The 124,463-nt window shown below is 43.3% G+C and overlaps 1 protein-coding gene across 6 annotated transcripts; it reads right to left on the reverse strand.

The window, feature by feature from the left end:
• Positions 1-63,463: 63,463 nt before the first annotated feature.
• Positions 63,464-120,771, reverse strand: LOC141126750 (uncharacterized). 6 transcript variants are annotated; one of them, XM_073612719.1, is made up of 4 exons: positions 120,437-120,771; positions 77,075-78,226; positions 69,622-70,116; positions 63,464-65,004 (listed from the first exon to the last, which is right to left on the reverse strand). In XM_073612719.1, exons 2-4 carry the CDS (start codon positions 77,951-77,953, stop codon positions 64,435-64,437), a joined length of 1,944 nt encoding a protein of 647 aa, XP_073468820.1. In that variant the 5' UTR covers positions 77,954-78,226; positions 120,437-120,771; the 3' UTR covers positions 63,464-64,434. The 6 variants fall into 6 exon arrangements, with proteins under 6 accessions (XP_073468820.1, XP_073468816.1, XP_073468817.1 ...); XM_073612715.1 differs by having other exon boundaries at positions 77,075-78,230; XM_073612716.1 differs by having other exon boundaries at positions 77,075-78,230; positions 120,413-120,771.
• Positions 120,772-124,463: the final 3,692 nt, after the last annotated feature.

Raw genomic sequence — 124,463 nt, forward strand, 5'->3', positions numbered from 1 at the left:
TGAGCGAACCGCAGTAGAATTAACACTGGGAGACACCATGACAATACATATTAAATACATCTTAATAAAATTTCTACAACAATGTACTGATAAGATAACAGAGGAGAGTTCAGGGGCTGCTGAAAAAAACGCCCAACTGCTCCTAAACGTCCGTTTACAAGCTGCAGTGTACATGAGGCCTAATACCCCAGATCCCTCCTCTGGCCTCCAAAGCATCTGATCAAACTGAGATTCATTGGATCAGATGCTGTACAAGCCAGTAAAGACTTATCAACAAGCATACTGGAACCAGAAGTGACAAAATCCTCATATCTCCCGATTTCTCTTTTTTTTTTTTCAATTTGTTTATTACATTTCTTTATATCTTACAAAAGGAAAAAAAAAACGAGAAACACTTCTCGACAATACATGACATAAAACATTAAAAAAATCCCCTCCCCCCACCCCACACCTCTCTGAAGCTGACCTTCAAGTTTTCTTATGCCTGACCTCTACTCGTCACTTGTTCTTCTCCCCTTCCTGTGCTCCCATCCTTTCAGCAAATCTTGTTGTCTGCTTATACTTTATCCAATCTCTCCACTTCACTTCAAACTCCTCAAAACCCTCCTCACCACTGAACCTTAGGTATTCTAAATTATACATTTTGTTTACTTTATTGCACCAACTCCTCATTGTAGGGCATTCTGATTCTTGCCACTGTCTAGGGATTAGACTTTTGGCTGCATTTAATAGCTGGGGAACCAATGATCTCATGTAGAGTTTAGTTGACAGTCTACCACCATGAAACAAGCACCCCCACAGGTCCTCTGGTATTTCTACTTTAGTTATCTCCTTAATTATTTGTCGTACTCCACTCCAATATATTTCAATTTTTGGGCAGGTCCACCAAATGTGGGTCATGGTGCCTATTTCCCCACACCCCCGCCAACAAAATTGTGAAACCTCCCTTTGAAAATAATGTGCCTTATCCCTGGTTATGTACCACCGTGCCAGACATTTATAATTCATTTCTATCATATTGCTGTCTATTGAAGTTGTATGTGCCCTCCTCAGTATTTTCCCTACTTCTGAATCGTTCACCCGTGATCCCAAATCTTCCTCCCATTTACAGATGAATGGTGGCATTTCCAGCCCCTTCAAGTTTATCTGTATTTTATATATCCTTGAGATCCCCCTCTTCTTTCCTGCTGTAGCCATACATAGTTGCTCCAGCGGGAGTAGATTCTCTACGGATCTAATTGGCTGAGGCAATGTCTCTATGAAGTGTTTCAGCTGGGAATACCGCCACTCATCTAACTCCTAACTTTTTGTATTTTAAATCCTGGTAAGTGCATATTTTACCTCTCCCCATTACATCTTCTTTTTGTGCATTTTCTTTCTTAATCCAGTTTGCAAACAGTGACCCTATCCCCGGTGCAAAGTAATTAGTATCTTTTAGTGGTATCAATGGTGAATTGTATCCCCATTTTTCTCTTTTGTGTATCATATCCCAAATCCCCAGTGCCTTCTGTGTTATACTATGTGTGTTCTCATTTAATTCTCTTAATTGTGCTGGTATCCAGATTATTTTCCCAAGTTAAACCTTACTAATAGTGCTTTCCAAATTAACCCATCTTTTTTCTTCATTATTTTTTACCCATTCTATCACTCTAGAAAGTAGGATGGCATTATAGTAATTTTTTAAAGTCAGGTACCCCTAGGCCCCCGTGTCCCTTATCCCTTGTCAACACTGTCAGACTGATGCGCAGCTTCTTATTCTGCCAGATACATTTTAGACATAGGGTTTGTAATGTTTTGAAGTATACCTGTGGGAGGGAGATTGGAAGCATTTGCATCTTGTACATGATCTTGGGTAGGATCACCATTTTAAAGATATTAATTCTTCCAATCCAAGACACCTGTCTTGATGCAATTTTATTAAGTTCTAATTTAATATCATTCAAAAGCAGGATGAAATTTGTTTGATATAGTGTCTCAATGGAAGGTGTTATCTTAACTCCTAGGTATTTTAGCTCTTTTTTTTTCTCCAGCTAAATGGGAACTTATTTTGATATATCTGCTCCTCTTGTTTTTTCACATTAATATTTAAAATCTCTGATTTGGATGGATTCATTTTAAAATTTGATATCTCTCCATATATTTTTAAATGTTTCATTAAGTTGGGGAGGGTTATCCTAGGGTTTGTTATATAAAACAAATTATCATCGACAGGCTGGAAGTTTGTGTTCCTCTTCCCCTATCTTAATCCCCCTGATGTCTAAATTCCCTCTAATCCCTGCCAGCAGTGGTTCCAAGGCCAGGACAAACAGCAGGGGGGACAGGGGGCAACCCTGTCTCGTGCCATTATGCATTTTAAAGAATCCTGAGACTGTCCCATTTACCTTTACCCTTGCTGTAGGGAGGTTGTATAGTGCTTTAATCCAATAGGTCATTTTTGGGCCTAATCCCATTGCCTCTAATGTGTTCAGCATAAATCCCCAGTCTACCCTGTCGAACGCTTTTTCAGCGTCAATTGACAGCAGCAGTCCTGGGGTTCCACTTTTTTATTTTCTACACCACCAGGAGCGTTCTGATTCCATTATCCCTACCTTCTTTACCTGGTATGAAACCCACCTGGTCTGCATGTACCAGGTCATTCATTACTGTTTTCATTCTCACTGCCAAGACTTTTGCGAATAACTTCATGTCCGCATTTAGCAGTGAGATGGGTTTACAACTAGAACACAATGAGGCATCTTTTCCTTCTTTTGTTATGATGGTGATTGCGGCTTTCAGGGCTTCCTTCCTCATCTCCCATTTGGTCCCTATACCATTCATGTAAGAGCACAGTTTGGGGATTAAAATATCTTTAAATTTCTTGTAGTAGAGTTTTGTTAAGCCGAAGAATTCCAAAAAAGGAAAACCTGTGGTCGGACTTTAAAGGCACAACAAACAGTAGAAATATACAAAAAATATTAGCATTTATTGAAATATATATATATATATATATATATATATATATATATATATATATAATTTGGGGTTCAGTAGTTGCAAAGAATAGAACAGGGTCTCACTATCTTGCAAAAGGAATCACATATTAATCAATCAGTGATCGACAAAGTAATTTACAACAAAGGGAAAAAGCAAGGTGGCGCATTGAGGTCAGAGCGAATCACCAGGCAAACAACACTCAGGAACCACCTGTGAATCAATGATCATGAGTGTCTAGGTATGATACATTCAAACAGGGGATGCCGTATCAAAGTGAATATTCTACTAAGAGTGTCCTGCTCTCTCCCAGGGGATTTTCATTACATTGCCGCATCTTTATCTATCTTGGATGATAACAGCCCAGATCTGGATTCATTGCTTTTGATATATAGCCAAATTGCTTAGTCTGTGATTACCTCTGACTGAGGGATTCCTATATTTTCTGATATGAACAAATTATGATTATATCCGGTCTTCTATGAATATCCACTTTGATATGGCATCCCCTGTTTGAAAGTATCATACCTAGACACTCATGATCATTGATTCACAGGTGGTTCCTGGGTGTTGTTTGCCTGGTGATTCACTCTGACCTCACTGCGCCGCCTTGCTTTTTCCCTTTGTTGGAAATTACTTTGTCGATCACTGATTGATTAATTTGTGATTCATTTTGCAAGATAGTGAGACCCCTTTCTCTTGTTTGCAACTACTGAACCCCAAATGTGTCCTGAAGAAGTGTACAATGAAACGCGTAGATGCATTAGGGCTCATATCATATATAGATTGTTTTTTGTATAAATGATTTTTTTTTTTTTTAATAATTCTTTATTGGATTTTCAGAAAAAGGTACATACATGTCATGACCAAACCAATAGTATTAGCAGGAACAGATGTTCCATCTAGAAACAAGCTATTTTTACAGATAACAATGTGTAAAATAAAAGTAAACAGCAACATTTCAAATGGGTTGGCTGAAGCAGGTAGTCGAGTAAGGAGAGAATCTAGATGGAGAGGGGGGTGGGATGGGGAGGGGGAGAGAGGAATTGGGTTATAGGGAGTTGGGGGGGGGGGGGCAGGGCACCAGCTGACCAGAGATAAAGACAGAAATGTTCATATCAATTCAATTACACTTGAACAGTACATTTTGGGTGTCGTAACCACAAAGCCATATGTTTTTGGACAGTTACATTTTTCCTAGCCACTATCCTTTCCATTTCGCACTGGAAGTTGAAATCAGCGACAGTACTAGAAATGGAGGGGACTGTGGTGGTTTTCCATAGTCTGGTGATGTTTAATTTAGCGGCATATAGTAGGTGGAGAATTACACATCTAGCTTGAGGTGGAAATTTTTCTATGCCAATGTGTAAGAGAGCCAGGGCAGGAGTCGGGGAGCATGAAATCCCAGTGATGGAGGAGATCAGAGCAAATACTTGGTTCCAGAAAGAGCTCAAGGATTTGCAAAACCACAGCGTATGTGCAATGGAGCCTATACTGCCGCAATTTCTCCAGCAGGATGGTGATTGGCCTGGATACATTTTAGACAGTCGGTAGGGGGTGAGATACCATCTGTGAATGGTCTTTTGGTAGGATTCCCAGTGGTTTGAGCAGCGAGATGCTTTATGAGTTTCTGTGAATGCTCGTTGCCACTGGGTTTGGGTGAGGGGGACTTTCAACTCCTCCGCCCATTTGTTTAGGGAGTGCACTTGGGAGCACGGTCGAGTGTCGCTGAGACATGAGTACATCAGGGAGATACCTCTACTGGGGCATGGAGTAGTGGAGTAGTAGTGGTAGATTGGTACAGGGATATTCACTGTGGAGGGTAGTTTAACAAGGTTTAGGAAGTGTGAGATTCGCATGTATGTGAAAGCTTCTGAGCTTGGGAGTTTGAATTTGACTTGGAGAGATTCAAATGTAAGCAGCGAACCATGACCTCTCAAGTCGCCAATGGTCAGAATACCAGCGGATTGCCACTTGGAGAGGTTCAGATCAGGGATGCAGAGGGATATGGCTTTTAATGGTATCGGTAGAGTTCTACTAGGTGAGTTTTGCGGGTAAATATTTAAAAGTTTTCTCCAAGCCAACATGGAGGCAGATATCATTGGGTTAATTTTCCGAGGGGCCGGAGAGTATCCAGCTGTCATTAGTAAGAGGTAGTCTGTCAAGGTAGCGGGTTGTGCGTAAGAAGCTTCTATGCCGGACCATATTTTTTCGGGTGTAGGATGCCACCAATAGTAAATTTGGTCTAAGACTGAGGCATAGTAGTAGTTGTCGATATTGGGTAAGCCCATTCCCCCTTGGTCCTGGCGTCTAGTGAGAATGTAGCCAGCACATCTAGGTGGTTTAGAATTCCAAATATATTTGGTCAGTTGACTTTGGATTGAGGACAGGAGAGAGCGGGGAAGAGGCAGAATGAGTGTTCGGAATAAGTAAAGCAGCTTGGGCAGTATGATCATTTTAAAGGAAGCTATACGACCTAAGGTAGAGAGGCCTGTGCTGCGCAGAGATTTTAGTAGGGCAGGTAAGTTTCGAGAGAAGGTAAGGTAGTTTGAGTCAATCAGTCGTTTTGGGTTGGGGGAAATCTGAATTCCCAAATATGAGATAGATGTGCTCGCCCACATGTAGGGCAAGGTAGATTTCAACCGGGCAGTCATTTGTGGTGGCAGGAGTATGGGGAGGAGTGTAGATTTTGTGGTATTTAGTTTATAGTAGGATACGGAGCTAAATTGGTGGAGGGTGTCTTGAATTTTTTGTATGGACTGAATGGGATTAGTGATCATCAGGATCACGTCATCTGCAAATAAGCTAATTTTGTGATCTGTGCCATCATGGGGAATACCTGTTATTAGTGGATCGGATCTAATTTTGGATGCCAAGGGTTCCATCAGCAAGGTAAAGATAAGTGGGGAGAGGGGGCACCCCTGTCGTGTGCCGTTGGTAATCTCGAAAGGGGTGGATAGAGTCCCTCCCGTGAGTACTTTAGCTGATGGGTTGGAGTATAGGGACAAAATTACAGCTTGAAACCACCCTGTAATACCAAATTTAGTCAACACTGCTTGAAGAAAAGACCAGTGGACTCTATCAAACGCCTTCTCTGCATCAAGGGATAATAGCAGAGAAGGCATTTGAGTGTGTGCGGCATGTTGAATGAAGTTGAGGACTCTCCTGGTTGCGTCAGGGGCTTGTCTACCCGGGACGAACCCAACCTGGTCCGGATGTACTAGCTCAGGGAGGAACACCATCAGTCTGTTGGCAATAACTTTAGCAAGTAGCTTGATATCGGTGTTCAAGAGCGATATTGGTCTATAGTTAGAGGCAACAGAGGTATCCTTCCCAGGCTTTGGGATGGTGGATATGATTGACCTTAACATATCAGTAGGTAGGGAGCCCGAGGAGCCAGCAGCATTGAAGAGGTCCGTCAGTCTAGGGACTAAGGTGTCGGCAAATTTTTTGTAAAAGACATTGGTGAAGCCATCCTCTCCTGGAGCTTTATGCAGAGGGAGAGCCTTGATTACTCTAAGGACTTCCTCTGGAGTGAATGGTTTAGAGATATAGTCGAATTGGGACTTAGATATTTTGGGGAGATTTATCGGGGTGAGAAAGTTTTGTATTTGTTCTGTAGTTGGTTGTGGGGTGAGAGGGTCATGTTTTAGATTATATAGGGATGCATAATATTCACTGAATGCGTTAGCAATTTCCTGAGGGTTGGTTAAGAGTCGTTTTGAAGTAGGGTGATGGAGAGATAGAATTTTGGCTTTCATACGTTGGGCCTTAACTTGTTTTGCTAGAATTGACCCGGCTCTGTTGCCTAGGGCATAGTAATTGGCCTTTGAGAATTTAAAGTTGTGCTCAAATTTGTGGAGTAGGAGAGCGCGTAATTTCTGTCGGAGCTCCAGGAGCTGGGTGGCTTGTGTGTGAGAGGGAGAGGATTTGTTTGTTTTTTCTATGTTAGATATTTGGGACATGACCTCGTCAATCTGCTGGGCCCTCAGGCGTCTCGCTCTTTTACTCATTTTTATAAAAATTCCTCGAAGGTACGCTTTGTATGTTGACCAGAGTACAAATTTGTCAGTGTCAGGCAGTTCATTTTGTTCGAAGAAGGAGTGGTGCTCGGCTTCAATTTCTTGTCGGACTTTAGGGTCTTCTAACAAGGAGGGGTCTAGTCTCCAAAGTCTTGGAGGTCCAGGTCATTGATTGCCCAGGGATATGGAAATAGGGGCATGGTCTGACCATGATATTAGGCCAATGTCAGATTGCGTGACGTTTTGCAGGGTCCATTTATCTACTATGAAGGCGTCAAGTCTTGAGTAAGATAGCTGTGAGTGAGAAAAGTACGTGTAGTCGCGTTCTGAGCCGTGTTGTGCTCTCCACACATCAAAGAGATCTAGGTCGTGGAGTAGGGGGTTCAAAGCCGGCCGGCTTTGGCCTTTGGTAGTAGAGGCATCTATGGAGGGATCGCCAACTATATTGAGGTCGCCTCCCATTATTATGATTCCTTTGCGCAGGCTGTTGACCTTCTTGTAGAGGCGTCGGAAGAAGCGGAGTTGTCTGGAATTAGGTCCATATATATTGACCAAGGTGTAGGTGGTTTGAGCAACGGTACAGATGAGTATCAGGTATCGGCCCTGCGGATCAGCATAGGTGTGATGGTGCTGGAACTGAAGGGTGTCTCGGACAACTGTCATCACTCCATTTTTCTTCTTTGGGCCCGAGGCGAAGAAGACAGTGTCATATCCCTTAAGTCTAAACTTAGGGGTTTTGGATTCCGCAAAGTGCGTCTCCTGTAGGAATGCAATGTCTGCATGTTGTTTTGTCAGTTCTTTTTGTAGATTGGCTCGTTTGTGTGGGCTGTTCAGGCCCCTGACATTCAGGGATGTCAGTTTTATCGGCATTGTAAGGCAGTCAGCGGTAATTCTTTATGGCAGGACTACAATAGTAGGTATGGGGTTTCTCCGATAGAATCAGGTAATGGCTGAGGGGTGTGGCCCAGGGGGAACAGGATATTTCGGTTCGCCTATATGCGGGCTGTGGTAGTAAGCAATAATCAGCGGGATGCTGGTGTGGAACAGGGCAGGGAATAAAAAAGAAGAGCCCGTTAGGAATACGGGTTCAATGTGCAGAGTAACTGCTAACAACTTGAAACGGGGGGGATTTCCTCCAGTGGCGTCTCGGAACACAGAGCCAGTGGAGTGAAAGAGAGGCTTGGGAGAGGCAGTAATCCGCTGCAGCCCGGCTTGTATAAAGTAGGGTCAAATGTGCGGACGGGATAATTCAGGCATCTTGAAGTGACCAGTCAGCTTCCATTTGCGAAGGAGGTGAAGGAGGAGGACGTGGAGTTTCCTCAGGGATTATGCGCCAGAGCCGCAGAAGTTTTAGGCCAGCTTGCAGCGTGCGCACAGCATGGGTTGTGCCCTGGTATGTGATCAGCAATTTAGTGGGAAACCCCCATTTGTACTGTATATGGTGGTTTTGGAGTGCTTTAGTGATCGTGGCGAGTTGTCGACGATTCTCCATAGTTGCCTTAGATAGATCTGTGTACAGCGCAATTGCAGTGAACGGATCAGGAAGGTTTGGGGACCTCTTGGCGGCAAACATCACTTTTTCCTTAGTGCTGTAGAAATGTATGCGTGCTAATACATCTCGAGACTTCTCAGGTGGGAGGTGAGATGGCTTTGGGAGCCTATGGGCTCTATCAATTTCCAGATCTCTATCGGATAACTCAGGTACTAGCGCTCGCATTAGAGATTGCAGGAATCGCACCAGATCAGGTTGCGGTACCGATTCGGGTATGTTGCGGAACTTAATATTGTTCCTGCGTGAACGGTCTTCGAGATCCGCCAATTTAAGGTTGATCGTCTGCAAGTCTGCCTCATGTTCTGTGCATACTTCCACGGTATCATTATGGGCAGTGAGGAGATCAGACATTTTGTTTTCTATGTAATGCAGACGTTGGTCCTGTTGCTGTACTACAGTAGCCAGCGAGGACACTGCAGCCGAGAGATCAGTGTACAGGGTCTGTTTAAGGGAGATGAGCATGTTTTTCATTGTTTGCTCAGAGATGGGCTGGTCTGAGGCAGGGAAGTTATCAATGGCTACAGGATGCTGTACATTAGGAGGAGGCAGGATGAAAGGTATGCTGGTGTTCTGACCTGGGGCATCCTCCTCTCTCCTGGGCTTAGATTTGACTGGAGAGGCAGAGGCAGGAGAGCGGGGGGGAGAGTACTCACAATTTGTAATCGTGGGATAGCCTGGGCGTTGTGATCCGCCGCCGCCAGCGTGAGGTGATAGCTGAGCTGGGAATCTGTGTGAAGTGCCGGCGCCATCTTGTCCCCCTCCCGCTCCGGCCAGACAGAAGAAGTCCGTCAGCTTCTGAGGCATGGGGATCTGTTTCCTTCGTTTCAGCATGATGCCTGACTGATGTGGAAGTGGTTGTGGGTTCGGTCGGGTGATTTTCATCCCGTTTTTAGCGCTGTGGAGCCGCTAATAGCTGGGTGCTGTGCGGAGCAGAGATTCTAAGCAGCCATTCATGGTGCTGGCAAGCCACGCCCCCCCTGTATAAATGATTTTTATTGATGTTTCTTTCATGTCCCTGTTGTTTGTATTATATATAGATTTCAATAAATGCTAATATTTTTGTATATTTCTATTGTTTGTTGTGCCTTTAAAGTCCAACCACAGGTTTTCCTTTTTTGGAATTCTTTTTCTTTATTTCTTCACAAATTTACGGATGAGGCATTTTGAGTGCTGTTTCTTTTTTTGTATTCAGTTTTGTTAAGCCATCGGGGCCTGGACTTTTCCCTCCCGGTGAGTCTTTTACAATTTTTATAATCTCTTCTTCTGGTATGGGGTCCTCTAGGGTGTTTAGTTTATCATCCAATATTTTACTTAGGCCTGACTTTTTTAGGAATCCTTTAGTTTTTTTTCCTTCCTCTCTTTATCCTTCTCAGGTGTGTCCCTTTGATTGATCGAATATAAATTACCATAATATTCCTGAAAGATCCTTGCTATTTCTACTGTTGTACATACTAATTTCCCAGTACTGGTTTGTATTTTCTCTATGTAATTTGCTGTTAATTTCTTTTTTAGTATTTTGTCCAGGTACTTCCCTGTCTTATTTCCCCATTGATACCTTTAATTCTATTGAAGGCCATTCAAGTTTCCTGTTTGAAAAAAATCTTTCAGTTCCTCCCTTTTTATTATAGTCGCAGATATTATTTCTTGTTCACCCGTTTTTTTATGTTGCTGTTCTAGTTCAGAAATTTCTTTAGATATTGCTACCATTTTCTCCCTTCTCTTCTTTTTCTTTTCTGAGCCGATCGCAATCAAAATACCTCTAATATAGGCCTTATGAGCTTCCCAGACTGTAGCTGCCGATATGTCGTCAGTGTCATTTAATCTAAAGTACTGCTCTAGTTCTTCCTTTATCCTATCCTCTACAACTTTATCATGTAACAAGTCTTCGTTTAATCTCCATATATTGTTCCTTTTTTGAACCCCCTCGAAATTAATTTTCATTGTAATTGGTGCGTGATCTGAGAAGGTCATAATTTCAATGTTCGAACTAGGTACTGACTCTAACAGCCTATGTTCGCTCAGGAAAAAATTGATTCTTGAGTACGTCCCATGTACAGAGGAGTGGAATGTATAATCCCGTAACTTAGGGTGTTGTATTCTCCATGCATCCACCAATTGATGTTGGTGCAATTTCTTTATTAACTTCTTCTTCTGTGCATTTCCGGTCCACTGCACACGGGATGTACTGTCGATCCCTGGTTCCATATAGGAATTAAAATCCCCGGCCATAACGGCTCCTCCTCTCTTGGAATCCATAAACTTCTCTATCACGCTAATTACATATTTTATTGGATTTTTATTTGGGCAATATATATTTGCCAGGGAGTACTTCACTTCATTTAGTTTACCCCTCAGAAATAAGTAGCTCCCCTCCGGGTCTGCCTCTCTCTCATCTAAGATAAACCTTACTCCTTTGGCAAATCCTATGGCCACTCCCTTTGCCCGATTTATTGAGGAATCCCCATAATACCATACTGGAAAATCTTTTGAGATTATTTTACGGTTCAAGTCATGGGAGAAGTGTGTCTCCTGTAAAAAGACTACATCTATTTTGCGATGTTTTAACTCTTTTATTATGTTAAATCTTTTTACAGGGGACTTTAGCCCACATACATTATACAACGTTAAGTTCAGTGTTGTCATCCTGGGTCATTGCGCTCTCCGCCCCAATTCCTGTCATCGCACGAAGACATGTCAATGCTACTACTACTGCGTTTATACTGAGTCAAAGAGGTATCCCTAGTGACTCCCCCACTCCCCCTCCCTTCCAACCCCCCTACACCCCTCCCTTAAACCCCCCCATTCCAATTGGGGGATACTGGCCTGCCCGTGGCCAGAGGATCCATAGCCCTCCTACTACTTCCGTTCCTATGGTTCTCCCCTCTGGAGGTTGAGCTCTAACTGTGATCCTCAAACAGGGCACCTACCCCCCTTGTTGGGGGTCTCCCTCACCCGCCCCACTCCCCTGGCCCTACTACATCATTTCTTCTCCCAGTTCTCTTCCCTCTCCCAGTCCAGGGCCCCCACCATCTCATCTCTTGTTAGGTCTTCTTCTTAGTCACTGCCTTATTCTTCTTTAAGATCGGGAGCCAGATCTGTTGTTCCTTCAGTTTTTTACCGTTCTCCTGTGCTTCCCACAAGCCTGGAATCTCAAATAATGGTACCTCCATTCTGTTGCAGAATTTGGCCGTGTCTTCTGGAAATCTTAGAGTTGCTGACCAGCCCTCTGTTTGCCCAATTAGCCAGGCTGGGAAGCCCCAACAATATTGAATCTTATGCATCTTCAGTTGTTCTAGTAGAGGTTTTAATATTCTTCTCCTAGTCAGAGTCTCCACTGCCAGACCCGGGAGTTTCTGTAAGGTGGTCTCATTGTATCTGGCCGGCTTGTTGGATTTTAGGCAAGTCCATATCTGCTGTTTATCTTGGAAATTATTGAATCTCGCTATGTTTCGGAAATATTTATTTATTTATTTTTCCTTTCAAGAAGATTTTTATTGAGTTTTTCAGTTTTGCAAAGCATATGTAACATACATCTCAATCCGGGAATTTACAAACTTATAGCATATATGCAGTGTTCATAATAGTCCGTTCACAGACGGACGTTAAGTAATTAACTTTAATGAGAGAATATGTAGTTCAATAACTAATAATTAGAATTCCCGAACCTAAAGCAGTAAAGTTGTGTGGAGATGTTGCATCTAGAAGGGGAGGTCTGTAGGGAGGCAACGGTCACCTCAGGGAATGGTAAGTGAAGAGACCCCGATTCCATTCACCCCTAAAGGGATCATCTCTGTGAATGGGTCGGGAAAGAAAGTTGTTAGATAAGTGGGACCATTGACTAATGAGCAATGTGGGTTATGAATTGGTTCCACTGAGTGACCTAGTTCGGTGCAGACGAGTGTTGGGGAAGGCAGGTTGACTGGGGTGATTACAAGCCTATGTCACATGTGTGTAAGAGGGGAGAGTATGCTCAAGAGGATCAGTATCCATTGTGTCTGTGAGAAGGGTGAGGGTAGGGACCTAACTGAGACGGGGAGAGGGGATTAGGAAGGACCAGGGGGTAGGCGGCTCGGCAGAGTCAGGGGTGCAGGATCGTGATACATATGCGCTCAGTGAGTTGTGTGTGAGGAAGGGGCAGGTTGAGTGGTCTGTGTGGGTGATTGACGGAAGTGTAGCCAGCTTGCCCAGGTGGTGTTGAATTTGGTAGGGTTATCGTTGGCTTGGCAGATAAGATTCTCCATCTCCGCTATTTTATCTACCCTCCGGATCCAGTCTTGAACCGTGGGGGGTGACGTATTCCTCCAAAGGGCGGGGATGCAAAGATTAGCTGCATTGATTAAATGTATGGTAAGTGATTTTTTGCAGGTTCCTGAGGAAACAGGAGTGTGGTGAAGCAGGTATCTTTCGGGCGTGAATGCCGCCGAATAAGTGGATATTTGGGTAATTAACCGGTGGATTGCCTGCCAAAATGGCTGAATGAGGCTGCAATTCCACCAAATGTGCAGTAGAGTGCCCTTGGCAGAACCACACCTCCAACAGGTTGGGGGAATGGATGGGTGAAAGTGGTGAACTCTGTCAGGTGTTCTGTACCACTTAGAGAACACTTTATATCTGTTTTCTTGTGTTGAGACATTTATTGAGCCCTTGTGCATGAGGGTGAAGATGGAATCCCATTCCTGCGAGGAGAGGTCCAATGAGAGGTCTGATTCCCATTGCTGTACTAGTTTGTCATTTTTGACTATGTGTTGTGAGAACAAGAGAGAGTAGGTGGCAGATATGAGATGACCCTGGGGTTCGGTGTCTAGGCAAATTAGTTCCAATGGGGTGTGGTCTCTGCTGTAAGGGGAATCCCTGCTATGTGTTTGAAGAAGATGTCTTAATTGCAGGTATTTAAAGAAAGGTAAGTGGTAGTTAGAAAGTGTCGAGTCGAGTTCCGCATGAGAGAGTAGCGAGCCATTTCGGAAACAGCTATGGGCCCTTACTGGAGTGGAGGCCGTGTCTTGGTTAGGGTCTTTATGCACTAGACCCGGGGGGAATTCTGGGTTGTTATCTAGCGGAGTCATGGGACCCGGTGCTGGAAGTATGTGAAGTTTTTTTTCAAACCCTTTTGAAGATCGCAAGGGTGGCGCCAATGGAAGGGTGGGATGAGAAAGCTTCTGGTATGTGTCTGCTATTAACCCATGGGGAGTTAACGATCTTAAGATTCGCAAATGAGTCTTCTAATTCTACCCAGTCTTTGGCCGGGCTATGTTTGTGCCAGTCTACCAATCTAGTTAAGTGGCAGGCCCAATGGTATTTTTGGAGATCTGGGAGTCCCAGGCCTCCTAATCGTTTGGGAAGGACTAATCCGTCCCAACTAAGTCTCGGTTGTTTCGATGCCCATATGAAGGACCTGCAAATGCATTTATAGGATGAGAAAAATGTGGGAGGTAACCTTATTGGTATGGCTTAAGGTAAAGGATTCTGGGCAAAACGTTCATCTTCAGTATAGCGATCCTACCCAGCCAAGAGAAGGATCCCAGATGCCACTTCTGAAGATCTCTTTGGATGGACAGGATCATGGGTGCGAAGTTACTGGCATATAGGTTTTTCAGGTCTGAGGTGATTTTGATTCCGAGGTAAGAAATGGCCAATGGCTCCCAGCCGAAGGGAAAGTTAAGTTTACAGAGATTAACCGTATCAGAGGATAGGGTAATATTGAGGGCTTTGGATTTGTCGAAGTTGATTTGCAAGTTGGAGAGGGTTTTGAAGAATTCAAAGTCAGCTAGAAGGTTGGGGATGGTTGTGATGGGGTCAGTCAGGAACAGTAGTATATCGTCCGCGTATGCAGCTAATTTGTAGGATTTGTGGTGCATATCAACACCTTTGATAGTGGGGTTGTCCCTCAGTTTGCGGAGCATGGGTTTAAGGGTTAGTATAAATATAAGCGGTGACAGGGGGCACCCTTGACGGGTTCCATTGGATACAGAGAAGGCGTCCAACAGTCCGCCGTTAATTCTTAACCTGGCTGTCGGGGAAGCATAAAGGGCTAAGATCATTGTGAGCATGCGTGGTGGCAAGCCTATTGCCTGAAGGGTGGCTTCCATGTAGTCCCAGGCCACCCTGTCGAACTCCTTCTCTGCATCCAGCGAAAGAAAGAACCCTTTGGTGGACATTCTCGTGAGCCAGTGGTGTATGTTCAGCGCCTTAGTGGTGTTGTCCCTAGCCTCACGGCCAGGGACAAAGCCAACCTGTTCTAGTGAAATTAAAGATGGTATGAAGGGTAGGATTCGGTTAGCCAATGCTTTCACATATAGCTTGAGGTCCACGTTAAGCAAACAGATGGGGCGGTAGTTTGTCACTTGAGTGGGATCGTTATCTTTTTTGGGGATGAGTGTGATGTGGGCTGTGAGCATTTCATTGTGCGTGTGTGTTGTGGGGGATAGAGCATTGAGGGCTTGCGCTAGGTGTGGAAGGAGGGTGGACGGGAAGGATTTATAATAGCAGGTCGAAAGGCCATCAGGGCCGGGGCTTTTACCTGTCTTCATTTGTCGTAGTGCTACAAGGAGTTCATCTGCTGAAAGTGGGGTGTCTAGTGATTGAGCGTCTTCTGTGGAGAGAGGGTGTGGTCCGTATTGTTTAAGAAAATTTAGGAGAGCGGTTTTCCGGTTAAGCGAATCGTCGGTGTGATGGGACGAGGTCAAATTGTACAATTTGGTGAAATATTGAACAAATTGTTTTGAGATATCCTCGTTTTTAGAGAACGATTCACCAGCTGAGTTGGAGATTTTATGAATGGTATGTGAGGCCTTTTTGGATTGAAGCGCCCTCGCTAATAGTTTGCTGGATTTGTTCCCGAATTCATAATACAGTTTTTGTGTAAGCAGGAATTTGCGTTTCAACGATTTGTTAAGTGCATCCAAGAGCTCCTCTCTCGCCTGTGTCAAATCAGTTAGTAAAGCAGAAGTGACGGAGGCTTTGTGTGCCTGTTCGAGCATGTGTATACGCGCGGTTAGTTCGGCTATACGTGCGCGGTTGAGTTTGTTATGGTTAGCAGCGATAGACAGGAGCTCGCCCCTAATGACACATTTATGCGCATTCCACGCGGTCAGGGGTGTGATGTCAGGAGTGGCGTTGTTGGCAAAGAAATCAGTTAGGCATTTGGACAGTCTATTTATATTGAGTTCATCCGTCAGTAGGGAACTATCGAGACGCCAAATACGCATTTTTGTGTTCTTGGTCGGTAATTGTAAGGTCATAGAGATAGGGTTGTGATCCGATAGTAGGGACGGTTCTATGGTAGCTTTCGTGAGGTTGGTCAAGTCATTCTGCGAGAGGAAGAAGTGGTCCAATCTGGAGTACTTGTCGTGTGGCGGTGAGTAATACGTGTAGTCCCTTTCCTTGGGGTGCATTGTGCGCCACGTATCATGGAGGAGTAGGTTACTGAATTGCAGTTTAATGGCCCTCAAGGCCCTGTAGGTGATAAAGGAAGACCCGTTTGAGGTGTCTATGGACGGAGTCAGTGGGACATTGAAATCACCGCCGACGATAAGGGTACCAACTTGGAAGCTAGCAAGCAATTGTAGAGTCATTTTGAAAAAGGAAACTTGGCCCGTGTTGGGAGCATAAATGTTAGCGATGGTGTAGGGCAGCTGATGGAGAGTGCCTTTTATAAAAAGGTATCTTCCATGTGGGTCTTTTAACGTATCTGTGATCAGGAATGGGCAAAGGTTGGAAATGAGGGTTGTGACCCCTTTAGATTTCGCCTCCACATTGGAGGCGTGAATTGTCGTGGGGAAGTAACGGCTATGTAATTTAAGAATGGAATCTGTACGGAAATGTGTTTCCTGTATTAGCACCATGTGTGCTCTTGATTGTTGGAGGGATGTTAGTAATTGGGACCGTTTTTCAGGGGTATTAAGACCTCATATGTTGATCGAGTACAGTTTGAGTGATTCTGGAATCTGTGACGTAACTCCCTGGGTGGAATTTAAGTCTGTCATGGCCGCCGTCGTAGGGTAGGGGGAAAGGGGAAGAAGGGGTAGGTGTGCAGTGGAGTACGTCTGAGGAGTAGAGTTAGGTTGCTTGGCAAACGCAGGTTAGGTGGGGGGAGTACCGATGAGGTGTGAAGCTGTGTGTCCACTTGCCTCCCAAATTACAGATCGGTTGGGTACAGGTCTTGCGTGGGGCGCCGTATCCTATGAAGGAGACGCCGACTCGACGCAATCCTGAGTGGGGGTTGACCAAAACCGGGCGATGGAGAGAGTGAGGAGGATAAGTGACGAAGGTAAGAACAAAGCCCTCCGCCACAGGATAACCTGTAGCTGATTACTGAGGTGCGAGTATTAAATGTGTTGGTTAAGGTTGTAGGGTAATTACTATGGGGTGGTAGTGCAGGTTCAGCAGTCTACATTGGAGCCCAATGGGGTTAGAATTAGGCGGCTTATCTAAACAAGAAAACAATAAAACTATAGAACGGAGAGAGGCCCTTAGGTAAGGCAATTTCCAGTGCTAGGTAATAAGGGCAATGGGGTTCAAGCACAGCAGAGGAGAGGCGGCTGGCATCCGGGTCAAATCTTGCAGTGCACCGGTCCACTCCTGTAAGGAAGTGAGGTGGTGACGAGGGGGGTGGGGCCAAAGGTAGCGACTGGAAATTACCCCTCCTAGAGGCTAGCACAATCTGAACCGAGAAAAAAACTGATCTGTAACCTTATGCCTCTGTTAGGGGCATAAACTAAGTAGAAGAGGGAATCTGGAACCGTAGCAGGTGAATATTGGCGGTATTGAGAGCACCACAATATGAAGTCTCAAGAATCAAAAATGAAAAGATTAAAGAACCATTAAACAATAAACAATAAAACCGTGAGAAGGGTATACCGGCCAGTTCATACTCCTGTATGTGATGGTGATGGTCGTAGCATCCTGGCAAGATCGGCAGTCCGTTAGCGTGCAGATGAAGAGCAGAGTCTTTCATTGTGTGACGCCTCTGGAGCAGTTGATAGGAGGGGGCCGGAGTTTTGACCGCGGTGATAGTGGAGTTGCCAGTCAGGTAACAGCTTTGCTCGCCATTGGATAAGTGTGCAGGATCCGGGGTCTAAGTTGTGTCCTCGTTAGGTGCTTGCGGCTTGTCACATCGGTGTTCAAACGAGCAGCGGCTGGTTGCGTGTGTGCACGTTGGGGTATGGGCAGAGTACGGCGTCGCAGTGCAGTGTGGGTGTTGTAGTTGTGGGCACGGAGTTCCGGCTGAAGTCAAGCGAAAGTATGCAGGGACATCCGACATCCGAACTAAGGCTTGTGTTATGTGAGCGTTAATTGGGCGAGTTCTGTGGGCGATTGAGCAGTGTCACATCATTGGTGCTGAGTTGAGGATAAAGGAGCCCACTAGCCAGGAGAACCGGCTGATATGTCCTGCTCATGGCTCAATTTGACCTTCCAAGATAGTTCCCACATAAAGAAAAAAAGGTGTAAAAAGTAGAAAATTAACAATAAAAGTTATTTTGGAACCGAAACTGTGAATAACGTCAAAGGTCGCGGGTGTTGTAGCCGGAGCATTCCATCATCCGAAGGGACCCGGCTACCTAAACATGCCTGTTACGGCCCCTGCGTGGGCCCCGGGATCTAGGGGAGACCGCGGGGCTAGTGGCATGGTGGTTTGAGCGGTGTGCTGTGTAGCTTCTGCGAACGGAGGGAAAACGTCTCCGGCTGGGCAGAGGTGCTTGCGTTTCCATGGGGTCCTCTCTAGCTATCCCTCTTGCGTGAGTGCGGGGGTGAAAGGCTGTGTACCAGTTAGGTACTGGTATCAAGGGGATGCCGAGGGAGGTACAGAAATGTAGAAGATCTTCAGGGACCTTGAGGATTGCTGTGCGACCATTAGACATGTGCACACTGAAATATTTCGTTTCGGAATTTCGTTTTCCAAAAAAATACATTCATTTAGTTACTCCCGAAATTCGTTTTTATTTATTTCGGTTTTCGTTAAAAATTGCATTCGTCCGAAAATCCTAATTAAGGTCGAATCTGTCATTGAATGCTTATGGTGTCTGTCGAATGTTCAAAGAAGATTCGACGGAGCAGCTAAACTGTGCGACGCCGTATAGTTTACCTGCTCTGTCGAATCTTCTTAGAACTTTCAACAGACACCATAAGCCAAAGTACGTGTGTACTTAGTTCTAGCTATTTTACTGCTCCTCCTCTTTGGTTACAATCAGCCAATAACATTCATCATCATCATTATTTTTATTTATCTTTCCTCTCCTACGTCGAATCTTTCCTCCCCTACGTCGAATCTTTCCTCCCCTACGTCGAATCTTTCCTCCCCTACGTCGAATCTTTTCTCTCTACGTCAAATCTTTTCTCCCCTACGTCGAATCTTTCCTCCCCTACGTCGAATCTTTTCTCCCCCCCCCCCACGTCGAATCTTTTCTCTCTACGTCAAATCTTTTCTCTCTATGTAGAATAATCTTGGACTAATAGAGTTAAGGTTAGGCACATTCGACCACAGGTTTGATGGACAGATTGTTATTGTCATCATCATGTCGAATCTCCTATCTATATCGAACTGTTGTAGCAACGAAAACGAAAATAAAGCATTTGTTTATGTCGGATCTTTCGTTTTTCGGACTCTGCACTGTCGTTATCGTTTGTTAAAACGTTAACGAAAATACCTGAAATTCGGACGAAAATGCACGAAAACGAATGCACATGTCTAGCGACCATGTGCGGAAGCGGAGAAGCAGAAGGGAAACTTCCACTTGTACATTATCTGTCTATCCCTCAAGGCCTCTAATAAGGGTTTCAAGTCTCGCCTGTGCTGGAGTGTAATGCCGGAGAGATCTTGGTAGGTTTGTACCTGCGCACCATTGTGTAATATCTGCGGTCTGCCCCGCGCCATTTTGAGGATTTCTTCTTTAAGTCTGAAATCCACGATGCAGCAGATAACGTCCCTTGGTGGGTCTGTTTCCCTGCCTTTGGGGCGCAGTGCGCGATGTTTACGTTCCATTTCAATAGGGGTTTGGGCAGGACGGTTGAGCAGAGAGTTAAAGATGGATATTAGGGCCGGAGAGATCTGGTCTCCTTCAAATGTCTCCGGTAGGCCTCTTATGCGCAGATTATGCCTTCTGCCTCTGTTGTCGAGGTCTTCAAGGTGCCTCTGCATGTCACGCAGCTGTCGGGTGTGTGAATCGACTTCTTCCGTGACTGACTGTAGGATAATTTCTTGATGTTCTGTCACATTCTCTACCACCTGGACCCTGTCTTTCAACGACCTGAGGTCCAGTCTAAGTTCCGAGATGGCTGCTGCCAGTGTCTCTTTAATATCATCCGCTATGGAGCGGAGGTCCAGAATGTTTAGGGGCGGATGTGGCCTGAGTTCTATCCCCTCATTCCCATCTGCCGGAGGCAGTGTTTGAGGTGGTATAATGGGCAGATGTTGCGGCTGAGGGGATGGCTGTGAGGAGAGCCCCTGTGTGTGGCGGGAAGGTGCCATATTGCCTTTACCTGTCCGGAACATGTCCGGGATATTCTTCCCCTGTGTCCCGGCCAGGTCTCTCGGGGATCTCGAGCGTGATGCCGAGGAAGTCCGGGAAGCTGTCCCCATAGTCGGTTGTGGGTGCAGTGCGAAATTACCTCAAAATTTCAGCGGCTTTCTCCTGTGGCGGACGGAGCTCAGGGATTAGGCGACTGTCTCCATGCTAGGTCAGGCCACGCCCCCATATTTATACCTCACTTAAACGATTAACGATACAAATATAAGTGATTAAACCTTTGTCTATATAAGAATAAAAACGAGCGATAACAGGGAAAAAAGATAAATCATTACATTTATTTATACAGAAAAGGAACGTTAGAGATTACCAAATACAAAGTGGAGGATACAACCGTAAAACAGAGACCAATGATACAAAATATTGCTATAATGGTCATACACATGCTAGCTAGAGATTAATAATATATTAAGGCAAAATCCTACCATAGAAAAGGTTACAGAAAAGAAAAGAGACAGAAGATAATAGAGATACATCGTATAGAGAAGTCTTACGTAACCATCCTTCATCTAGACCGTCAGCACAGGAGAATGGGCAGTGATCTGTTTTGCAATATATACACATTTGTAACCCCCCCCCTCCTTCCATATGCTAAGGCATTGCCATATTCTTTCAAGGGTGGGGGGTTGCACCTAACACTTGGCCAACTGGAGGTCTTTACATGTCATAAACCCCTCTCTGCTCAACCCTATTTAAGTAAAACAATTTTGATAACAATACTACTCCCAGTCAGCCTCACAACCCCCAAGTGATTCTTTTCCAGGCAAGGGACAATACATCTATAAACCAGGTAGTAAACTGACACTATAAACAGAGCTTAAACCAGAGCTGTTTTATGATGTCAGCTGTTCTCAGAATGTCCAGGCAATTTCCTGACACACTGCTTTAAGTCATATTGCATGTCCATTTATGAATGTTGATTATCATTGAATGTAAAAATCATAGGTCTCACATTTCCACATCAGTTCCCCCTGAAGTTCATTCTTGAACTTATGTCCTCCTTCAATGATCTTGCACCCACCCACAACAGCCCAGAAGCCCCGACCTTCCCCATCACCACTGCGGCCTCTTCTTCGTTTCTTGAACACCCCGGAACTCCTCAAGGTAGGCTTAAGACAGCAAAGAAATCCTGGTGCCTTTGAGACTTCACATCCAAACCATGAGTGTCTGTACTGCAATGTTTCATCGCCCCTCTGCCTTGGAAGAGTGGAACTCCAACATTGATGGCGGGATCCTGGCATGTCTAGTCCTGTAACTTTGTAAGACCATGTAATGGTTGCATCGATTGGATCGGACCGCGAGACAGCACTTTTCAGCATGGTGAAGGAAGGTTCAGGAAAGTCTTATTTGTGACATATTTATCTCAAGAAATAACTTGGTTGTCGTTGCTTCTTCAGGTGGGGGTCGGGCGGGCCTCCAGACAGTCGTGCATGAATACAAAAAGAGAGAGGAGAACGTTAGTGTACAGATATTGGAGGAATGCCGGACAGGAGCAGAGTGTTGGCTATTAAGACTAAATACTTATAAGGGGTGTAATGTGGACGAGTAAAGTGGGATCCCCACAGGGTACAGAGTCCGAGCAATAGCCAGTATCATCCATGGCCCTCGATGGTAGGGATAGTCAACACTGCCTGTTATTGCCAGGTCCCTGGGTTCACCACCCCTGCTCACGGGGCTCAGATTAAAGCAGTAGGTAGACTAGGGGAGGTGGAATTACATTAAGACATAAAAACTGGATGTCCAGGGATACTTTAAAATATGATTCTTGCGGGCAGGCAAAGTCTTTTTTAAACAAAAATGATATGACATTATCTTGAGAAGATAGATGATAGAAAGAAGGAAAAGAAACGGAAGAGAGGTGAGTAATGAAAATGAACAGGAAAAATAGTGGGAATAATAATGAAAAACACGAAAAAACTACAGATTGAACGCTGCTCCAACCAAGACTGTTAAAGAGCCTTGAATCTGTATTAAAAAACGAATACATCGGTTGAAAAAAATAATTATAACACAAAAAAATAAATAAATAAATAAAAAACAAAAACAAATGTTTTTCTTAAAAAAAAAAAAAAAAAACTCCTCTCCCATTAACAGTATTTTTGCAGGTCAGGTACACAGATATATATAACAACAAAAGGGAGAAAAAATAAAATAAAAAATGATTACAACTTTTAGAATTTAGGTAAACCTGACTGCACTTTATTACTAAAAATTGAAGAGGCTTATCCCTAGAACAATATAGTTCTAGGGTCCTCTCTTGAATGCACAACTTCCGTGTCCTGGACTGGATTGGATATGGCTTCCTCAGAGATTTGTTTCTGATTTAGTGGCCTTTCTTTTTGTTTAATAAATTTTTATTAAAGAAAAACAGAGCAAAGACAAACATAATGCACATAAAAGGTACATATTTAGAAGTCAGAATGATAGATTTAGGTTTAGACTGTATCGGCTATAACAGTAAAATATGAACCATACACCCAGCAAGTATCTATATATTTATAAAGAGTATTATTGCAGTATTTAAGTAAAAAAAAAGAAGGGGAGGTTCACAGTCTTTGAGTCTTTAAGTCAAACATAATGAAAAGTGATCTGTGTATTAGTTTAGCAGAAGTAAAGAGTAAGGCCTCTTTCACATGGACGATCCGTATGTCCGTTTTTCATCCTTCCGTTTTCGGATGAAAAACGGACATACATTCATCCCTATGGAGCGTCGGATGTCAGCGGTGACATGTCCGCTGACATCCGACCCCGCTCCGATCCGAAAAGTGTAACGGAGGAAAAACCTACTTTTCCATCCGTTTTCGGATCGGATCGGGTGACGACGGACACTACGGTCTGTCGTCATCCGATCCCCCCATAGGGGAGAGCGGCGCTCTGACAGGTCCGTGTGCAGCGATGCACCTGTCATCTTCCTGCTCAGCGGGGATCGGCGGAGCGATCCCCGCTGAGCCAGCGGATGTTCACGGGGCGGATCATCACTGATCCGCCCCGTAAGAAAGAGGCCTAAGAGGAAAAGTGAAAGTATAGATAGAGAGAGAGGATAGAGGAAAAGAGAGAGCAAGAAGTAGGGATGGGGAGGGGAAGGGGTGAGGGATGAATTGCTGGCACACGTTATCTCATTGAAAAGAACCTGAACATCGGAATATAAACAGCTACTCCTAGTAAGTCAATTTAAGGGGTTTGTGTTATAATGTCTTTATAAGTGGAAGTGGATTGAAATTTTATCCATGAATCCCATGTTATAGAATGTTTCTTGGAGGTACCTCTGATGTTGTGTGTAATACTCTCCATAAGATGTACGTTGTCAACCATTTGTAACCAAACTCGAACAGAAGGGGTTGTTGGTTGTCCCCATAAAGTCGGTATTAAAGCTTTGGCCGTGTTCAGCAAGTGGGGGATAATTGAACATTTATATAATCTCATAGGGGTATTTGTAGAGTGGAAGAGAATAGCCCAAGGGTCATTGGGTATATTCGTATCTGAGATCTGTGTTATCAGAGTACGAATGGCATCCCAGAAAGGTCGAATCATTGGGCAAAACCACCAGACATGTGCGTGAGTAGCGTTGTTCCCACAGTTCCTCCAGCATAATGGGGAACTGGCTGGGAACATTTGGTGTAATCTAGCTGGGGTGTAATGCCATCTGGATAACAGTTTATAGTTAACCTCTGACATTTTCGAGGCTATGGAAGAAGTGTGGACTAATTGAAGGACCTTGATTTTTTGGTTGTCAGTGAGGGAAGAATTTAAGTCAGATTCCCATTTAGCGAGGAAAGGTGGAAAGTTGGGATTTTGTAGAGCAATGAGAGCTTTGTAAAATAGAGATATACTATGTAAAGGTGGATCTTTTGGATAGAAAATCTCTTCTATAGCATGCAAATCCTCAATATCTCTAATTGGTTTAGGAAGGGAATTTAAAAAATGTTGTAATTGGTGATATCTCCATTTATCCATAAATGTAGCTGGTTTAGGGGCTAGAATCATACTCAGTGGTTTAATTGTGTTGTCTCGGAGGACATGATGTAGTAGTAGGGGTTCTGCAGATTTCCATGATTTAAAACCTGGGTCTAATAGACCCGGCAAAAAATATTTGTGGTTGAGGAGAGGCATTAAAGGGGAGTTTTATAGTTCCATGAAAATTTTTTGTGTAATGCATCCCATATATCTAAAGAGGATATAGTAAGAACCGAGGTATTATGAGCCAGATTTCTGCGAGATCGGGGTATCCAGGGAGCTATAGAAAGGTCCATTTCACTTAGAGAATATTCAATTTGTACCCACAATTTCGTTTTGAGAGCATATTTCCAATCTGCCATTCTGGAAAGAACAACCGCTTGATAGTATGTTTTGAAATTAGGAAGGGCCAGACCACCAGAGCATTTACAGCAGAACAATAGCTCCCTGGATATCCTGGAGTGCCTATTCTTCCAAATGAATTTGGAAATCATGGTTTGTAAAATAGTGAAAAACCCCACCGGTACACCTAATGGGAGCATTTGGAAAATAAAAAGGATGCGAGGTAACATATTCATTTTAATTATATTTACTTTCCCCAGCCAAGTATGTGATAAATTGGACCACTTTCGTAGATCGTCTCTAATCTTATTTAGCAAGGGGATATAATTGTATTGAAAAAGAGAATGGGGGTGAGGAGTAAGATAAATACCCAGATATTTCATACATTTTGGTTCCCACTTAAAGGGAAACAAAGGTTTAAGAGAGAGAGCCTCCGACTTAGGGATATTAATGTTTAAAATTTCAGATTTGGATAAATTTATTTTGAAGTTAGAAATGGAGTGGAAATTCGAAAATTCTGTCATTAAATTTGGAATTGAAATGCGTGGTTGTTGAATAAAGAATAATATATCATCAGCATAGGCTGCGTATTTATGTGATCTGTTGCCTATTTGTATGCCTTTGATATCAACGTTGTGTCTGATTGTTGCTAGAAAGGGTTCTAGGGTAATAGCAAAAAGAAGGGGAGACAGGGGGCAGCCTTGCCTGGTTCCATTGTGTAGGACAAAAGGGTCACTCAGCATCCCATTTATCCTAATTTGCGCTGTAGGATTAGAGTATAGGGATGAAATTCGATGAAACATCTTAGGGCCCAGCCCGAAGTATCGTAGGGTCATTTTAAGGTATTCCCAGTCCACCCTGTCAAAGGCCTTCTCAGCGTCAGTGGAGAGGAGCAGGGTGGACTGGGAGCGCCTCTGGACATATTGGATCAATGAGATTGCACGAAGGGAATTGTCCTTTGCTTCCCTATTAGGTATAAAACCTGATTGATCTGCTGAAATCCAGCTAGGCAAAAGAGGCAACAAACGGTTCGCCATTACTTTGGCTAGTAATTTAATGTCCACGTTGATCAACGATATGGGCCTGAAACTATTGCATAGGGTAGGATCCTTATCAGGTTTGGGGATGACAGTGATATGAGTGGAGAGGGATTCTGGGCGTAAACCTGAAGAGTGAGAAATGGAATTTGCATAGGCGCACAGACGAGGGAGCAGTACGTCACTGAATGTTTTGTAATATAAAATAGTGAACCCATCAGGTCCAGGGGCTTTACCGGATGGGGAAGATTTTAATGCTGCCTGAAATTCCTCGACTGAGAAATCTTCTTCCATTTCTTTTAGTATGGACAGGGGCAATTTAGGTAGGTTAGCATCTTTTAAGTAAGATAATATGCGACTCCTTCTCTCTTTTTGAGAAAGAGAGGACAAATCGTTTTTAACATTGTAAAGGTCCGTGTAGTAATCTCTGAAGGCCTTAGCGATATCTCGGGTTGCGTGGACTAGCTCTCCTGATGGGAGTTTGATTTTGGAAATAAACAACTGCGCCTGTTTAGTTTTCAAGGATCGGGCTAATAACTTACTTGGTTTGTTCCCCCACTCATAGAATTTCTGGGATAGGCGTTGGAATTTCCTCTTAGCATCTAAGTTGAGGAGCGATTTCAACTCTTCTCGTTTAAGTGTGAGGGATTGAAGGTGTTCAATATGTAGAGATAATTTGTGTTGTTTTTCGAGGGTCGCTATCTGCTGCAAGACCTGGGCGACTCGTTGACCATGCTCCCTTTTTTTCCTAGATCCAAGTTCAATGAGACGACCCCTTATAGTAGCCTTATGAGCCTCCCATACGGTGGAGGGAGATGTGTCAGCAGGCTTATTTTCCTTAAAGTACTGTGTTAAATGAGAGGCTAATATGGAGACCTCAGCTTCGTTGGATAGAAGGGAGTCATTAAGTTTCCAATTATTAGTACGTCTTGGTAGGGAGGGCATGGTCAACGTCATCGATACAGGTGCATGGTCAGATATAGAAGCAGTCCCTATGTGAGCGGATTGCAGGAGGGGAAGATGATAATGATCTAAAAACATGTTATCTATTCTGGAATAGGATTGGTGTGTTGTGGAAAAATGGGAGAAATCTTTTTCCTTAGGATGGAGGAGACGCCAGACATCCATTAGTTGGAGGCTCAAAAGTTTCTTTTTAACAAATTTCAAACGTTTGAAAGAAACACTGGAGCGACCTTGAGAGGTATCCATAGTAGGGTCTAGGGGCATGTTTATGTCACCAGCTAAGATAGTAAGACCCTTGGCAAACTGTGAGAGTTTAGTAATGATTTGTGAGAAAAAAGTTGGTTGATTGTGGTTTGGGCAATATACATTTGCTAAAGTGCATTGAGTGTTTCCTATGAAGCCTCGAAGGAAAAGAAAGCGACCATGTTCATCTGCTAACATATCGGATAGCCTGAAGGACACACCTCTACAGAATCCAATGGCAACACCCTTAGCTTTATTGGTATCTGATAAGCTATAGTACCACTGTGGAAAATGGGGTGAAGCTAGCTTAACAGAAGTTGTGTGGGTAAGATGCGTTTCTTGGAGAAAAGCAATTGAGCAGGCGGCTTGTTTTAGTTCACGAGCTAATTGGTGACGCTTAACAGCGACATTAAGACCCCTAACATTGTATGATACACACTTTAAGGTAGCCATAGCTAAAGCAGAGCCCGGTCCTTCAGCCATCCTATCCATGCGTGCCAGCAGAAAGGGGGGAGGGGGGCGGGGGGGAAGAAAGAGAGTTTTGGAAAGAGAGACAGAAGAAAAAAGAGGAAAAAAAAGCATATATAGAAAACACATATGTAACTTAAACATCTTGTGGGAAACATTTGAATGTCACGCAGAAATCTGCAGTGTTCCCATTGGGGAAAGAGAAAACGAGAGGCCATCTCAACCCCTGGGTAGGGATCGGATAGAACAGTTGTAGGGCCAATCGCAGTCTCCAACCCCAGAAGGAAAGGGGGGGCGGGTTTACTTTGTTTAAGGTGGGGTAGAGGGAGGAGTACGCACCAACAGCGCGCGGCCTATAAAAAAACATATAACCTACGACTGTAGGGACTTAATAAGTTCCAGTTAGTAATGTAGAGATTACCTATAAACGGACCAGGATCATTGTAATCAACACATAACCTGAAAAAGTAATATATAACTGTAGACCAGCTTGGTACCTAAGTTATAGAACAAAAGATTAAAGTAAACACTTAAAAATAACGGAAAAATTAGAATACCAAAAAACATTGATCAATGCAATAGTACATCAGTTTTGGCCATATATGTATGTGTAAAAGTACAAAAAACTTATGACCAAAATACTACTCAGAATGTCATCCTGTGATTAATTGTTGGTCTACATGGATGAGCAGGAAAAGAGAAAAAAAAAAAAGAACCAGAAAAAAGGGGGAAAGGCCACTTTTCAACCATGCTTTTGTGCAGAGCCTGGAAGTGAGGTACATTGCTTCTTTGAGGGAGTCTTTCTCCATGGTGGGTCCAGATGGCTCAGAAATTTAGGAATTGGGTCTTGCCAGCCTGGGAGCTCCATTGGTGGGAGGTTAAGATCACGTAGAAAAGTTGAAAGTTCCTCCGGGAATCTTAATGTGTAGGAGCGACCATTTTTCGTGGCAATCAGGCAGGCTGGGAATCCCCATCTGTATATGATTCCATCAGAGCGTAGCTGGTCAAGTAGCGGTTTCAGAGCTCTGCGACGATCTAGCGTATCCTTGGAAAGATCTGGGAAGATGGTAATGACTGCTCCGTCAAAGTCAACATTAGGTAGGCCCCTCATCTTCAACATGATAGCGTTTTTATCCTCAAAGTAATGCAGGCGGCAGATGACGTCTCTAGGTTGATCTGAATTAGCATTTCTAGGCCTTAGAGCCCGATGTACACGGTCGAAACGCAGCGGTTCAGTGGCAGATCTACCCATGATGGTATTAAAAATGCCTCTTATGGATGGTTCTAGATCATTATCCCCAGTGGCTTCCGGCAGACCTCTGATACGAATATTGTTTCTACGGTTGCAGTTCTCGAGGTCTTCAAGCTTATAAAGAGAGGCTCGATGGGCAAAGGCCAGCTGAGTAACCGTGTCCTGTAGTTCTTTAATGGCTACAGCATGTGTGTCTTGCCGTTGTTCTGTTTCCTCAACTCTGACCAGGATATGTGACATATCAGATCTAACAGCAGTTATTTCTTTTTTGATGGATTTCTCCAAACTGCGAAACATACCTGCAAGTTCTTTTTTAAGGCCGCTCATTAGTGTAGTCATCTCGGGACCGGCTGGGGATCCTGGATCGTCCATAAGGTCAGAGCAGTATGAGGAGGCAGGAGAGCTTTCTCGCACAGAGGCCGCGTGAGACGATGGAGAGGCACTTGTGCGCGAGGTTCGGGCCTGTTCGTCACGTGCGTTAGCCAAGTACTGTTGGATGGAGCCTGTAGAGACTGGAACTGACAGTGGCCTCTTGCCTGGACGTTTACCTGAGGCGGCACGATGTTTAGATGTTTTGGCGGGCATCACTGGACCTATACGGCCGCTAGCTGCAGGGAGTACCCCTCAATTACATCTGTGTAAGATCAGACATGCATTAAGGTGCCACAATCATGTGGAAAGGTGTAGATGCAGGTACTGATATAAGGTCACTTTAACGGGTACAACGAGGAGTAAAAAATAAAAATAAAATTTGTTGTACCTTGGGTAGAGGCAGAGAGGCAGTAGCAACACTTGGTGTATCAATATGGCCGACGGTCCCCAAAGACGGGTTAGGACAGGGAGAGCACTGTGGAGCACCAAGATGACCGCCGACTTCCAGGGGTAGGCCGAAGCCGCGGAATTTCCTGAGATTAGTGTCCGGCCTGGCGTGTGCTGCCTCTCGGAGGTCCGGAACGGCGCTTTATATGTCTAAATTCAGTAACTTAGTGGGGCTGCAGAGTATTGGCACTGCCAAGGACACTCAGTGAGGGAGGAGGATAGGGATGTCACCGTACTCACTGTGTCCTTACTAGGCGAAACCGGAGCAGCAGGCCGCAAGATGGCTCCCACCGAAGACAAGCCTGAGGCAGGAGAGGGGAGCAGCCGGCGTCACCACAGCACTCAGAGGAGCTAGCGAATTCACTGATGGCGTCCCGATTATGGAGTAGAGGTGAGGGCTCCGCTGTTTCACCGATGCAAGGGGGAGGAAGGCAGCTTAAGTCGGGCGTTTGTGAGGCCCAATATGGCGGCGGGCGCACTAGGCCTAAGACTGGCCGAAGGCCCGGGACCGCAAAGTTCCGCGAAAACTGCTAATTCACCTCGGCAGCAGTAGCAGGAGGGGGGTCGGTGTGGTAGAGGGAAGGATGGAGCTATGGAGATCGAAAACCAGCTAGGATGGCCGTGGATTAATATCCCTTAAGCGGAGCTCAGCTCCTGCACGTCTTCCCTGTAGCTCGTCCGGACACGCCCCCCTTTAGTGGCCTTTCTGTTGCTTGAGAGAAGATACCTTGTTGAGGTACACATTCTCATAGCTTTGGCATTCATTCTCCTGATAGTAACGCACATTATTACCTGCATCAGGAAAAGCAATAATGCTGCACAGGTTAGGACAACAACAGGGTGGAGCAAAATGTTTAGGAAAGCTGTAGCGTTAGGACTATACCCAAATGAACTTTCCCACCAGGAAATTTTAGCGTCTGCGTCTAAAGCGTGGGATACTTGGATCAATCTATTTTGATTATGGGTGAGTCGTACGGTGGCTTGTTTTTCAGCATCTCTTAGTACATTTAATATTTCATCCTGTTGTCCGAAATCCATCAGCCAAGCTTTTAACTCAGCCCCAAATCCCAGAGGAAGTTTCTGTAGCTGTAAGGGGATGTCAGGTTTGCTATAAAACCTTTCTTCAGGGGTGATCGGGGTACAACCCGGTGGTCCTGCTATATCCATGCCACGGGCCAGAGGAGGTGTACCATAGACTCCCCGAGGTAGTGTACCCTGCTGAGTACCATTTAACCTGATGCTGAAAACAGTGCATCATTAGACATACCAGCACCAGTACCCTGGTCTCCAATCTCAAGTATTTTTAACTTTGTTTAGGACCAGTTGGGACACTACCCTGGCATCTATTAGACGTGACCCCCTCCTGTGCCAGCATTGTTGCCTTTTCCCATAGCACAACCCCTAACTTTCTCTAGCACTCATCAATACCAGTCATCTGAGGCTGTCCATACTCAAACCATCAAAACAAGATGGACTCCAGGGTGTAACCCAGTAGAGTCTGATAGGATAGTACCCAGATTGACCGTGATATCTGCACAATGTTCCATCCCTGCCATTAGGGATGAGAACAGTGCAAGTAAGATTTTTGATGATCCTGGAACTGAGTCATCCACCAATCTATTACGACTCATAGGCAACTTGGATACTACCCCCACCTGCCTGTCCCTGCACAGTGATGCTGGACAGAGCAAGTTTCCTTTCCTAACCCCTTCCCTGATATGTAGCACAAGACAGCACCCAATGTGATCCTGAGTATCTCCAGCTCCATAGTGTTTTAAGGTACCCAGTGCCCCACCTCCAGCTCCAAAGACCGTCTCCATTAAGCCTCTCTTTCCTAAGGATGGGAAATATTCAGAATACCCAGATTGAAAACCACCTGCCACCAGGTACACTAGTTTCTTTATAGAGGTTGCACACCTTATGGGGCACTGGTCTTCCTGTCATACAGGACACAGACCACTAGTTAAGGTACGCAAGGAGTCTAGGACAGGAAGGACAACTATGGGTATCCACTGAGGAGAATACAGTGTGCCCACACAACTCCATCCCTGTGTATGTGGATTTCTGAGTTCGGAAAGCCGTGAAACCCAATTATCGAATCTGATGGATAAAACACCAATAACATTTAGTAATAAACATTCAATTTTTAGCCTAGAAACAACAAATCAATGGTTATACCTGTAACAAGACATTAGCATATGAAATACAAATATACATTACATTACATAAACAGTGCACTTTTTTTTTAAGATACCAAAAAATTGTTGAGCTCAACTTATCATTAATATGTATTACTTAATACACATTAATACCACGTGGATTTTTTGTTTTATGGTATACCAATAATTCCCCCCAAAAAATGTATTCACCATGGTTGAAAAAAAATTAGAAATCCGTAAAAAACCTTTTAGCAGTACCATTTGTCAACAGATCATAATACCTCACCACAAAGAACCTCTCTAGTACTGTTTTCCTGAAAAACAAACCCATTTTAGTACATGTATGTTTCAATTCACTAGTACAGATAATTATCTTGGCTCAGCTCATTTGTATGTCAATACAGTTCGCTGCACCTTTTCACAGACCTGGTGAGAAAGAAGGGGGGGTCATTTGGGTGGGCTGTCAGCAGCTGAGAACAAATGTCACACAACACGACATATATTGCATACTCCACACACACTCACAATTAGCTACGTTAAAGATGACCTCTAGACATCACACATATCAGCATGTTTTCTATAATACCCTGTACTTCTTCTTAAACCCATAACATCTGTTTGGTAAGGTTGAAATTCTTTCAGAGATCCATCCCATTTCATTAGCCCTTCTCAGCCTCTATGGACACATTCTCAGGAGTTTGGAATGGGACCCCTGACCCAGGTGGTCCATACTTCCTACACCTAGGCCATGTGGCGAAGCGTGCAAAGTACACTTCATAATCACGTCTTGTGGTCCTATATGGATTATGTTTACTGACTTTTTGACTGGAACCGGATAGACAGAATCTGGCGATATGGCCAAATAGTCCACATAAGTGACATTTTATCTTAGTTAAAGTGGTACAACATCTCTTAACAAAAGGCTTTGTTTTAGACGACTGAGAATATGGGATGGCCTCTTCTGGATTAGTAGTTTTTACCTGCGGCTTACAAAATATAGGGGCAATTTTTAAAGAGCTCTTACCTTCCTGGGATTTATTCTTGTTGATACATACCTTCGGTGTGGAGGATGTCCCCCTGAATTCAGACCTACCCAAATCAGTTACCTTGTTATCTTCTCTATCTGAAAACTGATCCAACGGCTCCTGGAAGCTGACAGATAATGGTTTCGCCCCACCTTCTGCATCCTTCAGTCTTTTTCCCAACTGATGAACGTCCTCCTGTAATCTTTTGTTTTCTAGTACTAATTGCTGGTGGATAGCCTCAGAATTTAACATAGAAGCTTCTAAAGTACGGATGGTACCTTTGGTTATTTCTAGCGCTTCTTTCAGGGATGTGTTTTGCGCTTTCAAATGTTCATACTGTTTCGCTAACCACCTGGCCGCAAAGATTAGCGGCGGTTTTCCTGTGCGCTTACTACAACTTCTTTCAGTGAGATTTAATTTCACATCCTCTCCCGTCAACGGGACAGAAAGTGTCCCTTCTGCCTGGAGACCTTCCTCCCTTAATGCCAGCATGGCCATTTCGTCTCCTTGTCCTGCTACTCTGCCTTCTTCTTCCTGTACCTCCCAATCCCCCTGTAATCCACATTTTACTGAGGTATCAGACTTGTGTTGTGGCTCTACCTTTTTGTCCACCACTGAAAGGTGACAATTCATGTCAGCCCATGAGCACTCAGCTGACAAGGACTGGGCAACTGCATAAGGCCCAAGTCTTGACAACTGCTCCTTGTCTCCCTGAAAATCACTGTCACCCCTTGTTGGGGGTTGTGATGGTTTCCACTTGTCCCTACGTTCAAGCATTGTTTGGAATGATTTCTCCTTAAATCCCATAGTAATAACATTCACTCACTCTGTTTTATTTGCTGACTCCAGCATCCATATAAATAGTGTATCTTTTTCATATGGTCGTGTCATCTTTCTGTGGCGAGCACGGTACAGATCTTCCCAAGCTTTTGGCTTAAAAGTACCTCTTTCAAAATACTTCTTCCCAGTCCAGCCAGCCCAATCTTGAATATATTTCACAACCCAAGGTCCATATTTATCTATCATCTCTTCCCTTGGGGTCATTTGATAGGGTTTACCCCATTCAGACCCCCTCTTTGAAGCGATTAGATTACCCATCCTTTACGGACTCCGGACCTTGAACTGATTCCCCCAACTTTCCTATAGGTTGCCTTTACTCCAGAGGTAGCTACTCTCTGGCCAAGAATTGGATTGACAGGTACCGCCCCTGTCACCGTTGCCGCTTTTTTTTCACTACTTGCCAGACCAATTCCCTGTCCTGGCTATAGTCCTTCAAAAAAATAGCCTGGAGATTTCCCAAACTAAATAATAGTTTAATCCCCTCCGTGGACTTTTCTGAAGTATTCCAAAAGAAAAGCATAACAAAAGGTTATTACTAATGATTAGCACGAACTTAGATAATCGGGACCCTATGCGTGCTTGTAGTACAGGAGGTAGTTAACTGATGCACACCTAATTGCAATACGATTTGTAGGAGTTACAACATTACAGATCTAATTACAAAGCTTACAATCCCCAGTTAGTAGTTTACACAGAAAGATAGATACATACATCGAAGATCATTCAGTGTGTACTAGGCCCACAGGTGCAATTCGATCTCAAAGACCGGGAAGCATCTTGACCTAGACTCATGCAAGGGTCAACCAGAAGCGCTTGTTGGCAGAAAGGCCCAGATCCTACTTCTTTCTACTGCCTTCAAGCGTCCAATCAGAGCCCCTTATCATTCACGCAGACACCCTCCTGCAGTTTTGGCCCAACCGAGCAGGATGCCTTCTCATACACTCTCAGTACAATTTTATTTCACTTATACTGTTCATATCAGTCTCATCAAAGTGTACAGACAAAAGGTTATATATATATATATATATATATATATATATATATATATATATATATATATATAAACAATGTTCAAAGAAGCTTGCTAGTTTGGGTGTTCATACAGGGGAGACAGACATACAAACAAGGACATAAAAATGCTTACGGTTTTTGGAGTTAGACTTGTCCTCCACCCGCAAAACCACTCAAACGTGAAGCTTTCTCACACGACGGGCACCATATGTTTCGGAAATATTTATACCTCACTTAAACGATTAACGATACAAATATAAGTGATTAAACCTTTGTCTATATAAGAATAAAAACGAGCGATAACAGGGAAAAAAGATAAACAATTACATTTATTTACACAGAAAAGAAAGTTAGAATAATTAGAATTTATCATATATCTCCAGTGATGTCATAAGTACATTGTTACTCTAGGCTGCAAAGTTAATTTAGGCCAAACTCAGAAATAGTTTACAATGGATATATACAAGATATACAATATCATAAGACAAATCCTAGGATACAAAAAGGTTAGAAAGAAAGAAAAACATAGATTCCAGTATACATTACTCAGACAGCATATCCCCTAGATGGTCTCGGGCTGGACAGTGTAAAACCATTTAGTCCTCTCTCTCTCTTTTATATGCATTCTCCACCAATCAACAGATGCAACATATTGATTGGGTCAGAGATGTCTCAAAGTCTGGTTGGCTACATTTGAAGCCTCTTTGCTAATTGGCTTACAGCTGCCTTAAATTCTGATTGGTCACATCTGAAGCTGTCTGAAAGTTCATGCTTGGACATTGCTGTTACATTAAGACCCCTCGGTGCCTAACAGTCTATGAATTAATGAACAATCTCCTTTGATCTCCCAGCCCAAACAGTCCCGACAGTAGTATGTTAATGGACCCCTGGTGAGTTGATGCCTTACAAACATATACACGTAGATATATATATATATATATATATATATATATATATATATATATATATATATATATATATACACATACATACATCCTATGGGGCAAGGCAGTTTAATTGGAGTCCTTGTAATGGTCCACTTGAACCTCATTGATATAAATATGAAATTCAATATCTCCATCACAGCTATCACATCTCTCAGGATTTCTCCTGCCAGTTCTGTGGGTTTTCTAATCCTGTGAATTCTTTCAAACTTTATTTTATCGATCTCTGGTAGACCCAGCATGTGTCCAAATACTTTGTCAATTTTTTCTTGTAGGTCTTCGCCCTGCAGGTCCGGCAATCCCAGAATCCTAAGATTTTTTCTGCGATTGCGATTTTCTGCTCTTCTATTCAGTACAGTGTGTACCTCTGGTCTTTCTGTATCTGTTCCACCTGTTCTTTGAGCTCTTTTTTTTCAGCTGCATGAAAATCCACCTTTTCTTCCGTTTCCTCTACCCTTTTTAGAATCTGGTTCATGTCCTCATGCAAGATGGCCATTTCGCCCTTTATGGATAATTTTAATCTCGCAAACATCTCTGCCATTTCTCCTTTAGTTGTTAGTTGCTTTTTTTGTCTGGGTTCGATTGGGGCTTCATCGTCTATCTCATCAATTACATACTGTGAGGTATCTGTGTCCCCTTGTTTTCTCTGCCCATTTTTTAGCGAACCCTTGGGTACCTTACTCTTAGCGCCCCCAGCTGTTTACCTGGGCTGTCTTTGCCTCCATCCTGTGTTATATATTTCTTAATGGAGCTCGGGCTGGCACTCACTTTGGGGGGGGGGGGGATTTGCTCCTGCTCCCCTCACTGGCTTACTTCTCATTTCGCTTAACCTAATATGCTCAAATACTCCAGACAGTGTTACTGATATGCCTAAAAGTGGATATTGCTGTTTCTTCTCTGCGTGGTATTTTCTGTGATTATTTACCCTCAGGGTTTCTTGCGATATTGCCTGCATGCCCCTTTTAATGACTGTCCTTATATTCTGCACAGTCTCACTGCTCCGCTGGTGGGGTACTAGATGGTTCTAAACAGTAACTAAGCAACAGAAAGACCCTATCTACCCTTGGGTGTAGGCCTAACAAAGTCCAGGCTCTATTTCAGTAGGAGGCTGTGTCCTCTTTTTTCTTTCCTGGTCCACACCTGATCCTCTGGAGCAGCCACGTTTAGTACCCTTTATGCAGTTATTAGCCTGTCAGCCATGTACACGTTGATCAGTACCAGCATATGCCATTGGGGTGAGTCATTTCCATACATTCAGTCATTAGGTTCCACCATTGAGTAGGTTAAGTATAATAAAATTTGAATTGGACTCACACCTTTGGCACGTCAGGTCTGCTCCTGTTCTCAGGTGGGTCCCCGTATGAGTTGCTGTGTCTTTATCCTTCAGTGACTTTACACATATGGACTCGGTTCCTCTTATCATTTGGAGATTCACAGTTACAGCTGGGGGGGGCCTGGACCGCTGCAGCCTGGTCCCCGTCTGGATTGTTTTGCCTGTGCTCCCCTCCAGGGGCTATACCCGCTCTCTCCTCCCTCTCCGCCAGCTCCGAATGCCACAGGGAGCTCGTGACACACGCTGCCTCCTCCTCACTTCTGACTTCTCTCTTGGCAGCATGAGGCTTCTTCTGACCCTGTCTGTACAGTCCACGGCTCCCACCTCTATCCTCTGTGACCTCTAGCAACCGGGTTACGTCCACCTCCCTGCAGGTGATAGCGGAGGTGGTGCGGTTCGTCGTGCTTCCAATGCGGAGATTCCTATTGCGGCTTACACCGGGGGTGAGGGGAGATATTCTGTTCTCATCGCCACATGCCGAGGGGAGCTCAGCGGGCTTCACAAGATCAGCAGCTGTTCCTGTCTGACGTCCACATCAGGCCCCTCCCTCCATCCCTGCTTCCTATTTCTGATATCACAGAAGAGGAGTGTGAACTTCTGTCCTGCCACTCTTCTTAGTGAATGTGACCAAATGATGGGACAGGAGAGCCAATCTAATCACTTACATTGTTACATAAAAGAGAATCTTCGGCAAAAAAAAAGAAAAAACAGTACCGGGATTATGGTTGTAGCCTCAATCTCCTACATTTTAGTCAACTAAAATTTTAATCAACTAAAATTGCATGGGTTTAGTTAAATTGTAATGCATTATTTAACCACTTCAGCCCCGGAAGGTTTTACCCCCTTCCTGACCAGAGCACTTTTTACAATTCGGCACTGCGTCGCTTTAACTGCTAATTGCGCGGTCATGCAATGCTGTACCCAAACAAAATTTGCGTCCTTTTCTTCCCACAAATAGAGCTTTCTTTTGATGGTATTTGATCACCTCTGCCATTTTTATTTTTTGCGCTATAAACGGAAAAAGACTGAAAATTTTGAAAAAAAATGATATTTTCTAATTTTGTTATAAAAAGAATCCAATAAACTCAATTTTAGTCATACATTTAGGCCAAAATGTATTCGGCCACATGTCTTTGGTAAAAAAAATGTCAATAAGCGTATATTTATTGGTTTGCGCAAAAGTTATAGCGTCTACAAACTAGGGTACATTTTCTGGAATTTACACAGCTTTTAGTTTATGACTGCCTATGTCATTTCTTGAGGTGCTAAAATGGCATGGCAGTACAACCCCCCCCCAAATTACCCCATTTTGGAAAGTAGACACCCCAAGGAAATTGCTAAGAGGCATGTTGAACCCATTGAATATTTATTTTTTTGTCCCAAGTGATTGAATAATGACAAAAAAAAAAAAAAAATTACAAAAAGTTGTCACTAAATGATATATTGCTCACACAGGCCATGGGCATATGTGGAATTGCACCCCAAAATACATTCAGCTGCTTCTCCTGAGTACGGGGATACCACATGTGTGGGACTTTTTGGAAGCCTAGATGCGTACGGGGCCCCGAAAACCAAGCACCGCCTTCAGGATTTCTAAGGGCATAAATTTTTGATTTCACTCCTCACTACCTATCACAGTTTTGAATGCCATAAAATGCCCAGGTGGCACAACCCCCCCCCAAATGACCCCATTTTGGAAAGTAGACACCCCAAGCTATTTGCTGAGAGGCATGGTGAGTATTTTGCAGCTCTCATTTGTTTTTAAAAAAGGAAGAAAGACCAGAAAAAATGTTTTTTTTTTCTTTTTTCAATTTTCAAAACTTTGTGACAAAAAGTGAGGTCTGCAAAATACTCACTATACCTCTCAGCAAATAGCTTGGGGTGTCTACTTTCCAAAATGGGGTCATTTGGGGGGGGGGGTTGTGCCACCTGGGCATTCCATGGCCTCCAAAACTGTGATAGGCAGTGAAGAGTGAAATCAAAAATTTACGCCCTTAGAAAGCCTGAAGGCGGTGCTTGGTTTTCGGGGTCCCGTGCGCGGCTAGGCTCCCAAAAAGTCCCACACATGTGGTGTCCCCGTACTCAGGAGAAGCAACAGAATTTATTTTGGGGTGTAATTTCACATATTCCCATGGCATGTTTGAGCAATATATCATTTAGTGACAACTTTGTGCAAAAAAAAAAAAAAATGTGTCTCTTTCCTGCAACTTGTGTCACAATATAAAATATTCCATGGACTCGACATGACTCTCAGCAAATAGCTTGGGGTGTCTACTTTCCAAAATGGGGTCATTTGGGGGGGCTTTGAACTGTCTTGGCATTTTATGCACAACATTTAGAAGCTTATGTCACACTTCACCCACTCTTCTAACCACTTGAAGACAAAGCCCTTTCTGACACTTTTTCATTACATGAAAAAATTATTTTTTTTTGCAAGAAAATTACTTTGAACCCCCAAACATTATATATTTTTTTTAAAGCAAATGTCCTACAGATTAAAATGGTGGGTGTTTCATTTTTTTTTTTTTCACACAGTATTTGCGCAGTGATTTTTCAAACGCATTTTTTGTGGAAAAAACACACTTTTTTAAATTTTAATGCACTAAAACACACTATATTGCCCAAATGTTTGATGAAATAAAAAATATGATCTTAGGCCGAGTACATGGATACCAAACATGACATGCTTTAAAATTGCGCACAAACGTACATTTTTAAAAGCCTTTAAAAGCCTTTACAGGTTACCACTTTAGATTTACAGAGGAGATCTACTGCTAAAATTACTGCCCTCGATCTGACCTTCGCGGTGATACCTCACGTGCATGGTGCAATTGCTGTTTACATTTGATGCCAGACCGACGCTTGCGTTCGCCTTAGCGTGAGCAGGGGGGACAGGGGTGCTTTTTTTTTTTTTTTTTTTCTTTATTATTTTTTTGCTTTTTTATCTTATTTTTAAAGTGTTCCTTTCATTTTTTTTTTTTTTTTATCATTTTTATTGTTATCTCAGGGAATGTAAATATCCCCTATGATAGCAATAGGTAGTGACAGGTACTCTTTTTTGAAAAAATTGGGGTCTATTAGACCCTAGATCTCTCCTCTGCCCTCAAAGCATCTGACCACACCAAGACCAGCTGCATTCTCAGGTTCCCTGTTGAGACAGGAGAGCCAGAGAAAAACACGGAAGACGGTGGGGGGGGGCATTCCCTCCCACTGCTTGTAAAAGCAGTCTAGAGGCTAATTATCCGCTAGGATTGCTTTTACATGAAAGCCGACCGCTGGCTGAAAAGAATGATACCAAGATGATACCTAAACCTGCAGGCATCTTTCTAGTATAACCACTCAAAGTCGTGAATGGCGTACCTGAAGACAAAAAAATGGTTAACAATAAAGCACAGTAAAGTATAAAAAATTGCATACCTGAAAAGCAAACATGATAAAACATAATAACAATAAAACATTGCAGAATAGAATACAGTAAAAAAGAGCAGAACAATAGAGAGAGAATAGAGAGAGAGAGAACAATAAAACGACAACTACTTTTTTTTATTTTTGTTTGTGTTTTTTTTTTTTTTTTACACTTTTTTTTGTAACTGTAACTTTTATAACTGTAACCGGTTCTAGGTTCAGGTCTCTCAAAATGCGATGGCATCTTGGGAGACCCTGTGAAAGTGCGCCTAGTCTGTGCAATGCTGTACCCTACGCTAATGCTCAACTAGTGTATGGTAACGTTCAAAACATTCACCAATGCAAAGACCAGGATTGTCAGGACAGGAGGGACAGTAATAGCGGGTGTCACGCCTATATCCGCGCTTGCTGCAGACACAACATCTTTTTTGGGGGGTTCGTTGGGTAGGGGTACTCGGGAGGACATAAAGAAAATGCCTCTCATGCAGACGACTGCATTTGGTTGGGGATGTGAATGGGGGAAGTACAGGTGCTGCAGAAGTGGTGGGTTCCCAATTAGGATTGGCGAATGCAGCAGGAAGGGAATTATGGGCACGACGGGCCTGTGTTTGTCTTCTTGGTGGCAGCGGGACACTACTTGTGCTTGCCACCTCAACAGCTTGAACTGCACTTATGGGACTCGCCACGTCACCAAGTGTTACTGCAGTGCTGGTTTGACTATGACCGGGGTGTACTAGGCCGCTGGCACTTGCCAGTTCACCAAAACGCTACCAAAAAAACTGTTAGCGATCGCAGGGATCAGGCCTGACTCTGCGAACGCTGCAGTTATGCATTTAGTGTTTTGTAAGTGACAGTGATCGATCGATACTGCATTTGGGTGGGCTGGGGTGGGCCGGGCGGAGGGGCAAAACACAGGTGCTAGCAGGTATCTGGGCTGATCCCGCTAACACTGCGTTTTTGGGAACCCTAAACTGCTGGGGACGCTAGTATAGATCTGATCGGATCAGATATTGATGCGTTCAGATACTATACCACTAAGGGAGGCGTATGCTGCGTGCGTGGTTGTTAGCGCTACTGGCGCTAATCTGACGCTGCCTGGGGTGACGCATATCACTATAAAAAATAAATGAACTAACCAGCGTTACCCGTAACGGTTATACGGTGATCAGTGGTGAAAGGGTTAACTAGGGGGCAATCAAGGGGTTAAAACATTTATTAGATAGTATATGGGGGTCCCTGTCGCTATAAAACGCTGACGGCGAACCTAAATATTTACATCCCTAACTAGCGTCATCAGTGACACTAATACAGCGATCAGAAAAATGATCGCTTAGCGACTCTGGTGACGGGGGTGATCAAGGGGTTAAAACTTTATTAGGGGGGTTAGGGGGGTACCCTAGACCTACAGGGGGCTAACCCTAACTGTCCTACCACTTCTAACTGTCACAAACTGACACCATGCAGTAATCAGGAAAAAAAAAAAAACTGCTTGGTGTCAGTTTGTGACAGGGGGGTGATTGGGGGGGGGGGAATCGGGGGGGGGGGGGCGATGGGGGGGGGATCGGGGGTGTTTAGTGTACCTGGCATGTTCTACTGTGTGTGTGTTTTACACTTACTCAGATGTCTTCTCTCCTCGGCGCCGGAACGGAAACTGCCGAGCCGAGGAGAGATGACATCACATCCTCTGCCTCTGTGTACTATACAGAGGCAGGGGATGTTTCTCATTGGCTGGGAGCGATCGCGAGGGGGGGGCCACGATCGGATGGCCTCCCCCTCATCTCTGATCGCCGCCAGACAAATGCCGACCGCCGCTGGCACCGGGGGGGGTCCGATCGGACCCCCCGCCCGCGGGAAGGCAATCACGTACCAGGTACGTGATTTTTGCCTGCCCGTGCCATTCTGCTCACGTATATAGGCGTGAGGCGGTCGGCAAGTGGTTAAGCATTTCTGTAGAATTTTCAAACTCTTAATATACTCCTGGAGTAAAAATCTAATACAGTGGAACCTCGGATTACGAGCATAATCCGTTCCAGGAGTATGCTCATAATCCAAAATACTCGCATATCAAAGCAAGTTTTCCCATTGAAGTCAATGGAAACGAAAATAATTTGTTCCGCATTGACTTCAATGGGATGCAATACTGCATGCGGCCAGAGGTGGGGAGGCGCCGGAGAGCTTCGTAATGGCTGAAAAGGCCCAAGGACACTTCAGCTGACTTTGGCAAACCTCGGAAAGACTTCCTTCCCGAGATTTGCCGAGGTCAACCATGCTGTCCTCGGGCTTTTCCATGCATTTCCGAACAGCGCCGATCGCAGCTCGTCTATGCTCCGGCGCCCCCCACCTCAGGCCAAAAGTAGTACTGCACACCGCTTTGGCCTGAATCGTGCTCGTATTGAGGGAAACACTCGCAAACTGAGTTACGATTTTTAAAAATACAGTGCTCGTATTGCGAAACTCTCGTTAACCGCGTTATTCGCAATCTGAGGTTCCACTGTAAAGTTATTTCTGGTATTAAGGTTTGAACATGCACTACAGACATAAATTTAGCCACCATAATATATAACCAGTGGTAATTTTTATTTAAAATTTCGATTTAGTTTTAGTCATAGTCTTTTGACTACAATGAAATTTTAGATTTAGACATTTTTTAGACATCTGAATTGTTTTAGTCGTATTTTAGTCGACTAAAATAGTGTTAATTTTGTCTACAAAAATAACTTGGCACTGGTGGTAATTATTAGTAAATGGCATGAATGGTCTGGAGCAGGGATGGGCCGAACACACCCCCCTGTTCGGTTCGCACCAGAACACCTCGAACAAGCATAAAGTTCTAGCGAACAAGCAAACCCTATTAAATTCAAATGGACACGAACATGAAAAATCAAAATTCCTAATTTTAAAGGCTTATATGCAAGTTATTGCCATAAAAAGTGTATGGGGACCCGTGTACTGCCCTAGGAGACATGTATCAATGCAAAAAAAAGTTTTTAAAACAACCGTTTTTCAGGAATAGTGATTTTAATAATGCTGAAAGTGAAACAATAAAAAATAAATATTCCTTTAATTATTGTGCCGGGGGGGGGGGGGGGGGGTGTCTCCTTAGTCTGCCTGTAAAGTGGCACATCTGTGTGATGTGTAGAACGGTGCCACAGCAATAATGAAATTTCTAAAGGTAAAATTGTCATTCAAACTTGTTCGTAGCTGTAATGTATTGTCGGATCCTCGCAATATAGATGAAAAAAACGGCGTGTGCACCCCCCTCAGTCCATACCAGGCCCTTTGGGTCTGGTATGAATTTTAAGGGGAACTCCACGCCAAAATAAAAAAAAAAAATTGGTATGCCCCCCCCCAAATCCATACCAGACCCTTAGAGCATGCAGCCTGGAGATCAGGATAGGGGGGGACGAGCGAGCTCCCTCCCCCCTCGTGAACCAAACCAGGCCACGTGCCCTCAACATAGGAGGGTGGGTGCTTTGGGGCAGACGGTGTCTCTGTAACACCCCACCCCAAAGCCCCTTGTTCCCATGTTTTCCCGACATCCCTGGGCTGTGTTTGTCAGGGTCTGTGGGCGAGGGGCTTATCGGAATCTGAAAGCCCCCTTTAATAAGGGTGTCCCCAGATCCCACCCCCCTATGTGAATGGGTAGGGGTACATTGTACCCCTACCCATTCACCAAAAAAGTGTCAAAAAGTAAAAGCCACAAGAGAAAGTTTTTGACAATTCCTTTAGAAAAAAAAGTGTCCCGTGATGAACATTCACCATCAATCAAGCTGCCTTACAGACCCGAAAAATAAAAAAAATAAATTAAAAATACTCCGCCTCCATGGGAGGCCTCTCGGCAACTGCTGTCATTTGGCTTTCACAGCTCTTATATAGGCATGAGCGGGGATACACGCTGATGTAATCAGATGACCCCCTCTGATGTCACATGACGTCAGAAGGGGCTGGGGTTATTCGGTTACATCACTGGGTGGACCCGCCCTTGGCTATATAATAGATGTCAAAGTCAACAACAGTCGTTGGGAGGCGGAGCTTTTTAATTTTTTTTTTTCAATTTTTCGGGTCCCTGGGGTGGCGTGATTAAAGATGGCTGGACATCGCAGGACACTTTTTTTTTTTTTTAATAAAGGAGTTGTCAAAAACTGTCTGTTGTGGTTTTTACTTTTTGACACTTTTTTTGGTGAATGGGTAGGGGTACAATGTACCCGATGACGGCAAGCGGCCTGGTATGGTTCAGAGGGAGGGGTCGCTCATCCCTTCCCTGGCCTGCCTGGCTGCATGCTCATATAAGGGTCTGGTATGGATTTTGGGGGGACCCACACCATTTTCTTAAAAAAAAAAATTGGTGTGGAGTCCCCCTTAAAATCTATGGTCAGGATTTTGGGAGAGCCGTTTTTTTTTTTTTTTTTTTTTTTAATTTTGGCGTAGAGTTCCCCTTAAAATCTATACCAGACCGGGGGGGCGTGGCCGACCGGAGCTGAAGATGGACGCCTGAATCCTCAGCTCGTCTCACAGGGGAGATACTATAGCTACTCAGGCCGCACAGCTAACAAAATCCAGCGCCATCCTTGCTCCTGAGACACTTGAGATCATGGCCAGCGTATCCAGAAAGAGAAACCTGGAATACAAGCCCAAGAAACTCACAGAGTTCTCCTACAAGCCGGCGGAGCAGGTCAGTGAAAGCCAAGATGGCGCTGGCCAGGCCGCGCCGAACGAATCCTACACGGACCTACCGGACGAATTCCCGGTAGAATCCGCTTCATCTGACCCCCCAGCTTTACCCACTCACCCCCTGGAAGGCGACCACCTCCTAAATAGCCCAGCGAAAGCTAAGATGAGGCTCGATGCGCCGCCGCAGCGCCCGCCCTCTTCACAAATTGAGGCCCAGGCTTTCAATCCCCTTCTCAGCAACCAGGCCCTGCATTCATCTATGGCATCATTCCCCACATCGGGGCAGCCTGTGATGGACACCACCTTAAAGGACATGCTACTGTCCCTGCAGACCTCCCTCATGACAGATCTCTCCTCATTATTTGCTAAAATCTCTTCAGACATACACACTATAGATGAGAGAGTGACATGCATTGAAAAAAATATGAGTGACTGCACAGCCACAGTTAATGAAGTCATAGATGTGTGTGAAGATGTGAGGGAGGAACAAACATGGATCCGCGCCAAGCTGGCCGATTTAGAGGACAGATCACGCAGGAACAATGTCAAACTGCGTGGAGTCCCCGAATCCATAATGCCTGCTGAACTACCAAGATACGCGAAGGAACTAATGCACGTCATTGTTCCAGAAGCATCTCCCAGGGACATAATCATAGACAGAATACACAGGATAGCCAAGCCATCCCACCTCGCTGCTTCTGTTCCCAGAGATGTTTTAATGAGAGTCCACTTCTTTCACATTAAGGAGAAACTCCTGCTAGGGGTCAAAAACAAATCTCCACTACCAGCTCCGTACACGGGAATCCAGTTTTTTCCGGATCTCTCTAAATACACGCTCCAGCTAAGAAGAAACCTGAACCCGATCACAAAGGGGCTGCAAAACAACAAAATTCCTTACAAATGGCGCCACCCTGCGACTATTCTGGTCACTAGGAATGGTCAGTCTCACACCATACATGACCTAAACAAAGGCCTGCACCTCCTCCACAACTGGGGAATAATCACAGAATCTCCCAAGACCCCACCAACCCGCAGTGGCCCCTCTAATGCCCGCAACCGCAGGGATCACCACCCCAGCTGAAGTGACCCCACAGATATTGCCATAGTAGGCCTAACTACTACTTCACTCCTCCCCTGGAGACCACGCAACCTTCCACTGTTTGTTCAGCTCCCTTCGTTACAAACTGTTTAACCCCCAAATAGAGGCTGAAGTGGTGTTTACACCTCCTCTACGTTGCTCCTTTCAACTAAGCACTGTTGCTTTATCGGCAGCTTGACCATTGGGCTACTAATATAAAGTGTGATTAACATTTTGCTCTATCCGCAGCTCCTTTAGCCAACCATCTCCCTGCCAGGGGACCGAACTCCTTCTGTCATCAGCCACAGATCGCAGGATCCTCCATATCCTTGACCAGGACAACTAACTGTAAGTGACTCTCACTCAGATCTACTTCCATCCCACACCACAATGCCACTAAACGTCCTCTCACTTAATGCCAAAGGATTGAACCACCCGGCTAAACGCCACTCTTTATGGAAAACCGCCAGAGCTCTCCAGAGCGACATTCTCTGTATCCAAGAGACACATCTGATAAACTCAGACTTATCATTATGCAACAACCGCCAGTTCCCACACATTTTTCATGCTTGCCATTCTACCAAATCCAAAGGAGTCATGATAGCAATCAAGGACTCGGTGGACTTCCACCTATCCAATCTACTAATCGACCCCGACGGTCGCTACTTAATTTTAGTGTGTACCATCAACAAAATATGCTACACTTTAACCAACATCTATGCACCAAACACCCAACAGATGAAGTTCATGCATAAAGTACAGAGGTTAATCAAACAGATAAAAAAAGGCCATGTAATTCTATGCGGGGACTTCAACAGTGTTCCGGACGCTACCATGGACACAACAGCTCCTGCGAAGAGGCGATCGCCGCCATTGAAGAAATTTTTGTCTACACAGGACTTATTCGATGTGTGGCGCTGCCACCACGGTTCTGAAAAGGACTTTACCTTTTATTCTCCCATGCACAATTCATATTCACGAATTGATCTTTTTGCTACAGATAAATGGCTACTCCAGAAAATTTGCAAGTCTGAAATCCACACCACAACATGGTCAGACCACGCCCCAATATCGATCTCTATCTCAGATTTCACTCCACAACGCAACACATTCCTGTGGCGCGCAAACAACTACATACTACAAAATGAAAAATACACAACAGAAATCTCCCACCATCTCTCAGAATTTTTCTCTATAAACAAAGGCACAGCGTCTGACCATGGGGTGGTGTGGAACGCTCATAAGGCCTATATTAGAGGTCTGTTAATCAAACTAAGTTCCCTTCACAAAAAGAGGAGGACGCAGCGTATAGATGAGTTAACCACTCAAATTGCCTCCCTAGAACAACAACATAAGTCTAAACCCCAAAATCCAATAACCCACCAACTATTCAACCTAAGACAAGAACTGAAAACCTTACTCCTTCAATCATTTGAATACCTCCAACGTAGAATTAAAGCCACCTCTTATGCCACCTCCAATAAAGCAGGAAAATCTCTGGCAACGAAACTTAGGGGTATAAGACTTAAAACTAAAATCGCCCAGATCATTCACCCCCATACTAACATTCCCCAGACCAACCCTCAAGACATAGCCAACGCATTCAGCGATTACTATAGCGACCTTTACAACTTGAAACACGACACTAATACTCCACAGCCCTCTCCAGAAGAGATTAACCTCTTCCTCCAATCCATCCAGCTACCTACCCTGAATGAGAACCAGCTAGAGAAACTCAATAAGCCCTTTACAGAACAGGAAATTCTCTCCTCAATAAACTCCCTACCTAATGGCAAAGCTCCAGGTCCAGACGGCCTAACAGCTGAATACTACAAACAATACTCCCCCCAAATCGTCCCACAACTTACTGAACTATACAACAACGCTGCCTCCTCCTCTAAACTTCCGAATGATTATTTAAATGCACTAATAGTTACGATACCAAAGCCAGGGAAAGAACCAAACTCCCCCAAAAATTTTAGACCAATCTCCCTACTCAACCTTGATCTGAAAATCTATGCTAAGACCATCGCCTCACGCCTATTAGACATTATACCTACCCTCATACACAGAGACCAGACGGGATTCACTAAGGGACGACAGGCACCAGATGCCACTAGAAGAATGCTCAACTTGTTACATCATGCGGAATCCACCGGAACGCCTTCTCTGCTCCTCTCATTGGACGCAGAGAAGGCGTTCGACAGGGTTCATTGGACCTACCTCAAAATGGTCCTACAGAGATTCAGGTTCAGGGACCACATCCTTAAAGCCATCTTGGCTATGTACACTACCCCTTCAGCCCAGGTCTTTACACAGGGTATGATCTCCAAACCATTCCCCATTACCAATGGCACGCGTCAAGGGTGTCCCCTGTCCCCACTTATCTTTAACCTACTAATGGAACCACTAGCACAACATATCAGAACCAATACTACAATATCCGGAATCCAAATTGGTAACGTCTGCCACAAAATTAGCCTTTTCGCGGACGACGTCATTCTAATACTCACCAACCCTCCATCTTCCCTGGCAGCAGCACAAGAAACTCTAAATTGGTTCAGTAAGATATCATATTACAAACTAAACACAACCAAATCTTCAATTCTAGCTATTAATATCGATTCCACCACCAAGAATTTACTCCAGACACAATATTCCTTTGGGCAGACAAGGAAATCGCATACCTGGGAATACAACTCCCAAAAACCACTAGACATATCTATTCCTTTAACTTCCTCCCACTCCTACAAAAAATCAAATCTGATACACAACATATAGTTAAACACGAGCTCTCCTGGTCGGGGAGATTGGCAGCCTTCAAAATGACATGTCTTCCCCAAATATTATACTTCTTTCGCACACTCCCAATCCCAGTCCCAGCCTCCTTTTTCAAAACCCTCCAATCAATCTTCAACAAGTGCCTTTGGAATGGGAAAAAACCCAGATGTGCACACACAAAATTAATTAAACACAGACTAGCGGGAGGCACAGGCTCCATAGATTTTAGAGATTACTACCTCGCAGCAATACTTGCACAACTCCCTCAGTGGTTCCAATCTACCACTCAATCTCTTTGGGCACAGATAGAAAATTCATCGTTGCTACGCCCAAACCTAAAAATATGGCTGATGAGCATTCCTCTGGGATCTTATATATCCCCCTCCATCTCCCCGACCATGAAAGCTTCAGTCTATGCCTGGAAGCAATTGATATCCCCCTCAGAATACAATCCCCCCAACACGCTCCACAACATACCCCTAGAGACGCTTCATCACTTAACACCTGACCTAGGACTTTCCAAATGGTCCCATAGTGGAATTCATGCACTACAACAACTTTTACGAGGTAATCAAATTAAACCCTTTTCCCAACTACAGAGGGAATTTGCTCTCCCCGCCTCTGAAAGCTTCACATACCTCCGCATCCAACACTGTTTCAATAAAATACCTCTTCCTCTCTACAACATCCCCCAGAAGTCATGGGACTTCCTCATAAACCCCACACCAAGGCCCAAAGGCATATCCTACTTCTATAACCTCCTACAGGGTAAAAGATCCTTCACCAAGATGACCCCCCACTATCAATGGGAAAAAGATCTCACAAAAACATTCACTGACACACAATGGCAACTAGCTCTAAAGTCCATATACAATGCAACCCAATGTTCAGCACTTTGGGAGCTTACACAGAAAATCTCACTCCGTTGGTACTTAACCCCAGATAAACTAGCCAAATTCAACACTAACGCCCCCAACATTTGCTGGCGTTGCAAATCATCTAAAGGAGACATGTTCCACATCTTTTGGTCATGCCCCTCCATCCGAAAATACTGGGTAGACACGTTTAATCTGCTTACCAACATCAACAAAACTACAATCCCACCTTCGCCCGAAATGGCACTTCTAAACCTAAACATAGAGGCTATACCAGGCCCACTCAGACACACAACGTCCCACATCTTATTAGCTTACAGACTCAACATAACAAGGAATTGGAAATCAGACATTCCACCTTCCATATTACAAACAAAAGACCTGGTCTCACTCCACTTCAGCTATGAAACAATGATGGCTTCCAGTAATGGTCGTCCATCCAAAGCCAAAAAACAATGGTTACCCTGGATAAACTGGACCAATGCTGCAGTCCATACCCAGAAAATCAATGACGACCTTAAACCTTCTTGACCGAGCAACCTGTGCATCATATATGTGCCCCTATACTTACAATCCGACCTCACCAGAGGTTCCACACCTCAATAGAAATGACGTGGACTGTACACACCTGCTAATCCTGGGGGGCGTTCTCCCCTCGCGGCACAAAGAGATCCCATTTGGGGTGCTGCGATGGGAGAGGGTGCCCTAGATATACATATATATTGTTATAAACTCATAGCCAGAGTACAGTTTGTTTCTCTACCTAGGCTCATATGAATACACGAGGCCCAATGTCAGACTGCTGTCTATTACATTTACTTACATTTAATCACATTTGGATCAATTAAGTTGTTTTTCTGTCTTTTACTTAAGAAAAACGTCGTTGCACGACGTACAATGTCTTGAATTGTACTTTGTAATTTCTTACAAAATAATAAAATACTTTGAAATCGAAAATCTATACCAGACCCAAAGGGCCTGGATTGGATTTTGGGGGGGGGGGGCACACAGTTTTTTTCCTTATTCTGTCATAGGGTTTCCCTTAACCACTTCAAGTCACTGTATTATATACTCTGCGCACTGCACTATATACCCTACACTGTATTATATATACTACACTGACTGCATTATATATTCTACACTGTATTACATATACTACATTGACTGCACTATGTACTCTGCAAGATATTATATTTGCTACACTGACTGCACTATATGCTTTGAACTGTTTTATATGTACTACATAGACTGCACTATATACTCTCCACTGTAATATAGATATGTAGCGGTACCCCTGTAGGGGCTGCTAAGTGTTGTGGCCCACTTGTCCCCCTGCCTGGCCCGGTGTTCACCTCTCAGACACACCAAGACAGAAAAACAGTCCATGTGCTTGTTTTTATGTTTTATTGAGGGATTTGAACTTGGATGGGGTATAGGAAGTATGAGATGCTCAATGGAATTTTGCAGAACTTGCTGGGACAACTATATACACTCAGATATTAGATATGGGCCAAACTGACCCCTGTTCGGTGGCGCACCATAACTTTTGAACACAGCGAAAGTTCGGACCCAAATAACGAACCCCATTAAAGTCAATGTATCAATAAAAAATAGTTTGTGAAAAATTTAATTTTTAAATGAGCAGTGATTTTTTGATTTTTAAAGTGAAAGCAAAAAAATGAAAAATTTCTTCCAATATAGTGCCTGGGGGGTCTCCTTAGTCTAACTGTAAAGCGGCAGATCTGTACCATGTCTAGAATCTGCTGCAGCAATAATTGCATTTATAAAGCCAAAGAAATTATAATTTCCCTGCAAGCTGCCTGCATTTTGCTGGGGAGCCAGTGTGTATGATGAGGCTACAATGTAGTGCACTGAGAACAAGATTAGAGGTTTTTTGGATACATTCTGGTGTCACTTTGACTTTGTATAGAAGTAACAGGTGCAGAAAAATTGCTCTTTGGGTGTCGGGAGCGCTTTCCCACCGTAAAGATATAGAGGTGCTCTTGATGAAGGCAAAAAAATTGCAATGATAGGCACCTGTCAAACAGGTGCTGAAAAATTGTTTTTTGGGTGTTAATTGTGCAGATGAAACCTATACCAAAAACATTCTTCCAGATGAAATGATTGAACACCCTCAAAGCTAGGCAGCCTTGAAGTCCTGCAGAGATTCCACATCCCAAAAAGACTTAATCAGTGACATCATCATCAGGGGCTTCATAGCTGGTAATCCAGGACTGATTAATTTTTTATAAAAGTGAAGCGGTCCACAGAGTCTGTGGACAGATGCGTTCCATGATCAGTAACGAAACCTCCTGCAGCACTGAATGCCCGTTCTGAAAGCACGCTGGATGCAGGGCAGCCCAACAACTCAATAGCATACTGGGAAAGTTCTGGCCAGTGGTCTATTCTCATGACCCAGTAAGTCAGTGGATCGTCAGCTGAAAAGCTCTACATCTCTGTTTTGGCCCCAAGGTAATCGTCCACCATGTGATGCAGATGCTGCCGATGGGATGTGAAAACTGACAGCCCTGGGTGGTGAGGACTAAAAAAAATCCAAAATGCCTCACTTAGGCGGACGTCCGTCTTCTCCAACACTCCTCTCTTGACCAACAGAAGACTCAAAACTATGTTTTTTCAACGACACTGTAGCCTACTGGAGTCAGGAAAAATGTTCAATAAAATCCTCTTTAAGGTGTCCTCAAGAGATTTTATCTTCTGCACTCTCTGTGGGGACGGGATGAGTTCTGAGACCTTCCCCTTATAACAATGGTCAAGGAGGGTTACCAACCAGTAATCATCCTTCTCTTTTATGCCACATATTCTTGGGTCCTTTCGCAGGCTTTGAAGCATGAGGTTGCCCGTGTGCCTCAAATTTGCACAGGCTTAAGAAGCAGACTCCTCAGAGTCACTCAGGATGACAGCATCTGGAACTTCCTCCTCCCAGCCACGTACTACTCCCAATGGTCCTGGGGTTGGAAATCCATCACTTACAGATTGACGCATGTCATCCTCTGCTTTGAAGCCTATGAAGGTGCCAGAATCCTCCTCCCCTCTCTCCTTCTGTGTGTTCTGTGACGTAGGAATGATGGTGTCTGGATAAAGTGGGCCTTGAGAGGAAAGGAAGTCCTCCTCTTCCTCCTGCTGCTCTGCCTCCAGTGCCTTGTCCATAATTCCATGCAGAGTCTGCTCCAGCAGGAACCCAGCAGGGATTGTGTCACTGATTCATGCACTGTCACAGCTCACCATCCTTATGGCCTTTTCAAATGGTGACAATACAGTGCATGTGTCAGGGACCTGTCAGCATCAGACAGGGGTATATGCGTGCGCACATGTGCCTGCGTGCTCCTGCTCGAGCTGAGCAACAACGTCCATCCACTGGTGTGCAAGAGCATGCCCCTCAGGCACGCGACTGGTGCGCGTGCGCACACGGTGGGCGCATGTGCGTGCGCATTAGCACTGTTTGGCGCCACTGAATGCATAAAGGACTCTCAGCTGCACTGGTGCGGTGCCGTTTCGTCGCCAGCTTCTGTGACCTGTTACCTGCATCTGATTGTTGATCTGCTACACCAACCCGGCTCTGTCTGACTACCCTGGGCATGTCACAAATCAGACGGTTTATGGGCAGGTGGATTTCCCGCTGAATTTCAGCCAACTGAGCACTGGCTGTGTATGACCGCCAGAAATGGCTACAGACTTTTCTGGCCAGCTTTAGCACATCTTGCAACCTTGGATACGTATTTAGGAAACGCTGCACCACCAAATTGAGGACATGTGCCAGGCATGGCACATGTGTCAACTTTCCCTGTCTAAGGGCGGACAGGTGGTTTGAGCCATTATCGCACACAACCATTCCTGGTTCCAGCTGTTGTGGTGTGAAGCACCTCTGGACCTTCAGAGCTGCAAGAGTCTCTGCTACGATGCGGTTCCCGTCCCCTAAACACACCAGCTGAAGCACTGCATGGCACCTTTTAGCCTGCCTCTGGGAATAGCCCTTTGAACACTTAGGGGGTACCTGATGTTCATAGGACAATTCTGCAGAGGAGGGCATGGGGGTGCCAGAGGAGGGGGTAGAGCTCACAGGTCTGGCATTATCACTACCAGCTGTATGGAGACGTGAGGGCAGAGCAAGCTGAAGCACCGAGCCCTGTCCTGCATCCTTTTAAGTTGCAAGCAGTGTTACACCGTGTGCTGTGAATGAAATATATCGTCCCTGCCCATGGTTGCTGGACCTAGTGTCAGCAGTAAGGTGGATTTTACAGCTGACTGCCTTGCCCAACAATGCCAGAACATTCCCTTCCATGTTATGGTAGAGAGATGGAATGGAAAGTAGTAGCGACTGGGAGGAGGAGTGACAGATTTGTGCCACTTTTGTGTGGCTTTTAGGTGCTCTTGTGTGGCTTTTAGGTGCTCTTGCCAGCGGGCTAAGTAGTTGGACATTAAATGCCTTGTTAAGCATGTGGTACCCAAATGGCTGGTGTTTTTGCCACGTTTGATGTGCCTGAAACAGTTTGCAGATAGCAACAGTGAGATCTGCTGTAGATGTGCTGAAAAAGCCCAGACAGCTGAGCTTTGGGGAGTGGGCCGGGAGATAACAGCTGTAGAATGTGATGGAATAGGGTGGCTGCTCTCTACTCTTTCTTGATGTCGGCCTCCTTGGGGTTGTGACCCCTCACCTTCAATTTCCTCCTCTGCTCTATCTGGCACCCAAGAGGCATCAGTGACCTCATCATCATCATCATCATCTCCTTCTCCTCCATCATCATCATTACCACTGGAGACAACTTGGCAATACGCTGCGGCTGGGGAAACATGAATGCTAATTTGTCTACCAGTGTTCTCCCCTCTCTCTAGACTCATGTTCCTGTCATCCTCAACTTCAGAACCTACATCTGAATCCAGTAATAGCTGGGCATCATCAAGGAGCAAGTGGCTGACACTGTGGTCAAATAACTCAGCTGACTCCTCTCTCTGTGGCTGACGTTGGGGCTATGGCAGGAATAGATGTGGACAAGGAGGCAGGTTAATCCACTCTGGCAACTGCAGAGGACTGCACACTTGTCTCTGCTTGCGTGACAGAGAATGAGGAGAATGAGGAGGATGAGGAAGGTTTAGTAAGCCAGTCCACCACCTCCTCTGCATGCTGTGGCTGGATAGCATGGGCAAACTCACTAAACAGAGGAAATGATGCCCTACCTGAGGACTGACCACCATGTCCAACTTTGCCTGTGGACACATTTGTTGCTGGCTCCCTTGCAGTGCCAAGGGAACGTCTGCCTCTCCTTGTTGTCCTCCCAGACATTATTGAGAGGGGGGGGGGTGCTTATAAGCAAATGTAAAGAAGAAGTGGAAATCTGTTTGTAAATGCACTTTAACCATTTGCTGCCCGCCCTATTATAAAATGATGGCGGCAAAATGGTTTGAATATCCTGACCGAACATCATATGATGTTGGCCAGGATGCGCCGCTATTGCGCACCATGGCGCTCGGGGATGACGCTTCTCCCTCGGACACAGCGCATCCCCGATCAGGGTAAATAGCCAATGAAATTGTTATCAAAAATCACCCAAAAACCAACCCATCACCTACCTCAAATATATTGAAAACATTGTCACTGCCCTGATTTACCAGCATTCACTCTGATAGTGTGAGTCGACTTCATAAGCAACATTTTCCCTATAACATTCCCCCTCCTCCGCAGAATCCAGAAGAAGACACCAAAAGAAATTTTGTGTATGCGCAAATGGAGGAGTTAGAAGAGATGCAAGTTATTATTGTCCTCAATGTCCCTCCCAACCTGGCCTGTGTATCAGATATTAGTTCCCCTTATTAGTAACAGACTGCCATTTTCCCATTTCAATTACCTGTGTGGATCATTTGCCTGCTACTATGTTTCTACCTTTCATGTTAACTATTATTATTATTATTATTATTATTATTACTATTATCATTATTAACGGTTTTTAAAATAACGGGGGCGGGGCCACCCGGTGACCCCGCCCCCCCGACGCACAGGACATGACGGGACTTCCCTGTGGCATTCCCCGTGACGTCACAGGGAAGTCCCGTCAAGTCACCGTGCGTCAGAGGGGGCGGGGTCACCGGGTGGCCCCGCCCCCCGTTATTTAAGAACCGTCAGACGAGGAGACGCCGTCACACAGCGGGAGCCTCTCTCCATGCCAGCATGGATGCGGAGCGGCCTGGAGAAGAAAATGAAGAAGAGAAGAAGAGAAGAAAAGATGAAGAAGAAGATGAAGAGAAGAGCGGGAGCATCCCCCATGCCATGGGTGCGGAGCGGCCCGAGGAGAAGAAGATAGAAGACGCCGCGGAGGAGATGCTGGACGAGAATGCCGGAGGAAGAACCAGAAGAACCAGAAGAAGAAGATGAAGGAAGATAGAAGAAAGAAGAAGCATTTAAATAAAGGAATTGTCAAAAACTGTCTCTTGTCATTTTTAACATTTTTGACAGTTTTTTAGTGAAATGGTAGGGGTATTTGTACCCCCTTACCATTTCACATAGGGGGGGCGGGATCTCGGGGTCCCCTTGTTAAAGGGGGCTTCCAGATTCCGATAAGCCCCCCGCCCGCAGACCCCCACAACCACCGGCCAGGGTTGTGGGGATGAGGCCCTTGTCCTCATCAACATGGGGACAAGGTGTTTTGGGGGGCTACCCCAAAGCACCCTCCCAATGTTGAGGGCATGTGGCCTGGTACGGTTCGGGGGGGGCGCTCTCTCGTCCCCCCTCTTTTCCTGCGGCCTGCCAGGTTGCGTGCTCGAATAAGGGTCTGGTATGGATTTTTTGGGGACCCCACACCGTTTTTTTTTTTTTTTTGTCGCGGGGTTCCCCTTAAAATCCATACCAGACCTGAAGGGCCTGGTATGGAATTTAGGGGGACCCCCACGTCATTTTTTTTTAAATTTTGGTTCAGGGTTCCCCTGTGGGGAATTCCCATGCCGTTTTTTATCAATGAACTTCTATGTGTATTGTCGGACCGGCAATGCAATAGCCGCGAGTAGTTTTAAATGGCTTTTTTCCTTTCAAATGTCATTTTGCTGTCAGACTGTTCTAAACACAGGAAACATGCGCCCCTTTACAGGCATACTATAGACACCCCCCAGGTACGAAATTTAAAGGGATATTACACTTTTATTGTTTGACTTTAAGCATTATTAAAATCACTGCTCCTGAAAAAACGGCCGTTTTTAAAACTTTTTTTTGCATTGATCCATGTCCCTTGGGGCAGGACCCGGGTCCCCAAACACTTTTTATGACAATAACTTGCATATAAGCCTTTAAAATTAGCACTTTTGATTTCTCCCATAGACTTTTAAAGGGTGTTCCGCGGCATTCGAATTTGCTGCGAACACCCCAAATTGTTTGCTGTTCAGCGAACTTGCGAACAGCCAATGTTCGAGTCGAACATGAGTTCGACTCGAACTCGAAGCTCATCCCTAATGAGAAGGATGAGGACGGCTTGGTCATCCACTCTACCAAGTCTTCCGCATGTTGCGGCTCAACACTGTCTCCACGACCAGCACTGTTGCCTCTAGACACAGAGTCTGCTTGCCCTCTTGCCTACAAGTTTTTAAAACTTGTTTTGCATTGATCCATGTCCCCTGGGGCAGGACCCAGGTCCCCAAACACTTTATTATTCATGTTCGTGTTCCATAGACTTTAACGATGTTTGCGTGTTCGAATGAATGTTTGCCTGTTCGCAAGTTCTGGTGCGAACCGAACAGGGGGGTGTTCAGCTCATCCCTAAACACCACAAATTTTCTTTAAGTAGCTTTAGGTGCACACTGTGCAGAGGACGCACTACACTAACTGTAAATACTGTAGCTGCCTTCCTGTGGTATTAATAGGATCAGAAGAACACCACTATTTCTCTTTAGATAGCTTTAGGTGCACACTGTGCAGAGGACGCACTACACTAACTTGTAAATAATGAAGCTGCCTGCGGTACTGTACTAATAGGATCAGAAGAACACCACTAATTTTGTTTAGGTAGCTTTAGGTGCACACTGTGCAGAGGACACACTAAACTAACTTGTAAATACTGCAGCTGCCTGCGGTACTGTACTAATAGGATCAGAAGAATACCACTAATTTTCTTCAGGTAGCTTTAAGTGCACACTGTGCAGAGGATGCACTACACTAACTTGTAAATACTGCAGCTGCCTGCGGTACTGTACTAATAGGATCAGAAGAACACCACTAATTTTCTTCAGGTAGCTTTAGGTGCACACTGTGCAGAGGACGCACTACACTAACTGTAGTGTAATACTGTAGCTAAGAGGACTAATAGGATTAGAAGAACACCAGCAGTTTTCTTCAGGTAGCTGTAAATACTGTAAAAACACCTGCCTGCCTGTCAGTAGCAGGAAGAGAATAACAGGAACGGATCTAGCTAAACTAAATACAGTGTGTATATATATATATATATATATATATATATATATATATATATATATATATATATATATATATATATATATATATATATACACACACACAACACCTAGGATGTATATATATATATATATATATATATATATATATACACAATACACTGTAAGTGCAGCTAACTCACTCGCCTGCCTACTCTATTTAACTTAAAGAGGAGTTCCACCCAGGGGGTCCATTAAAAAAAAAAAAAAAGTCAGCAGCTACAAATACTGCAGCTGCTGACTTTTAATTGGACACTTACCTGTCCCTGGGTCCAGCGATGCGGGGGATCGAAGCCCCGCTCGTCCCCCCCTCCGCTCGTCGGCGCCGGCATTTCAACTGTGGGCATCGGGCTGTGGCTTCACAGCCTGGCACCCACTGCGCATGCGCGAGCGGCGCCGCACGCCGTGATTGGCCGCTCAATCACCTGGGACCTGTAATGGATCCCAGATGATTGACAGGAGGGAGGGAGCAGAGCCGAGCCCTTCCTGTGCCGAGGCGGAAGTGATGTCACCAGCCCAGGCAAAGGAAGAGGCAGACTACGAGGGACCACCTAGCAACAGGCATTTAGAGGTAAGTAAAAAAAAAAAAAAATATCCAAATGTTTTTTTGTGGTTTTTTTTTTAGAATTTTTCAGGTATTTTTGTTTTTTTGGGTGGAATCCCACTTTAAATCAAATGACACTGTCTCTCTGTCTATCTATCTCTCTCTCAACGCCGGAACACACTACACAGGGCCGCCGTGCAGGCGGCCTTATATAGTGTGGGGCGTGTACTAAACCCCCTGAGCCATAATTGGCCAAAGCCACCCTGGCTTTGGCCCATTACGGCTCTCTGTACAGACGGTGCTGTGATTGGCCAAGTATGCGGGTCATAGTGCATGCTTGGCCAATCATCAGCCAGCAATGCACTGCAAAGCCGCAGTGAATTATGGGCCGTGACGCACCACTCGAATTTGGCGCGAACGGCCCATATTGTTCGGAATTTGGCGAATGACCGAACAGGCAATGTTCGAGTCGAACATGGTAGGCAAGGTAGATATATATTATTCATATTTAAACATATACTGTTTTACTAATATCATTGCATCTTCATGGATGCCTTTTTATGGCACAGTATCTATCTACATACATAGGGTCCAAGGGTTTACTCGCTCCCCCCCTTTTTTTAAGTAACGTTTTCCCTCTTACCATCAAACACGTATATACTGGCTTTCAGATAGGATTCGTTATATAATATATACGGTGTCCTTAGGTCTTTTGCTATTTAGTATCGTAGTATATACACCAGTTGGATGATCATCCTTCTTTTCCTTTTCTTTTTATGGGGTTGCATAGAGGGTACTCTCCCAGAGGGCCACACCGGGGTGTCCTTTGTGAGGGACCATCCCTCCATCCTGCTTTGGAACCTGCCGTCTTGGATGATGTGTGGATATATCCCACTGAGCCGAGGGCCAATTGATCTAACAGCCGCAGCACAAGTTTAATAATCTGGATACCTGACAAATCAAACAGCTATACAGACTGTTTGATCAGTTTCTAAGCAATGTTATATAAGATAAGATGCAATGATATGCTTGATTGTTATTAAGCTGCATTCGTACTGTACACTCATCTATATTTAATGTATTTTTGTTTATTTATTGTTTATTTATTTGCAGACATATTCATGTTCTACGATAAATTGCATTAACCCCCGATGAAAAGAAAGAAATCTTTGCAAATCTTGAAACGCATCGGGTACTTCTGTTGTACTCACCTTTAGTTCAACAGATCAATTGTGTTTTTTTTTTCTTGTACAATCTTATTGTATTGTCTGTTTACCAGCCTTCAGAGTATGATTGCAAGATTGTTGTTTGTTTATATATTTTGTATGTGCTCACCATTTTAAACAACTTTATAAAATGATTTATACTTTTTAATACTCGTTTTACACCTCATTAGCCACCTACCCTTTTCAAAGTCCCACTCAGAGGAATCGTGCTTTTCAATTTCTGTTCTTATTTTTATTTCCTACATTTTTTAAAGTATTTTTTGGGTGTTGATTATGTGATTTTACCAGTTACCAGTTGTGTGTGCTGCACCCTGTTTTTTGATGTGTTGAGCTGTTTTTGTGACTGTGCACGTAAGAGATCTAAACAATCTCCCTGTTATGATCCTCCTGAAATAGGCGTTGATGTGGGGGTACTAGATCTGGATTTTCCAGAGTGGGATGGGTTTTAGGTTGTATGTGCTGAGTGCCAATATGTTGGCCATTAGTATGTGTAGAGGAAGTGTCTTCCAATTCTGAACTATTATCCGTTGATGTGTTACTTTGTTGTGATCTTTTGGATCAACGTGATCCTTGTGATTGTGTGGGGGTGAGTGGAGGGCCACTCCCTCTAGTAGGGGAATGTCTAGACACCATAGATTTAATTACTGTGTTAGAAGATCTATTCCTTACTGGACCCTTAGAAAAAATATCCCATTTATATGCTCACTCTTCTCTAAAAGTCTTCTTGTCACTATAGAGTTTTTTGTCCTTTTTGACCAGGTTCTCCCTATTGAATTTCTCCAAATGTTCATTGAGCTTGTTTTCCATAGGTATAAAAGACATATGAGTTTTAAACTTGACGATCTGTGTATTCAAACCGTCAACTTTAGCATCAATGTGATATTGAGAGAATTTTAGCAGATGCCGAGGGGGATAGCACTGTCTCTGCTCCCCCCCACTCCACCTGCTATTACTTTAAAGAAAAAATCTAATTGGTATCCTGCTCCCAGTTCTAACCCAAATGTGTCAACCTTTTTAAAGGCCGTGGCTAAGGATATTCAGGAGATTAAGGTTGCAGCATACACAACTGGTAACTTTTCCTAGCCTGAGTTGCAAGCTTTAAATACATTAACAGCCAACTCCAATATCACCTTTAAGCCAGCCGATAAATGGGGGTAACATTATCATCCAGGACAACATTGACTATATATAGATGTGTACTGACATCTTGAATAATCATGATTGGTATTGCCCAATATCTAAGACCCTAGTCAAAAGTTTTACTGATCAACTTTACAATCTTGAGGATGAGGCCTTCTATTGTGGAATATTGGATAAAAACACCTGAGAATTTGTTAGAATCAAATATCCTGTGACTTTTTATGCCCTTCCTAAGGTGCATAAAAATGCAAACAAACCACCAGGCAGACCCATCGTTTCAGAAAGAGGTAGTCTTACTGATAACCTCAGTAAATTCATTGATAATTAGTTAAGACCACTAGTTGAAGAGCTGCCTTCTCATATTAAAGACACCATTCATTTTTTGCAGATTCTCGAGAGCCTCCACATCAATGTCCAGACCATTTTGATGGCCATTGACATCGAGGCTCGCTATAGTTCAATACCCCATGAAAGGGGCTTGGCCGCTCTGGATGACATTCTTAGGCGTCAGAGCCATTTTGAGTCTGCGCGAGTCCAGTTCCTATTGTCCGCTTTAGATTTTGTACTTAAACACAATTTTTTCTCCTTCCTTGATTCACACTTCCTCCAGGTACAGGGCATAGCTATGAGCACCTCGTGTGCCCCGTCTTACGCCAATCTGTACCTGGGGGAGTGGGAACGTTACCTTTTCATGGGTGACAATGAATCTATGTTTACTGACCATGTAACTGCATAGTATCGTTACATTGATGACATTTTTGTCACCCGGGATGGCCCAGTCACACTTCTCAATCAGTTTTTAGATTGCATTAATTCTCAAAATGAATTCAATCTAAAATTTACTATGAATTTTAGTATGGCAGCAATAACATTTTTGGATCTGAATGTAATTAACCACATGCCGACCGGGCCATAGGCGAAAGACGGCTACAGCGTGGTCGGCTTGTTCTGGGAGGGCGTTCATGGATGTGACAGTCTGTGTGTCTCTCTCACAGACAAGCACATGGAATACACTGTGTAAGGTGATATTAAATCTTCATATTTCTATATGAAGACATTGCTGACAAATATTACTGTCCCACTTGAAGAATATTAGAATATTTTTATTTTTTCTTGGCCCAAATAAGGCAAAATATGGCACAATATGTGGCATTTTCCCGAAAATCTGCAAAATATGGCATTTCACCGAAAAATTTGAAAAATGTGACATTTTAGTATGGCGCCTTGGCAATGTGGCATTTGAAGGTCTCTGGTGATCATTCTCCATCTCCTTTCATGTCTACCTTTTTCCCATCTGATGATTATTCATTCAGCATTTCTATCTTTCTAAATAGTGGTAGGGAGATGGGAGAAGGGATCTTCTTTCTAAATTAACACAATCATTCTCACTGAATCTTTCACACAAGGGCTTCTTGTCCAATCTTGGAACACTCCCATCAGGTGGATCCCAGCAAACCATATCCATGTTTGTGGAATTATTGAGGACTTGTCCAACAGGATCTGCATTGTCCTATGTCCTGTGTGTGACCCCTGAGCTCCAAAGGTGTAGATAACTATATAGGATGAAAATATGACCATAAACTGTTTGCCCCCCTACAAGAGTGCTGCAATACTGAACAGTGTGGACAGTAAATACCCATAGGGGGTCCTACTAGTCAATGTGTTAATGGCATTAAGCCATCAGAAGATCAATGAGTATTATTTCTCCGCCAGCCTGTTATGGCAAATGGATGGTCCCCAGGCAACAGGTCTTTGGCAGTGCAGTGATCAGGCACGTATTCCTATAGTTGTCTCCCAAGATGAGCATTATCACTATCCTTCACTTCTATCTAGATGACTTCTACCATATCTTCGCTTACCCCAATGATAATTCTTCACCACTCCCCTCTTGCACCATTCTCCTACTCTTTTATCCATTCTCACCCTCACACCCTTATGATCATTCTCCACTTTTCCCTGTCACCATTATCCTTTACTATTTAGGCCCACTCTCTTTACCCATATGATCATTTTCTTTCACTTGCATTAATGCCCAGTCTCCTCTCCTCAGCCATCACTATTCCCTTCTAACTTCATGCCACCCCTTCTTCTCTTCCACTTTCATCTTTGCCCAATCTCCATTTCTTTGTGATTATTCGCCATAATCATTCTCTTTTTATGTTCATTATTCACCTGCTTTCCTCCCCACTGAGATTATTCCCATTCATGTTCATCCATACCCATGATCTCTTGTCATTTCTTTACCTCTTTTCATACCCACTCCACTTCTTTCCCCTCTATGATCATTTTCCATATCCAACATACCTTCTTGTATTTTTAAACTTTTAACTCCTCTTTCACCCATGCCCACTCTCCTTCCCACTATGATACTTCTTCTCCTGTTTTACTCATGCCTACTCTCTGGTCATTCCACTCCTCTTTCACCATTGCCCATGCTCCTCCCTTTCATTATCATTCTCCTCCACCTTTATCTACTGTATGCTGACTCTTTTCCCCTCTATGGTCCTTCTCCTTATCTTCCTTCTGTGCCTTTTCTCTGGCCATTTTCCTTCTTTTACATCATTATCCATTCTGCCACCCTTCATGGTCATTCTTCCAAACACTTGGATGCCACTGCAAGCTGCTCCTTCAGCAAGTCTATTTCTAACTCTGCCTTTTTCCTCTTTTCAGATTAAATATGTAGAGCATGCAGGAAGTGCAACAAATATCCACTGACTATCTCTGGCCAAGGCAGGCAGGGTGCATGCCTTCTCCCCCAGGACACAAGAAACCTTTGCAATCTTACTCTTCCTAAACAATTTCTTCAGCAGAAGCTACAAAACACACAACGGAAAAACAGGTCTACTTCAGTTGAGCTTTAGGGAAAATCTCGGACGAGCCCCTAAATGTTTTGCTTTTGTCTTTAATAAAGGTTCCTGCGGTAAATCCAAGAAAGCTTAGACTTTTGTAGTGTATACATGCTTTTACCAACCAGAAAAGCTGCAAATACAACTTAACAAAACACAATTCATAGCTTACAAAATATACCTACAACATGCACAAGCCAATTATCCTTTCTAGCAAGATAAGCATGTACAATATGTATGCAATAAGTAATCTAAACAGTTACTCAACTTAGAGATGGAATCAAGATGTAAAGTCCTTCATGGTTCCTTGGTCAAAGTCCAACTCAGAACTTCCCCAAAGTCCCCAAGATTGAAGCAGCCATGTCTTGAATCTTTGTCTCCCAAAACACAACTCTTCTTTGCCTGCCCACATGCTTCTTTCAAAACCTAACCCCCTCCCCCTAACATCCTCTGCCTCATATCCTGTAAAGAGCTTCCCCTGGGACCGGTCCAACTGGCACATTTGCATATCAATAGGGGGAGCCTTAGATTTTTAAAACACATGGTCTCAAAAATATAACTATGCTATACTAACTAAAAAAACATAAACTATAAAATCACATATTATTAGCAAAAGAACTGTCTGTCCTAACAATGGGTTACAAGTTATGACTTCTCTAATTTGCATGTCAATGAGAGGGAACTTAGCCTGTCCTAAGCCTTTCTATTGGGACAGACCCACCCTGAACATTTAGAAACACTTAAAGTCTGTCATGACACCGTCTCCTAAGAGACTTGTAAAAGGTAAAAAAATATTAGAAAAAAAAATGATATGTTGTGTGAATAGGAACACACAACAAACATAACACACATATAACATTTCCTCAAATCTGACTACAAAAGTTGAAATTAACTTTATAACAACTTTTCAAATACCATGCAACCCGTTATGCCGATGAAAAGTACAATGTAACAATATATGCAGGACCTAGATTTTTGTTTTTTCAGCACGTATGTTCTCCACCTGCTCATTAAGCTCTCTCACACGTTGTAGAAGCCTTTGAGACCTCTCATCTTGGGTTGTTTCATCTTCATGACTTAAAAAAGATTCTTGGTCTGGCCTCCTCCTCATGCTAAATGGTTCTTCATTTTGGTCAGACTCAAAACCTTCTGAAGTATTTGTAGAAATAGAAACTGCTGAGAAAGGTGAGCTGGATCTAGAGTCAAAGTCTGAACAATCTTCACAACTAGAAGTTGGTTGGGGAATTTGGGGCTCCATATTTAACAACGGTTTGGATAAAGGAGACCCTGCTCTTACTGCTCTCTCTTTAGATGGTGATATTTGACTTGGATAACACGAGAAACCTGGAAATTCCTCAGGAACGCATGGAGAGGTTTCTAAATGAACTGCAGGCTCCATGATAGAAGAGGTGGATGACATAGTTCCAAATTTTCTTTTGTGATCTGTATCTGAACCTCCAGGACTAGGTCTCTTTTTTATAGATTTTGCATCTTTGAAATACATTTTTCCTTTGATTTGTTCCATCGCCAAAGGACACTAAAAAAAAGCATAAGCAATATCATAGCTGTTTTCCCAAAGTAGAACAAAGGCAAAACTTTTTTTTTTCAGTTTTTCTTTTTTAATAAATCTGCACAAATGTCATCAATTCTGTGTTTTTCTGTCAATATGTGGTGCTGTGTGTACATTAATGAGGAAAAAAATGAACTTAAATGATTTTAGCAAATGGCTGCAATATAACAAAGAGTGAAAAATTGAAGGGGGCCTGAATACTGTCCGTCCCCACTGTACACACTCCCTTCCTGGCTACTGCAGCCATTGCACTGAGAGCTGTATGCTGGGGGGGGGGGTTATACTATCAGTGGGCAGATCCTGATGGGGAACTGAGAAACTATTTCCCCATTAGGTGTGCTCCACTTTTTTACAGCACACGGCAGTGGGAGGATATCAGCTTTTGAATCTGCCCACTGCTGTGCACTGTCACATAAAGGTGGAGTGAACCTTATGGGGAACTAGTCTCTCAGTTCCCCATCATGCTCCACCCACCCAGTGACAATAAATTTCCCAAATTTGGGCATTGCCATCCATTGCTTTCCATGCCCACTTTCCTATTTAATCATTATCTTTGATTTCCACCCATGCCTGCTCTCCTATTTGATCACATTATTTTCCATATCCTTCCATTCCTGCTCTCCTATTTGATCATTTTCTTCCATTGTCACCCATGTCAACTGTCAGGATCTGAACCCACGACCTTTGCTGTATCTGGCAGTAGCTCCAGCTTAGACCCTGGACAACTCCCTGTCTGATCTCTTAAAACAATCTGGTCTCTTGTTTCTCATGGACCTTGAATTCTTTGCTCCTCCCATGAACTTCCTGGTCTCCGCACTTCCTATTTTCCAGATTATCTCCACCACCAGGAACTCTGGGGAATATCAGTTAGTACACCTCGGTTGAGCCTGTGTCATCCACCAAGGTCACCTATTTGTGTGCTTTTCCAGCTTGTCAGGGGGGAGCCTCTCTACTGCTATAGCTACTGGCCTGACCCCTGACCATGACACCCACTCACCTGTTTGATCATTATCCTCTATTTCCGCCAATGCCCGCTCTGTTATTTGATCATTCTCTTCCATTGCCATCCATGCAGATTCTCCTATTTGATCATTATCCTCCATTTAATTCCAAGCCCCCTCTCCTTTTTGATCATTATCCTCCATTTCCTTCAATGCTCACTCTTCTATTTGATCATTATCCTCCATTTCCTTCCATGCCCACTCTCCTATTTGATCATTATCCTCCATTTCCTTCCATGCCCACTCTCCTATTTGATCATTATCCTCCATTTCCTTCCATGCCCACTCTCCTATTTGATCATTATCCTCCATTGCCCTGCATGCCCACTCTCCTATTTGATCATTACTAACTGTGACACATTTGTATTTTGTACTCCGTTCCTGAATAGGAATGAGTCAATCTGCCCTGGGTTCCGTTCAAGCAGGGTTCGTTGAACTTCAAAGAACTTTGGATGCCAAACTCAAACCCATTGAAGTCAATAGGAGACAAATCTGTCAAATAAAAAAAAATGACCATTTTCTGGGCTACTAACCAAAAGGGTTGTAAAAAAAATAGCTGGAGGAAGGCTAAATACTGCTCTTGGGAACATTTACCAAGGCAAAAACATTTAAAAAAATTAAATGTGGCCAGGAGCAGGTTTTTTTTTTAAAGCACTAGCATTTACAAAAAAAAAAAAATGGTTGGAAATTGCTGGCAAAAGACATTTCCCTTATGGCTTTTATTTAAAAATAAAATATTTGGCAGCAATTTAAACTGTATTTTTTTTTTCTTTACACTGTAGTGTATGCTGGACGCTTTGATCAATGATGTCACTGCCTACTATCCCTGCCCTTTGCTAACAGGGATTTCTGGCCATGTGAGGCAACATGCTGGATTAGACCCCCAATGCCTTCCCTGTCCTCCAATACAGCTTTTCAAACACAGATCGTGTTTGAAGAGCTGAATCCACAGCAACTACACTAGTCGAGGAATGACAACTGTGACCCTGCATGTGACATAATACATGGCGCTCCTGAGGTCATTAGTTGCAGGAAGCATCGGGGAAAGGATGCTCCCCAAGTTCCTCCTACTTTCACTGTGGAAGCTGTTTCCTGCGGTCAGGGGAAAGTGGGAGCCCGGGAACCCCCGCAGGTGCCACCAGTACGTGGGGACAGAGGGGGGCGCACTATGAGAGCCCCGTAAAAATGATCAGGTGACTTTAGAGCTACCAGGATCACCTTTATCGGAAAGCCCTTAGTTGCCTGTTAAAGCTTGGTTTAACCACTTGTCTACAATGCCTTTTTAAAATTTACCTTGGTAGACAAGTGGTTAAAAGTGGTTATGACTGACCCAAAAAAACTTAGTCACAAAAGAAATATTCAGAGTCATTTGTTTCTCTAGCAAATGGATATCTTATATTTTTTAATAATCCTTTTACTGCTGCCTAACTAAACTAAACTGAAAGTCCTCCCATAGAGGGGAGCTATCCCCACACTGCAAGGGTTAACTGCATGTTTATGTCTAGGGGAACAGGTGAAGCAGTTTTACTTACCTGATCCTCCACTCCTGCAGGCTTCTACACTATGCTAGACTACAGTCTCTTCTCATTTGCACTTCAGTGATCTATGGTCCCCTGAATTCATCAAGACCAATGCACAGCCGTAACCATATTAAGTATGCTGAGGAACAGTCCCTTGCTAGAGCATGGGGGAGCATAGTCTGCAAGGAGGTAGCGGATCAGGTAAGTTAAACTGATTTTCCATCCTGTAGACAGAAATGAGCAGTTAGCCCTTGAAGTGCTGGCAGAGTAGCTTTCCCAGAGTTAGCCTTCAAGACAAGGTAATAACGGGATATTTCTGCTGTGCTCTCTAGGTTGTCAGGATAGTGAATGGGGGGAGATCAGGGAATATCTATTCCTCAACCTCCCCTGCAGAGCATGAACCTAAAAGAGCTCAGCTAGGAGGTTTTCGTGGTTCAGAGATGTCAGATCTCAGCTACTATAAATAGCAGATCGTGATACATACAGTAACAAAATTGTAACTACTGTTATTCTAGAGGTCCTGTGCTTTTAGAAAATGTATAAGGTTTTGGAGGTTTTAAGTACATTTGCGTGTTTGTATGCAAAATAGAAGACTTGGTTCACCAGGACGTGAGGGGAAGTTTCCTCTTTTTCCACTGTAAAAAAAGTCCTCAAACTCTGCTGTAAGATGGATGAAATGGCAGGTGCACGTTGGGCCTTGTGCATGGGGAACTGAACAGCTTTAAAGGCTTCAAAATACCAACATTAGCCTGGCTGTAAGATTGAAAAAAAAATGCTTTGCAAAATCACATTGGACTCACTGCTCTTCTACAAGCTGAAGCCCATGTGTACAAAGCCTAAAGCTGCTGTGGCTTTCATCAGCTTTCATCCTGATCTTTTTCTTCAAATCCTTATCACATTTATTTAATAAAATAAAAATGACTTCTGCTTGGATATTATAGTTTAAAACAAATGAAGTTAAAAGAGACTACAATGATCCCAATCTTGGAAACTACGTAGGCTTCTCAGGTGGGTGTTTGAACTACAAAGTGAGTTAAAAGAGGTCTAAAAAAATCAAATTAGTGGTCTGATTGGCAGAGGTGCCTGTTGTCATAAGTCTAAGGATGGGTTGGAGTCATCTGGTTTAATAGCATAAAATTGCTTTATTTCACAAAAAAATGTGATTCAATGGTTATTAAATCTAGGTGACTCCAACCCAACCCTTATGCCCTGTACACACGGTCGGATTCTCCGACGGAAAATGTGTGATAGGACCTTGTTGTCGGAAATTCCGACCGTGTGTAGGCTCCATCACACATTTTCCATCGGATTTTCCGATACACAAAGTTTGAGAACAAGCTATAAAATTTTCCGACAACAAAATTCGTTGGAATTTCCGATCGTGTGTACACAAATCCGATGGACAAAGTGCCACGCATGCTCAGAATAAATAAAGAGACGAAAACTATTGGCCACTGCCCCGTTTAGAGTCCCGACATACGTGTTTTACGTCACCGCGTTCAGAACGATCGGATTTTCCGACAACTTTGTGTGACCGTGTGTATGCAAGACAAGTTTGAGCCAACATCCGTCAGAAAAAATAATAGTATTTTGTTGTCGGAATGTCCGATCAATGTCCAACCGTGTGTACAGGGCATTAGACTTATGACAACAGGCGTCTCTACAGACCACCAACTGGCTTTTTTGGATCACTGTGGCATCAAGAGCAACCATTTCTCTACCTGTGCACATGGAAGGTTGTGTGTCTTTACTCCTTAGGGTGACTACAGCCTAGATGTAAGTTAATTTTATTTTATTCTATTAATGAACCTTTTAAACTAATTATCACATTTGGGCCAATTAACTACACCATAAAGGCTCTCCTGCCACCCAATTTTCTTTTCTGGTAGATACTCTGAGCCACCCCAAAAGCCTTCTGGGACCGAACCCCTTGGACCTTCGTGGACTACCACATCCTAAATCTCATAATTTAAGTTTCATAATTTTAGTTTTCAACAGGTAACATGCTATACAACCTGCTACACTGATGAGAAGTACAATGTAACAATATAGGTATGGCTTACACTCACACATTGTAGATGTCTTTGAGCCGTCTTGTCTTGGGCTGTTTCGGCTTGTTGATATAAAGAAGATGCTTGCTCTGGCCTCCTCCTGATCTCAAGTGGCTCTTCATTTTGGTCAGACTCAAATCCTTCTGAAGTATTTGTAGAAATAGTAACTGCTGAAAAAGGCGAACTAGATCTTGAGTCAAAGTCTGAACAATCTTCACAACTAGAAGTTGGTTGTGGAATTTGGAACTTCATGTTTAACAATGGTTTGGATAAAGTAGACCCTGCACTTTCCACTCTTTCTCTAGATGGTGATATTTGACTTGGATAACAAGAGAAACTTGGAAATTCCTCAGGAACACATGGAGCCATTTCTAAAGAGGTGGATGAAATAGATACAACGTTTCTTTTGCGATCTGTATCTGAACCTTCAGGATTAGGTCTCTTTTTTACAGCTTTTGCATCTTCGCAGTAGATTTTTCTTTTGAATTGTTTGATCGCCAAAGGGTGCTATTATGAAAAAAAAAAGCAAAACATTTTATCATAGCTGTTTTCTTAAAGAGTACTTTCACCCTCTTTTTGAATATTGCTTAAATTGGTTCTGAATGCTGAAGTGTTTCTTACTGTGCAGCTCCCCCTTCAGTCCCCTCTTATACTTGCCTGAGCCTGATCACCATTCAGAGATGTGCACGAGAGCAGAAGTTCTTCCAGGTCTCTGCCTCCTCATTGGCTCCCACTGCTGTCAATCACAGCCAGTGTGGAGAGACTGGAAGGGGGGGGCAGGGCCGACCAGCGCTCTTGGTGTCTCATAGACACACAGAGGTGGCTCGGGAGCGAGCATGCACAAGTGTCCCAGATAAAAGCAGCTCATGGGGGCACTTAGCAGAAGGCAGGGGCCAGAAGCACCAGCAGGGGACCTGAGAAGACGAGGATCCATTGCAAAACCATTACACAGAGCAGGTAAGTATGACTTTTTTTTTTTTTTTTGTTTTAATTGAACCTTTACAAACACTTTAAAGTGATATTAAACTAAAGGTTTTTTTTAGCATATTTTTTTTAAAGAGTTTTTATTGTGCACATAAGGATTAATCATACAATACATCAGATAGGGGTTACAACAGCATTCATATCACCATAAACACAGCATTGGTATTGCAAATATCTCTGTAACCTAAATGTGGCATGCAGGTCCCCTAGCCTACCCTATCTTTCAGTATATATGTGCATTTTTTATTGTTATTTTATTTTTTCCAAAACCTGTCAAAGAATTCAAACAGTCATAGAAAAAGAACCCCCCCCCCTGCTGGGATGTCAACACTCGGTGTTATGTTCATTAGAAGACAAGAAGGCCTAGCCTGTCTGTAGTAAAAGGAGCAGGCCACACCTCATCCCTCTGCCATGAGTTGGTAATAGCAATAGGTCTTACTTATCTAATGATCTAGGACCCCTCCACATCCAATGTGTTCTCAGAGTCCACCCACCGGAACCAGACCTTCCTAAACTTCTTGGGAGCTCCCCTAGCTTCATAAGTCATTTTATACATCATCACATCTGCATTTACTATTTTTATCCACATCCCCAACGTCAGTTGCTCATCACGTATCCAGCATCTAGCAATGAGTTTTCTCACTCCAAAGTAAAGGATCCTAAGGAATAGTTTAGTGTGCACATTCATCTCTTCTTGATCAAAAACCTCAAGTAAACAACGTAGGGGAGAGCAAATGTTTGGTAAAGCAAAGTTGTCTGATATAAATTCAATCACCTGCAACCATAATGGTCTCACCTTCATGCACTCCCACACCATATGTAAGAAAGTGCCTTCCTCCTTCCCGCATTTATGGCAGATAGCAGACTCCCTCCTATGCATTTGATAAAGTCTAGCTGGTGTATAATACTGCTGGTGCAGATAGCGATACTGGATCATTTTATCCATAGAGGTATGTGTCCAATGCCTCCTGCCACAGTTCTTCCGACAACTCCGGGACAATCATCTCCCATCGTGCCCTGGCCTTGGAAGTTAAGTTCATTACTCCTGGGCCCACTGCCCCATAATATCTAGAGATCCGCTTGGACGTATCCGGGTCAATCAAAATCTTTTCTAAATCTGTATTCTGTACCTGTATCTCAGGCCCCCCAAACTGGGCATTTGCTGCATGTCGCAGTTGGACATAGCGGAAGAGGCAAGTCTTGGGCACTCCAAACTGTTCCCTCAACTGGGCAAAAGTGCACAGACGGTCATCCTTACAGATGTGATGTAAATATTTAATGCCATATTTTGCCCAGGTCCTTTGCCCATCAGACAGTTGTAAAAACTCCCCCAAGAATCGGCTGCACCATAGAGGACTGTTTGGAGATAGCCACAAGGGTTCATCCCTCCGCCGTTGAGAACACAGATGAAACACTTTCGTAGGTAGTGCCATAACTGAGCCCACCCTTCTCCCCGGGATCTCTTTCCTGTAGAGCATGTTCTGGAGGGTTTCTTGTAAGGTGGAAATTGCTGCCTCCAACAAGGTAGTGGCATTATGTGTCTGTGGAGAAAGCCGCCAGTGCAGAAAAGATAGCTGGGAGGCCAGAAAATAAGAGCGCAGAAGGGACATCCCTCCCATTGTAACTGGTAGTTTCAATATTGCTAAAGATACCCTGGGAGCTTTGGAGCCCCACAAAAAACCTACAATAATGGAGTCAATGTGCCTGAAGACCCGCAGTGTCACAAAAATTGGGGAGTTCGAGAGGATATAGAGAAACTTAGGGAGGAAGATCATCTTAAACAGATTTATCCGTCCCATCAAGGTGATGAGTAAATTCTGCCATCTCTGAACCCTCTCTCGAAAATTTCCCACAATCAGTGACAAATTGGTCTCCAGGAACCTAGAAATGGGAAGCTGAATCTCAATTCCCAAATACCTGAAGGAGGTGGATAACGGAATGGGGCAATCCAGCGGAACTCCCACCACGTCATCAATGAGGAAAAGGGAGGACTTTTTTTTTTCCAATTTATACGGAATCCGGAGTAGTCTCCGAATTCCTGAATCAATCAGAAAGCTTCCAAGAGTGAGGGCCCGGATCCTGCAGATATAACAACACGTCATCTGCATAGAGTGACACGCGCTCTTCAAATTCCCCCAGCTTCAAACCAGTCAATTTTGGAGTGGATCTTAGTTGGACTGCTAAGGGCTCTATGGCCAGGGCAAACAGGAGGGGTGAAAGCGGGCACCCCTGCCTGGTGCCCCGAAATATAGTGACAGACATATTTTTAGCACTGATCACTGTATTAGTGTCACTCGTTCCCAAAAAGTGTCAAAGGTGTAAGTTAGTGTCAGAATGTCCACTGCAATGTTGAAGTCTTGCTTTAAGTCACTGATTGTCATCAATAATAGTAAAAAAAAATAAGTAGATAAAAATATCCCATAGTTTGTAGATGCTATAACTTTTGAGCAAACCAATCACTATACGCTTATTGGGATTTTGTTTTACCAAAAACATGTAGCAGAATACATTTTGGCCTAAATTTATGAAGAAATTTGATGTTTTACATTTTTTTTATTGGATATGTTTTATAACAGAAAGTAAAAAAAATATTGTTTTTTTTCTTTCAAAAATTGTCGGTCTTTTTTTGTTTATAGCACAAAAACTAAAAACCGCAGAGGTGATCAAATACCACCAAAAGAAAGCTCTATTTGTGGGGGAAAAGGACATCAATTTCATTTGAGTACAGCATCGTACGACCATGCAATTGTCAGTTAAAGAAACGCAGTGCTGTATCGCAAAAAATGGCCTGGTCATGAAGGTGGTAAATCTTCCGGAGGTCAAGTGGTTAAAAAGCAAGCCCAACACTGTCTGTGTGCTTATTAAAAACCTATATGGAAATTACTTAAATGTCAGGAGGTTCCTTCTCTGCTAGAAGGAACAGAAACTTTGGAAGCAGATTGGAACAACAATATATTATCTTAAAAATTTGGATTTTATTTAACATAGTAAATGTATAATAAATAAATAAATTATAAAAAGGTATCGTCCATTGATGGCCACGCAATGGCCAGAAGAGACGGTCGTTACATATACTCAAAGATAGAAATGATGTTTCAACAATATGGCATCGGAAACATGTGTGAGCCCCTGTGTGTTAACGCGTTTCATTGGATCGCTTCCTCAGGACACACTTTGGGGGGTATAGAACAGGTCTCACTACATGGAATAGAAGAACACATCATCTCACAACATATATATATATATATATATATATATATATATATATACAGAAAGTTATATGGGCACAATATATCAAAAAATAAACATATTATATTTTACAGTTCTATCAAAATTGGTTGTGTTCATATTCACCTGATCCGGGCATACGCCACTGTCTACACAGGACTCTCCCTGGATGGGCGTCATAACATCAGAATAACCCAGGCCAGGATTTCAAATTTGAAATATATACCAAAAGATGGCTACAGAGCAAAAAAGAGAGAAAAGAGGACAGAAAAAACGAAGGAGTGTTATATAGCGATCACCTATAATAAATGGATATTTCAGCTGCTGTCTCAATATAAAGAATATACCTCAATAGAGATATATGAGTATGGGGCTGTAGTACTTACTTCAACCTCTAGGGGCAAAATGAAAGCTTGTATGATACCCTTATCGTCAGACAAAAATATTCGCTGTATCGCAGTCAGTAGTCACATTCACATTGCATAATGAGTATAGCCCTTCAAGAACTTTACAGTTATATGAAGGTTATCTACTTCACAGCTATAACCGCATAAATCGGCTCACATGTGTTTCTGATGCCATACTGTTGAAACATCATTTCTTTCTTTGGTATATGTAACGTCCGTCTCTTCTGGCCATTGCGTGGCTGTCAATGCACGATACCTTTTTATAATTTTATACTGTTTTTTTCTTATGTATCTATGTTTAATAAAATCTAATTTTTTAAAGGTAATATATTGTTGTTCCAATCTGCTTCCAAAGTCCGACCTAGAGGGTTTCTTTTTCTGTTCCAATGAATTTTACGGATGTGGCACATGAGTGATTCACTTTAAAGTATTGTTCTCTGCCAGAAGAGATGAGTGCCTTCAGCATTCAGTATAATATTTATATAGCTGTTATCTGAACCACTATAAAGCTGGTTGTTGTTAATATGATATAGTCCACTGTAATGTTTAAAAAAAAAAAAAAAAAAAAAAAAAAACATTATATATCTAGTCATGAAAAAACATTGAAAAACATATTATAATGTTACTCATTTACTTGAAAGTGTACCTAAGGCCAAATCTTTTTTTCTTAGTTTTGGATGGAGTGGTGAGAACCCATGTCAGGTTTTTATCCCTCCTGCTTGTCCTGGTGACAGAAAGTGAAGGAAAAAACAGCATTTTGAGCAGCTGCCCCCTAATCCATGTACCTGGCCTGTAATCTCCATGCAGTACCCCGGACACATGGATTTCAATGTGTGTGTTTTTTTTTTTTGGAAGCACATGATTAGTGCCTGAGGTGCTAATTGGCTTCAAAATGGGTGGGCTCCACCCACACTAATGTGTGACATTAGTGAATTATTATTCACTAATGTCTTCCTGCTTCTCCTCCCGTCCAATCAGGAAGTTGGTCCTGAGACCCCATTGGCCGGGAGTCCTAAGACCAAAGTTTCCGGGAGGAGACGTGACCCCTGCGACACGGGAGGAGATACATAGTTATGTAGTAGATGAGGTCGAAAAAAGACACAAGTCCATCAAGTCCAACCTATGTGTGATTATATGTCAGTATTACATTATATATCCCTGTATGTTGCGGTCGTTCAGGCGCTTTACTAATAGTTTCTTGAAGCTATCAATGCTCCCCGCTGAGACCACCGCCTGTGGAAGGGAATTCTACATCCTTGCCGCTCTTACAGTAAAGAACCCTCTACATAGTTTAAGGTTAAACCTTTTTTCTTCTAAATTTAATGAGTGGCCACAAGTCTTGTTAAACTCCCTTCCTTGATAAAGTTTTATCCCTATTGTGGGGTCACCAGTACGGTATTTGTATATTGAAATCATATCCCCTCTCAAGCGTCTCTTCTCCAGAGAGAATAAGTTCAGTGCTCGCAACCTTTCCTCATAACTAAGATCCTCCAGACCCTTTATTAGCTTTGTTGCCCTTCTTTGTACTCGCTCCATTTCCAGTACATCCTTCCTGAGGACTGGTGCCCAGAACTGGACAGCATACTCCAGGTGCGGCCGGACCAGAGTCTTGTAGAGTGGGAGAATTATCGTTTTATCTCTGGAGTTGATTCCCTTTTTAATGCCAATATTCTGTTTGCTTTGTTAGCAGCAGCTTGGCATTGCATGCCATTGCTGAGCCTATCATCTACTAGGACCCCCAGGTCCTTTTCCATCCTAGATTCCCCCAGAGGTTCTCCCCCCAGTGTATAGATTGCATTCATATTTTTGCCACTCAAATGTATTATTTTACATATTTCTACATTGAACCTCATTTGCGATTTGACATGCAGGAGGAAGCCGCCAAAGCCATGACCTGGATGGGGTAAGTGCGAAGCTGGACCATGAAGAGAGTGCAATAAGCAGGGTCAGGACAAGGGTTGGGCAGGAGGGGCAGCGCTGCCCTAGGTGCAGTGATTAGAAGGAGTATGGCCCCTCACTGCACACTCCAGATCTCAGCAGACGATGGCTTGATGTCTGCTCTGATAACTACTCCAACTACAAACCATGCGCCACATGCACAGTCTTCACTCCATCCACCCATATCAAATACACTGCACATGTGCAGCTGCCTTCTAGATGCTGATTGACCTCACATGTGCAGTACACATTCAATACCAACCATGGGTAGCTGGAGCAAGGGGGTAGAGAATGGGTACAGGGTGGTACACTCATTCTACATCTTGCATTAGCAGCTGGGGAGAGGGGGCGCAGTTTTACATTCTCGCCCTGGGTGGCGCTGGATGAACCTGTCCCTGTACTGGCCTCAAGTGTAATAAAAGTCCAGTAAATCTTTCTTTCTTATGGCAAAAGGTCAGAAGACAAGTCCAATGTGTTTTGGGAACTCAATACTCTCCTTGCATTGGGGCTAAGAAACAAGATAACATAAAATATGGGGTGGGGCTTACTGGATAACGGTATCACACAAAATTTAAATTATATATATATATATATATATATATATATATATATATATATATATATATATATATATATATATATATATATATATATATATATATATATATACACATACATACAATATGTAAGTAAATATTTATTTAGCATATAGATAATTATTGTGGTAACCCATAGTATAAAATAAGTAATCCATATATGCGCTAATAATTATTTTCATGCTTTACATATAATATATTATGCACATTTCTGTTATATTTATAGTACAGCAAGTGAAGGGAAATATCCCAATGGTACACAAACTACAAAAAAAAAAAACTGATATATTTTAATTTCGAAAGAACTCTTACCTGAACATGTTGCAGACTGTAGCCATGTGTTGGATTTAGCTCTCTTTGGATAATAGAGAATTGGCCTTTATTGTGGGTTTTCTCTATTAAGCTTTGTTGTGGAACAAAGACACCACTGGGTAAAATATTATCCTTGCTTTGTTGTGGAACAAAGACACCACTGGGTAAAATATTATCCTTATCCAAATGAATAAGTGGCTCATCATGATAAGGCTGAGTTTTGTCTGGCCTTGTGTTTTTGACCATATTATTTTGCTCCATTTTATTGCATTGATATTTCATTATTCCGTGTCTGGGAGAAAATTTGTCCATGATTCCAGGTGAATCCTGTTCTTCAGAAACGTTGGCTTTTTGGGCTGGCAGTAGGTACATTGTGTTTTTGTACTTACACAAAGCCCTGACTCTGATGTCAACCACTCTTAGATTAAATCTAAGGGCATCTTCTAACTTTGGTCCTGTATTTTCATCATGAATAAATGCAGTCTTGTTGTTGCTCTTCCCTGATAGCTGCAAAATGGTTGAAGCAATTTTTTTGGAGGATCTTATAGGGACAAAACAATCCTCAGCGTCTTCCTCATCTCCAGTTATAAAGGTATTTGGAGTTCCAGCAAAATGAGTTCTGTGGTTTCCCTCGGAGCACGTCTGTTTTGTGGTCTCCTTGTTCAGTGTATTCAGCTTGTGGTCTATCTGAAGTGTACTTTTGGTTACAGGCGACACAAAGATAACATGAGGGGCGTTGCTGCCATCAATGTAATTATCCATCTGGCGGAACTTCTGACGAACATTATTAGGCAAAGAGTTAAACGGAATGGCTTTCACTTCCGCGTTTGATGGGATTTGGAGATAGTAGTCACAGCAGGTCAATTGTTTTGGGTTCATGTTCACAGAAATGATCTCCAACACGGAGTTAAGGGAGTATGGCGTTCCAAAATGTCTTGCCTACAGTGATATTCTCCAAATGTTACTTTGTTTTCAACCGTGCCAAGGCTCTCATAATTACTTCACAAGCTGAAGGTTCACTTGTTACACTAAAGATGAGAAATTATGGTGACCTTGAAGTTAAATGTATGCAGAAATCAAATTCTCTTTTGATTTGAACTTCTGGATTCTATTCAGCTGGTTATTACCACTTTGGATAAGCATTGTGTAAACCTGCCTAAAGAAAAAAAAGAAAAGGTTGAGTGATTAAAAGCTGAACTCTGGGCACAAATACTTCCATATAATTAAACCTTCAATAGCAATGAAGGTATTGAATCCACTCAGTGTGCACCAAATGATTTTGCAAACTCATATATTATTGTAAAAGTACAACTGTGCTGAACATTGCCTGAGCAGAGCTGTAGGAGGGGCACAGCAGACTCCACCCATTACAGGCTGCCTGCAGAAAACTACAGGAGGGGGCGGAGACAAGACCAGTCACCCTGCATAAGGAGAGGGAGCAGCAGTGAGCGGTCTTTATTATAGGAAGCTCCTGCAGAGAGCCAAAATTTCACACTGGATTACTGCACAGATCTGGAAGAAATACACCAACCACACAAAGATTCAAGGAAGAATACACTGGAAAACCTTGGATTGCGAGCATAATTAGTTCCGGAAACATACTTGTAATCCAAAGCACTTGGCGAATTTCTCCCATAAGAAATAATGGAAACTTAGATGATTCCGCAACCATTTATTCATAGGTTCTTCAGTTTTATAGCCCATGTAAATGATTATAGCAATGTGATAGGTTGTGTAACCATAAAATGTCCATCCACAATCGGCAGCTTCCACAAGGGGACTAGAAGCAAAATCCAGCAGGAGCTACAGGGTATAAAAGAGAAGAGAGGCGCCTCTAAAACTTTTCGGCGGAAGGGAGTTTAACAAGACACGTGGCCACTAATTAAAATTAGAAGAAAAGAGGTTTAACCTTAAACTACGTAGAGGGTTCTTTACTGTAAGAGCGGCAAGGATGTTGAATTCCCTTCCACAGGCGGTGGTCTCAGCGGGGAGCATCAATAGTTTCAAAAAAAACTATTAGATAAGCACCTGAATGACTGCAGCGTACAGGGATATACAATGAAATACTGACATAAAATTGCACACATAGGTTGGACTTGATGGACTCATCTTTTTTCAACCTCATCTTCTATGTAACTAAGTGTAGCAATAGGTTGCTAAATGTTGTACCTTTATTAAAGAGGAAGTAAAGCCTCTTAAAAAAAAAATACACCCTGCAAGGCAAAGGCATAATGAGCTAGTATGCATAGCATACTAGCTCATTATGAATTACTTACCTGAGATTGAAGCCCGGCATTGTCCCTCGTTCTCCTCCTCCGACGCCGCCATCTATCCTGGAGTGACTTCTGGGTATCGCGGCTCCAGCGCTGTGACTGAATGGAGCCACGATGACGTCACTCTCGCGCATGTGCGCTGGTGCCGCCACTAATGGCATGATCGCCATTAGAAACGGCACGCTCAGTGCGCCTGCGCCAGATGTCTATGGCGCATGCGCTTTAGACATCTGTGCCGCTATTCCTGCAAATATTTCCTAAACCTTTTAGGTTTGGGAGATATTTCTTGCACCTACAGGTAAGCCGTAATGTAGGCTTACCTGTAGGTTAAAGTGGTTGTATTGGGTTTACAACCACTTTAAATGTAACTATATATTGCTACACTTAGAGACGCCTCTCTTCTCTTTTATACTCAGTTGAGACATGACGCTACTTGTATATCAAGACATCGCTTTTTATTTTATTAAAAAATGTTGCTTGTCTGTCTTGCAAAACACTCTCAAACCAAGTTACTCTCAAACCAAGGTTTTACTGTAATGGATTTTGAAAATATTCGCTTATCCTACAATTTCAGCTGTGTTTGAAAAATTGTTAAAACATCAACACTGTTGGCAAATCATTTATCAAAACGCAAACCCGTGCCATTCCTTCAGAGCTGTGTGCCATGGCCGAGAGGCAAAGTGATGTAATCGCAGCTCAGCCATTCAAGTGGCCGCAGCCCACGAACCCAGAAGGAAGTCCAGGTGAAAAATAGATGGAAGCCCTGTCAGGAGTAAGAGCGCATTGTTTTAAGGTAAGTCTTTTCATACTGTTAACCACTTAAGGACCAGCCTCGTTTTGGATTTTAGGTGTTTACATGTTTAAAACAGGTTTTTTTGCTAGAAAATTACTTAGAACCCCCAAACATTATATATTGTTTTTTTTTTTTTTTTTCCTAACACCCTAGAGAATAAAATGACAGTCGATGCAATACTTTTTTTTGCACCGTATTTGCGCAGCGGTCTTATAAGCGCACTTTCTTTGGAAAAAATTCACTTTTTTGAATAAAAAAATAAGCCAACAGTAAAGTTAGCCCAATTTTTTTTATATTGTGAAATATAATGTTACGCCAAGTAAATTGATACCAAACATGTCACGCTTCAAATTTGCGCCCGCTCATGGAATGGTGTCAAACTTTTACCCTCAAAAATCTCCATAGGCGACGTTTAAAAAATTCTACAGGTTGCATGTTTTGCGTTACAGAGGAGATCTAGGGCTAGAATTATTTCTCTCGCTCTACCGGACGCGGCAATACCTCACATGTGTGGTTTGACCACCGTTTTCATATGCGGGCACTACTCATGTATACATTCGCTTCTGCGTGCTAGCTCCTCGGGACGGGGGTTTTTTAAATTTTTATTTTTTTTTATTTTTATTATTTATTTTACATGATTTTATTTATTTTTACACTATTTAAAAAAAAAATGTGTCACTTTTATTCCTATTACAAAGAATGTAAACATCCCTTGTAATAGAAAAAAAGCATGACAGGACCTCTTAAATATGAGATTTGGGGTCAAAAAGACCTCAGATCTCATATTTACACTAAAATGCAATAAAAAAAATAAATAAAAAGTAGTTTTAAAAAATGACATTGAAAAAAATTTGCCTTTACGACGTATGGGCGGAAGTGACGTTTTGACGTTGTTTCCGCCCAGCAGTGTCATGGAGATGAGTGGGCACCATCCTAGCCTCACTCGTCTCTAGGCACAGAAGGGAGACAGACGCGATCGCCTCCGGCGCTACCGACGGTTCCAGTAAGCGGTGGAGGGCACCGGATCGCGGCAGGAGGGGGTGCCCCTCTCCCGCCACCCATAAAAGTGATCTTGCGGTGAATGCGCCGCAGAGACCACTTTTATCTGAAAGCCGACCGCCGCACGAAAACGGGGATGCCGGGGTTATGGCAGCTAGCTGCTGCCATTACAACGATATCCGCCGCCAAACTTTGGACGTACATCGGCGTGCGGCGGTCGGCAAGTGGTTAAAAAAACTTTCCTTTTTTCCCCAAAGTGTTTACTACCGCTTTAACAACCCTACAAATACTGTACACAAATACTGTAGCTGCTGACTTAAAAATCAGGCATTTACCAGTTCCTGAAGTCAAGTGATGTCTTCCTGCAGTGGACTGCGGTGCCGCCATCTTGGATTTGGATGTTGGCTGCGACTTCCTGAGGAATCACGGCTGGCTCCCTGCTGCACAAGTGCAAGATCAGGGAAGCTCGACCAACAGCCTCCTGGGAGCATCAGAGGTCCCCCAATCACATCAGAGCTCACCTTTCACACTGGAGCCCTCGCTTAAAATCAGAACACTCCCCAACACATTAGAGGTTTCCCGATCACATCCCAGCCCTCCTTCAAATTAGGGTCCTTCCTTTATGTCAGAGGCCCCTACAATGACAAAAGCCCCCCTTCAGATCAGAGTTCCCCCTTAACATTAAAATTCTCCCTATACATCAGAGGCCCCTCATCACCTCTGAGTTCCCCATCACATTAGAGTCCTCCCACTAATTTCTGATCAGGGGTAAACTGGGTCTCGTGCTTGCGGCACCCCATGGGAACCCACATGGCACCATGGTTGAGAAAACCTTGTCTGTCTGTACAGCTTTGATTTGCAGAAACAGATGTTTTAAAGTGGTTGTATATAACCAGTGAAGTGACTGGCCTCAGATGACATACAGAGATGAAAAAAAAAATCCCCCCTACATAAGTTTTACCTTTCTATCTGCAGTCTTCTCTTCTCTACATCTGTTCAAAGTGCTGCATTTATAAAGCTTGTCTGAGCTGTCAGAAAGCAGGGGGAGGAGAGCTGAAACTACAAGCTGCAGAGCTCAGTGAGGAGAGCTCTGAGTGCTGATTGGAAGGAAGAAACACCCCCCTCCCCTTCACACAGAACACATGAACAGAGCTGAGGCTGTCAATCACAGACTGTGTCCTCCACTGTCACATTTTTTTCTCTTGGTGTCAGGAAAACTTGACAGAAGTGACTCATGCTGATAGGAGAGGAATGAAGCAGCAGATGAAAGTGACACTTAGTGCTCTGGGTTGAGACAAGTACACATTATAGAGCGTTGGTCGGCAAGCCAGAGAGCGGGAAGAGTCACAGTACTGGATAGGGGGTGGGGGACGGGAGCTGCTGGAATGAACTTTTCACATTAACCAGCAGGGGATTAGTTGCCAGGCAGTCCTAACAACCAAGCACAGCCTTCTATCCAGTACTGTCATACCTCCTGCTCTCCGCTCTGCTATACACCAATGTAAGGTAAGAGAGTGTTACATAACACTGGTATAGGGGATGAGGACACTACAGTGGGGGGAGGGTGTGAAGGGAACAGACAACATTGCATCGGGGGAAGGGAAGACACCACAGTGGGGTGTAGGGGACAGGGGATACTGCATTGGGGGGGGGCAGAGGACACTACAGTGGGGGAGGGTGTGAAGAGGACAAAGGACATTGCTTTTGGGGGGGCAGAAGACACTACAGTGGGGTGTAGGGGACGGGATACTGCATTGGGGGGGCAGAGGACACTACAGTGGGGGGAGGGTGTGAAGAGGACAAAGGACATTGCTTTTGGGGGGGCAGAAGACAGTACAGTGGGGTGTAGGGGACAGGGCATACTGCATTGGGGGGGGCAGAGGACACTACAGTGGGGGGAGGGTGTGAAGAGGACAAAGGACATTGCTTTGGGGGGGGGCAGAAGACACTACAGTGGGGTGTAGGGGACAGGGGATACTGCATTAGGGGGGCAGAGGGCACTACAGTGGGGGGAGGGTGTGAAGAGGACAAAGGACATTGTAAAACTATTGAATTGCGCTATTGAGAACAAATGTGCATACAAGTGATAATCAAATCACCTTTAAGGTAAGATCCAAATAAGTGTATAGACATACAAATCATATATCATGTAAATTAGCATGTATAAATAATCAATAAATCTATCATCAAAAGTGCAGTCTTCATGTGCAACAATACAGAAAATATAATTATTGTGAGTCCAAATTGTGAAAAATAGACCACTCGAGTGTTGAATTAAATTGGAGTGAAGGTCCTGCTGAATTAAGACAAGGTGCTTTGGTCCACCACCACAAATAGAGTGACTGGTCGCTTACCAGAAACCCATGACCCCCCCGTTACAGAGAGTCTGGGTGAGCTGTTAGATCTGATCGCTCCGGACCACCGAAAAACCGAGATTGGACACTGGGATGAAACATCAGGGATCTTGGTGTAGATGGATGGATCAGCGGGGAGTTAAGCTCTCAGCAGAGTGATGTGACCATGTACGGAAAAAGAGGGGGGCTCCAATAGTGTAAAATCTTAAGGTTTTATTATAGACACAAATAAAATATACACTCACATGTAAAAAAATGAGCGTCTGTGGAAAGAGGTCTGGAGCACCGGCGGATGCTTACAGACAGCCCATCCTGTTGGTATCACAACATCGGTGGAAGGTGACGCGAATACATCGCTCAGCCCTACGTGGCGTTTCGTAAGCAGATTACGTCTTCCAGGGGCACGGGCAGCGCATCGCATCACCTCCCTAAATAGTACAAACAAGAAACCAAGCCTCACTCTGAGTTCCGCCATGCCAGCGGACTTCCATAATGGGCCTGGATTGCAAATGATAAGTAATCAAATGCGCATGCGCACCCGCGATCCAAGCCTCTCCTTGAGCTCAGCTCCATCGACGGACTCACATAGTGAGCCCGGAACGCAAGTTGTGACATCCCGGATGCGCATAAGCTCCTGTAAACAGTGTGGATCTGATAGAACTCACAGATCCCACAGACTTCTAAACCCAGAGAAAAGAGGGGTAGGGTAGAAAATCTTGAGGTGTAAGGCACATGAGAGATATAACTCATAATCAGAATGCCCTACATATATGCCGATACCTGATGATAATATCGACAGCTCATTAGGAAATTCAAAATGCAAATAAAATAACTACCAAAAATTATATTATCTAGATGTTGTGTCATGGGAATGACATATGTCCAGGATTATGCAAAGGGAATATACTGAATCCGGACAGAAACAACACAACAAAAACAAGGGTATTAAAACTTCAATCCCTGGCATAGTCTGTGACACAAACCAGAGAAGGTCAAATATTAAATCTGAGGGGACACATTCAAAAGATAAAAGCCCCCCTAGTGGCCATCCTAATAATTGCAAACAAAAATGGAAAATAGAAAATAGACCCAAACTACCCAAGATATTATTAATTGGGTACAAAAAATATAATGAGAACAAAATAATTAAAAATTAAAATAAAAACAAAAATGAATATATACACACAAAGCATGACAAAAATGACAGGAAAAAAAAGGGGGAGAGTATAGGTCTAAAAATTATATAAAAAATTATATAAAAATATACTTTTGAAGTAGTATGTCTATGTATAATATGTAGTCTAATTGGGTCTCAAGGACATATGGAAAAAAAGTGTTAAATACTCGCGTAGGTGTCCATGTCATGCCATTAAGGAATTTAGAATAAAAGGTAAAAAATTAAAAAATTGAATTGACAACCGAAAAGCCCAAGGACAGCTTATTATAAACAGCAAGGGCCACGCATAGCAAGATGATGGTAAAAACCTCAAGCCTTCCCCATGAATTCATTATTCCAAAATGCCCCGGTGGTCCGGATGGGTAGTAACCCAGAGTGATGGCTTTCACAATAAATTTCTTTGATTGGCATACTTTTAATGTAGTCATATTACTCGTAGTAAATAATATGTGAAGGAGAGAAAACAGTATCTATATGGCCAACCAAGAATGTAGGACAAAACAAACATCCGCATTAGGCATTATCGATGAAGGCATTCACGTCTGTTTCGACATTCATACCGAATGGCACATAACTTTTTAGTCTTTAGATCCAGGACATCTCTTGCTTAGAGATCTCTCTGACCAACGAGCTGCCTCGCCAATGTGGTCTACATTTATTAATGCCTACATATAATGTGTTAAAGGGATCCCTTTTGTGGACTTGGTCGTAGTGTCTAGAGACAGGGTGTTTATCATATCCTCTCCTTATATTCCCTATGTGTTCATTCAGGCGGACACGTAAAGCCCTTTTGGTCCTCCCTATATACTGAAGCCCACAGGGGCATTGTAGGAGATAAACCACCCCTTCAGAGCTACAGGTAATAAATTGGTTCAATTTTGTATGATCGCAGAGTACTGGTGGATGTGAATGTGGTAATCCGTCTTGATCTATTGGCATTAAGAGAACAAACCTGGCATTTTCCACATTTATAGTAGCCAGTGAGGTTTTGAAGAAAGGACCTGTTCTCCTGTGGGGGGTCCTGGACCGAAGGGGACAGAGGACATTGCTTATGGGGAGGGCAGAAGACACTACAGTGGGGGGGAGGGTGATAAGGGGGCAGAGCACATTGCTTTGAGGGGGCACAGTACACTGGTATGGGGGTGCAAATGACACTACAGTAGGGGGAGGGTGTGAAGGGGACAGAAGACACTACAGTGGGGTGTAGGGGACAGGGGATACTGCATTGGGGGGCAGAGGACACTGCAGTGGGGGGAGGGTGTGAAGGAAACAGAGGACATTGCTTTGGGGAGGGCAGGACACTACAATAGTAGGAGGAGCAGAGGACCCTAATGCGGGGTGGAGGGGGGGCAGAGGACACTGCTATGGGGGGCAGGGGACACTAGTGGGGGGAGGGGGGTGATGTGAAGGGGGCAGGACCCTGCTATGGGGAGGCAGAGGACACTACTGTATGAGGGGCAGAGGTCCCTCCTGTGGGAAAGGGGGGGGGACTACTGTGGGAGGGGGAGGTGGGCAGAGGACACTACTGTGAGAGGGGGATGATGTGACGGGGAGTGAAGGAGTGGGAGTGGGGGGGTTTGGGGTTGGCACAGGACACTATGCTGTGCTTTTATTGGGCACTTGATAGTTTTTTTTTTTAAGGGAGGGGCTGCCCCCCTCCCCCGGGGATCTTTGATTTCCTCCATGTTGTCCAGGTCAATCCCAGACTCTGAAATGTTGCCTACGCCGGCTATTGAAGGATATGCTTTGTTCATATTTTATGTCTAAGGTTTACAGCCGCCTCAATTAGGTGCTTGTTTATGTGTAAACAAACATTGATACAATCTTACATAGTAGGTGAGATTGAAAAAAGACACAAGTCCTTTAAGTCCAACATATGTGTGTGATTATATGTCAGTACAGCGGAACCTCGGATCACGAGCATATTCTGTTCCACGAGTATGTTCGTAATCCAAAGTACTCGCATATCAAAGCGAGTTTTCCCATTGAAGTAAATGGAAACGAAAATTATTTGTTCCTTATTGACTTCAATGGGATGCAATACCGCATGCGGCCAGAGGTGGGGTGGGTGCGCCGGAGAGCCTCGGAAATGGACGAAAAGGCCCAAGAACACTTCAGCTGACCTCGGCAAACCTCGGAAAGACTCCGTTCACGAGCCTTTCCGAGGTCAGCCGAACTGTCCTCGTGCCTTTCCATGCATTTAAGAACGCCGATGATCGGCGCTGTTCGGCTCCGCCGCCCCCCACTTCAGGCCAAAGGCGGTACTGCACACCACTCTTGGCCTGAATCCTGCTCGTTTTGCAAGACAACACTCGCAAACCGAGTTAGGATTTTTAAAAATACAGTGCTCGTATTGCGAAACGCTCATTCACCGCGTTACTCGCAAACCGAGGTTCCACTGTATTACACTGTATATCCCTGTATGTTGTGGTCGTTCAGGTGTTTATCTAATAGCAAAGCTATCGATGCTCCCCGCTGAGACCACCGCCATGTAATGTATTATTATGTTAGTAAGCTACACTCTCAGAGCAGCCAATTACAATGTATCTATTTTTTTCTTATGCAGCAGTTTCTAAAGCTAACCTTACAATAATAGATCAGTAGCGTATTTTATTAAAGTATATGTTGCCCCAAAAATTCTGAATTGATATCTGGGTTTGGTTACTTGTATACATTTAAGTAAATGTAGCCTGTAACATTTTATATTATGTATGTTCTTGCTAAATACCTGGTGATCCTGACATATTGCCTTGCTTCCTGTTTTAACTACTTCAATACAGGACATTTATACACCCTTCCTGCCCAGACCAATTTTTAGCTTTTAGCGTTCTCACACTTTGAATGCCAATTACTCAGTCATGCAAAACTGTACCCAAACAGAATTTGTATCATTTATTTCATACAAATAGAGCTTTCTTTCTGTGGTATTTAATCACCACTGGGTTTTTTATTTTTTGTGACATAAGTGAAAAAAAGAGTGAAAAATTAAAAAAAAAAAAAAACACTTTATTTTAGTTTCTATGATAAAATTTTGCAAATAAGTCCTTTTTGCTCATAAATTTGAACCAAAATTTATACTGCTACATCTATTTAGTAAAAATAACCCAAATTAGTGGATGTTATTTAGTCTCTGTGAAAGTTAGAGTCTACAAGCTATGATGCAAATCATTGAAAATTGATCACACCTGATGCACTGATGGCCTCATTTCTTGAGGCTTTGAAATGTCAGGAAAGTACAAATACCCCCCAAATGTCCCCTTTTTGTAAAGTAGACGGTCAAAGGTATTTAGTATGAGGCATGGAGAGTTTTTTGAAGTTGTATTTTTTTTTCCCACAATTCTTGGGATAATTAAGATTTTTTTTTTTTTTTTCACAAAATTGTCATAACAACAAGTTATTTCTCACACACAGCATATGCATACTTCCAATAACACCCCAAAATACATTCTGCTACTCCTCCCAAATATGGCGATACCACATGTATGTGACTTTTACACAGCCTGGCCACGCAGAGAGGTCCAACATGCAGGGAGTACCATCAGGGGTTCTAGGAGCATAAATTACACCTCTAATTTCCTAACGACCTACTACATTTGTGAAGGCCCTGGAGCACCAGGACAGTGGAATTACCCACAAAATGACCCCATTTTGGAAAGCAAACACTCCAATGTCTATTATATGAAGCATAATGAGTCTTTTGAATGGTTCATTTTTTTCCATAAGTCTTCAGAAAATGTGGAAAGAAAATTAAAACGTATTTATTTTTATACAAAGTGGTCAGTTTATAAGATATTTCTAACTCAAAGCATATATACAGCAAAAATGACACCCCAAAACACATTCTGCTACTCCTTCTGAGTATGGCGATACCACATGTGTGAGACTTTTACCCAGCCTGGCCACATACAGAGGCCCAACATGCAGGGAGCACCGTCAGGCATTCTAGGAGCATAAATTACACATCTCATTTCATTCCTACCTATCACACTTTTGAAGGTCCTTGAGCACCAGGACAGTGGAATTACCCACAAAATGACCCCATTTTGGAAAGCAAATACCCCAATGTATATTCTATGAGGCATAGGCTGCAGATAGGTACTCGGGTACTCTGATGGGCTACAGATAGGTACTCGGGTACACTGATGGGTTGGAGACAGGTACTCGGTTACTCTGATGGTCTGTTGAAAGGTACTCGGTTACTCTGATGGTCTGTTGACAGGTACTCAGGTACTCTGATGGCCTGGTGACAGGTACTCAGACGGGCTGTGACAGGTACTCAGATAGGCTGTGACAGGCACTCAGATGGGCATTGACAGGTACTCAGGTAATCAGATGGGCTGTGACAGGTACTCAGGTACTCAGATGGGCTGTGACAGGGAACCCAGCCAAAGAGGAAGTTGGTTTGGCATTGTGTCACCTGGATAAGGATATGTTTTTAGAGCCCTGGATTTTGCAAAACTGATCTGGAGATTGGAGAGTGAGTGGAAGAGAGAAAAATCTTTTAGTAGGTTGGGAAGTGTGATGACGGGGTCTGTGAGAAACAGTAAAATGTAATTGGCGTAGGCCGCTAGTTTGTATTGTCTATCTTTTATTTCTACCCCTTTAATGTCTGGGTTGGCCCTGATTCTGCAAAGTAGGGGTTCCAGGGTGAGCACAAATATGGGTGGGGATAAGGGGCATCCTTGGCGTGTGCCGTTAGATATGGAGAAGGCAGCCGACAGGTGACCATTGACTTTAATTCTTGCTGTTGGGGATGAGTAAAGGGCAAGAATGAAATAGAGCATGTGGTCTCGGAGCCCCAACGCTTTTAAAGCTTCTGTCATGTAGTCCCAGGCCACTCTGTTGAGCGCCTTCTCCGCATCAAGAGATAGAAAAAATCCTGGTTTGGAAGAGAAAGATAACCAGTGGTGTACTCTTATCTCGTTTAGGGTGTTGTCCCTTGCCTCATGCCCAGGAATGAATCCAACTTGGTCCAGGGAGACCAGTTTGGAGAGTAGAGGGAGTAATCAGTTACGTGACCCTGCCCCCTCTGACAACACGGGGAAAGCCTCAGGGAAGTCCCGTGAATTCCCTGTGCGTCAGAGGAGGGCAGGGTCACCGGGTGGCCCCGCCCTCCATTATATAAGAAGTGTCAGAAGAAGCAAAGTGGCACACGGCTGAAGACTCCCACTGAGGCGAATCTTGCGGACGGAGCGGAGAAGAAGCCTGGAGGAAGATGCGGGACGAGAAGAGCGGACGAAGAAGAAGAAGATGAAGGAGAAAAAGATGGAGAAGAAGAAGATGGAGAAGAAGAAGATGAAGAAGAAGATGAAGAAGAAGATGGAGGAAGAAGAACACCAAAAGAACACCAGAAGAAAGAAGGTGGAAGAAGAACCCGAAAGAAGAAAAAATTAACAAAAGGACTTGTCAAAAACCGTCTCTTGTGTTTTTTAACCTTTTTGACACTTTTTTTGTGAAATGGTAGGGGTACATTTGTACCCCATTACCAATTCACACAAGGGGGGGCCGGGATCTGGGGGTCCCCTTGTTAAAGGGGGCTTCCAGATTCCGATAAGCCCCCCGCCCACAGACCCCACAACCACCAGCCAAGGGTTGTGGGGATGAGGCCCTTCTCCCCATCAACATGTGGACAAGGTGCTTTGGGGGGCTACCTCAAAGCACCCTCCCAATGTTGAGGGCATGTGGCCTGGTACGGTTCGGGGGGGCGCTCTCTCGTCCCCCCCTCTTTTCCTGTGGCCTGCCAGGTTGCGTTCACGGATAAGGGTCTGGTATGGATTTTGAGGGGGACCCCCAAGCCATTTTTTTTTAAATTTTGGCGCGGGGTTCCCCTTAATATCCATACCAGACCTAAAAGACCTGATATGGAATTTAGGGGGACCCACACACCATTTTTTATTTTTAAATTTTGGTTTGGAGTTCCCCTGTGGGGAAATCCCATGCTGTTTTTATCAATGAACTTTTATGTGTATTGTCAGACCGACAATTCATTATAGCCGCGAGTTTTAAATTACTTTTTTTTTCAGACTGTTCTAAACACAGGAAACATGCGCCCATTTACAAGCATACTATAGACACCCCCCAGGTAGGAAATTTAAAGGAATATTACACTTTTATTGTTTCACATTAAGCATTATTAAAATCACTGCTCCCGAAAAAACGGCCGTTTTTAAAAATTCTTTTTGCATTGATACATGTCCCCTGGGGCAGGACCCAGGTCCTCAAACACTTTTTATGACAATAACTTGCATATAAGCCTTTAAAATTAGCACTTTTGATTTCTCCCATAGACTTTTAAAGGGTGTTCCGTGGATTTTGAATTTGCTGCAAACACCCCAAATTGTTCGCTGTTCGGCGAACAGCCGATGTTCGAGTCGAGCATGAGTCAGAGTCGAACTCGAACTCGAGTCAAGTCGAACTCGAAGCTCATCCCTAATCACTATGTTCAAGTCATTTCAGACAGCATAGTGGGGTCTCTTATATCAACAAACAGGGCGGTACACGGTCTCCATCCCTTATATTTTGACAAACACTATTCTTGCTTGGGCCTGGGATCAACCTGCGTTCGATCTTAGCAGTTAACCTCAAGGGGGTGGGCAATCGTCTGGCAGACTATCTGAGCAACGTTCGTAATTTAGAATGGTTGCTGAACGGGAATGTCAGCTAATTACAGAGAAATTGGGCCTTCCACGGGTGGATTTATTCGCCAACAAGTCAAATGCCAGAGTTCCAACTCTTGGAGAGAGACGAACAGGCCAAGGGGGTAGATGCCCTGGCTCAGAAATGGGTGTTTCGTCTTTGCTATGACGTTCCCCACATTCAAACATATTAATCTGGTCTTGAGGATGTTTGTACAAGAAGACACCACAATGAGTCTAGTGATACCATATTGGCCGAAGAGAGAGTTTTCCACGCTGTTACATCTGGCGGAAGAATTTCCCCTCATGCTCCCCGAGAGGGAAGATCTGTTATCCCAGGGCCCAGTTTTGTTACCAAAAATACAAAGTCTAAAACTGTCGGCCTGGCATCTGAAGAAAGCCTCCAGAAGTCTAAGGGGCTTTCAGATTTCAGGGTAGGGTGCACATTCCTATCCAGTAGGAAGAATATTATGCAAGCCATTTATTTTAAGTTTTAAAAAGTATTTTGTTCATGGTTAGACACCAGGAAAGTGCCTGCAAGTATTCTGGCCATCTTGGAAATTTTGAAAGATGGAGCGGACCGGGGGTTGGCCATTAGTACACTAAAGGTTCAAGTGGCAGCCTTATCTGTGTTCTTTGAACGACCCCTGGCGTCAGATCCTAGACAGCAGGTTCTTTAAGGGGTTATCCAGGATCAGGCTCATTCTTTTCAGGATTCTGCCAATGTGGGATTTGGCAATTGTGTTACAGGGATGGATAAAACGTGCAGAGAGAGAAGACCTACCATTAAAGTGGCTTACTCTAAAAACTGCCTTTCTGGTTGCAATCTTGACATCTAGAAGCATCAGCGAGCTTCAAGCACTTTCTATTATGGAGCCATACCTAGAAATTTTTGAAGACAGGCTGGTAGTGTGCACTGATCCGGGGTTCTTGCCGAGGGTGTCCTCAAGATTCCACAGGGAGCAGGAGATTGTCTTGCTGTCCTTCTGTGCGTATCCAACCAATCCTAAAGAAGCAGAATTCCAATTCCACCAACTAGATGTGAGGGCTCGTGTCTTACATTATTTGGAGGTGTCCAAAGGCATTAGGAAATCTAATGCTCTATTTATTTTACATGCTGGTAATAAAGTGGGGTTTTAGGCTGGGTTCACACCTAAATCGCATGTGGCTCGCAGCAGGGGTCCAGTGCGTCCCTGTTCTCTGTTTCAGGGACGAATCAAGGGCAAGTTTTTGCCTGAATTTGGCCCTGAAACTGAGCCAAAGACGCACAGCGACTCCACAGCCGCAACGTAGATATGTGAACCGGCTCCATAGAGAGCTGTTCACAATCTCCTGTCATGTGAATTGGATGCGGGGAAAACAGCATCCAATTCTCATAGGTGTGAACCCATCCTCCAGATTTGAAAAACATAATTGCCCCTTGGATCAAGCAGGCAAACGTGGAAGCTTACAAAATATTGAATGAGTGCCCTTTTTCCCCAATGGCTTATTCTACGCGGGCCCTGTCAGCTTCTTGGGCGGAGTGAGTTGGGGCGACACCAGAACAAATTTGTCAAGCAGCAACATGGTCAAGCTACTTAGCTTTCATTAAGGAATACAGATTGGACCTCCTCTTGGTGCAAGATCAGGCGTTTGGGAGGAAGGTCCTTCAGGCAGTAGTCCCCCCCCCCTCCAATCTGTTCTCATTGACCCTCTCCTGTGCTGTCCTGGAAAGACGACTGGAGAAAACCATAGTTAGACTTACCAGTAACTCAGTTTCTAGGAGTCGTCCAGGACAGCAGGGATTCCCTCCCTATATGCTGTTATAACCTTGGACGAGTGTACGTTTTGTTGTTTCTGAAACCGTTCCAGGGAGGTACTCAGATGAAGGACTGTGGAAGGGGGATGGGCAGCCACCCTTAGAAGACTTAACTATTTGCGTTTCCTGTCTCTGGAGGTGGAGCCTGTCTCTTTTATGCTGTCCTGGATGACTCCTAGAAACCAAGTTTTTTTGGCCACTGGAATGAATGAGTGCTCAAGCATTAAATGTTCCCAGTGTTTAGGCACATTTTACATGCATTTACATGCATTTAGGCACGCTCACCCTTTTTTTATGCCTAAAAGTTCCTCTCCTGAACTCCCGAGTGATGATTTTTTTTTTTTTTCTTTTTCAGCCCAAAGTGCACAAGCCCTAAAGCTGAAATAGGAAGTAAATCTAAAGCTTAACCAGTTAAATATTGAAACCTAAAAATTCTGCAAGGCCAGGGTGTGGTGTCACAAGACATTCAGAGCTGCTAGTTGTGTGCACATAGATAAGATGCTAATTTGGACAAATGCCCAGAAATGGATGAGGTTTACCACAGCCTAAGGCTTCATGCATACGAGACGCTGGTGCAAACTCTGCTGAACACATGTTGAAACCAGCGTTTAGAAATGCCCGTTTTGCCGCGTTTGCATGCTGCGTTTAGCGGCGTTTTACTGCACTTGCATCTAGAAGCGTTTAGTTAAGATAACAAAGACCCTCCTCAAGCACTTTTCTGCAGCAGAGAATGACATTTTGCGACCCAATTTTGGGGCCCTATATCTCGGGGCCACTTGCTGCTAGGAACCCTAACTTTGGTATGTTGTAGTGCTAGTCCCACTGTGTTTGCACACCAAATTTGGGGTTCCTAGCACCAAGTGGCCCCGAGATACGGGGCCCCAAAGTTGGTCGCAAAATGTCATTCTCTGCTGCAGAAAAGTGCTTGACATTTTCCGACCCGACTTTGGGGCCCCGTATCTTGGGGCTACTTGGTGCTAGGAACCCTAACTTTGGATATGTTGTAGTGCTAGTTCCACTGTGTTTGCACACCAAATTGTGTGTGAACACAATCGTAAAATGTCATTCTCTGCTGCAGTTTACCATCATATTTCTGTGTTTTCTGGTCCAAAAAATAGGGTTCCTTTAAAAACACTTATAAACGCAAACGCGGCTAAACGCGGTATCCGCGTTTAGCCGCGCTTAGCCGCGTTTGGCATCTGAAACGTGGAAAACTTCTGCGTCTGAACCCATTTTTTTGCTTCTGGAAAAACAAGGTTAAACGCAACTGCCTAAAAACGCCAAAAAATGAGACTGTGTACTTGGACACATAGAATAACATTGAATGAGTTCAGGGGCAGTTGAAAAAAGTGTCCAACTGCCCCTGAACGCGCCTTTAACAGCGTTTCGTGTGCATGAGGCCTTAATGTAAGTTCTATAAAGAAAAAGGGGAAAAATGCAAAATATTAATATTAAACTTGACCCCCAGGCCTTTTCTGGCACCTTTTTGTTTGCTATGTAACAATCAGTGTTTTTTTGCTATAAAATCACTTAGAACCCCCAAACATGATATATATTTTTTTTAAAGCAGAGGCCCTAGAGCAGGGATCTGCAATTAGCGGACCTACAGCTGCTGCAGAACTACAAATCCCATGAGGCATAGCAAGACTCTGACAGCCACATGCATGACACCCAGAGGCATGATGGGACTTGTAGTTTTGCAACAGCTGGAGGTCCACTAATTGCAGATCCCTGCCCTAGAGAATAAATTGGTGGGTTGTGCAATCTTTTTGGAAAAAAATATACTTTTTTCTTTTTCAAGAATTTTTCAAAAATATACTTTTTTTAATTATAACGCAAAAAAAAAAAAAAAAAAACACAATACGTAACCCAATTTTTTTGGTAAAATATAAAAGATGTTTTATTTTAACTGCTTGCTGCCCGCTCACCGTCAAATGACAGGGGGGGCGGTGCAGCTCTCGTTCTGGGACCCAGAACGGCCTCTCTCGCGCAGCGCAGCAATCGCGGCCATGCCGTGTTGCTAGGACGCAGCGCGACCCCGATCTGTGTAAAGAGCCGTGTCCGCGGCTCTTTAACCATGTGATCGACTGTGTCCAATCACAGCCGGTCACATGTAAACAAGGAGTTGCAGGTAATCGGCTCTCCTCGCCTCACACTGACAGAGTTTGAGAAGAGACGATTAGTGGCATCTCCTCACAGGGGGAGATCTAGGGATGTAATCAGGGCACTTATCATCAGTGCCCTGATTACAATAAATAAATACAGTGTCACAAACAGTACCCACCATTGCCCACCAATGCCAGGATATAGTGCCCACCAGTGGCAGCAATCAGTGCCCATTAGCGATGCCAGCCAGTGCTGGAAATCAGTGCCGTCTATCAGTGCTGCCCATCATTGCTGTCGATCAATGCCCATCAGTGTCGCCCATCAGTGTCACCCATCAATGCCATCTGTACCACCTATCCGTGTCCACCAGTGCCGCCTATTAGTGCTCATCAGTGCCACCCAACAGTGCCCATCAGTGCCGCCTATCAGTGCCCATAAGTGCAGCATATTAGTGCCTCCTCATCAGTGCCACCTCATCAGTGCCCATAAGTGCAGCATATTAGTGCCTCCTCATCAGTGCCTCCTCATCAGTGCCCATAAGTGCCACCTCATCAACTCCCACCAGTTCAGCCTATCAATGGCCATCAGTGCCGCCTCATCAGCGCACATCAGTGAAGGCAAAGAATTACTTAGTTAAAAAATTTACTGACAGAAAAAAAGTAAAACAACATTTTTTTTTTCAAAATGTTTGGTCTTTTTTTGTAAAAAATAGAAAACCCAGCAGTGATTAAATACTAGAGATGCACTGAAATTTCGGCCGCCGAAACATATCGGCCGAAATGGCCTTTTCGGCAATTTGCCGAAAGAGAAATGTTGCCAAAAATGGCGCCGAAAAAAATGGGTGGGGCCATCCCGCTGGGTGCTGCACATGTTTCATCCCGACGCGCCCCTCAGAGTCTCCCCTCCCTCCTCCTCTTCTTCTCACTCCTGTCATACACAGCCTCCCCTGTGCCTGGTAATGCATGTCACGCTGTGTGTCAGAGCTGAATCTGAATCGCCGTGCAGCCAGTTTCAACAAGGTACGCCCCTCAGAGTCTCCCCTCCCTCCTCCTCCTCTTCTCACTCCTGTCCTACACAGCCTCCCCAGTGCCTGGATCTGAATCACCGTGCAGCCGATGTAACGATGTCCCGCCTCCTAGACCACCTCTTGTGATAGACGGCACTCTGATCCAATGCTAGGAATCATTGTGCCGTGTGTCATAGGAGGTGGGACATTGTTACATGGGCTGCATGGCGATTCAGATCCAGGCACTGGGGAGGCTGTGTAGGACAGGAGTGAGAAGAGGAGGAGGAGGGAGGGGAGACTCTGAGGGACGTACCTTGTTGAAACTGGCTGCAAGGCGATTCAGATCCGCATGATGGGCACTGGCAGGCTGCACGATGGGCACTGGCAGGCTGTACATGATGGGCACTGGCAGGCTGTACATGATGGGCACTGGCAGGCTGTACATGATGGGCACTGGCAGGCTGTACATGATGGGCACTGGCAGGCTGCATAACACGGGCACTGGCGGGATGCATGCCATGGTCACTGGCGGGCTGCTGCATCTGATGGGCACAGACACTGGTGAGGCTGCATGTAAGACACAAGCAGGCTGCTACAACTGACTGGTAGGCTGCATCTGACAGGCACTGGTGAAGCTGCATTTGATGGGCACTGGTGAGGCTGCATTGATCTCCTGTACCACGTCTGCAGTCTCTGACCATCTCCTGTACCACGTCTGCAGTCTCTTACCATCTCCTGTACCATGTCCCCAGTCTCTGACCATCTCCTGTAATGTGTCTGCAGTCTCTGACAATCTCCTGTACCATGTTCCTAGTCTATGACAATCTCCTGTACCATGTCCCCAGTCTCTGACCATCTCCTGTACCATGTCCCCAGTCTCTGACCATCTCCTGTACCATGTCCCCAGTCTCTGACCATCTCCTGTAATGTGTCTGCAGTCTCTGACAATCTCCTGTATCATGTCTGCAGTCTCTGACCATCTCCTGTACCATGTCTGCAGTCTCTGACCATCTCCTGTACCATGTCCCCAGTCTCTGACCATCTCCTGTACCATGTCCCCAGTCTCTGACCATCTCCTGTAATGTGTCTGCAGTCTCTGACCATCTCCTGTACCATGTCCCCAGTCTCTGACCATCTCCTGTAATGTGTCTGCAGTCTCTAACCATCTCCTGTACCATGTCCCCAGTCTCTGACCATCTCCTGTACCATGTCCCCAGTCTATGACCATCTCCTGTACCATGTCCCCAGTCTCTGACCATCTCCTGTACCATGTCCTCAGTCTCTGACCATCTCCTGTACCATGTCCCCAGTCTCTGACCATCTCCTGTACCATGTCCCCAGTCTCTGACCATCTCCTGTACCATGTCCCCAGTCTCTGACCATCTCCTGTACCATGTCCCCAGTCTCTGACCATCTCCTGTACCATGTCCCCAGTCTATGACCATCTCCTGTAATGTGTCTGCAGTCTATGACCATCTCCTGTATCATGTCTGCAGTCTCTGACCATCTCCTGTACCATGTCCCCTGTCTCTAACCATCTCCTGTACCATGTCCCCAGTCTATGACCATCTCCTGTACCATGTCCCCAGTCTCTGACCATCTCCTGTACCATGTCCTCAGTCTCTGACCATCTCCTGTACCATGTCCCCAGTCTCTGACCATCGCCTGTACCATGTCCCCAGTCTCTGACCATCTCCTGTACCATGTCCTCAGTCTCTGACCATCTCCTGTACCATGTCCCCTGTCTCTGACCATCTCCTGTACCATGTCCTCAGTCTCTGACCATCTCCTGTACCATGTCCCCAGTCTCTGACCATCTCCTGTACCATGTCCCCAGTCTCTGACCATCTCCTGTACCATGTCCTCAGTCTCTGACCATCTCCTGTACCATGTCCCCAGTCTCTGACCATCTCCTGAACCATGTCCCCAGTCTCTGACCATCTCCTGTACCATGTCCCTAGTCTCTGACCATCTCCTGTATAAAAATATTATTTTTATAATTATAAAAAACAGTCACTTTCGGTATCGGTTTCGGCCTAGTGTATTTTTCATTTTTAGTATCCGTTTCGGCACCAAAAAAAAAAACATTTGGTGCATCCCTATTAAATACCACCAAAAGAAAGCTCTATTTGTGTGAAGAAAATGATAAAAAATTTGTTTGGGTGCAGTGTTGTATGACCGCACAATTGTCATTCAAAGTGTGACAGCACTGAAAGCTGAAAAATAGCCTGGGCCATCAAGTTGTGAACTTGATTTAAGCACTTGTCTACCATGCCATTTATAAACGTACCTTAGTAGACAAGTGGTTAAAAAACTGCTTAACCACTTGCTGACCAGCTCCATACCTGGTACATCATTGGACTTTAAGCGGTTATATCAGTATGACATACTGCATATATTGTGTGTTTTTGCATTGAAATTCAAAAAAGCATATTTTTTTCCAAAAAATCTGTTTGAAAAACCGCAGCACAAATACCATGTGACATAAAAAATTTGCAAAACCCGCCAATTCTAGGGCCTCTGCTTTAAAAAAAAAAAAAATATATATACGTTTGGTGCTTTCTAGAAACTTCCTAGTAAAAAATACTGATTGTTACATGTAAACAAAAAGTGCAAGAAAAGGCCTGGTTTAACTGCTTCCCGCCCACCGTATAGTGTAATGAAGGACGGGCGGGAGCACTTTTATTCTGAGAGGACGTCATATAATGTCCTCCCATTCTTGCCGTGCATGCGCACAACGTGCTGATCGGTAATGAAACGTGTCTGTGGGACACAGCACATCGCCGATCATGGTAAACAGCCTACACAGGCTCTTTACAATGTGATACGCTGTGTTCAATCACAGCTGATCACAGTGTAAACAGGAAATACCGGTTATCGGCATTCCTCTTCTCATGCTGACAGCACGAGAGGAGAAGAGAGCCGGTAAGCTGCATTCTGCATCAGGGACATCTGCACTGACAATCAGGGCACTGATTGTCAGTGTCTTGATAATTAGTGTGTGGCAGTGTGTGCGTCGGAATTGTGTACACACGATCGGAATTTACGAGAACGGATTTTGTTGTCGGAAAATTTGAGAACCAGATCTCAAATTTTGTGCAACGGAAATTCCGATGGAAAATGTCCGATGGAGCCTACACACAGTCGGAATCAAATATATGAACTGTAGCATATACATCCGATAACTGGATACCAAACACACCCAGTTCATATACTGGGTGTGTTTGGTATCCATTTATCTGATATATATGCTACAGTTCATATATATTTGATACATTTTTAGATCTCTAATCGGACACTTTGGTTCTCCTATGACACACTGATATCCTTAATATTTGGCAGTCCTCCGGCCCTGGTGTTTGCATACTGACCTGAAAATTTCTTTGGGGTAAGAGTGGTTTCAGATGATTCCATGCAGTTTTGTACTGTTTTAAAATGGTTGTAAACCCTTACAATGATTTCAATATACAAATATCGTACTGGTGACCCCACAATAGGGATAAAACTTTTTCGCAGAAGAGAGTTTAATAAGACTCGCGGCCACTCATTACAATTAGAAGAAAAGAGGTTTAACCTTAAACTATGTAGAGGGTTCTTTACTGTAAGAGCGGCAAGGATGTGAAATTCCTTTCCACAGGCGGTGGTCTCAGCGGGGAGCATTGATAACTTCAAGAAACTATTAGATAAGCACCTGAATTACCGCAACATACAGGGATATATAATGTAATACTGACATATAATCACACACATAGGTTGGACTTGATGGACTTGTGTCTTTTTTCAACCTCACCTACTACGTAACTATGTAACAATCCGGTTTAGGAGATAACCCCTGTATCAGCATGTGCTGACATCATTGGCACATACGCACTGAAGCAATGGCTCGTTTGTGCCATTGCTTCAGCTGATGTGCCGCTACCGGCAGGTCCCACACGCAGGCACGGGAGTGTCGTCATCGCGACACCAGCCAATCACAGCACGGGAGCCCACGATACCCAGAAATAACTCCTGGAGTGATGTCGCCGGTCGGACCAGTGTATGGGGACCGCTGAGGGGGCTTTGATCTAAGGTGAGTATTTTGTAATGAGCTAGTGTTCTATGTATACTATCTCATTATGCCTTTTTCTTGCAGGGCTTTTTTTTTTAGTGGAGTGGGTTTACAACCACTTTAAGATGAGGTATTGAGGGCATCTAGGCCCCTTTGTTCATATTGTTTCAATATGCCTTATGTATTTTCTTATGCATTTCTTATTGTATTATTATTATTATTATTATTATTATCTTATTTTCTTATTATTTCTTATTGCAGTGAATACGCTGTACACAAATTAAGAATCTCCTGAGGAAGCCATATCTTGGTGAAACATGTCGAGAAAACATTGTTGTACAGTAGATTTGAACGTATTTGCCTATTTGCTTGTCTTGAATATGATATTTAAAAAAAGAAGATTGCTATATTTTTTTTTAAATGTATGAAATAAAAATTTGTGATATTTTATAAAATGTACTAGTTCATTATCTTGATTCAGGCACCTTAAAAGTCCCCCTTCCCATTTTTTCACGTAATTCTATATTTATTATACGCTCACTTTTTATTGCTAAAATTTACTCTGAAATGATGTCTGCTGCCGCCTTCTTCTAATTACAGGTGTTCTGTAAGATTAGCAAACCTGGTAGCAGTGGAACGCAGGCGCAGCATGACGGAACGTCGCTTCCGTTACCTAATCTGATGGGTTTGCGAATCTGATAGAACACCAGGTTATATTCAGGAATATCTTTATTGAAGGGGCTTGTTGCCTCATTATTTTGTGTTAACACAAATGCACAGCTACATGTGTAAGGCAGCGCAGCGTTGTGAGTTACCATTCACTCCAAGGCACTATCACAATGTACTTCAGCTCACATAATAACGTATCACCAGTGATTAAATGTGAACGATCTGTGCGTTGTGCTGTGTTATAATAGGAGTGACATGCAGCATGTTTGGTGGGTTACATCCAATTCAAAATAAATGGCAAATAAAACACAACATGTTTGTGTTAGCACAATTGTGGTAACGGGTCCCTAGAGAGATGTCGGGGTCCCTGCAGAGGAGAGGTGAGGGGCTGTGTGTTCTGTAGTGAAGGTTTAATGCCTGTGCTCTGTGTGGCTTCTGAGTCCGCCCGGGAATAAGGCATGAAAGGAAAGTCTATTTCTGCAGGATGCAGAACCAAAACAGCCAGGTACATGAGCATTATTTTATGTCTATTTTTTAGCCTCTTAATTCTGCCTTTGGTATACTTTAAGGGCCCAGTGACATAGCTCCCAACTGTCCCTGATTTCAAGGGACTGTCCCTGATTTGGAGCAATGTCCCTCTGTCCCTCATTCCTCCTCATTTGTCCCTCATTTTGGTCTGATCTATATAGATGTATATAAAATGCACTTTTTATCTATTAAAACGTTTTTTTTTTCCAGCGCTAAACATTTCATCTGATTTCTAAACTGCTGCATTTGTAAATTCCAAAAGACAATATAAAGGAATAGTGGTGGTAAAAAAGCACTTGTGGGTTTAACCAATCTTGTTTTTTTGTACAATTCTCTTTTAACCACTTAAGGACCAGCCTCGTTTTGGAATTTAGGTGTTTACATGTTTAAAACTGTTTTTTTTTTTTCGCTAGAAAATTACGGTACTTAGAACCCCCAAACATTATATATTGTTTTTTTTTTCTAACACCCTAGAGAATAAAATGGTGGTCATTGCAATACTTTTTTTCACACCGTATTTGCGCAGCGGTCTTACAAGCGTGCTTTTTTTAAAAAAAAAATCACTCTTTTGAATAAAAAAATAAGACAGCAGTAAAGTTAGCCCATTTTTTTTATATAGTGAAAGATAATGTTACGCCGAGTAAATTGATACCCAACATGTCAAGCTTCAAAATTGCGCCCGCTCGTGGAATGGCGTCAAACTTTTCCCCTTTAAAAATCTCCATAGGCGGCGTTTAAAAAATTCTACAGGTTGCATATTTTGCGTTACAGAGGAGGTCTAGGGCTAGAATTATTGCTCTAACGATTGCAGCGATACCTCACATGTGTGGTTTGACATATGCGTTCGATTCTGCGCGCGAGCTTGTCGGGACGGGGGGGTTTTAAATTTTTTTTTTTTATTATTTATTTTACATGATTTTATTTATTTTTAATATATATCAAAGGGATCTGCGCTTAGGAATAAAAGACTGCTGCCTCCCTCTAGAAAAGTTCCACCAGGGTGAAACCTCAATGGAAATGTGTAAACGTGAAAAAAGGGAATTGGCGCTGTACTAATAAAAACATATAAGTGTATGTACCTGTGAATGTATGTTTACCACCAATTTACCATATCTGTGTATGACCATATGCATAGGGTATACAAACATCAAAAATCGAGTGATGCCTGCCCCGTGTTAAAAGTGACATGTACTTAAATAGTGCAAGAAAATAAAGAATAAGTGGTGAAGGTGTATGCACCATAAACAATCAATAATTGGATTGCATCAGCTGGTATGATGTCAAAACAACACTGTTGCAAGAAACAAACATATACGCTAAATAAACTGTGCAAAATGGTATCAAAAACCTTAAAAATGAAATATGTGCAATTACTATTGACTTGGTTAAATTGATGATAGGCAACTCCTATCCTCATATTGATTAGTGGTTCCAAATTAATAATAACTACTGCAGTAGGGAACAGACACAAAAGATACGCTCAGCATCTTTCTAAATTACTGTTCTGCTTTATTATGACGCAATTGAAGGTTTTTATACACATGATTACGTAGGTATCACATTAATATTACAATTGTACGTTTATGGTAACAAGGGGAGTTACATAGGCAGACTAATTCTAATCAGGACTCGAAAGAATGTAAACATTTACTGAAAACATTATTAGTGCTGTGTGCACAGTGAGGGCAGAGTGCAATACATACAAAATAGAATACAATTATATACAGAACTTACAAATTTCCATTACAGTCTCCCCTCTTTTGATCAATATTTTGATCACTAACCATACCTGCTATCACCTTTAACCTGTAACCACCACACGCTTAGGTAGAGGTAGTCCTGGCCAAAGAGGCAAAAAAAAAACTCCATTGTGGAGAAAATAATAGCTGAGCAACTTTTTCATTACAAAATGACCTTTCATTGTGAGAAACAAATGATTGATAAGACATATTTACACAGTACTGGCTGTACACTCCTGTGGCCAGAATGGCCTTCTAGCTGAATTGTGGGCATGCTGAATTATCAGCACATGTAAACACAGACAATTCTACATAAGATGGAAGACGTACAAAAGACAAATATGACTTCAACATGGCTAAACTACTTCTCAAATATATATATATCCCTTGCAATTAAAGTAATTGAATCAAAAAGTACCCTAGACTGTGATCACAAGAGGGAAACAAATCAAACGCAGAGATTTCTTTAATTTGGTCATTTTTGCAGTGTCTGGTGTGGATCCAGGTGACTTTTCCTTCAAGTTTTGCAAAAACTGTACATGAAATAGATGCTGTATTGAGTCTCCAAACATTTCCTTATATATAAATGTCTCTTAACAATCCACAAGTCACCTGGCTTTAGTTTTAGATCCTTCCAAACTTTTAGGATCTGGAATTGGGGAGAAAACACATAAATGAGTTTGTCAAAAACCTTAAAAGATCAGCAACATTCTCTGTGAGATCCAAATGGAGGACTTCAGCTGCTGAGACAAAATATAAGCAAGTAAAATGTGGAGAGTCTGGAACTCTATGCCATATATCATGGTCTTGTATATCACTACAGTCATTCTGGAACAAGATTTTTTCCATAATGTCTGATATTTGTAGCCGACCCATTGTACCTCATCCAGAACTAGCCATCTTGCACCTGAACATTCACAAATTTCTTCCCAAGTTCCGAGTAGTAATCATACAATTTTTATTAGCAGCAAAAATAACTATTACAAGGAAGTGGAATACCATTGATCCACCTAATCCTAGTGATGCCATCCTCACCCTGAACCGCCAATGCGAGATGGAGAAATTACTGGCAATCACAAACCTCAGTCTCACAGTATTTAGAGATAAATGGGAACCCTGGTTATCAAACCCTAACTGCACAGTCAAAATTTGAAAGTCCTTATGTTATGGTGACTGGCTCGCCCTATCCCTAACCCCCTCCCCCCCCCCCCTTTTTTTTTTTTTTCATTCCCCTTTCCTTTTTCATCTTGGCAAGCTTATCTTGCCTAATCATATCAATATTTAAGTCATTTACCCTCTGTACAGGAAAACTGATGCCTCCCATTACAGATTACGCCAGTATGTGGATTGTGTACCAACCAATGTATCCAACTACCCTGTTTCCAGTCTTGATCCTGTACCACCTCAAGTTACTTCAATATCGTTGTGACACTGATCGTAGTTGACGGTACTTCCACTCTTACCTGGACACAGTTTGTTCCCAGATGGGGTGCCCAGGATAGGTGGCAGTGCTTCAACTGTAAGATCAGTGTTGTTGTTACCTCCACAGTTCAAGTTTATGTTACTTTATTTAGCATGGTATACTGTGTGTGATCTTTTCACAAAAGATGTACTGTACAGAGTGTATCACATTTGTATTTGTTTGTACCCTTCTCTATAAAAACTCAATAAAAACTATTGAAATAAAAAAAAAAAATATATAAGCAAGTGAGTAACACACTCCCAAACAAAATCCCATAGGGAGAGAGTCCAATATCCCCCTTAGGGGCTTGATAAAATATAAGAAAACATTCAGGCAAAAGTTTTCTAGTTTCTTACTCTACTTTGTCCGATACATTGTAGAGAGTAGGGGGTGTAAAAATAAAACCTCAAAACTTCTAGTAAGGACTCTCCTATAAAAAATAATTTCCTCTGTTACTCTCTGTACTTTCTGCACTCTATATTTACAAACTACTTCTGATAACACGTTTTACTGTGGCCTTTGCAGTAGCATTTGCCACTGGACATCCAGAAAACATGTCCATACAGACAAAATGCATACTCGTAAGATCCTGACTTGGGCATCTGCATATATCTTTTTGTAATCTCTGGAAGGGATGTTCAGATTTTGGTAACACCTTTGGTAACAGGTAAAACAAGAAGTGGTATGTTATAAAAACAACTGTGGAGAACCCTGACTCTATCCCATGCTCATTTACTAAGGCAGCCATAACTGCTTGTGACTGATGACACGATCCACGTGTCGAGCTGGAGAGAAAAGAGTGGCTGGCAGACATAAATGATCACCTTTTCCAAAGTCCTGTTTCATAATAAGTTGCCCCCTGTGGACCACTTGTTCTTCTCGTTCTGGGGTCCTTAAAGTTGAATTATTAATCCCAGCTATACTGGGCCAGAACTAGGGTGGAATCTGTGAGTTGCACAGACCCATCAAGTGTCCGGGGCTGTAAATGCAGCATCCTTAGTCCCCTGGTCTGCTTCCATGTGTTAAAGTTAATATGGCTACCTCAGCAAGAACCTGGAGGGCTGAAAACAGCCAATCAAATTAACTTGGCATGCTTTATTGGTTTACCTGCCGAAGTAAAAACAAACTTCTGGCCCTTCAAATGGAACCAAAAGCTCTCTATATCTCGACTATCTATATAAATATACATACTTTTTATAGCTCACAGGCTTTTCTAAAACATGGAGCTCTGTTTCTTGAGCTAGGGAAAAAGGATCCAATGACTTTGAATACAGAGTATCCTTCTGGGTGATAAACTGCATACTCAAATCTACAAAAAATTTAATATCTGGACAACACCACAAAGGCTATAAATATCCATCATTGGCTTTCCTCTACCTCGACCAGGGCTTTTTCTTATCCCTGGATGCGGAGAAGGCGTTCGACAGGGTAGCCTGGGATTACATGGAGGAAACACTTTGTATAGTGGGTATACCGCCACGCCTCTTACAGATGATTCTTGCTCTGTATTCCTCCCCAACAGCAAAAATCAGAGTGAACGGTTGCCTGTCGGACGCCTTCTCCGTGTCTAACGGAACGAGACAGGGTTGTCCCCTCTCCCCCTTACTATTCATACTCACCATGGAACCTATGCTATGTAAACTCAGAGAAAACCCTGATATAAAGGGCTTAGAGATAAATCACAGAAACTATAAAGTAGCTGCTTACGCAGATGACATCTTACTATTTCTAACGGAACCTATAACCACCATCCCCAACCTGCTTAAGGACTTCTCTCTATTTAAATTACTCTCCAACCTACAAATACATTTTTTTACAAATCAAAGGCCCTGAATATAACCCTGCCAAATACACTGGTTACACAATGTAAGAACAACTTCCCATTCCAATGGGAATCCCAAACCATCACATATCTGGGCATTAAAATTCCTACCAACCTGACTGATCTATACGCTCAGAATTTTCAACCCACCTTAATGGCCATCCAAGGAGATCTGCATAAATGGCACACAGGCCCCTTTTCATGGCTTGGCAGGATAGCTATCTTAAAAATGAACGTACTACGTAGACTACTGTACCTGTTTCAGGCTATCCCCATCAAACTCCCCAAATCCTTCTTTGTTACCTACAAATGAATATGAAGGGCTTTTATCTGGTCCTCTAAAACACCCAGATTGAGTTGGGAGAGGCTGACACTCCTTAAATCGCAAGGAGGCTTAAATCTTCCTGATATTCAGAAATACCATTGGGCATGCCACTTGACTAGAATAGTTGACTGGCACTTACATGGAAGCAACAAGGACTGGATTCAGCTAGAGAATGCTTTCTCCCAAATCCCAGTGGCACACATACCCTGGCTTAATCCCTCGAGCATTCCTAAAGACCTTAAAACTCATCCCTTAATCAATGCTACAACACTGCAATTCAAGAATGCAAGTTCAAAATTAAACTTTAAACCCTTCCGCGGTCCCATGACTCCTCTAGAAAACAACCCAGATTTCCAACCGGACATCTCCTCACTCCCTTCATTGACAGACCCACCCAGACGACATATTAGGGTAAATCAATTGTTTCACAATGATAGATTGCTTTCACATCAAGCTATGACTTCTCAGTTACCAAATTATCAAATACCATTTTACAAGTACCTGCAAATTCGGCACTTTCTTCAACACTCTAATCCAAATCCTCAATGGTCCCGAGACCTCTCACCTTTCGAATCCATATGTAACAGCGAAGAACCGCAAAAACACTTAATATCGACGATATATGCACTCCTTTTCTCCTCACATAAAATAAAAGACGACAAGCTGGTCAAACAGTGGGAAACAGACCTCAAACTGGACTTAAGCACGGAGAAGTGGGATCGCATATACAACTATATACATAAAGGCACGATTAATGTATCAACACAAGAAAGCAGATTCAAAATATTTACAAAATGGTACAGAACACCAGACAAAATCCACACGTTCCACCCTAGTATCTCCCCTTTGTGTTGGAGATGCAATGCATCTCATGGGACCCTACTCCACATCTGGTGGGAATGCACCCTCATTCAACCATTCTGGACAGAAATACATCGATTAATCAGTCAGATCACAACTATCACACCTGACTTTACCCCAGCTCAATTTTTACTACACCACACGACAATTCCTAGATCGACATACAAAAATTCCTTAGTTCTTCATCTAATAAACACTGCTAACCAATGCATCCCAGTACATTGGAGAAGCACTTCCCCTCCACCAATCTCAGAATGGATATGCAAAGTTGACAAGACAGCTGAAATGGAAAACCTCATACACCAATCCCGAGACAAACCAATGAAATACTGGGAAATTTGGGCATGTTGGTTGCACTACAAAGAGAAACTAACAGATAGTGCTTCCAAAGGAATCTCTTCCCCCTTGTTACAAAGCACCACGTAGATCCTATTTCTACAAAAAAAAATAAAAAATCTCAGTCCTCCGCCTTCCTCATACCTTTCCCCACCCTTCCCTCAATTTCATATAACTCAATTACTTTACACCGAACATATCACTAAATGCAATACATACACTTTCTAATAATAAGACTTTTAAAGCTTCACAGGTTGAAATACATTAATTGATACCCATACATAGAATTCTAATACCTAAGCTCACGCTTACTTACCATCAGGCTCTTTCCCCCTAGACGAAGCTCCGATCTTACCTAATCCTTCACTACACATGTAGGTGTTCCCCCCTGACCACAGTTGGAACCCCTCTGGGGTGGTCAGAGAGGAGAACTAATATGGTCGGATAATATTCATACTTTTTACAGAGCCCATATCATGACCCTGATACCTCTGCCCGTTTTAAAACACGTTGTTTTTTCTATGATCTATACCACACACGTCTACAATATACTAAGACAGTTACGAATATGTTGATTTTCAAGAGTTCATTCTTCTTACGAAACTCTAGGAATTTATATTATCGTTACATACAACGTCGGATAGACTGTTGACATTTTGCATGTAATAGTGAATTATTGTAAAGTCATTGTATTTTAAGACTTCACTGTATTCCCTGTAAAATTGTAAACTTTCAATAAAATTTCTTTAAAAAAAAAAAAAACAAAATGTAATATCTGGGTCTTCAGGGAGTGTGTCCTGCACTGGGCTCACAGTAGCTGATTGCTACACCATCAATTTAACACATGTGTCTTTTCCTTTCTTTTGAATAAATGTACGCATTTTTCATTGTTAGATTTGTACATAAACAAACTCATATTTTAAACCTTTCATTAGACAAACATTTAGTTAGCTGTATATTTGCTGTGCAGAATGCGGGACCATTAAAAATTAAATGTTCGACCAAATCAATATCTAACTTTGTCTAATAGCACCTTTGCATAAAAGCTACAGCTCTGATATATCGGGGTGAACCCTTCATTACTGGGTCCAGCTACATAAATATATTACAATGGCTTGTTTTCTATCACGCTGTTTGTGTAAGAACTCCAGTTTCATGTTTCAAAAGACAACTTTTTCCTGGCAATATTATAATAAATGATAACAATACCCTGCGGTCATGGAGAGATGCCCATAAATCCAAAATATTCTTGCTTTTATACCACAGCACTTACAAGGAAAAGGGGCACATCATTTCACAATCCACACATTCTGCTTTGGATTTCAAAAATAAAAATAAATAAAAACAAAAGGATCAATAATCTGTATGATGGACCAGAAAGCATCAAAAACTATAAAACAGCTGGCTGCAGGTGGCATCTATCCTAACAGGGTGTGTGGACTTGATGTGATGGGTCTGTTATATTTGAATTGTATTTATTATTACTCTTACATCATGGACCGCACATCAAGTTGTTATCAAAAACCTTCAAATTTCATTTTTGTAGAAAAACTTCTTATGTATCCCATCCATCTTGGCTTTGTTAAATATTATGGCAGCTTTATTCCAAATAACAACCTCATCTTAATCTTTTTTTTTCTCTCAATAAGAGCTTATTGAATAAATGTAAAATTACAAAAATTGTTATCTTAATCTAAACTAATCCCATTTTTACAAATTTCCCCAATAACCTGGATTTCATTTCCAACCAAAGGTTGTCTAAACCAGTTTCAATATATCTATATTATTAATAAAATTGTTAAACTCATATTAGAAATGAATACTCATTATTACTGAATTTTACTTAATTTCCCTTTTTTAAATGCACTGTTTCCACTATCAAAGGATATTCAATTTGTGTAATACATGGTTAAATGTAACCTTCATTTTACTATGTTTGGAAAACAGATTCAAAATAATTGTGATCACATTGTTTACCATTAGATTATGTTTTGTCTAAAAAACTGGAATTGTCATGGTGTCCTTCCAGCTTATCACTGACCTCTCATCCCAGCCACATTTCTTTCATGAGAGCACAAAGGAGGGGGTCACATCTGCGTACATGACACACACAAGCAATAGAACTAAAGCTCCCAGCATTCGCACACACATACACCAATATCTCTCTAAAATCGCTTACATTTTTCCCATTTGTGCACAACATGTGCATATCATTCTCTCACTTTCTTTTAACTCTTTATTATTTCCCTGCCTAAATTCTGTTTTCTTTATTTTGTTCAGATATCCTTTATATCTAGCTTCTATGATCAGACGGGCAGCCAACGTGCTCATCCCATCTCCCCTCTCTGACAACATATAAAGTATTCTGTTTTACCTCTCATTTCTCTGTTTCTGACTCTAATAGTTGTAGTGCCTGATCCCAAATTCATCCCACAACTTAACATGAAAATGTCCCTTTCTGTCTAGTGTTAATGTCAGCCTTGATCCATCCTGCTCACATAGATAGCTGTTTCTCTAGCTGTTTACTCTGCATGATTCTTAGTCCCTGTGGATCTTTGGTAACCCAGTCACCCATTGTGGATCCCTGTCTACTCTAACCATTAATCTAGGGGCTCAGTATAGGCGGAACCGCACCTTCGGTTCATATATAGCGCTCCTCTTGCGCTGGGCATTTTTGAGGGTCTCTTACCCTTCATTCCCTTACTTAATTCAATGCCCATAATGACTGGCCAGTCTTCTCTCTTCTCTAGGTGTGCCTATACCCTCTTGCCTCTAAACTACTTTATCTAGCAGATGTACTACATATACCTGTGAACAGCACTATTCTTCCCTTTCTTATCTATAACACTCCGATGGACAATAGACAGGGACAACATAACATATAACCACCAATCAATACAGTTTGATTAAGGGGAGTAAAATAGGTACCCTTTGTCCCGAAAATGCCTTACCGATCAAGGAAGTCTGATAACTCAAATGTAAGCAAAAGGCTTACCTCAGCCGGCTGATTATCAGAAATTCCCGGATCGTCTCAAGCTCCTCGTTTCGGATACTCAGGGTCACCTGGAATCCCCTCCTAAGGCAAAGCTCGCCATGCTGACTTAGTTAAATTCATGATAGGCAACTCCTATCCTCTTATTGATTAGTGGTTCCAATTTAATAATAACTACTGCAGTAGGGAACAGATACAAAAGATACGCTCAGCATCTTTCTAAATTACTGTTCTGCTTTATTATGACGCAATTGAAGGTTTTTATACACATGATTACGTAGGTATCACATTAATATTACAATTGTACGTTTATGGTAACAAGGGGCGTTACATAGGCAGACTAATTCTAATCAAGACTCAAAAGAATGTAAACATGTACTGAAAACATTATTAGTGCCATGTGCACAGTGATGGCAGTGTGCAATACATACAAAATAGAATACAATTATATACAGAACTTACAAATTTCCATTACACTATATAACAAAATGTCCATATGAAGTGCAAACCACTGATACCCAAAAATATTTCTGGTAAGAATTAAAAAATAAAAATAAAAATAAAAATAAAAGCAGTGTTCATATAAAGTGACTTATTGCTTTCTTCAATAGATGACAAATCTTTAAAACTGTGCTGACAAAAAGTGACTGTGCTCCCCTTATGTGTTTCCACTCACCAGAGCGCTATCCCCCTACAGGGGTACAAGCGTGTAGAAAATGAAATGATCCCCGTCTCAGGATACGATAACGCCCTGGTCATCCACGGGCGGAGGAGAGGAGACTCCAATGTCTCACCTCTGCTGCGTGATTCCCGGCCGGGTAACCGCATATGTGTGTATTGGGAGAGAGATTTTGCCAGTGTCAACACCTGAAGACAGCCAAACTAAATTACACTATGTGGATCGCTCTTTCCTCTCTCCCAATACACACATATGCAGTTACCCGGCCGGGAGTCACGCAGCAGAGGTGAGCCATTGGAGTCTCCTCTCCTCCGCCCGTGGATGACCAGGGCGTTATCGTATCCTGAGACGGGGATCATTTCATTTTCTACACGCTTGTACCCCTGTAGGGGGATAGCGCTCTGGTGAGTGGAAACACATAAGGGGAGCACAGTCACTTTTTGTCAGCACAGTTTTGAAGATTTGTCATCTATTGAAGAAAGCAATAAGTCACTTTATATGAACACTGCTTTTATTTTTATTTTTATTTTTTTAATTCTTACCAGAAATATTTTTGGGTATCAGTGGTTTGCACTTCATATGGACATTTTGTTATATAGTAATTGCACATATTTCATTTTTAAGGTTTTTGATACCATTTTGCACAGTTTATTTAGCGTATATGTTTGTTTCTTGCAACACTGTTGTTTTAACATATTACCAGCTGATGCGATCCAATTATTGATTTTTTATGGTGCATACACCTTCACCACTTATTCTTTATTTTCTTGCACTATTTAAGTACATGTCACTTTTAACACGGGGCAGGCATCACTCGATTTTTGATGTTTGTATGCTTTTTTCACGTTTACACATTTTTATTTATTTTTACACTGTTTAAAAAAAAATAAAAAAATTGTGTCACTTTTATTCCTATTACAAGGAATGTAAACATCCCTTGTAATAGAAAAAAGCATGACAGGACCTCTTAAATATGAGATCTGGGGTCAAAAAGACCTCACATCTCATATTTAAACTAAAATGCAATTAAAAAAAAAAAAAGTCATTTAAAAAAATGACATTGAAAAAAATGTGCCTTTAAGACGTATGGGCAGAAGTGACAATTTGACGTCGCTTCTGCCCAGCAGTGTCATGGAGACGAGTGGGCGCCATCTTAGCCTCACTCGTCTCCAGGCACAGCAGGGAGACAGACGCAATCGCCTCCGCCGCCCTGGCTCCGGTAAGCTGCGGAGGGCACCGGGTCGCAGCGGGAGGGGGGCCCTCTCCCGCCACCGAAAAAGTGATCTTGTGGCAAATCCGCCGCAGAGACCACTTTTATCTGAAAGCCGGCCGCCGCATGAAAACGGGGATACCAGGGTTACGGCAAACTTTGGACGTACATCGGCGTGCGGCGGTCGGCAAGTGGTTAAAGTGGAGTTCCACCCACTTTTACAACTCTTCAGCATCCCTCACTAAACTGTGCACTGTAAACGAATTGGATATTTAAAAAAAAAAAAATTCTCAGCACCTACTGTATATCTGCTGTATTCATTTTTCACTTCCTCCTCCCTGGTCGCGGCCCATCGCATCATTTCCTGTTTGCAATGCCTTCTGGGAAGGGGCGGCAACTTCCTCTGACACTGCCGTTGATATGGAAACCTGACCTGAAACCTATTACACTGCTTGCGCTGCACTGAGCATGTGCGAGATCTGCAAGGATGAGATCCAGGAAGAAATACAGTCTGGCTTCAGATGCCCACACTTAAGATGGCCACGGCCTGCTGTAAGTTTATAAGATAACAAACTACTCCTATAAACTAACAAAACAGACCTTAGTTTACAGACTAACTTTACTAGAATACATTAAGCTTGTGTATTATAGGGGTATTTTTATTTAAAAAGTATAATTTTGGCCGGAACACCACTTTAAGGGGGCGTGACAGGGGGTGTGTCTTATGCTTGCATACTTTTGCTGCTAGGTGTCCCTCATTCCCATCTCAAAAAGTTGGGAGGTATGAAGTTACATCTTATGTGCGTTAATGCCCGCTGAGTTAAGACAGCCCAGTCGTCCCAATAATGATCCAAAAAAAGATGATACATTACTTTTATTACTGCGTTACCCTGTGGTGTGCTGCAATGCTGGTGCATTGGGGTGTACTTCAGAGCAAATCGCACTGTGGTGCATCAACATGCATAACAGCCCAAAGGATAAGTGCACATTCACAAAGGTGCACCTATCATATTTGGGGAAGAGACTAGGGTAGTAATTCACATACTTTGTAGAATGTGTGCAGTCCCTAAACAAAATATATATACAATTTAATAAATTGTCGGCCAACAAACACGAACGTAGTGACGTACTACGTGGAATTTCAGCTCTTGAGCGCCACCCTTTGGGCACCTTCTGCTAATGTCGTGTTTAGTGAGCACTGATTCTGAGCATGCGTGTTTGTACTTTGGACTTTTGTGTGACGGACTTGTGTACACACGATAGAAAAATCTGACAACAAACCGCTGTCCGCCGAAAATTTACTAACCTGCCATCCAACATTTGTTGGCGGAAACTTGGACAACAATCGTCTGATGGAGCGTACTAACAATTTTAGGCAAACAGTCTCTCATCACACAATTCCCTGCCAAAAATCTGATCGTATGTACAAGTCTTTAGTCCGTAGGGTTCAATATTGACTTGGCTCACCCTTTGCAGCTATAACAGCTTCAACTCCTCTGGGAAGGCCGTCCACAAGGTTTAGGAGTGTGTCTATGGGAATGTTTGACCATTCTTCCAGAAGCCCATTTTTGATGTTGGACGAGAAGGCCTGGCTCGCAGTCTCCGCTCTAATTCCTCCCAAAGATGTTCTATCAGGTTTAGGTCAGGACTCTGTGCAGGCCAGTCAAGTTCCTCCACCCCAAACTCGCTCATCCGTGTCTTTATGGACCAGTTTGACTTGTCCACATTATATTAAAGTAGAACATCACCCATTTTTTAAAATAAATTAGAAGTCAATAGCTTTCCCATCGTTTTCTGTCCCTGGTGGGCACCAATTACTAAAATAGGAACTGAGGGGTATCTCACTAATAATTCACAGATATTCATAAAAACAGACACATTTTTCAACCTTTCCCCAATCATATATAATAATGATATATAGATTGTAAAAAGCGCAACGTAAATTAATTTAGATTATGCTGTTAAAGCGGAGGTCTGCCCACCCCTGCAAAAATTAAAAGCCAGCAGCTACACATACTGCAGCTGCTGACTTTTAAAAATAGGACACTTTCCTGTCCCGGAGTCCAGCGATGTGGGCACCACAGCTGATGTTTCCATACGGCTTCACGCTGGGAACCCTACTGCACATGCGCAAGGCTCCGCTCCTCTCTCCTACTGTCCTGGCAGCGGGGGAAGGAGGAGGCAGGAGAAGGGGGCAGAGCTGCTGTCGAGATCTCCCGGAAGTGGAGGGAAGTATATAAGGTGAGGGCACAACCGGTAGAGGGAGCACAAGGAATCTGATAATATACACAGTGGTGGATGTTTGTAAAGAGACTGTTTTTCATCTATATTCATCTGATTTGTTGTATCATCTTCTCAATATACAGTATATAGTGGATTGGCACATTGATTTTCACTATATTTATACATATAATGACACTTTATGGATTAATATGTTTGATTTGGCACTTTGCACTTTATTTGTATATTGATTGCACATTATATCCTTATGGGATATTCTTATGTAGTTTAGCCCTGCACTTATCTTTTACAACTCAATATTGAACCCTACGGACTAAGACTGGGACTGGGATTAAAGCAGCTGTCTACCACTGGGCATTTTTTTTCCCCCCTGCAATGTAAAGCCATAATCTGCTAGTATGCATCGAATACTAGCACATTATGTAAAACTTACCTTAAAACAAAGCTGCAGCCGCTTCCATCATCACTCGTCTTGCTTCCACGTTCACGCGGGAGCCGCCATCCATGGCACAGGGCTCGGAAGGAACTGCACGGGTGGCCCTTCCTTCAGAGCGCATGCGCCAGAGAAGTCACTGGCTGCATGTAATGTAAATATCTTCTAAACGGCGCACGTTTAAGAGATAGTTACAATACCTATAGGTAAGCCTTATTATAGGCTCACCTATAGGTAAAAGGCAGCAAAGGAAGTTTACTTTCTCTTTAAAATTCATGTGCGTGTAAAGGCAGGCGCCACAATACTTTTGGTAATATAGTATATAAAATTAAATAAAATATAAATAAAGAAAGGTAAGTGACCCAAAAGATTGGAATTCATATATTAATTACTATTATTATAGGTATTAAAAATTAATCATAAAAAAAATGACATTAAAATTAAATAAAATATAAATAAAGAAAGATATGTAAAATAAAACATTAGAATTCATATATTAACCACTTCAGCCCCGGAAGATTTTACCCCCTTCCTGACCAGAGCATTTTTTGCGATTCGGTACTGCCTTTCTTTAGCTGACAATTGTGCGGTCGTGTGACGTTGTACCCAAATAAAATTGACGTCCTTTTTTTATCACAAATAGAGCTTTCTTTTGGTGGTATTTGATCACCTCTGCAGTTTTTATTTTTTGCGCTATAAACAAAAAAAGAGCGACGATTTTGAAAAAAAAGCAATATTTTTTTACTTTTTGCTATAATAAATACCCCCCCCCCCCAAAAAAAAAAAATATAAAAAAACAAATTTCTTTCTCAGTTTAGGCCGATACGTATTCTACTACATATTTTTGTTAAAAAAAAAAGTGCAATAATAGTATATTGATTGGTTTGTGCAAAAGTTATAGCGTGTTAAAGTTAAATAGTGGATAGATTTATGGCATTTTTATTATTAATTTTTTTTTTTTTATTATTAGTAATGGCGGCGATCTGCGATTTTTATCATGACTGCGACATTATGGCGGACACATCGGACACTTTTGACACTATTTTGGGACCATTGTCATTTATACAGCGATCAGTGCTATATAAATTCACTGATTCCTGTGTAAATGACACTGGCAGGGAAGGGGTTAAACACTAGGGGGCGATCAAGGGGTTAAGTGTGTCCTAGGGAGTGATTCTAACTGTGGGGGGGGGGCTTCCACTGACATGACGGCGATCACTGCTCCCGATCACAGGGAGCGGTAGATCTCTGTCATGTCACTAGGCAAAACGGGGAAATGCCTTGTTTACATAGGCATCACCCCGTTCTACCTCTCCACACCGCAATTGCGGGCCGCCAGCGAAAATTGAGTTCCCCGGAACCCGCAGACACGCTTCCCTGGCATGCAGCGGGCGCGCATGCTCCCGATAGGTGGCAAATTTAAAGGGACGTACAGGTATGCCCATTTGCCTGCCTGTGCCATTCTGCCGACACACATCTCTGTGCGGCGGTCAGCAAGCGGTTAAATATGAATTCCACAAGGGCGAGTTCAGAGGGTGGTGATAAATGGGGAGTACTCGGAATGGTCAGGGGTGGGTAGTGGGGTCCCCCAGGGTTCTGTGCTGGGACCAATCCTATTTAATTTGTTCATAAATGACCTGGAGGATGGGATAAACAGTTCAATCTCTGTATTTGCAGACTATACTAAGCTAAGCAGTGCAATAACTTCTCCGCAGGATGTGGAAATCTTGTAAAAAGACCTGAACAAATGAATGGGGTGGACAACTACATGGCAAATGAGGTTCAATGTAGAAAAATGTAAAATAATGCATTTGGGTGGCAAAAATATGAATGCAATCTATACACTGGGGGGAGAACCTCTGGGGGAATCTAGGATGGAAAAGGACCTGGGGGTCCTAGTAGATGATAGGCTCAGCAATGGCATGCAATGCCAAGCTGCTGCTAACAAAGCAAACAGAATATTGGCATGCATTAAAAGGGGGATCAACTCCAGAGATAAAACGATAATTCTCCTGCTCTACAAGACTCTGGTCTGGCTGCACCTGGAGTATGCTGTCCAGTTCTGGGCACCAGTCCTCAGGAGGGACGTACTGGAAATGGAGCGAGTACAAAGAAGGGCAACAAAGCTAATAAAGGGTCTGGAGGATCTTAGTTATGAGGAAAGGTTGTGAGCTCTGAACTTATTCTCTCTGGAGAAGAGACGCTTGAGAGGGGATATGATTTCAATATACAAATACTGTACTGGTGACCCCACAATAGGGATAAAACTTTTTCACAGAAGAGAGTTTAATAAGACTCGTGGCCACTCATTACAATTAGAAGAAAAGAGGTTTAACCTTAAACTACGTAGAGGGTTCTTTACTGTAATGCCCGTACACACGGTCGGATGTTCCGACGGAAAATGTGTGATAGGACCTTGTTGTCAGAAATTCCGATCATGTGTACACAAATCCGATGCACAAAGTGCCACGCATGCTCAGAATAAATTAAGAGATGAAAGCTATTGGCTACTGCCCCGTTTATAGTCCCGGCGTACGTGTTTTACGTCACCGCGTTCAGAACGATCGGATTTTCCGACAACTTTGTGTGACCGTGTGTATGCAAGACAAGTTTGAGCCAACATCCGTCGGAAAAAATCCATGGATTTTGTTGTCGGAATGTCCGATCAAAGTCCGACCGTGTGTACGGGGCATTAGAGCAGCAAGGATGTGGAATTCTCTTCCACAGGCGGTGGTCTTAGCGGGGAGCATTGATAGATAAGCACCTGAATGACCGCAATATACAGGGATATACAATGTAATACTGACATATAATCACACACATAGGTTGGACTTGTGTCTTTTTTCAACCTCACCTACTATGTAACTATGTAAATGCTATTATTATAGGTATTAAATAATAATAATAATAATAATAATAATAATAATAATAATACAAAAAAATGAACATTAAAATTAAATAAAATAATAAATATAAAAGTAAATAAAATATAAATAAAGAAAGGTATGGGAAATAAAACATTGAAATTCATATATTAAATGCTATTATTATTATTATTATTATTATTATTGGTATTAAATAATAATAATAATAATAATAATAATAATAACATTTCAATAAAATAATAAATATAAAATTAAATAAAATATAAATAAAGAAAGGTATGTGAAATAAAACATTGGAATTCATTTATGAAATAGTAATATTATAGGTAGTAAAAAAAAAATTAATTAAAAAAAAAAAAATATATATATATATATCGCCCACCACCTTTAGGTTAGTTAGGATAAGTGTTAGGTAAATTGCCAGTGCCTTACCCTGTTTGTTGGCCTGGTTGGTTAATTCGGTTGGGAGATTTGACAGAGTAGAAAGGGGGTGTGATCACCTGCATTCTATCCTGAGAGATACCCTATCCGACCAGTGAAAAGTTCTGGAAGGAAGGTGGGCTGGAGACAAGGGTGCAGGCAGTTTGTATGCACAGCCCTGGACCAATCATTAATTTGAGTGGGCAGGGGCGGGACACACATATAAACTGGGGGTCACATGCTCCCGAAAAAGTTTTTGGACAGAGAGAGAGAGGAAAGATGTAACCAGCAAGGTGCAGGCTTGAAGGCCTGGAGGTGCGGGGGGGGCCTCCAGCGATGGATAGCAGGAACTAAGCCGGAAGGCCTGAGGGTTCAGAGACCTCAGTGCTGGATGGTTCAACAACACTAAATCCACTAAAAGAAACTCCGGGAGAAGTGGACCAGACATCCCGGCTGGGATGATTCTAGCCATGCGGAGCGGGAAGTAGCTGCTAACAGGATGGAGTAGACAGGGATGTTATCCGGACTTTCCTAAACTGACCTGGGGAGGATCACAGGAGGCAAGATGGGCAGGTGAGGCCTGGGACTTCCAACATCCACATACCAAGGTGCTTTTCAGAGGGGCATCGGTCAGTTCACTAAGGGAAAGGGATTTAGCTACTCTAAGGAATCAGAGGCTAATGCCGCGTACACACGGTCGGACTTTTCGTCTACAAAAGTCCGACAGCCTGTCCGACAGACTTCCTGCGGACTTTCGGCGGACTTGCAGCAGACTTTCTAACGAACGGACTTGCCTACACACGACCACACAAAAGTCCGACGGATTCGTACGTGATGACGTACACCGGACTAAAATAAGGAAGTTCATAGCCAGTAGCCAATAGCTGCCCTAGCGTGGGTTTTTGTCTGTCGGACTAGCACACAGACGAGCGGATTTCGGGGTCCGTCGTAGTTACGACGTAAAGATTTGAAGCATGTTTCAAATCTAAAGTCCGTCGGATTTGAGGCTGAAAAAGTCTGCTGAAAGTCCGGAGAAGCCCACACACGATCGGATTACCAGCCAGCTTTAGTCCGTCGGCGTCCGTTGGACTTTTGTAGACGAAAAGTCCGACCGTGTGTACGCGGCATAAGAGGCAACTCATATTTCCCAGGGAGATTATGGATCACACTACAAGGAAAAGAAAAGTTAAGTTTAAATGTTACTAAACTGTCTGCTGATGTGATTCGTGCAGGGGTGGAAGAACGGAATTGGTTAACAGAAAGGTATGAACACACCCAGCAGCTCCCATGGGAGTAGTGTGCTACATATATATATATATAAAGAAAGGTATGAGAAATAAAACATTGGAATTGATATTTTAAACACTATTATTATAGGCACTGACCCCATACAGTTACCAGAGTACAATGGGCCTTACACATACAGCAGTGCTGGATTCTGGTCCATTCTCTCTGAGCTGCACTAATCAGCGGAGCTTCCTACAAACATGCAGTACAGGAGTTGAGCTGTGCCAGTCCTGCACATGTCCCGGATGTCCTCTACATACCAGGTTGCTGGAACATGGACTTACATGGCCGGCGGTGGTTCATCCTCAGACTCTTCTGTTCAGATATCACAAATCCCCGCCACTTTCTGGTCTCTGCTCCCCGCCTGTCACGCCTCTGTTCAGACAAGTCAGACAGGAAATATTCTGCAGAAAACATCTGAACGATCGTGGGTGGACTCAGAGAGGATCTCTGGGAGTTTCTTCTTTGGAGGAAGGCCAATTCCCAGCCCTGACAACCCCAAACAATGTCACCAACAAACAACCGGCCCGGGAATAACGTTTCTAGAGCTTCTCCCGGCACAGCCGCCGGTGTCTTTACACTTTAAACTTCTTACTTGGTTTCACTTTCACTTTACTCCGGACGACCGTCATGTAACTCGGGCGTTCCTCTACACCAGCCTTTATTAACCACTTCAATACCAGGCACTTATCTCTCCTTCCTGCCCAGACCAATTTTCAGCTTTCAGCGCTGTCACTCTCTGAATGACAATTGCGCAGTCACGCTACACTGTACCCAAATGACATTGTTATCGTTTTTTTTCACACAGATAGTTTTTTTTTGGTATTTAATTGCTGCTGGGTTTTTTATTTTTGCTAAATAAAACAAAAAAAGACAGACAATTTTGAAAAAACAAAACTTTCATAGTTTGTTATAAAATTTTGAAAACAGGTCATTTTTCTCCTTCATTGATGTGTGTTAATGAGACTGCATTGATCGGCACTGATAGGCGGCACTGATAGGTGGCACTGAAGGACACTAATAGGTGGCACTGATGAGCATTTGCAGGCACTGGTAGGTGGCACTGATGGGCACTGATCACTGATGGGTGGCACTGGTAGGTGGCACTCATTGGTGGCAATGATGAGCACTGGTAGGTGTCACTGATAGGCAACACTGATTATGAGTCACTGATGGGCATTAATTGGCAGCACTGATGGGCATTGATGGGTGGCACTGTGGGCACTGGTAGGTGGCACTGGTGGGTACTGATAGGTGGCACTGGTAGGTGGCACAGTGGGCACTGATAAGTTGTGCTGATGGGCACTGCTAAGGCAGCACTGATAGGTGACACTTAAAGGCACTGATAGGTGGCACTGATGGGCACTGGTAGGTGACACTAATAGGCAGCACTGATCTGTGGCACTGATTATGAGACACTGATGGGCATTAATTGGCAGTACTGGTGGGCATTGATGGGTGGTACTGTGGGCACTGGTAGGTGGTACTGTGGGCACTGGTAGGTGGCACTGGTGGGTACTGGTAGGTGGCACAGTGCGCACTGATAAGCTGTGCTGATGGGCACTGATAGGTGGCACTGATGGGCACTGATAGGTGGCACTGATGATGGGCACTGATGGGTGGCACTGATGATCACTGATGGGCACTGGTAGGTGACACTGATAGGCAGCACTGATCTGTGACACTGATTATGAGACACTGATGGGTCATTAATTGGCAGTACTGGTGGGCATTGATGGGTGGCACTGTGTGCACTGGTAGGTGGCACTGGTGGGTACTGATAGGTGGCACTGGTAGGTGGCACAGTGGGCACTGATAAGCTGAGCTGATGGGCACTGATAGGTGGCACTGATAGGCAGCACTGATCTGTGGCACTGATTATGAGACACTGATGGGCATTAATTGGCAGTACTGGTGGGCATTGATGGGTGGTACTGTGGGCACTGGTAGGTGGTACTGTGGGCACTGGTAGGTGGCACGGGTGGGTACTGGTAGGTGGCACAGTGGGCACTGATAAGCTGTGCTGATGGGCACTGATAGGTGGCACTGATGGGCACTGATAGGTGGCACTGAGGAGGTGGCACTGATGATGGGCACTGATGGGTGGCACTGATGATCACTGATGGGCACTGGTAGGTGACACTGATAGGCAGAACTGATCTGTGGCACTGATTATGAGACACTGATGGGCATTGATTGGCAGTACTGGTGGGCATTGATGGGTGGCACTGTGGGCACTGGTATGTGGCACTGGTGGGTACTGATAGGTGGCACTGGTAGGTGGCACAGTGGGCACTGATAAGCTAAGCTGATGGGCACTGATAGGTGGCACTGATAAGCACTGATAGGTGGCACTGAAGGGCACTGATGGGCACCGGTAGGTGACACTGATGGGCAGCACTGATCTGTGGCACTGATTATGAGACACTGATGGGCATTGATTGACAGTACTGGTGGGCATTGATGGGTGGCACTGTGGGCACTGGTAGGTGACACTGGTGGGCACAGAAAATGCAGCTGCGGCTTTCTGTGTGAGGGACTGATGTCCCTCTGACAGAAGCCGGTGATCGGCTTTTCTTTCCCGTAAGGCTGACAGCGTGAGGTAAAAAAAATACTGATTACCGATCTTCTGTTTACATCATGTGATCAGCTATCATTGGCTGACAGCCGATCATGTGGTAAGGGGATGGGATTGACCCCTTACTCTGATCTGTGATCAGCCGAGTCTCATAGACTTGGTGATCACAGAGCAAGTGGTGCGCGACCCAGAGGGATGCACAGACAACGCCTGCTCAGGAGGATGTCCTTCTGGGAATTAAGGTCTGCGCTGTAGTCATCTTTCGGCTGTAGCGCGGGTGGCAAGTAGTTAACCTAAATAATACTGGTGTGTGGGGGAATCCCCCCGATACAATAACTGTGAGGCCCCTTTCACACATACAAACCGTTCATCTCATCAGTTCAGTCGTGTCTTTTCAAAGAAAAAACGGATGAAGTTTTCATCATCAGTTTATTTACATCCACTACCAATACAGAAACGAATGAAAAACCGAGCGTTTGTCAGTTTACATCTGTTTTTCATCCGATCCAGTCTTTTTCAATGGAAGAAAAATAAAGCTTTGATGCGTTCCAAAAAATAGATGTTGACGGATGCAGATATAAATAGATGGCCGTTCATTTACATCCGCTTTTCCATAGAGATGCATTGATGTCCGTCTTTCATCTGTCAATGGACAGCATGTGTGAAAGGGGCCTAATACTAAGGAATGGGACATACAGAATTTATTTAACCCCTGCATGCCTGAAGGAAAAACAAATCTTAACAAAACTACTTGGAACCCCCAAACATAATATATTTTTTTCTGAAAGCAGAGGCTCCGGAGATTAAAGTGTCAGCTCTTACAATATTTGATGTCATACAATATTTACACAGCAGTTTATGAAGCACAAAATTTCAGCAAAAAAAATACATTAAAGCCAATTTTAGAGCACACAAAGACAAAAAAATACAATTTTTCAGTAAAATATAAAGGCTTTTAAAGCATCACCTGTGGACAATTTTAACCGCTTCCTGCCCGCCGTACGCCAAATGACGTCCTTGGCTTTGAGTGGGGATATCTGAGTGATGCCTGTAGCTACAGGCATCATTCAGATATCGTCTTTTAGAGCCGGCGAATCTGTGCACAATAAAAACGATCATAGTGGCTGTTCTGCTGCTTGATCGGCCTCTGTATTAGCCACTTTGGCTGGGAAGCAGTGATTGTTTATTTTGTTTTTTTTTTTTTTTTTTTATTTCAGGCTTCCCAGCCTAGAGGTGAGATGTGTGGTCTTATTGACCCCATATATCACTGTAAAGAGCACCTGTCATGCTTACTCCTATTACAAGGGTTGTTTACATTCCTTGTAATAGAAATAAAAGTGATCAAAAAAATTTGGGGGGGAAAAAAGTGTCAAGCTAAGATAAAAAGTAAAATTAATAATAATTTTTTTTTTTTTTTTTAAAGCGCCCCTGTCCCCGTGAGCTCGCACGCAGAAGCGAACACATACGTAAGTCCCGCCCACATATGAAAACGGTGTTCAAACCACACATATGAGGTATCGCCGCGATTGTTAGAGCGAGAGCAATAATTTTGGTCCTAGACCTCCTCTATAACTCAAAACATGTAACCAGTAAAAATTTTTAAAGCATCACCTAAGGAGATTTTTAAGTAGCAAAGTTTGGCGCCATTCCACGAGCGTGTGCAATTTTGAAGCGTGACATGTTAGGTATCTATTTACTCAGCGTAACTTTATCTTTCACTTTGTGCAAAAACA

Source organism: Aquarana catesbeiana, linkage group LG02 (assembly GCF_042186555.1).
Source record: "Aquarana catesbeiana isolate 2022-GZ linkage group LG02, ASM4218655v1, whole genome shotgun sequence".
NCBI lineage: Eukaryota > Metazoa > Chordata > Amphibia > Anura > Ranidae > Aquarana > Aquarana catesbeiana.

Coding starts and splice junctions, on each gene's coding strand:
- LOC141126750 (XM_073612719.1), bottom strand. CDS start 77,953: ATGAACCCAAAACAATTGACCTGCTGTGACTACTATCTCCAAATCCCA. Junction 70,117..77,074: donor ACAGTCTGCAACATGTTCAG/GTAAGAGTTCTT, acceptor TTTTCATAATAG/CACCCTTTGGCGATCAAACA. Junction 65,005..69,621: donor GACATCTACAATGTGTGAGT/GTAAGCCATACC, acceptor GCTTTTTTTTAG/TGTCCTTTGGCGATGGAACA.